This window comes from Anomaloglossus baeobatrachus, chromosome 5 (genome assembly GCF_048569485.1).
Source record: "Anomaloglossus baeobatrachus isolate aAnoBae1 chromosome 5, aAnoBae1.hap1, whole genome shotgun sequence".
NCBI classification, from domain to species: Eukaryota; Metazoa; Chordata; class Amphibia; order Anura; family Aromobatidae; genus Anomaloglossus; species Anomaloglossus baeobatrachus.
The window spans coordinates 67,108,837-67,253,015 of NC_134357.1; the positions used below are offsets into that span (position 1 = coordinate 67,108,837).

Consider the following 144,179-nt stretch of genomic DNA (forward strand, 5'->3'; position numbering starts at 1 on the left):
ACTGTGCCTCCACTTTTTTGACTGTTCCTTGTTTTCAGGGTCATACAAATAAATCCAGGTCTCATCCATAGTGACCAGTTGATCCAGGAAGCTCTTATCAGTCTGTAAACGCTGACAAATGGACCGGGAAGTTTTCACTCGCATGCTTCTTCGATCTGTTGTCAAACATTTGGGGACCCACTTTGCAGATAGCTTCCTCATGCCCAAATGTTCATGGATAATGACACAAACACATTCACGGGAAATCCCCATGATGTCTGCTATTGTTTTAGCTGAAACTCGTCGATTCTCCAGTATGAAGTTGTACACAGCATCGACGATCTCCAGAACAACAACCACTCTTGGTCATCCAGGATGTTCCTCATCATTGGTGCTGAAGTGGCCAGTTTTAATGACAACCCAGTTCTTACCTGTGGAATATGAAGGGCATTGATCTCCCAATGTCTGCGACATATCACCATGAATATCCTTTGCTTTCTTTGCAGAAACAAGAATTTTATCACTCCTCTGCTCTCAGTTGCTGTGAATATCGCATTAGACTCCGCCATTGTGTTTTCCTGCGTGCGTAGAACACTGTTGCCATAAGCAACAAACACAACATTTGGAAAACAAATATTAGACACATAAGGCTTTCTTGTGATGAAACAAAAAAGATCACAAAGCCAAAGACTTATCAGCAGCCCCTCGTAGAACATTCTATCACACTTTTTATAAATTATTGGGCAAAACATCCTCCTTCTTTCTACTCCTTCAAGGAGTATTGTGAACCTCAAAAAAGTATCTTCCTATATTATTAAAGGGGTTGTCAAGGATTAAAAAAGATCCACTTTTGTCCATTAGCGGGACAAAAGTAGACAACTTCCTAAAGAGACTCTATATTATTGAAATATCCCTTTTAACATGCTTCAAGTTTTGCAACATGAACTTTCCCTTCATAGTACATGTTAAATGTGTGACTTCTCGGGATTCTAGTTTATGTATATAATGTGATATTACCAGTCATGTGCTTTTTTCTACAGATTTTGTTATATTTTTATATGTACATAATATATACATATATTGCATATTTTTGTGTTTCTGAGTGCTGGAAAAAAAAAAAGCATTATTTATTTAAATGTGCTCGGTCAGCAACAGAAGAAATGCAAAATCAATGTAATATTGCTGTGATGGATATTTATGGTGCCCCTATTCAATCAAAGCTAGTCAATAAGATTTGTTAGTTGGGAATTTTGTACTATAAACCATTTTTTATTGATATGTTAGTCTGAAGTGGCACACTGATGAGATACTTATGTAATGCAGTCTTAAAGCAGTAACTGAAAACATAGAGAAAACTGTATGAAGTGGAATCTGTCCGGCTGATAACCAATTATAAAGATCTCATCCAGTTCTATCCAAGGTCTTGATTACAAGGGAACCAGTCACTAGATTCAAGGTAACCCAAACTATAAGCAGCCTGGATCAGACACTATTGCAGCCAGGTATGTTCTACTCTTAAAGGGAACCTGTCAGGTCCAATATGCACCCAGAACCATGGGCAGTTCTGGTTGCATATTTCTAATCCCTGCCTAACCATCACAACATCTAGTAGTATACATAAAGAGATCTTTAGAAAAAGTATTTCTAAAGATCCTTTATGATATGCTAATGAGAGAAGGGACTAGTCATAAGGGCGTTTGGTCCCTCGACTAATCCTCCCTCTTAGCATGTTAGCACACACACAGAGGCATGCTAACATGCTATTCAATACACAGCGTCATCGGCATAGATGTGCGTACCTATGTCCACTGTCACCACCTCATACACCAGGTTTAGGCTCAGTGCGTGTGATCAGAAGTCCCGATACTTCTGGTCATGTGCACTGGACCTCTCTAAAGCCAGGACCCATACACTCAGCTTCGTAGTGCGCATGATAGAAGTGCCAGGACTTCTGATCATACGTACTTAGCGTAAACCCGACGTCTGAGGCAGTGACAAAGGACAGATATGTGGGTCTATGACAATGACGCTCGGCACTGAATAGCATGTTAGCACGCCCCTGTGGGCATGCTAAAATGCTAAGAGGGTGGACTAGTCGGGGGAAATAACGCCGTTGTGACTAGTCCCGCACTCATTAGCATATCATAAAGGATCTTTAGAAATACTTTTTCTAAATATCTCTTTATGTATGATACTAGATACAGGGACAGTTAGGCAGGGATTAGAAATATTCACCCAGAACTGCTTGTGGCTCTGGGTGCATATAGGAACTGATAGACTCACTTTAAGTGCTGCAGCATTCAGAGACATCAGACTAAGAAAAGTCACCCAGGAACTATACGTCTCAGATGACTAGCCCAAGGCAGGTCACTTACGGCTTTTTTCCACCCTGATTGCTTTGACTGACAGTACGCCACCTATGGACTAGTCATCTGAGTTGCACCGTCCCTCTCTGACCTTTCGAGATATGTTTTCTCTGAAACGCTGAAGTATTGCAGAAAAAAACATACACAGGTGCAATGATCCAACCAGAGCCTGATTCATACTGTCCATGGTTTGGGGAATATCAAGTAAAACTGCTCCAATTCCCAAAAAAATGGGACTCTGTCTAAAACCTAAAGTAAACAAGAATGCAATAATTTGGAAATCTCCTATAGACATATTTAATTCACAACCGAGTATAGAACACAATCTTAAGACATTTTTCAATTTCACTTGAAGAAATTAAAGGTGTTGTCCACTACTCTCCCCACATTTGGACGTATCAAACTTCAAGAGGAAGTGAGCGGCAGCAATAGCTGTGATTTACTCTTGATGTTCATTTCATCCAATTTCGGGGAGAGTGAAGCTGGCTCTGATTGGGCGCAGGGCTCTTGTAATGTAATATCGTCACATAAACCTGGGGGAAACCGAGTGTCGACACTGGAACCTACAGCAAGGGTGATTGAGAAGGGCTTGTCCAAGTAGTGGACAACCGCAGGAACACATCTCAAAAACGTTGGTACATGGGGAAATCTATCATTCTGTTGTATCCATTGTTCTTAGCAACAGTCTGCGAATTGAGGAGACCAATTACTGGAGTTTTGTGAAAGGATTTTTGCCCCTTTCTTGTTTGATGTAGGATTCTTGCCGCTTCTGGGGTGTTTGCCAGATTTTTTTGTTTCATAATGCGCCAAATGTTTTCTTTTGGTGAAAGGTCTGGACTGTAAGTGTCTGATTCATTACGTTAACTATTCTTATATGAAGCTATGCTATTGTATTTGATGCAGTATGTTGTTTAGCATTAAATATGCAAGGCCTGTCCTGAAATGTCTGGATGGGTGCATATCATCTAATAGCTCTATGTAATACTCAGCATTGCTAGTGCCTTTCAAAATGTGTATATAGGAGAGAGACCCCCTGAAGATGTTATATAGTAGTACAGTATGTTTAAACCTGTGTCTGTGGGTGCAGTATTGCCAGCCACGACTAGATGTCAACAGTCCTGGAATCCCTAGTTGGGAGGGGAAGCTTAGGTCTGAGATATAGTGACAGGGCTGAAAGGCCATCCCACAGTGAAGGCCGGGAATATAAAGTTGGGTATTTCCTGATTTTAGGAAATTGAGTAGTGAAATGAAGAAGAGAGGAGATGTAGTAGAGTGAAGAGTGTGGTTTGGAGAGAGAGACAGGTATAAGGAGCGTGCAGGAGGAAGTAAAGGTGACCGAAGACAGATTGCTGCATAAAGTTCCATCAAAGTGGACCAGGACCAGGGAGCGCACCCCCATCAAGCATGACAGTGGCAGAGTGAGTGTTGACTGATGTCCACTGACACTGGGGGTTAGTAGAATAGCTATGTAGGGTGGTCTAGCCACAGCGATATACATGGACCCATGTGGTTGGATATTTAGATGGACAACAAGGTGTTAACTGCTCACCACTTTCCTTGGTAGCCAGTTTGAACTTGCCTGCAGCCAAAACAGAAGAGCCGGACTATGTTAAGATGATCATGCCTTGTAAGAAGCCCAGGGTGAAACCTGTTGCAAGCAAAGTGAAATGGTGTTTGAAACTTGTTACCAGTAAACTGTGTGCTGTTTTTCACTGTTGTGGGCTTGTCTTTAATAACCCTAAACGCAGAAGTGCACAGTGTGAACGAGACAATGAGAAACTAGCTTGTGACCAAGAAGTACCATTGCAGCCAGGTAACACCTTCACACCCACTCCACCATACTTGTCTGTAGTGTGCCAGGGCAAGTGAAGCCCTTGCCCATGACTACTGCCCCACGCCACATTACATGTAAGATGCCCATGCCTTAGGCACTAATGCATCCCCATCCTATCAGAGATGCAGGAACTGTGCACGGATAACAAGCTGGATGGTCCTTATCCTCTTGACTCCAGATGACATCTTGTCTATGGTTTCCATAAAGAATTTCACATTTTGATTCGTCTGACCACATAACAGTCTTCCATTTTGCCTTGGTTCATCTTAAATGAGCTTTGGCCCAGAAAAGATGGCATGGTTTGTTGACTGTGTTGATATATAGTTTCTTCTTTGCATGATAGAGTTTTAACATAAGGAAAAAAGGCGGCACTTCCTAACAGACAAATGTGAACAAGTGCAAACTGAACATAAAATATACAGCTGCACTCTGAATCGCTAAGGCATGCAAATAGTGAATATAGCAATTTGGACATGCAGAAAATACATTTAAAAATTGAGACACTTAGCGCATAAAAAAAGACCAGTTTTATGTGAGCTCAGCAGCCAGCATCTCTGGATAACAAGTCAAATTGTGTTTACTTCAGTGGTTTCTTGAAGTATTCCTGGATTGTTACCTGACTACGCCTCAGTTTACTCCATGAATCCAAGAGGTCCTCTCCTGGTATTTTGACCCCCCTGACTGTTACTTGACTACTCAGTACTCACTCCTCAGTTTTCTCTCTGAATCCACAACAAGCTCTCCTGGTATCTGACCCTGGATTATCTGACTACCCTGCCCTCAGACCTGCCCGTGAGTAGTGACTAGCATCACATTATAACAGGCCATACCTTGTTCCCACCAGTGGATCCAGAGCGTACTCTCTGTACTCAGGTGGCAAATCTGACCCTGAAGGTTCAGGATCTGGCCATGGAACATCAGAAGTTAGAATCTTCACACTCTCAGGTACAAGGTCAGTTTTCTAGCTCTTTGGGTGCTTCCCAGAGCCCCCCACTACTGACTGTAGTCATGACTTATAGAATTTTAATCTTCTAAAAATATTAAGCTGAAGATGCCATCAACGAATTTGAGTCCTAAATTCATTGGCCCATATGAGAATTTGTCCCTTCAGCATTGAGTTCCTCATCCCTAACTTCTTCTGTTTCCATTAATGTTGGTTTAGAGGACAAGGTGCAGAAGATCATTGATTCTCAGAGGGTCCAGAATCCCCTTCAGTATTTGGTTCCTTGGAGAGGATACAGACCCAAGGAGTGATTCTGGATACTGGCTCAACCTGCGAAGGCCAATCGGTTGGTCAGGACCTTCCATCGTAGGTTTCCTGGGAAACATGGGGGTTCAGTGGCCCCCGTAGAAGAGCGGGTACTGTCATGATTTCTCCGTACAGTGCATCTAAGACACAATGAGGGGTTGTATGCTGACTAATGTATCTAGGCGTCTTGAGCTGTCAGTGAGTTGAATGACAGTGCAGTCATTCATTCTGGTTCTGTGAGGTGCTGGGTTGTTCAGGTGTTCCATCTTCCCAGTGATTACCCAGCTTCTCAGCTGAGAAGTCTCTACCAGAACTCTGCTAGTCGTACTTTCTATTAGATGTGCTGTTACTACCTGTTTTCTTTAAAACTGGTACATTTAATGTTCATATTCACTGTTATCTATGATTTATGTTATTTATGTTTGATGCTTGTCCTCTGCTTCCACCTACTGGTCAGGCCCTTCTGTTCCTCTGGTTCTTTTTAGTCCAGCCTGTGGGAGTGTTTCCAGCCCTATATGTGACCTCACATCCTGGCATCCATTATAGTTTTAGTCAGTGCACATGTGAGGATCACATCCCTCTCCTTTGCGCTTCTGAAAGGCAAAGTTTTTAACCAGTAGCGGCTCTAGGGGCAATCATCTCAAGACTGCCTCAGTACCAGCCACTTAGACCTCTGTACTGCTGCATGTTTTCATTAATGGAGGAAAATAAACCACCGTTGTTCATCTCTGTGTGTGCACATTTGAATCCATCCACCCTGGAATGCTCTGGTCCTGTCTGCCTCATCTAGTGGAAATTAAGGTAAGACTCCTCACACCACTGCCGAACTACCTACCTTCATTCGCCTTTATGTGGGGACAGAACATTAGAGTGGTGCTGATGGCCTGTGTTCCTGTGTTCTGCCTGTTCTGACCATTGTTATCTGACTCTGGACTGTTACTTGCCTATTCCTCTGCTTGCTTCCTGTACCCAACATGCTCTCCTGGTATTTTGTCCTTGGGCCATTACCTGACTATGTCTAAAATTAATCCCTGAATCCACGATGAGGTCTCCTAGTACCTGATCTCGAATTATCTGACTACCCTGCCTTCAGACATGCCCATGAGTAAGTCACAAGCGTCACATTAATGTTTTTGACTGAAATGGAAAAATGTCCATCATTCACCTCTGATATGTTCTTTTTTAAATAAATTATGTCTATAAGAAATTTCCAAGGCATTGCATTCTTCTTTACATTTTATACAGTGTCCATGTGGGACTGGGAGAGGTCTATGCCCTTAGCTGTACCAAGGATGTCCTTAGTGCAATCATTTGTTGGTTTTAATACTAATTACGTTTACCGAATTCTTAATCAAAGTTGATTTTAAGCCTTCAACAAGCTAGAACAGAAATGCAACTAATGTTCTCTTCAGTACAACAGATATTTGGCATGTGATCTTGCAGTTTGGCTGACTCCATAAAAACAAATTAATTTAACTTGAAGCCAGAGAAAAAAATCTATCACCAACTGTCCTCCCAGAGAAAAATGGAACTTATTATTTATTTCAATCCTCCGCTGATTATGTGTAGGAACATGTTACTGGAAATAATATACCGTACATACAGCTCCCTCTGGGGTCATAACCCAACTTTCATAAAACCCTGAATGGAAAATCTGCCTAATTAAGCAGTGGCGCTATTGCTACAACGTGAGCATTAGATCCCAGTGACCACCCAGAGGATGTGGTCACCCCAAGATGGAATCATTATGGTCCTCTACCGGAGGCACAGTGCATAAATAGACACTAATGCAACAGCCATGAGCTCTGTGGTGGTGACTATCCTTATAAATTTTGTTACGACACTCCGGAGGAACAATCTGAATCACAAAAGCACCTCACATCAGTATAGTGGACAAAATCCAAATATAATAACTTTCATTCCTTTGATCACCCTCAAATCAGGTCTACTTCTCTGTATAGAGAGACACATATACATGCCCAATACCGTGGCTTTTTCCTACGTGCCTCTGTAATATGTCCCAGTAGGCTGTGCCATGTGGACCCAGGGACCTCGACCTTCATTGACATGGTGGCCTCTCCTTCAGGAGACCACTAATACCACCATTAAGAAGGAGAAACACCACTCAGCATGACAAAATGTAATAATGTAAGACTTTGTAGAAAACCTCTGAGTGTGAGGCAATGGACAATTTGGACAATCACCATATGAGGTTGAGGGAACATGTCAGAGCATAGCAAAGATACAAAATTTAAATATATGAATAATAGCTTGAAGGTCTTTTGACCTGTCCATCAAAAATAGCCAGTGTTGGACATTAGGTATTCATTGAAGGTATTCGGTATAAAATAGTGAACCGGTCACTTTATCAGTAAAAATGCAATTGGTCTAAGATCTCCACCATCTTGTGGCCACCTGCATTTAGGCCCCATATGTACTGGATTAACTTGAAAGAGGAATCCAGATCTATTGGTTCAAAGGCCATGGAGTTGGACAGGATCCAAGAGATGTGGAAATCCTCCAGAACCTTTGCAGACGAAGCACTTAGCTCACAGCACAGACTTTTTCACCATTAGCACTGGAAAGTTATTAGGTCCATAATAGGATAAACAACATTTTCAGCAAAAAAATATATTGACTAACGGATACAATCAGCCTCTGGATATAGTGAGTATATGTAGTAAATTTACTTTTAAATGCTTTTCTTCAGAAGAAAAAGAGCAAAATCGACCAGTGCAACCTAAGACAACTATCTGACTTCCATTATTTAGATCATGCAGAGTATTTTTATCCCTGTAAAGAAGGACACTTTAAAGTGAAGTTTCAGAAATATGTCAATGAATTGATATAATTTGGAGTTTTCCCTGCTTGTAGTCTAGAGAGGGGAGCCAGCATGATCTGAAATTGGCATGCATAATATATAAAGTGAAAATTCACAGATTTATTCCAACTGTACTACAATAAAAAAAAAAAAAATGAGATTTTTAGCAAATAATTGATCAATTTTTTGAGCCACCCCTGCCAACGTCACGGCAAATCTCAATAGGGGGGTCCTACTCTATATTCTGTATTTCATGTGCCATGCGGCCTCCTAGATAAAGTTAAAAGCAGAACCATAATAGAGCACACATACCTGTAACCTGTATATAACCGCTTCTATGTTGCAAAAAAGGCACTTGTGGATAGAGACCAGCCCAGGTCCCAGCATGTGGAGCAAGCTCTGCACATACCAGGACTATATCAGAACTGATCCTCCCAGTGCCAAACAGCAACCATTGATAAAGGCGAACCAGATCCAAGATGGTGCTTAATTAGCAATGCCTGTGGAAAGGGGTGAGGTAACTGAATCTGAACAGCTACCAACAGGAGGAATACATAGCAAACCAAAAACAGGCGTGCATGGCATGGTGGTGACCGGCCACCAGAATTTGTAGCATAACTACGACCAAACAGAGAGAGAGGGGAGCCAGCATGATCTGAAATTGGCATGCATAATATAAAAAGTGAAAATTCACAGATTTATTCCAACTGTACTACAATAAAAAAAAAAAAAAATGAGATTTTTTTCTCTGTTTTGACCGTAGTTATGCTACAAATCTGGTGTCTGACCAACACCATACCATGCACGCCTGATTTTGGCTTGCAATATATTCCTCCTGTTGGTAGCTGTTCAGACTCAGTTACCTCACCCCTTTCCACAGGCAATGCTAATTAAGCACCATTCTTGGATCTGGTCCGCCTTTATCAATGGTTGCTGTTTGACACTGGGAGGATCAGTTCTGATATAGTCCTGGTATGTGTAGGGCTTGCTCCACATGCTGGGACCTGGGATGGTCTCTATCCACAAGTGCCTTTTTTGCAACATGGAAGCGGCTATATACAGGTTGCAGGTATGTGTGCTCCATTATGGTTCTGCTTTTAACTTTATCTAGGAGGCCGCATGGCACATGAAATACAGAATGTAGAGTAGGACCCCCCTATTGAGATTTGCCGTGACGTTGGCAGGGGTGGCTCAAAAAATTGATCAATTATTTGCTAAAAATCTCATTTTTTTTATTATAGTACAGTTGGAATAAATTTGTGAATTTTCACTTTTTATATGATGCATGCCAATTTCAGATCGTGCTGGTTCCCTTTTTTTCTCTGTTTTGACCGTAGTTATGCTACAAATCTGGTGTCTGACCAACACCATACCATGCACGCCTGATTTTGGCTTGCAATATATTCCTCCTGTTGGTAGCTGTTCAGACTCAGTTACCTCACCCCTTTCCACAGGCAATGCTAATTAAGCACCATTCTTGGATCTGGTCCGCCTTTATCAATGGTTGCTGTTTGACACTGGGAGGATCAGTTCTGATATAGTCCTGGTATGTGTAGGGCTTGCTCCACATGCTGGGACCTGGGCTGGTCTCTATCCACAAGTGCCTTTTTTGCAACATGGAAGCGGCTATATACAGGTTGCAGGTATGTGTGCTCCATTATGGTTCTGCTTTTAACTTTATCTAGGAGGCCGCATGGCACATGAAATACAGAATGTAGAGTAGGACCCCCCTATTGAGATTTGCCGTGACGTTGGCAGGGGTGGCTCAAAAAATGGATCAATTATTTGCTAAAAATCTCATTTTTTTAGTACAGTTGGAATAAATTTGTGAATTTTCACTTTTTATATGATGCATGCCAATTTCAGATCGTGCTGGTTCCCTTTTTTTCTCTGTTTTGACCGTAGTTATGCTACAAATCTGGTGTCTGACCAACACCATACCATGCACGCCTGATTTTGGCTTGCAATATATTCCTCCTGTTGGTAGCTGTTCAGACTCAGTTACCTCACCCCTTTCCACAGGCAATGCTAATTAAGCACCATTCTTGGATCTGGTCCGCCTTTATCAATGGTTGCTGTTTGACACTGGGAGGATCAGTTCTGATATAGTCCTGGTATGTGTAGGGCTTGCTCCACATGCTGGGACCTGGGATGGTCTCTATCCACAAGTGCCTTTTTTGCAACATGGAAGCGGCTATATACAGGTTGCAGGTATGTGTGCTCCATTATGGTTCTGCTTTTAACTTTATCTAGGAGGCCGCATGGCACATGAAATACAGAATGTAGAGTAGGACCCCCCTATTGAGATTTGCCGTGACGTTGGCAGGGGTGGCTCAAAAAATTGATCAATTATTTGCTAAAAATCTCATTTTTTTTATTATAGTACAGTTGGAATAAATTTGTGAATTTTCACTTTTTATATGATGCATGCCAATTTCAGATCGTGCTGGTTCCCTTTTTTTCTCTGTTTTGACCGTAGTTATGCTACAAATCTGGTGTCTGACCAACACCATACCATGCACGCCTGATTTTGGCTTGCAATATATTCCTCCTGTTGGTAGCTGTTCAGACTCAGTTACCTCACCCCTTTCCACAGGCAATGCTAATTAAGCACCATTCTTGGATCTGGTCCGCCTTTATCAATGGTTGCTGTTTGACACTGGGAGGATCAGTTCTGATATAGTCCTGGTATGTGTAGGGCTTGCTCCACATGCTGGGACCTGGGCTGGTCTCTATCCACAAGTGCCTTTTTTGCAACATGGAAGCGGCTATATACAGGTTGCAGGTATGTGTGCTCCATTATGGTTCTGCTTTTAACTTTATCTAGGAGGCCGCATGGCACATGAAATACAGAATGTAGAGTAGGACCCCCCTATTGAGATTTGCCGTGACGTTGGCAGGGGTGGCTCAAAAAATGGATCAATTATTTGCTAAAAATCTCATTTTTTTAGTACAGTTGGAATAAATTTGTGAATTTTCACTTTTTATATGATGCATGCCAATTTCAGATCGTGCTGGTTCCCTTTTTTTCTCTGTTTTGACCGTAGTTATGCTACAAATCTGGTGTCTGACCAACACCATACCATGCACGCCTGATTTTGGCTTGCAATATATTCCTCCTGTTGGTAGCTGTTCAGACTCAGTTACCTCACCCCTTTCCACAGGCAATGCTAATTAAGCACCATTCTTGGATCTGGTCCGCCTTTATCAATGGTTGCTGTTTGACACTGGGAGGATCAGTTCTGATATAGTCCTGGTATGTGTAGGGCTTGCTCCACATGCTGGGACCTGGGCTGGTCTCTATCCACAAGTGCCTTTTTTGCAACATGGAAGCGGCTATATACAGGTTGCAGGTATGTGTGCTCCATTATGGTTCTGCTTTTAACTTTATCTAGGAGGCCGCATGGCACATGAAATACAGAATGTAGAGTAGGACCCCCCTATTGAGATTTGCCGTGACGTTGGCAGGGGTGGCTCAAAAAATTGATCAATTATTTGCTAAAAATCTCATTTTTTTTATTATAGTACAGTTGGAATAAATTTGTGAATTTTCACTTTTTATATGATGCATGCCAATTTCAGATCGTGCTGGTTCCCTTTTTTTCTCTGTTTTGACCATAGTTATGCTACAAATCTGGTGTCTGACCAACACCATACCATGCACGCCTGATTTTGGCTTGCAATATATTCCTCCTGTTGGTAGCTGTTCAGACTCAGTTACCTCACCCCTTTCCACAGGCAATGCTAATTAAGCACCATTCTTGGATCTGGTCCGCCTTTATCAATGGTTGCTGTTTGACACTGGGAGGATCAGTTCTGATATAGTCCTGGTATGTGTAGGGCTTGCTCCACATGCTGGGACCTGGGCTGGTCTCTATCCACAAGTGCCTTTTTTGCAACATGGAAGCGGCTATATACAGGTTGCAGGTATGTGTGCTCCATTATGGTTCTGCTTTTAACTTTATCTAGGAGGCCGCATGGCACATGAAATACAGAATGTAGAGTAGGACCCCACTATTGAGATTTGCCGTGACGTTGGCAGGGGTGGCTCAAAAAATTGATCAATTATTTGCTAAAAATCTCATTTTTTTTATTATAGTACAGTTGGAATAAATTTGTGAATTTTCACTTTTTATATGATGCATGCCAATTTCAGATCGTGCTGGTTCCCTTTTTTTCCCTGCTTGTAGTCTATAGACGGCTGACATTAGGCATCATTCGGATGGATCCAATTTGAAAGTGCGGGGAATTTGGATTTGACTGCAGCCCATTGGATACTTACAACCACCCAAGCATTAGACTGTGTCTGGCTAGACTGTGGTATTGAAGATAAATGACCATTCATAGTCGACCAGTGTCCACCGTTACTAAATGACACCTATTATGTCTATATGCTGTCATGAGATGACCCCTATACTTAAAAGGAGACTTAACAGGAGAATCAGATTGCCTGGGGCTGCATACATTCTGATAATATCATAGAAAAAAGATATGAAGGATATAGACACATTTTTGAGGATAACTTGTAGTAGGCCCTAACATGTCTGACTGTGATGCTCTCTTCCATATCAGTCTGATCCTTCTCTTGCGGGAATACATTGAAGTCCCACTGGACAGAGGATCCTTCTAGCGGGCATCTTTTGCTACATTGGGAGCAGATAAGAAGATGGTTTCTTCTCTCTCTGATCCAGCTGTATCTTGATCACTCTTGGCTTTTTCTGTTATGGGGGTCTCATAATTCCTTTTAATCTCACTACTTACAACACACTGACAGCACACAGAAGAATTTTCTGCTCTGCTCTGCTTCTAAGGAACCTCTTTTGCAGATAAAGAATGAATACTAGTTCTACATGACAACATTGTACCTTATGGAAATGAGAAGGAATACATTGAGCGTTAACTGGGAGGCCTTCCTTGGCCTCTCGTAGATTCCAAAATCTCTCAAACAGCCCTTGGCTTCTACATTTTTTTGGAGGCTTCACACCACCACCACCACTGTCCTCTCTATTGATCCTTCTTTGGACTCTTGTAGTCTTTTTTTCTATGGTTCCCCCCCAGAACACCACCCTGGCTCTAAGCTTTTTCACATGCAAAATCCACACAAGGTCTAGATTACCACATTGCACCTTATAGATGTGCTATTAAAATTTGAAGACTTAAGGCCGCTTTACACACTACAATATATCTTATGATGTGTTGGCGGGGTCACGTCGTAAGTGACGCACATCCGGCATCGTAAGGTACATTGTAATGTGTGACAGGTACGTGCGATTGCGATTGAACGTTAAAACGTTCATCGCACGCACGTCGTTCATTTCTCATGAATTGAACGTCAGATTGTTCATCGTACCCGGGGTAGCACACATCGCAGTGTGTGACACCCCAGGAGCGATGAACAGATCTTACCTGTGTCCAGCGGCTCCCGGCCGGCAATGCGGAACGAAGGAGGTGGGCGGGATGTTTACGTCCCGCTCATCTCCGCCCCTCCGCTTTGATTGGCCGCGTGACGTCGATGTGATACCGAACGTCCCTCCCACTCCAGGAAGTGGATGTTCGCCGCCCACATCGAGGTCGTATGGACGGGTAAGTACGTGTGATGGGGGTTAATCGTTTGGGCGGCACATTCAACAAATTGAACGTGCCGCACATACGATGGGGGCGGTTACGATCGCATACGATATCGTATGCAAAATCGTAACGTGTAAAGCAGGCTTAAGACCCATAACTAGTGATGGGCGAATAGTAAAATATTTGGGTTTGGATTATAGTACCTAGTACAACTCCAGTATTCGTCACGAATAACAAATCTAATGCAAGTCAGTGGGGAACCAAAGCATTTTTCTTGATGATTTCCCAGAAAAATTCTTAGGTTCCCCATTGACTTGCATTAGGTTCATTATTCGTGACGAATACTGGAATAGTACTAGGTATTATGTACGAATAATCCAAACCTGAATATTGTACTACTCGCCCATCACTAGCCATAACCTCAAAGGTTCATATCTCAGCAAAGAAGTAATTTAAAAAATGAGTTTCACATTTCAATTGAACACTTTACATTGAAATAGATTATATTAAATATAATATAACATTCTTTCTAGTAGATTTCCATTGCAGCTCTTGTGCGTCAGGGCTGACCTGTTCATATGCCCTATGAGAACATATGGGTATTATCAAATGTGGGTCATCTGCTCAGTATCCTTCTCTACGAGCCAGGACACCTTTTTAAGTTTCTTTCCCCTACTTTAACACAACTCTAAGTATTTTGATTCATAGAAATTTTCACTCTGTGTCTTTATCATTTCTTTAGACTTTAAAAAGCAATAACAAAATATCAGTAACAATTGTTGAAAACGTCTGTAAAGTGATCTAAAATTTAGTCCAAAGTTACTGCAGTTCTACGAGAGGCTGCTGATAAATCTTTGGCTTTTTTGTTTTTATGGTAACAAATGTTACATCACATGAAAGCCTTATTTATCTAATATATGTTTTCAAAATTTTGTATTTGTTGCTTATGGCAACAGTGTTCTACACACGCGGGAAAACAAAATGGCGGAGTCTAATGCAATATTCACAGCAACTGAGAGCAAAGGAGTGCTAAAATTCTTGTTTCTGCAAGGAAAGTCCGCGAAGGATATTCATGGTGATATGTCGCAGACATTGGGGATCAATGACCTTCATATTCCACAGTTAAGAACTGGGTTGCCAAATTTAAAACGGGCCATTTCAGCACCAATGATGAGGAACGTCCTGGACGACCGAGAGTGGTTGTTGTTCCGGAGATCATCGATGCTGTGCACAACCTCATACTGGAGAATCCACAAATTTCAGCTAAAGCAACAGCAGACATCATGGGTATTTCCCGTGAATGTGTTTGTGTCATTATCCATGAACATTTGTACATGAGAAAGCGATCTGCAAAGTGGGTCCCCAAATGTTTGACAACAGATCAGAGAAGCATACGAGTGAAAACTTCCCAGTCCATTTGTCAACATTTCCGGACTGATAAGAACTTCCTTGATCGACTGGTCACAATGGATGACACCTGGATTTATTTGTATGACCCTGAAAACAAGGAGCAGTCAAAAGAGTGGAGGCACAGTGGTTCTCCTCATCCAAAGAAGTTGAAGGTGCAAAAATCAGCCACTAAGGTAATGGCGTCTGTGTTCTGGGATAAGGAGGATGTCCTGCTAGTGGACTACCTTCAAAAGGGTTCCACCATCAATGCAAGGTATTACATTAAACTTTTGGACCAATTGAAAGCAGCTCTGAAGGCCAAAATGTGCGGCAAGCTGTCCAAACTAATCTTGTTCCTGCAAGACAACTTGCCGCTCATACTGCACAAGCGACCACGGCAAAACTGGCAGAGCTGGGCTTCCAGCTGGTTGACCATCCACCTAATACACCAGATATAGCTCCCTCCAACTATCATCTGTTTCCAAACCTGAAGAAACACCTCAAGGGTACCAAATTTCACACCATTTCTGATGCCATGGCTGCTACAGATGCCTAGTTTGAGGCAGAACCAAAATCCTTCTTTTTGCCAAGCTTACAGAAATTGGAATACCGATGTAAGAAGTGTGTTGACATCACTGGAGAGTATGTCGAAAATAAGTTTCATCATCCTATCTCGTTTCTTTCTTCGTAAAGCCAAAGACTTATCAGCAGCCTCTCGCAGTTATTCCTTGTAGAGTCATTCTAGAGGTCAGAGAAAAATGCAAGGTGATGGTGTTTCCTGGCATCCTGACACCCGGCACAGGAAAGTGACTTCCATAATGCTTCAAGCTGTCAAGGTCATTGTTTTATTAGGAAATCAGATGCCTGTGTGCACAGAGGGAGAGATGTTAATAGTAGCGACCACCCTCCGAGAGCAGAAGTCTGCAATCCCCAGCTGCTGGAGCATCTGTCACTGCGGTTCGGAACTTGGTCATTTTAGTAAATCTATGGTGTAAAGTTTCTGGCTCCCCAAATGTACTTCCGTCTATCACTTTACACTTGCGCCTTTAATTCACGTCTTTGGATAAGGGCAGAAACTATTAAACCAGTGAAATATTATACTGAGAAACATTCCAAGAGGTACTCCACAATGTCCTGCCCGGGATTTCATCTCTTATTTTCGTATGTAACGTTTAACTCTTCTGATTTAATGTTTTTTTCTCTATATTTTCATGTGTTCTATATTCTTTAATGTTTTTTTTTTTAAATAACGTATTACTTTATTTAACCCCTTCAGCACTGAGCTTACTTTGGTCTGAATGTCCACAATTTTTTTGTTTTTTTTTATATTGTCATGTTCCAGGAACCATAACCTTTTTATTTTTTTGTTGATGTAGCTGTATGAGGGCTTGTTTTTTTTTTTTTTTTTTTTTTTTTTTTAGTATGAGTTGTATTTAATTACCATTTATCATCATTTTGGCGTATGTACAACGTATTGCCTAACTTTTATGAATTATTTATGGGAATAGAAAAAAGACACACCAATTCTGTTGTTGTTTTTTGATATTTGACATGTTACACTTCATTTGCAGCAAAAAAAGAAAGTGGTAATTTTATTCTGTGAGTTTGTACAATTCTGGTGTTAGTGAAATTTTATTTCACTATCAAACCAAGTGCACGTGGTGAAACATTTAAGTGCACCTTCCCACCAGCTTATTTTCCAATGATTGCGCCCTCGAAACTCTTAGGCCTAGTGTTTTTGTTTTTTTCTCTTTTGATATTTTAATAGTTACCTATAAATAATGTTTTTATCATTGGTATAACTAGAGTCCGATATGCCCTGGTGTAAGATTTGGACATGGGACCCCATGCATGTTGCTCAAATGTATGGGGCCCTTTTAGTATTCTAAATCCTATAAGTACATAGGTGTTTCCCTCTCCCATTTTGTACTAATGTCCCCATCCTGTGCTAATGTCCCCCATCTTGGGTGCCTTCCAGGTGTAAATGTCCCCCAACGTGGTTGTAAAGCACTAGCAGGGGTAGCTGGAACACAGGGAAGTGCAGAGGCAGTAAAGCATCCACTAGGTGAACTGCTCACCCAGTGGATGAAAGGGAATAGTCGTACAAGCCGGGGTCATATGCCAGGAGATAACGCAATAGCAGGGGTTGCACAGAGACTGAGTCAAAGGAAGCCGGGTCAGAAGCTGAGAGAGAGTGTCAAGGACCGGAGGGGCGTGGAAACTAGAGTCAGTGACGAGCCATGGTCGGGAACCAGGAAAGCAGATTAAGGTGGGGAAACACAGGGAGAGGGGCGACGGAGAGGGAGCCGGAGAAAGTAGAACAGGAGTCAAGGAGGACGGACGCAGTCAGAAGAACAGGAAACAGGGGCGACGGAAACAGTAAGGAGGACAGGAGAACAGTGAGGTCAGAAACAGTCAGGAGGATGGGAGAACAGGGAGGACGGGCAGGATCAGGTACTTACAGGGACCAGTGATCCCACTGCAGAGCAGAACTATAACTAGCGCCGGATCCCCGGAGATGACCCCTAGATAAAACTCCTCCCACAGGCCAAGCCTCTGGAAAAGCTGACAGCACTGCAGCAGCAGGATCAAATCGGTTGTGACAGTGGTCCTCTTCCTGGTGTATATATCCCTCGTACTAGTTTATATGTCTCCCATCCTGGGCTCCTTCCTGGTATATACAGTGGAGATCAAAATTAGAGAACAACACACAATTTCCTACATGTCATGGTCATTGTGTAGTCATATGTTGTGAGGGCCGGAGAGGACTGGTAGGCCTAGGAGGTGGATCCACTGGACCGAGCACCTCACCTGGAGGGCAGGGTACACGGTAGCTGGAGCACTAGTGTGGCAGGAACAGGAAGTACCAGATCACCCGGGTCATGGAGTCCCATAGGACAGTACAGGAACAGGTGCAGGTATCAGGAAGCAAAGACAGGACCAGGTCACTAGGGTTACAGCGTACTTTAAGGCAGTAATACAGGAAACAGGAACAAAAGGACCTGAGCACCTAGCTCAAAAGACAAAGCAAAGAAACACAAGTGATGATCAGGCCCCGCCCACATAGAAAGGCCAGTCTTATATACCCAGCACAGCCTCAGGTCATTTCCTGTTGCAGCAGTGCTGGGCCTATAAGACCAGGTCAGTGGGCACGGCCCGGTCCTATACAGAGGCATCAGTCAGAGTCAGACTCAGAGTCAGACTCCTCAGACCTGGAACAGGACTCAGGGGAGCAAGAGCGGGAGCGGCAGGCGTGACTGGTGGATGCATGGACTGGACCAGTGAGCAAGGAGCGGTGGTGCGATGGCGAGACTGGATCATTGAGCACGGAGCGGTGCAATGCTGGTGCGACCGGATCAGTGGGTACGGAACAGTGCCTGGATGGTGAAACCGGCTCAGTAGGTAAGGAGCGCTGCTGGGACACCGGAAGCGTGACATATGTCAGTATATCCTAACATGAGTAAACTAGCAGTATTTTAAGCTTAATACATAAATTGGATTTTTTCAAAAGCACATAATAAAAATGTTAATGAGTTAAATGAAAAAGAACACTGATCAAAATTAGAGAACACTTTTAGATACCTGCAAGTTTTTGGTGTTAATCTGCCACTTGGTGCTAATTTCCTTAATTATCTGACAAACCCTATGTAATTGGCAGCCTAACTTTCCAATTTGCACTGATTTTTTAAAAATGGTGTACCGCTCCAAAGTGACTGAAACCCTCCAGCATCAGGTTGTCCACATGAAAGAGAAGCTGGTTATTCCAAGTCTGTGATTTCAAAAATATTACATCTTTACCACATCACAAACTCTTTCAAGTTCCCCAAGAAGGCTAATTGCCCCCGAAAGACAAATGCAAGAGAGGACGGGATAATGTGGAGACTCTCCATGGGTAATCGTTTCAACACTGCAGATGGAATTGCTCGGCAGTTCAGCACAGAACAGGGTAAGGATCTGTCTCGCTATACAGTGTCACAACGTGTAAGAGCATTTTGGACTGAAAGTCCACTCTGCCGTGACCAAACCTCTTATTAGCAGAAATAATCAAAAGGCTAGACTCACCTTTGGTGAGGAGCATGTTGTGTGGACAGAGGAGAAGTGGTCCACACTTCATTTTAGGGATGAAAGCAAGTTTAATTTATTTTGGTCTGATGGGAATCATTATGTTCCTCAACAAATTTGAGAAAGTCTGAATCCAAAGTGTGTTAAGAAGTCAGTGAAATGTGGTGGAGAAAATGTCATAGTTTGGGGAATGTTTTCTGCAGCAGAAGTTGAACCTCTCGTACAGCTACATGGCAGAGTGAATGCAAGTGTGAATCAGAACATTCTTCAACAACACGCGGTTTCTTACTTGCGTTCATCACGTAATCAGCCAGCAATTTTCATGCAGGACAATGCCCCATGTCACACAGCAAAACGGGTAAAGCAGTTCCTTGAAACAAAAAACATTGAAACAGTGAAATGGCCGCCCAGAGTCCTGATCTAAACCCAACAGAAAACCTCTGGAAAATCTTTGGTGACAAAGTTATGGCCAAAAAATCCACAACAGTCAAAGAGACTGGCAGAAGAGTGGACCAAAATCACACTAGAGCAGTGTGAGAGACTAGTGATGTCCTGTGTCCGCAGATTTGCTGAAGTCATTAACAGCGACGGCCGGGACACTTCCTACTGATTGGTAACTATTGGCACATTTTATCCATTTTTGCAGGATGTGTGTGGACCTTTTGAATTCAGGTGGTTAAATGGTGAGCCTGTCATGTGTTATGTACTCATAGTGCTAACTAACCCGCCTGGACCTGGTGTTGTGCGTCATTTATAGGCCTTAATTCAGACACTGTGCGTCTCGTGTATCCGTGCGAGATGCACTTATATAGTGCTGTTTTGCCCGCCTGACCTGGGTTTCTGGCGTCATTTATAGGTCACCGTTCAGACACTGTGCATTTCACTCATTATATGATGGGCTCCCAGTGCAAGCCTTATTAGTGTGCATGTCCTATGCTAAGCAGCCGCCCCTTCCCCCTAGTGTGGAGGTTGAGTGGCTGTGACATCAGCATCTTGCACCTCGGCTGCAGCCATCTTTATGAGGAAGGCTCACCACATTCTGTGTGTGCACATATCATTTTTCTTGGCTCTTTTTTTGTGGTGTTTTTTTAACTATTGTTATCTTCAGAAAATGTACTTATAATCTTTCTCTGTGCTACAGTCATTGTTGTTCTCTAAATATGATCATCACGTTTTGGGCAAAAGAAAGGTTTTTTGATGATAAACTTTGGATCTTTTGTAAAATACTGTTCTAGTGGCATTGTGCACCCCTTACAAAAAAAACCCTTCAAATGTTCATCCATGTGGATTACATTATTTCTGCAAAATGATCATAAATTGTTCTCCGATTTTGGTCTCCAATGTATGACCCCCCTCCTGTTATATATGTCCTACATGCTGGGCTCCTTCCTGGTATATATATCCCCTATCCTGGTATATATGTTCCCCTTCCTGGTATATAAGTCTCCGATCCTGGGCCCCTTCCTGGTAAATATGTCTCCCATCCTGCGCCCCTTCTTGGTAAATATGCTCCCATCCTGGTATAAATGTCTCCCATCCTGGGCCCCTTCCTTCTAAATATGTCCCTCATCCTGGTCTATATGTCCCCATCCTGACCCCCTTCATGGTAAATATGAAATATTTGGTAAATATGCCCCCATCCTGGTATAAATGTCTCCCATCCTGGGCCCCTTCCTTCTAAATATGTCCCTCATCCTGGTCTATATGTCCCCATCCTGACCCCCTTCATGGTAAATATGAAATATTTCCCCCGATTCAGGGCTCATTTCTGGTATATCTGTTCCACATCATGGTATATATGTTTCCAATTGTGGTGTCTATGCCTTCATCTTGGGCCCCATTCTGGTATATACGTCTTTATCAAGGACCCCGTCCTACTATATATGTCTTTATCCTGGGCCCTTCTTGGTGTATATAGTCCTTGTCCTGCATCTAGAATTCATAACCCCCCAAAGAAAATTGTACTCACATGTCACATGGCGTTCTCCTCTGTAGCCGGCACAGTGACAGGCAGCTGACATCAGTGTGCCTGCTATGGTGAAGCATGACTTCACTGCCATGCACCTTCAGTCACAGGCACGCCGACTTCAGCTGTCAGCCCCTGTTTGGCCATAGGCATTTATGGCAGGGCAGGGACCCGACAGGTCTCTGCACAGCAATGCATTTCAGCTGGATGTGCATCCACAGACGCACATCCAGCTGAAGTAGGCACTGAGCCCCTTCTACCACCAAGCCCGGTCGTGACCTCTGCGACTGCGATCGTCACACCCTTGCATGCACCCAGTTGTATTATGGGTCAATGTTCTTGTAACTGGCAGTAGGTCCATGTGCTTCTGAGTTTACAGAGTAAAACTATATACAGTGATTTGTTTATTATGTATTCAACATATTTTTTGCAGCGTGACTTTGTGATGATTGTGCTCCTATGAGTCCGGGTGAATTAATTGCCGGCTGACAAATTGGTGAAATTGGTGATGCTTACTGTAAAGGTTTTACAGGTTAAGGGCTCATTCAGACATCAGTAGGTTTCTCATGTGAGAATATCAGATCGAGTTTCTTCTGTAATTTTGTTCAGAGTTTCATCAGATTTTTCAAGCATCTTCTATCTAGCAGTCCGTGAAAAATGGACAACACTCAGATGGCATCCTAGTGCCGTCTGATTTTTTTCACTGACCCGTAGACTTCCATTGCGTATTTTGACTTGACTCTTGGAGAAATATCAGACATGTCTCCAAGATTTTGTGTGGAATGGTCGGTCGGTCCACAAAAATTTGGATATTTCAACAGCCTCATAGATTGTCCCAGGTACGAGTTCTATACTAGAAGAACTCATACACGAAATACGAACATCTGAGTCCTACGGAAGACTTTGGTCAATTAAATAAAAAACGATAAACTAAGAAGTTGTGTACCAATAGGAGATTACCCAGCAACTAAGAAAGATAGTAAGGAGCCTCCCACATTGGGAGATATTACGTATTAGACAAATGGTCAGTAATGATTGTGGGTGGTACAGTAGCATTACAGAACTAGCGATACTGCTTTGCCGGGAGATTTGCCAGCTCCTTTTGAAGATGTCTTGGAGGTCTCACATTTTTCTGGGAGCCTCTCATACAGTCTAGGCGTGTTGTCAAATATGGTGAGCAGAATGGAGTAAACCACTTCCTGGCTTCCCTGGCAGTGGCTTTTCTCTGCAAAGGATGGAGCATATTGAAATGTAACATGCCTAATCATTTGTTTCTGATCTAAAGCTGACAAATCACATGAGACTTCTGTGAGCATTCAACTAACTACCACTTCTGACTCTCCCTCTAACACCTCTGACATGACATAAGAAATCAGTTTGCCAAACATTTGTTTGTTTTCAATGACGACTGAGCGGAAAGACGTTGCCAGAGCCCTCTGGCAGTGCCTTATCTTTACTAAAAACAAAAGGAACTGGTATCAAAATTGCATCTCCTTAATATCTTCCGTCAGGAGAGTTTGGAGGCCCCCCATACACATCAGATGGTTGTCCTTTTTTTGGTTGTTTTTTTTTCACAGATACCACATGTACCCATTGTAACCTATGGGGCTGCTCACATGTCTGTATTTTTACATGGGCTGTGTGTCTGTGTGTGTATGTTCGTTTTTTTCTGACAGCACGAATGACAAGGGCGAATACAAATTCTATGGGTCCACTAAAAACACATACAGCACACGGATGGCATCAGAGTACCATCCGTGTGTCGTCCATTGCAAACTATAATAGAAGCTTTGTCATTTAATTATTTCTTTACCCAAACCGGAAAAAAACTGATGACACACTGATGGTAATAACGGACAACACAGATGACACTGATGACACACTGATCTAAAACACTGTTAAAACCAGAACCTGTCAAGTGATGTTCAGCTCTGCACGCACTTGGTGACACGGTGGAGACGGACTCTATTCACACTACAGAGTTTGACAAGCAACCTGGTGCTTCAGAGTTGTTCAGCCAGAGCCGGGTGTTGGCTGATTCAGGTTCACTGTTCTTCAGCCCTGTAGGAGTTAATTCCTGCAGACTTATGACAGGAACTAGGAGCTCAGGTTCATAGTTGCCATGTGCAGCTGCCTCCTTCCTATTTAAGGTAGTGGTTTCTTCCAGTAAGCGCCAATAATAGCTTCAGTGTAGCTCCAGCGATTCCATTATTAGTGATGATCCAGTTCACGGTGATATGTAGTTGCGATTTTGAGTGGTGTAGAAATTCTCCTGTTGTGTTTTTACGTCCTTCCTATTTCTTTATTCCCCTGTACACATTTTGTCTCCCCTTTGTGTTTGAGCACAGTGTGTACAAGTTTTCATTCTCCCTTGTCTATGTTGTTTCTGTGGAGTTTTGTTAGTGTGTTTCCGGCCTGCCCCAAGGGTGGGGGAGAGAGGGAGTAAGACCAGGGCTCAGACAGGAGTCAGGGTCACACTGGCGGCTCAGACCTGACTACCATCAAGCCTACCTCTGAGATAAGGGACAGTACAGGGTCTGAAGTCTGAGGGTCAGCTTAGGAGCTCCTGTTCTGTAATTTCATACCCCATTACGGTACCCTTTTTCCTGTACATGTTTTATACTGATGTGTGAAGGAGGTCTACGGAGAATTGTATTGTGAGCTCAGCTGAGTGCAGGGACTTCTGTGAGTGTTAATATGAGATATATTAATGCTAAATGAATTAAAAACAATTGAGAAATAGAGAAAGAAAAGAAATAATAAATTCACAGTAATATAAAATATACTTGACATCGCATACAAATGTTTTGGAGTTTTTTTTTAGAAATGTGATATAAGTAGCTGAATTACACATTCCGAAACGTTCTATTACTTCGTTAACCCATTAACTCCTGGCAGTATATTAAAGTGGTAGTGTATCCTCCACCATAATAAATTGAGCCTCTGATTTTTTTGCCACCCCTCCATCGTAAACAAGTCATACACTTCCATTTACAGTATAAAGGAAAGGTAGGTACTCACATCGTATACCAGCGTTTTACTAAAAGAGTAACAGTACGGAAGAATCCTCTAGGAAACAAAGCACATTTGATATGGATTTATTATCTGTGTGTTTCGATTTCTTTATACTTCTTCATCGGGATACAAGCAAATTGGCAATTTTAAGCTTTCTCTTTATGTGATACATAACTTTACAAGGTGGGCAAATATTGTCCTTTGGAGACTCTTTTTTGCTCCTCGGCTTTTGCCATCAATTTACTAAAAGCATTTGTCCATAAAGGCATAACCAGGCTGCAGGTTTCAAAAAGATGATTGCCTAGGTCTTAATGCCCGAGTATACGTTACGATGGCTTTCCAATACTCTCTACTTTGATTCCTTGCCGTATATTAGACACTGTCCCTATAGGATTTAACCAATGGAAGAATCCAGTTAAAATGATGAATTCCCTCCCCTCCTCGAAGCCCCAGCAAGACATAATGCTGTACTATTTTTGGTTCCCAAGGAAAGGGCCTCCCTTTGAAAGCAGCAGGCTGTGCATTTTCTAAATGACATCACTTGGCATTCTGCTGCTGTGCAAGCTTGATATTTACATGGCAATGCATGTATCCCTTGTTCTCGCCCTTATTGCGAGGCAGTGGGATATTCCCCATCTCAGAGCTCAGCACTAGTCTCTGCACACACCACACACAGCATACAGATAAAGCTGCAGGTTCCTCAGTGCAAGCCAGCGGCTGAGAAGAGGAAGACCGCCTTAGGGACACGCTGAGACCCTTGTGTTGGCCTTACAAAAGGACCACAGCTGCTGTTCATGGTTTGGGATTTCCGTCTTACCGGCTGCAATCAGGAATGACCTGGAGGATGGGGATTGGCACCAGGATACATAGAAGATTTGCTCTTTTCTATTGCATTTCAATTACTCTCCTATTGATAAATGAGATTGAAGGGAGAAAGCCAAGCAAGTCGAAATGCCCAACCTGGTGCACCTGTACCAAAGACAATGCCTTATGTGAAAACGCCAAGACTATTCCTCGCACCTTCCTTCCTGATGTTATCTCACTGTAAGGGCTGTAAGCATTTCCTTCTTTTTGTACAGGGTTGATGTATTAGGCGCTATAGTCGCCTTGTCTATTGCATTACAACCCTTTTTATGCTTTCGTGATGCATTTTTATCACATTACGCCTATCTTGATCTTCTATAGGGTTGACCACTCTATTGCTATTATTGATCGCTGTTGCCCTTTTTCGCTCCTGTTTTACATGCTATGTCTATATATGTGTTTTTTGCAGGTCCTTTGTCAGATCTGAATTTACAGAAATCCCAGAAGGGAGCTTTTCACATATCCCATCTCTGCAGCTCCTGTAAGCCAGGTTTTATTTCCTATCTCTTTAGACTATGTGATAGTACATTATCATTCTGGTTAATGCTCTGAATGCTGTCACCTGTTTAATGGACGTTGTGTAGAGTATTACACTACTGCAAAGTGACCAAGACCTTGTCTTCTGCTTTAATTGAGAGCACATATAATTAAATGGAGTGCAATGACTACTCCACGTTCTGCAGATCTCTTCACTGGGAAGGAGGCGCTGGGGGAGTCAGGATCCTAGATGGTGATTGCAAGAGCAATGCAGCAAACATGCACGCTGTACAGACGCTCTGCCAGATCTACACTCATTTATCATCTCTGATAAAGGCATAGGCGCCCATTATAATCCCCTGCAAATAGCCTATTATGCAGGGTTTACATGGCTGTGATCATAATTTGTCTGAATGGAACGAAATGTTAGTAAGTTGGGTGTAGAAAAGTGAACACTAAATAATGTACTACTTTTTATTACTTGCAATGTGTGTGTGTGTGTGTATGTATGTATGTATGTATGTATGTATGTATGTGTATATATATATATATATATATATATATATATATATATATATATATACTGCTCAAAAATATAAAGGGAACATCAAAATACAAATTCCTTGTTTAGGTGTTCCCATTATTTTTTTGAGCAGTATACATAGATATATGTAAATATTAATTAGTAAATACACACATTACAAACAATGAAATGTAAAAATAAGTGAAGATGTATATGTACATATATATATATATATATATATATATATATATGTGTATATATATATACACACACACATATATATATACATATTATAATATTTTTATTTATTTTTTACATTTATTAATTTGTAATGTTATTATGTATATATTATATGTATATGTGTGTTTGTGTATATATATATATATATATATATATATATATATAAGCTTTTTATTTAGATTTTACCTTTAGTTATTGTAATGTATTTATGGATATGTGTGTATTATATATATATATATATATATATATATATAATGTAAAGAAAAATAAAATATATATATATATATATATATTAGTACATATTATATGTAATTATTTATTTTGGAGGGAAAGTCAGTATTTTTCAACACAATCATTATTTTATGAGAGAAGGTGTAACCTATTGACCCAGGTGGTATATAGAGTATATAGTAATACTGTCCATCTGCAAATAGGTGGCCATAACTTCTGGCAATTCTGCCTGACCCATGATATAGTATACTGGTGCATAGGTCTAATCCTTTGACAAGAATATTAAGATCTGTACTAGGAGTATCATTAATAATTTCACATTCTGCCGGGGTGTTAATGGTATATACACGCATACAGTATTAATAATGAAAAATAAATGAATGCAAACCATTGCTGGAAACTGTAAAAAAAATAGTATTCCTTTCAGAAATGGGCGGCTGATTTTATTCTGTCTTGTTTGGCGTACAGGACTAAAGCAATTAGCATCTGTAACATGATTTTCTTTTTATTCTTGATAACTGGGGATTTAAGACGTAAAAGTTGAACTTAAGGGACATACGCTGTTTCCTTTCGAACTATATGTGTACAATTCATTTGGTAATAGCTTCTAGACTATCTATCTATCCCTCTATCTATCTATCTATCTATCTATCTATCTATCTATCTATCTATCTATCCCTCTATCTATCTATCTATCTATCCCTCTATCTATCCCTCTATCTATCCCTCTATCTATCCCTCTATCTATCTATCTATCCCTCTATCTATCCCTCTATCTATCTATCTATCTATCTATCTATCTATCTATCCCTCTATCTATCTATCTATCTATCTCTATCCATCCATCTATCTATCTATCTATCCATCTATCTATCTATCTGTCTATCTGTCTATCTGTCTATCCATTATCTATCTATCCCTCTATCTATCTATCTATCCTTATCTATCTATCTATCTATCTGTCTATCCATTATCTATCTATCTATCTATCTATCTGTCTGTCTATCCATTATCTATCTATCTATCTATCTATCTGTCTATCCATTATCTATCTATCTATCTATTTATCTATCTATCTATCTATCTATCATTACACCTCAATGTAATGGCACAGCCTTCTTTGCTTTTGAGCTTTGCTTTTTCCTCTCTTTTTTTCCCCAAGAGCCATAACTTTTTTATTTGATTATTGCTTATTTTTATGCTCCTTAGGCCCCTTTCACACGTCAGTGATTCTGGTACGTTTGTGCTTTTTTTTAAACATACCAGAATCACTGACATACGCAGACCCAGTATAATGAATGGGTCTGCTCACACGTCAGTGATTTTTCACTGCACGTGTCTCCGCGCAGCGTACCCGCGTGTGCGTGATTGCTGCACGGAGACATGTCCATTTTTTTCTGGCATCACTGATGTCCCTCGGACCACGCAGTGGTGTGGTCCGTGAAACACGTGCCAGAAAAAAACGTACATTTAAAATAACAAACATTTTAACTCACCCGGCGTCCAGCGATGTCCTCTGCAGCCCGTTCTCCCTGCTGCTTCTAAGCCGGCTGATTACTGTCGCGCATATTCATTATGCGCGACACAGCCGACCCGGAAGCAGCTGCAGGGGTCAGCGCCGGCCGGATGCTGCGTCGCGGGAGCGATCAGCACCATGGAGAGCGGGAGCGGGCGCAGGCGAGTGAATCTCTAAGTGCAATCACGGGCCACGGAGAACGGAGCCCGGATTGCACTTAGACAACCCACGTGTGCCGTGAATCATGGCACACGCAGGGACATGTGCGTGTTTTACACGCCAGTGAAAAATGTCACTGTTTTTCACTGACGTGTGAAACGGGCCTTAAGCTGTTCTCTATTGTTACCATTTTGGAGCACATACCTGTTTCGATCGCTTTATGTTGCAAATAGGAAACTTTAATTGTGGCTCTTATTCCTTTTTTTTTTGACAATAGAGATTCGGTGATACCAAATATTCTTTCATTTCCTTTTTTCATTTTTGCATAGGGTAAAGAATAGTGATTCAAACTATTCTATTTTTTTTTTATGTTACACACTTTTATTACTTTTCACTTTATTTCTCAGTTCCCCTAGTGGACCTGAACCTACGATTATTTGATTGTTCAATATTGAAAAATTCATGTTTTCTATGATGACCAGCTGGGACCTGGCCTATATGGAGCTGGTTCAACTCCTGAGACGGCGCCATACACCTGCGCCCGCTCCGTACACATGCACCCGCTCCATACACATGCACCCACTCCATACACCTGCATCTGCTCTATACACATGCACCCGCTCCATACACATGCACCCACTCCATACACCTGCATCTGCTCTATACACATGCACCCGCTCCATACACATGCACCCGCTCCATACACCTGCATCTGCTCTATACACATGCACCCGCTCCATACACCTGCATCTGCTCTATACACATGCACCCGCTCCATACACCTGCATCTGCTCTATACACATGCACCCGCTCCATACACATGCATCTGCTCTATACACATGCACCCGCTCCATACACATGCATCTGCTCTATACACATGCACCCGCTCCATACACATGCATCTGCTCTATACACATGCACCCGCTCTATACACATGCACCCGCTCCATACACATGCATCTGCTCTATACACATGCACCCGCTCTATACACATGCACCCGCTCCATACACATGCATCTGCTCTATACACATGCACCCGCTCTATACACATGCACCCGCTCCATACACCTGGATCTGCTCTATACACATGCACCCGCTCCATACACCTGCATCTGCTCTATACACATGCACCCGCTCCATACACATGCACCCACTCTATACACCTGCATCTGCTCTATACACATGCACCAGCTCCATACACATGCACCCGCTCCATACACATGCACCCGCTCCATACACATGCACCCGCTCCATACACATGCACCCGCTCCATACACATGCACCCGCTCCATACACCTGCATCTGCTCTATACACATGCACCCGCTCCATACACATGCACCCGCTCTATACACCTGCATCTGCTCTATACACATGCACCCGCTCCATACACATGCACCCGCTCCATACACATGCACCCGCTCCATACACATGCACCCGCTCCATACACCTGCATCTGCTCTATACACATGCACCCACTCCATACACATGCACCCGCTCCATACACATGCACCCGCTCCATACACATGCACCCGCTCCATACACAGGCACCCGTTCCATACACCTGCATCTGCTCCATACACATGCACCCGCTCCATACACATGCACCCGCTCCATACACGTGCACCCGCTCCATACACATGCACCCGCTCCATACACGTGTCTGCTCTGTATACATGCACCCGCTCTGTACACCTGCGCCTGCTCTGTACACATGCAACCACTCCGTACACATGCACCCGCCTCATACACATGGAACCGCTCCATACACATGCGCCTGCTCTGTACACCTGCACCCGCTTCATACACATGCACCCGCTTCATACACATGCGTCTGCTCAGTAGACCTGCGCCCGCTCTGTACACATGCACCCGCTTCATACATGTGTCTGCTCAGTAGACCTGCGCCCGCTCTGTAGACATGCGCCCGCGTCATATACATGCACCTGCTCCATACACCTGCATTTGCTCCATACACCTGCACCTGCTCTGTACACATGCGCCTGCTCAGTACACCTTCACCGACTTCATACACATGCACCCTCTCCATACACCAGCACCTGCTCTGTATACATGTGCCCGCTCCATACACATGTGCCCGCTCAGTACACCTGCACCCGCTTTGTACACATGCACCCATTTAGTATACCTGCACCTGCTCTGTACACATGCACCCGCTCCATACACATGCACCTGCTCCGTACACATGCACCCGCTCCATACACATGCACCCACTCCAAACACATGCACCCGCTCCATAGACGTGTACCCGCTCCATACCCCTGCATCAGCTCCATACATCTGCATTCACTCATAGACATGCGTCCACTCCATAGACATGCATCCGCTCCATATACATACATCCGCTCCATAGACATGCGCCCGCTCCATACACCTGGATCTGCTCCATACACCTGCACCTGCTCCATACACCTGCACCTGCTCCATACACCTGCCCCTGCTCCATACACCTGCACCCGCTCCATACACCTGCATCCGCTCCATACACATGCATCCGCTCCATACACATGCATCCGCTCCGTACACCTGCACCCGCCCCAATCACCTGCACCCGCCCCGATCACCTGCACCCGCCCCGATCACCTTCACCTGCACCCGCTCCGTACACCGGCACCCTCTCTGTACACCGGCACCCGCTCCGTACACCGGCACCCGCTCCGTACACCGGCACCCGCTCCATACACCTGCACCAGCTGCATACACCTGCACCAGCTGCATACACCTGCACCCGCTCCATACACCTGCACCCGCTCCATACACGTGCACCTGCTCCATACACCAGCACCTGCTCCATACACCTGTACCCGCTCCATACACCTGCACACGCTCTGTACACCTGCACCTGCTCCATACACCTGCACCCGCCCCATACACCTGCACCCACTCTGTACACCTGCACCCGCTCCATACACCTGCACCCACTCTGTACACCTGCACCCACTCCATACACGTTCACCCACTCCATACACCTGCTCCATACACCTCCACCTGCTCCATACACCTGCACCTGCTCCATACACCTCCACCTGCTCCATACACCTCCACCTGCTCCATACACCTGCACCCACTCCATACACCTGCACCCGCTCCATACACCTGCACCCGCTCTGTACACCTGCACCAGCTCCATACACCTGCATCTGCTCTGTACACTTGCACCCGTTCTATACTCCTGGCCTCCCACTCACACTATGACGTAGGGAAGGGGTGATATATAATAAAATGTAGATGATAGCAGAAAAATGCAAAAAAAAAAGGTAACTTGAGGACTATTGTCGCGGGCGGAGGGGACGCGCTCGCCACGCTCGGATCCGGGGCTTCTGCTGCTCGGTGGCTCGAGCGGTGGGCCGGACCCGGGGACTCGAGCAGCGCTCCTCACCCGTAAGTGAAAAGAGATGGTTTGTTTGGGGGGAGAGTTCGTGACGCCACTCACGGGACGTGGTGATGATGGCACCACCGCTGCTGGTGACAGGGATCCCGGGAGAGATGGTAGGGAGCAGCTAGGATGTTGTCCCCTCCGTGGGTAGGGGTTGGTGATCCCAGGGCCCGGTGGTGTAACAGGGAGGCTGGATGGCTGGCGTGCAGGGTTGCAGGGGCAGCGCGGCGTCGTGCCGGATGGCACTGGTGTACTCACTCAGACAATCAATGACAGAGTCTCTGGTAAACCAAAACGGCCGGATGGACGGGTCCCGCAGCCGGCTGCAGTGTTGTTGTGCTCTCCCCGGACGGCTGATGGTGGCTGTCTTTCCCTGCACCTGTTAGAATGTTCTGACTCCTGTGGTTGCCCACCGGTAGTCCGCTCCCCGGCATATAGGTGCCGTAGGAGCCCGTTTTGCCCGCAGGCGCTGGCCCTTGGATCTCTAGCCTGTGGCGGTGGCTGTATATCCTCACCGTGTGGACTGTTGCCTTCTGTCAGGTCTTGGTTGTTGGGAAACCCCTGGGGTTCCTGTCACACTCGGATTTGACTATTGTCGGCGGCTCCAAGCCTGGTCGGGGTCCGATGGCCCTGCCTGTGTGCTTAACTTCACTCCGCTCCCCGATTCGGTACCGGGGGGCCACCGCCCAACCCCAGTCCTACGGTTCCGCAGAGATCCGTTAACTCCTGCAGACGGCACCACCGTCTGCCAACCTTGCTGTCAGTGCCTGGGCTCCAACCCAGACACTTGCAGTGTCTGACCTCTCACTTCCACCTCCACAACGAATCTCTCTGCTTTTCCCGCCTCCAGGCCTGTGAACTCCTCGGTGGGTGGGGCCAACCGCCTGGCTTCGCCACACCTGGTGTGGACATCAGACCCTGGAGGGAGGCAACAAGGGTTTTTGTCTGACTGTTGTAACTGTCTAGGGTGGGGGGTGTGTGTATGGTGTTATGTCTGTGACTACCTGGCTAGTCCAGGGCGTCACATTATGTTGTAATGTCAACCAGATATAGTGCCGTAAAATAGCTAACTGGGCAGCATCAGACCTGGGCAAAACTGGGTAGACGTCATGATCCAATTGATTAGGAATGAAAATGGAAATATTCTTAAAGAGTGAACATTTCTTGATATGTTCTAGATCTGGTGTAGTGTTTATAGTGTTTATAGCTGGGGGTCTGGGCCCTGAGACCTCATCCAATTGCAGAAACCAAGAGGCGGAAGTCCTCAGCTTATCCTCGAGTTCAGCAAAGAGGTGCATGGATCCATGTATATTACTCTGCTAACCCTGGAGGATGAAATGAATATTCCTGCCCATTGGTGGGCATCTCAGAACCCAGACGAAGGGACAATTTATAACTTTTATCTTCCTTCTTCTGAGCTGATTTATGACCACAAAGTGCTTATTTGAGCAAAAAAGGTTGTGCTGCCCTAGTTCGGCATCTAGTCCGGTCACTTGAGGCAGTTAAACCAATGGAAATATCCCTTTTGCACTAAGATGGCATAATGGGCACCTCTGTGACTAGTCCTCAATACAACATCATGATGTCACAGGGCTTAGAAAAGGCCAGAGATGCCAAAGATGCCAGACCAAGGACGCCAGCCGCAGTAGTGAAGCATGCCTTTGTCTGACTGCTATAGAGGACCGGACTGGATGCCTCAGCTGAGCAGCGTGAATCTTTTTGATCAATTCTAGTTGTACAGTAAATCATCTATGTATTGAAACGTGCTTTCAATCTGTTTTTGGTTACTTGTCTAATATGTTAAGAAAACTTTCAGATCTTTATCTGTAATTTAGCATCCTATCAGTTTGAGTGAGTAATTCTTCTTCAGCACCATTTTGTCAGCACTATAGGTGCTGGAACTTCCTTTCCCCTCACTTTCTAGCATACTCAACATTAGTTGGAGTGCTTATGGGAAGAACATTTTTGTTGCCTTGTTTCGCATGCCACACTGAAACCTTCTGGGCAAGCATCACCAAAAGTTGACAAGAATTAATTAAGATCTGCTTTGTCAACTGATTTTGTAGGTTTCCTCCAATGTCTTTTATCCTCCAAGGACCATTTTCTTATAAGCACATCAACCTTTCTTAACCTTTACTTTAGGCTTTCTATAATTACAATACTAGGAAGTAAACTAGACCACGATACAGAAGAGACTTGTGCTGATGTCAGCCTTGTACTGCATCTGAAAGACAGAATCACTGCACGTGGAACCCCATGGAAAGAGATAATGCATCTTAAGTGGATGAGTAAATTGCATGTTGGAAGGATCCAGAGGATATACTAACATCACTTTACAGCAATTATAGTCTGATACTTGAGGAATAATACTCAAATAAAAAGAAAAAAACTTTCATAGAACAACATCAGAACTCTACTGGAGACTCGCAGCCAGGACGCAATGATATCTGGATCTCACTGGGTTCATATTTTCTGTTTTCTATTAGTCTCCTGCACTGAGTCCAATATACCCCCAGAACCATGAGCAGTTCCGGGTACATATTGCTAATCCCTGTCCCTGTATCTAGTAGGATACATAAAGAGATCTTTTTAGAAAAAGTATTTCTAAAGATCCTTTATGATATACTAATGAGCGCAGGGACTAGTCGCAAGGGTGTTATTTCCCCCGAATAGTCCGCCCTCTTATCATGTTAGCAGGGTGTGCTAACATGCTATTCAATGATCTGGCATAGATGCGCTTAGCTGTGTCTGTTGTGACCGCCTCAGATGACGGGTTAGGGTTAGTGTGCATGATCAGAAGTCCCTAGACCTCTGTGAAGCCAGGACGCGTACACCTGGCTTCATAGTGCGCATGGCCAGAAGTGTTAAGACTTCTGATCATGCGCACTGGCCCTAACCCGGCATCTGAGGAGGTGACAATGGACACAGGTACACCCGTCACCGCCGATGACATTGGGCAATGGACCTTGAATACCATGTTTGTACACCCCTGTGGGCATAATAACATGCTAAGAGGGAGGAATGAGTGCAGGAACTAACACCCTTGAGACTAGTTCCTGCGCTCATTAGCATATCATAAAGGATCTGTAACGCCTGCCTGGATCAACAGACTCAGATGGGATGTAATGGACAGGCTAGAGGGAAGCCACTCACCAAGCAGGACCCCCAGAACCCTGAAACCCATTAACCCCTATACAGGGATTTGGAATTACACAGGGCCCTGGAGATCACTACCTGTGGAAGGCTACAGTCCGATGACAGTAGTCGTCAGGCAGGGTCAAACAAGGAATAGCAGAACATGGACAGAATCGGCAGGCAAGGGCGTAATCAGAAAATATAGCAGAGGTCAAATCCGGATCGGGCAGCGAGGTACAAAAACAGCAGGCAGGAGGGTAGTCAGAAAACAAGCAGAAGTTAGCACACAGGAATCCCTAAACAGAATAGGGCGGACCAGGAGCCAGGAAATCAGAACTATCTCTGGCAGAGGTCAGTAGACAGGAGGGGAACTAAGAAGGGTGTGGTGTCTTCCCATTGGCTGTAGCTGAACGCTGGCAACTTCAGCTGGAAGACACACGCCACCCACAGTCAGCCAGTGGTACTGCAGATCCCAAGATAACCCAGCCCAGTGGATGATCGGAGCTTACGCCCACTGGTGCCGCTGGCATCGACTCCTCTCCCATCACCAGCACCATCCACAGCAGGAACACGGCGTCGCCTGGCGATCGGAGCAGAAGTTGCTGGAGCGGACTCCGGTGGTGACGTAACAGGATCTTTAGAAATACTTTTTCTAAAGATCTCTTTATCTCTGATACTATAGTCTGGTACAATTAGGCAGGGATTAGATATATGCACCAAGAACTGCTTCTGGTTCTGCGTGCATATTGGACCTGACAGGTTCCCTTTAATAATATAAGGCTGAATTCATGTGTCCAGTAATCAATCATTGGAAAGGATCCAGCAGAAGTCCATTGGCAAAAATGTTTTTTGTCCGTTGTTAAAGAATTGATTTTTGCCGGATTTGTCTTTTTAACATTGGAGTCTATAGAGTATGGATCTGTTAACTGATTTCTATTTATCGATCTGTTTTTCTTGCATTTGTATAGGATCCATTTTATTCTTACTGGATCAGTTTCAACTGCAAGATAAATAGCACTAATGGATCTGTTCTCCATAGACTCCAATGTTAAAAAAACCCCCAGATCCTGCAGAATTCAATTCTTTCAAAAAGGACAAAAAAGTTGCCCAACTTTTTTTTTGCTGGTGGTTCCGTTCTAACAGATGATCACCATAAGTTCAAAACAAGCTAAAGGGGTGCCCTATCATCAAAACCGACATAATAGCTAATACGTTTCTGTTCCCAGGGGTCCAATTCCAGTTGAGCAATCACAAGAATGGAGGTCCACAAGTCTTCTTTGTGCTACTGCTAAATTCATGCTCTATGCGAATAATGCAGATAGGGAGAATGGTGCACAACCTGTGCTACAATCATACAGAAGACTTAAGACCGCTTTACACGCTGCGACATCGCTAGCGATCACACCTGTCCCCGTCGTTTGTGCGTCACGGGTAAATCGCTGCCCGTGGCGAGCAATATCGCTAGGACGCATCAAACGGAATTACCTGCCTAGCGACATCGCAGTGGGCAGCGAACAACCTCTTTTTTAAGGGGGCGTCACAGCGACGTCAATCAGCGGGCCACCAATAGAAGCGGAGGGGCGGAGAGCGGCCGCATTCACGTTACTCCAACCTCGTTGCCGGAGGACACAGGAACGTTGTTGTTCGTCGTTCCCGGGGTGTCACACGTAGCGATGTGTGCTGCCTCAGGAACAACGAACAACCTGCGTCCTGCACCAGCAATGATATTTGGTAAATGAACGACGTGTTAACGATCAACGATCAGGTGAATATATCTGATCATTAGCGGTCGCTCGTAGGTGTCACATGCAACGACGTCGCTAACGAGGCCGGATGTGCGTCACGAATTCCGTGACCCCAACGATATCTTGTTAGCGATGTCGTTGCGTGTAAAGCGGCCTTTAGGGACCTCCATTCTCATGATGGCTGGTGGTCCTAATGGTTGGACCATTAATAATAAAATGTAATACTAATCAATAATAAATGTATCTTCTATCCTGTGCCCCTAGTCAAAATGAGGTTTCCCATCTCCCCTATCCTGCATACATCACTGTCTGGAAAGAGTTGTTCACATACAGATATCTACGGCATCTCCTAGGGATATACAATAATATCTGGAATACCACATTGCACATAGATGTTTTTGATCACTTTCTATAAGCAAATATCAGGAGAGGAAATTTAAAAAGGACCAGATGTCACAATGCAAACTGCATATATAATTAAATAGATCTTTTCCACTGGATGACGAGACGGGTGTACTTACTTTTTAAATCCATCTTAGAATAACTGTATAATCTTTTTTTGGACTTTCCATGCCTAATAAGAAAATCTGCATTACCTTGAGCTGGACTAATTTAAAATTATACCACCATTCTGAAAAGGAGTTTCAGAGTAAGTAACAAGCCTCATCAGGCCTCAGATCTGTTTAATGATGTATGCAGTTTGTATTGTAAAATCTGATGACGGATCCACTTTAACACAACAAAAGTGTAATAGAAAAATTTGCATGTCTTATGTATTTTGGACCCACTAGTGGTTTTCGTTTACACATAGAGAAGCAAAGTATTAGCCAAATTACGCAAGAGTGAATGAGGACTAATCCAAAAATTGGGGTAGCCATATCAAGGTCTGAGCAGCATATGATCGTTTGTGGAAAAACTGCTCTTACCTGCGCCTTCCCAAAAACTGGTGAGTGACGCCTATGAGGATGTACTCGCTCACACTGGTGTTTTATAGCTAATTTTAGTTTTTTAAGGCACAGTAAAAGAAATGTACTAAGTGTGATTGGGGAGATTTTGCAGAGCTGGGATGTGTCTGCATTTTTTGGTTTCTCTATATCAGACTACTGATTCTGACGCTCCATCTGATAACCTCTAAAGTCTGTAATCAGCGCAGGCAGGCTTGGTCGTCGACCAACAGATTGGTGGTTCATAGGCAGGCTAGCAAGAGTTAATCTCTTCTAGTCTGCTTGTGAGTCATCTTTAATCACATGTTGTGGGGGAGCCAATCACATCTGCTCTCCTCCTATATATGCTGGCTGGACACTTCCATTGGTGCCAGCTATAGTTTATCTTAATTGGTCTGGAGAGATGTAGTGATATAGATTATTTGATGTGATACTCGTTGCTGGGTGCGGTTTTGGAGTTTACTCTTGTTGCCTTTTTGTTGCTACCCTCCTGCTTTGGTTTTTCTCCTGAGTCACTCTTTATTTATTCCTGTGTGTGTGCTGTGTGGCAGAGGTATGATTTTCCCTTGTCTGTCCTTATCTGTTTATCTCAGATAAGGACAGAAAAGGGAAAACCTGTTTATCTACTGCCCCATCCCTCACCTGCAGTAAGTATTAGAGTAGTATTTCTCAGGAGTATAGAAAGGCACGGGACTCCGGCATCTCCACCATTAGGAATAATCCGGATGTGAAAGATAGCCTAGAGTACCCTACCTTATGGGATAGCATAGGGTGCCCCTGTCCCTCACTATCCCAAAGTAACATCATGGCTATGGAAGCATGAATCTGCTGACAAGGTCCCTTTAAAGAGAACCTGACAATCAATTCATGCTGCCCGAATCTTGGGCAGCATGAATCAAACACTGGCTCCATAATTTCAGCCAAACATTTCTTTTAGTCTGAAACTCTTGGCGGCCACTTCAGGAGGCAGGTCTGTCCATCTGCCCCCCATCCCATGCCTAATACTAATAGGTCACTCGCCATACAAACACATAGAGGCTTGTAAGTCTATGGGAGCAGGGCTGAGAGAAGCTGTGGCAGATCGGCCCTGTGGACTAATCTCCCAAACAGCACAGTCACCATTTTGCTTTTAAATGTTCAGCATTTCAGAGTAAAACATAAAGTACATGACTGAGATGATGGAGCTGGTGTCTGAGTAATGCTGCCAATGGTTCGGGCAGTATGTATCAGCTGTCAAAAGTCCCTTTAAAGTGGACCAATCACCAGGTCAAAAGTGGACAGTTTTTGCCATTATTAAATTCCCACTGCTCCCATGAATATTCGTTTTTGTTTTAAATCTGCCATAGGGTTCCAGAGATATAGTCCTTTATATTTATTGCTATATTATTTTTATATTTGTTTTTATGGTCTTTTCCATGAGGGCGTGGCTTAGTAGTTTATGCCAGAACAATATGTGTAAATGAGAAGGGGGACAGGTTTAACATTCTCGTAACCAATTTCACGCCCTATTTTCACTGAAAAGGTGGCTGTATAGCTGGCTGAAGTCTTCGGAGGTCATGCAGGCAAGCAATTTCCGGGAATAAAAGCCTATGTGCTTATTAGCTGTTATCTCTTGAAGTAAAAAAAAAAAAAGAATGTAGATACAGATGTCTGAAAAACTGTATTACCGTACGTCCATATTCACGTTGCATTTTGCGGACATTGAAAGAAGCCCTTCCATGAAGTTTTTTTTTTTTAAATGAACTCTGTATATGTAAATGTATGTATATATTTGTATATATATATATATATATATACAAATATATACATACATATGCACTTAATGTAATATGTGTGTATTAACTCCTTCAGCCCCCGGGGACTTTCCGTTTTTGCGATTTTGGTTTTTGCTCCTTTTCTTCCGAGAGCAGTAACTTTTTTATTATTCCGTCAATCTTGCCATATGAGGGCTTGTTTTTTGCGGGACGAGTTGTACTTTTAAATGAAACCATAGCTTTTACCATATATTGTACTGGAAAACAGCAAAAAAATTCCAAGTGTGGAAAAACTGCAAAAAAGTGTGATCGTACAATCGTTTTTGGGATGTTTTATTCACCGTGTTCACTATATGGTAAAACTGATGTATCTATGTGATGCCTGAGGTCGGTGCGAGTTTGTAGACACCAAACATGTATAGGTTTACTTGTATCTAAGGGGTTAAAAAAATTCACAAGTTTGTCCAATAAAAGTGGCATACGTTTTGCGCCATTTTCCTAAACACGTAGCGTTCTCATTTTTCGGGATCTATAGCTCACTGATGGCTTATTTTTTGCGTCTCGAGCTAACATTTTTAATGGTACCATTTTTGCGCAGATGCTACATTTTGATCGCCTGTTATTGCATTTTGCGTAAAACATGCGGCGACCAAAAAACGTAATTTTGGTGTTTGAAATTTTTTTGCCACTACGCCGTTTACCAATCAGATTAATTGATTTTATATTTTGATAGATCGGGCATTTCTGAACGCGGTGATACCAAATATGTGTATATTTATTTATTTTTTAACCCTTTAAATTTTCAATGGGGTGAAAGGGGGGCGATTTGAACTTTTAGGTTTTTTGGTTTTTTTTATTTTTTAAAACTTTTTTTTTGACTTTTTTTTTTTATTTTACTAGTCCCCCTAGGGGGCTGTAGCGATCAGCAATCCTATCGCTCTTATCTATCTGCTGATCACAGCTATACAGCTGTAAACAGCAGATTCAGTCACTTCCGGTTTCCCTCTGCTCCGTGCCGAGGAAAAACGAAAGTGAAACTTCGTATCTGCAGGCGTCATCACATGACCCTGTGCTACGATGGCAACCACCGAACGCAACGTGATCACTCACGTGACTTCCGGTGGGGGCGGCAGTAAGTAAAAAACATGGCCGTGCGCATATAGATCTCGCTGCCAGACTTCGGCAGCGAGATTTAAGGGGTTAAATGTTGCGAGTGGAAGTGATTCCACTCGCAACATGCAGGCACACATGTCAGCTGTTGAAAACAGCTGATATGTGTGCCGACCGCCACCGCCTGCCCAGTGGGCGGGGCTTAACGGGACACGATCCTTGACGGATAGATCCGTCCAAGGTCGTGAAGGGGTTAATATACTCACCTACCACCATTGTCTCTGGGATCCAGTGCCATTTAGCTTTATTTCTCAGTATAATCACCGCTCTGCAGAATCTTTGTGTCACTGCACTTTATGTGACCCGGAAATGGCTCCTACAATGTAAGTCTATAGCGCGTCAGAAGGAGGCTCCTTAGGGGTACTTTGCACGTTGCAAAATCGCTACTGCGACGCTACTGCGTCGGGGTCAAATCGAAAGTGACGCACGTCCGGCGCCGGTAACGACATCGCAACGTGTAAAGCCTAGAATCACCGATAAACGATCGCAAAAGCGTCGAAAATCGTGATCTGTGTAGTGTCGGTCATTTCCATAATTTCGCTGCAGCGACAGGTACGATGTTGTTCCTCGTTCCTGCGGCAGCACACATCGCTGTGTATGAAGCCGCAGGAGCGAGGAACATCTCCTTACCTGCGTCCCGCCTGCAATGAGGAAGGAAGGAGGTGGGCGGGATGTTTACGTCCCGCTCATCTCCGCCCCTCCGCTTCTATTGGCCGCCTGCCATGTGACGTCGCTGTGACGCCGCACAACCCCCCCCCTTAGGAAGGAGGCGGGTCGCCGGCCAGAGCGACGTCGCAGGGCAGGTAAGTGCGTGTGAAGCTGCCGCAGCGAACATTATCACAAGATATCGCATCTGCGACGGGGGCGGGGACTATCGCGCTCGGCATCGCTACAATCGGCTAACGATGTCGCAGCATGCAAAGTACTCCTTAGACTTACATTGTAAAAGAGACTTCCAGCTAACACATCTGGAGAGTCTGAAGAGCGGTGACGTCACTGAGGAGTAAGTCCACAGCCATATCATGCCACAGAGCTGTTTGTTATTAGTGAATGGCAAGCATGCTTGATACGCGATTAAGCATCGTTGTGCTCGGGAACGCTCGATACTCAATCGAGTATCCTTGGTGCTCAAGCGCCATGCTTGAGTGCCCTACCAGCATGTTTCACAGCTGGTTTTCAGCCACTAAACATGCGGGGATTGCCTGCCATTCACGGTAATGCAGTAGCCATGTTGGCTACTAGCATTACCGTAATTGGCCAGCCGCAGTGTCATCAGGTCTATATAAGACCCGGTGACATGACACTTGCTTTATATTCCCCTGGAAATAGTGTAGAGAGAGCTGCTGGAGAAGGGATAGTGTATTAGAGTGATTATTACCTTATAGTCCTTGCTGCTGAAATATAAAAAATCTATTCTTTAATAATACAGCTGTTAGCTGCATTTAGTGTAGAGATAGCTGCTGAAGAGGGGATAGTGTATTAGAGGCATCTAAGCAGGGATTATAACCTTGCAGTCCTTACTGCTGCAATTTGAAACCAAAAGTCCTTTTCAGGGCTAAATCTAATCTCTTCTACAATAATAATGCTCTGAACTACATTTAGTGTAGGAAGAGCTGCTGGAGAAAAGATAATGTATTAGAGGCATCTACGAAGGGATTATAGGCTTACAGTCGTTCCTGCTACAACGTAAAAAATCTATTTTATTTTCTAATAATACCGCTCTTAGCTGCATTTAGTGTAGGGCTAACTGCTGGACAAGGGATAATGTATTAGAGGCATCTAGGTAGAGATTATTGCCAAAAGTCCTTTTCAAACCTAAGTCTAATCTATTTTGTTCTCTAATAATACTACTCTTAGCTGCATTTTGTGTGGGGCTAGCTTTTGGAGAAGGGATAGTATACTAGCGACTTCCAGACAGGAGTTATTACCTTACAGTCCTTGCTGCTGCAACATAAAACCAAAAGTACTTTTTAGGTCTACATCTATTCTATTCTAGTCCCTATTAATACTATCCTTAGCTTCATACCTAATTTAAAATGTCCAAGGTGTGTGGTAAGGGACAGGGAAGTAGATGTCCTGCTGATGGTGGTTCACGCAGAGGATGTGGGCGTGGGCCAGGGCAAACTGTGTCTGCTGTGGGAGCACAACAAACACACTCATCATCTAGACCTATCTTCCTGGCCCACTCTGCAGGGGAATGTGGGACACCACTGTTGAAGCCAGGACAGTGCAAACAGGTGGTGGTTTGGATGGCAGAGAATGCTTCCAGTCTTTTCCAGCACCATCCTGTCTTCCACATGGTCTATTCTCACTAGCCTATAGTCTGCACCACATAATTCTCACCATGATCCTCCTTCCTCCCACCATGCGAGTCCCAAGAAACAAGTGATCCCACCCTGGGGCACTCTGAGAAGCTGATTTACATGTATTGATTATGGCCTCGCGCCCTGCACATTTTCAGAGGGTCATGAGGAGATTTTGTGCAGTGATGCCCAAATGTTTGAGCAACCACAAGTGATGTTGTTAAGTCAACAAGTCAGGAGGAGGACCAGAGTGTGGAAGTGGAAGAAAAAATAGTAAACGATGAAGTCACTGACCCAACCTGGGAAGGTGGCATGCAGAGCGAGGACAGCAGCACAGAGGGGGAGGGATCTAAAGCACCACAAGAGGCAGGAATAGACAGTGGAGGGGTCAGAGGGAGATGGCTGGAAACTGTTCCTCAGAGCATCTACATGTTGCAAGATCCCAGGCCAAGGATTAGGTGTTCACTTGTCTGGCGCCTTTTTACAGAAAGTGCGGATGACAAAAAAATAGTAATTTTCAACCTGTGCCATACCAAGAACAGCAGGTGCCTGACCACTACCAGCCTGACCACCACCAGTATGCTCAAGCACGTCATCCAAGCACCTGATTAGGTGAGCTGAATGCCTTAGTTCATAATCGGTATATGTGTGTGACACCACTGCATTGTCCCTTGTGCTACATGCTTGGCAAAACCCCTATCTAGGATGCAGGCATGGATGCCTCTTGCCCTGCACCTGCCGTTGCATATTCAGCAACCACGTCCACTTCATTGTCCCAGTGCAGCATTCAATTGTCCCTAACCCAGGCCTTGGAGCAAGCGAAAATATGCAGCCACCCACCCACAGGTCCAAACAGTAAACGCACACATTTCCAGACTGCTTGCTCTGGAAACGTTGCCATTTAGGCTTGTGGACACTGATTCTTTCTGCAACTTCAAGGCTGCAGCAATCCCTTGGTACTTCATCCCCTGCTATCACTATTTCTCCTAGTTTGCCATTCCCGCCTTTCATTAACACGTGTCCCATAACATCACCCATGCCCTCACCAACGCAGTTACTGGCAAGGTCCACTTAACTACGCACACTTAGAAAAGTGCTTATGGACAAGAAAGCTACATTTCCCTGATGGCACACTGGGTGAACCTTGTGGAGACCGGGCCCGAGTCGCACCCTGGCATGGCACACATGCTAACGACACCCAGAATTTCGCGTCATCAGGGTTTCCCCTACCTCCTACACCAGTTCCTACACCACCTCCTCCTCATCCTCCATCTCCAAATTGTCGTCCATATCAGTCATAAGGTGGAAGCACTGCAGCACTGTCTCAGTAAAGTGGAAACAGGCTCTGCTGAAACTCATTTCTTTAGGTGACAAACCGTACACAGCCGCAGAGCTGCTAAAAAGGCTAAAATACCAGACAGATCTGTGTCTGGCGCCACTGAATCTACAACCAGGCATGGTGGTATGTGATAATGGCCGTAACCTGGTGGTGGCTATGAAGCTTGGCAAGCTTGGCAAGTTGGCACACATACTATGCCTAGCGCACGTGCTCAACTTAGCTGTTCATCGGTTTCTGAAAACCTACCCAGATTTGTCTAAGCTACTTGTGAAGCTATGCCGTGTGTGTACCCATCTATGCAAGTTAGTGCTGTAGTAGCACTTGCAAGTGCCACATCACCAACTGGTTTGCAACCTGACCACTCACTGTAACTTAACATTACTTATGTTGGCAAGGCTTGCCAACAGCAGAGAGCAGTAGTTGCAGTAGCAGTGCTACAACATGCACACTGGTATTTCGCCGATAAGAGGGCATGGATGTCTGACATCTGTTAGGTTCTCAAAAACTTTAAGGAATCAACCAAGATAGTGAGCGCTGATGATGCCATAATCAGCATAGCTATCCCGCTTTTGTGTCTACTCTAGCGCTCGGTTCTCACAATTAAAGAAGAAGCTTTGAATGCGGATCAGGTGGAGATGAAGGAAGAAAGTACACAGGTTCATACTACCCAACCCAACCTTATCTCATCTTCCCAGTATGGATTGGGTGATAATGAGGAGGAGGAGGAACAGGAGATGGTTTCCTGTGCTACAGAGAATACTACCAATACCAGCTTCTCCTCTTCAGACCAGCATGGATGGCCTGAAGAGAAGGAACAGGAGGAGAGGGGGGAGGAGAGGATGAGGAAATATTGCATGTTGGGAGTCTGACCCTTTCGTTATATGCATTTTGGCCAAAACTGATTACTAGTTGTTCACCCTTTTCAACCCACGATACAAGGAGGACTTTCCATCTCTTCTTTTTACTGCGATGGAGAGGGCTAGTAAAATGGTACAATAACAGAAGGCCCTAGTTGAACAATTAGTACAAAATTCTCATCTGAAAACGCTAGTGGCAGAGGTCATAGTTCCTTAGGTAACCAATGAGGAGAGATGAGGGGGGACACCACCAGGTCCAACAGAGGCAGGGGAAGACTCTCAAAGGTTTATAACAGTTTTATTAGACCTTCCTAGTGCCCAGGCCCTGATGCACAGGGTAGTCTGACTAGGAGGGAAAAGTTTTGGAAGATGGTGAAGGAGTACTTAGCTGACCATACTAACTGTCCTCCGTGATTCCTCTGTGCTGTACAACTATTGGGTATCCAAGCAGGACACATAGCATGTCAATCTATGCCTTGGAGGCATTCAGCCTGCCCTGCTGCTTGCGTTTTGTCAGAGCGGGACATAACTGATAGGCGCATCAACCTGTCAATTAAAAATGCTGACAGGCTGACTCTTATGAAAATGAACAAGGCCTGGCTTGACCCAGACTTCTCAACCCCATTGGATGAGAGCAGGGAAATGTAAAGCCAATTAACATGTTCCTTTTTCTGATTTATTCCCTTGCAGCCCTTCCCACCAGAACAATGGTATACTGTTCATAGTGTGTTCTTTCTGTTGTCTTCCTCTACCTCCACCATATCAACAGGGTCATCTCGCTCTTAAATTTTTACAGAGTGCATATGACCCTCCTGCATAATTTTTACAGGATGTCTATGAGGCCTACCTCTAACATTCTCTGACATACATAGATATATATCTCCATGTATTAAATGTTTTTCAGCTCTTGCACTTTATGCATAGGCTATACCACTATAGGAGTCCCACTATTTTTAAAATTGATCAAAAATGTATTCTGAGGCCCTCCTGTATGTGTCTTTCATTGTGTATTGCAATCCCTCCTTTAAATTTTTGCTAGACCTTGCACTTAGAGCATAAGCTTTACTGTAGGAGTCTCATTCTTTTTAAAATTGGCCAATAAATGTATTCTGAGGCCCTCCTTTATGTGTCTTCCAGGGTATAATGCAATCTCTCTTTAAATAAATATGGGAAAATACGGTGAGAGATGGTCTGGTTATTTCATTTTTGCTGCGTTTCTTTGCAGCGTTTTTTCATGTTTTATGCAAATTAAAAGCTGAGTTTTCCAGTACCTGCAAATGCTAGGAGATTTCATAATCTAATGCACACAATTGTTTTTTTTTCCTGACTAAAATGGGAAACGACTGCATTTTTTGAAAGAAGTAGTATGTCAATTCTTTCAATGTTTTTGTAGAATTTTTTCAACACTGAAAACAATGAGAAACACGCTACATGTGAACATAGCCTAAAAGGCTTAGGAGGCGTTTTTGTTGTTTTTTTCTATTTGTCTTAAATACATGTCATTATACAGGAAAGATTGTTTCCTAACATTTTTCCTGTAAAATTCATTTTATATTTGTATGTTTTATTGTCACTCCATAAAAGTCGAGTAATACTTCCCAGCAGTGACCTTGGAGTCAGAAGCATCCAAGCATCTTCCCTATGATATTCCCATTCCATTTGAGTGCTGTTTCCATCCATGTTACTGCCCCCCCAGACCTCCTGGGATGGTATGGTGGAAAAATGCTCAAATTTCTCATTGACTTCCATTATTCCCGTTACGCGAGATGAGCCTGTCTGAGCGTCCTACCTGCTCGATTTTAGTAAAGAACACTTGAGCATTTTAGTGCTCGCTCATCACTATTTGTTATATGTGGATACCAACGTAGAAGTTATGACAAAGAGGTAGAGGGTTATAATGTCACATGACAACAAAATTAGAATTTATTGCCCTCTTAAAGAAGTTGTCTCCTTTTTGGGAAACTACAGGCTTTAAACAAAATAGATTTAGATGTTGTTTGCCTGCAGCGCTGATGTCACGTCAATAGTACTGCAGCCAATCAGCGACTTGTGCCATTTACAAGGGCAGAGCCACTGAGCTCAGTGATTGGCTGCAGCACTTTCTACTTTTGACATCAGTGCTGCAGGCAAACAACAGAAAACTGGGCACCAGAGTAAAGTCGGTGCTAGACCCCAGGAGGTTAGGTAATACTTAATTTGTTTTGTTATAACTACTCCAGCCTAGAGCTCATAGTTTTCTGAAAGGAGACAACCTCATTTATGTGTTATATTATGAATTTTACATTTATATCACTGAGGGCCAATGACAAGAATAGTCCTAAATTCCATTGGATGGATTAACCAACGTTCCATTCTTTTCCATGGGACAGACAGAGAGAGCCATCCATTGGTACCACGGAAGTTAAAAAGATGTTGGTTGAGCAAGTGAATACCACTTTATTCAAACATTTAGGACCCATGTTCTTGAGACTGGTGTGGGTCTTAAGAGTGATATCCGTTTCTTACAGTGCCACACATGAAGTTGTTTTCCAGTTACCAAGACATAAGATTGCAACTTCACGTCTACAGCTAACCGCTCTAAATAATTTTCCAGCAGGGCTGGAGTCAGGTGAATATAGAAAATCACTTTTTTTCAAAGACACAGTGATGACACATGGATCACATCAGTGTGGTCCCTGTTACACCCATGCTGCCAGAGAAAAACGGATGTCACCATGTGGAGCACACGGACACGCGTGTGCTCCCCATGGACACACGCCCGTGAGAAGAAAGTGATGTGTTCGCAGACCCATTGATTTTAATGGGTCTGCGTACACTCCCTGACAGAAGTTCTGTTGCTTATCCATGTTATGTAAATAAAAGCTTATAACCTGACTTTAAATTCATCCATTGGTTTCATAAATTACTCTTTTGAAAGCTGAAACCCTCCCAAATTTGGTTTAGGTTGTGAAAATAAAGTTGCTGCAAAGCTGAAATATTGATCATTTAATGAACACAGAAAGGTCAGATTTTGGCAAGACAAAAGTTTTGTCGCCTTGTCATATAATGCACCCAGTCCTAGTTTACATCCTCACCTGTGCTCACTAAATGATCGGTTAATTAGTGTGTGTGTGTATAAAAGGAAGGAAACCCAGCACCCCAGACCTTCACTTGAACTGCAACTTGACCTCTGACAACATGCCAAAAATCCACCCTGTGACCAAAGCCTTGATTATCGAGAACTGAAGACCAGATCCACTGCAGAGGTGGCTGGCACCTTTAATGTGTCTCAGCGTCAAGTACAAAGAATTAAAAAAAGATTGGAAGAGACTGGATATGTGTTTGACAAGCCCAGGTCCGGCAGACCCCGCAAGACAACTGCTCAGGAGGAACGTTTGTTGGTTAGAAAATCCAAAGCCAGCCCCTAACAGGTCTGGTCACCTCAAGTCCCTGTGTCAGCTAGAACAGTTTGTAGGATTCTGTCTCGAAATGGCCTCAATGGTCAAATCAGTGCCCAGAAGCCAGCACTAAACAAAAGGCAATTAAAAAATCGTGTGGCATTTGCCAAGTCCCACAGCCTGCTAAACAGATGGACGCTGGAAAAGTGGCAGAAGGTGGATTTCTCTGATGATTCTTCAGTTGAATTACACTACAGCCACCGCAAATACTGTAGGAGACCTACTAGAGCCCGTATGGATCCAAAATACACCCAGAAAACAGTTAAGTTTGTTGGTGGAAAGATCATGGTCTGGGGTTACATTCAGTATGGGGGTGTGCAAAACATTTGCAAGGTGGAAGGCAATATCAATAGCCTAAAATATCAAGAAGTATTAGCTACCTCTTACATTCCCAACCATAAAAGGGGTCAAATTCTGCAGCAGGATGGTGCTCCGTCTCATACATCCATCTCTACAACAAAGTTCCTCCTGGCAAAAAAGATCAAGGTGCTCAAGGACTGGCCAGCCCAGTCACCAGACATGAACATCATTGAGCATGTTTGGGGTAGGATGAAAGAGAAGCTTGGAAGACAAAACCAAAGAATCTAGATGAACTCTGGGAGGCATGAAAGACAGCATTCTTTATGCATTGTATGAATCATTGTTGAGCTTCATGAATGCAGTCCTTCAAGCTCATGGAAGTCACACAAAATATTAAATATGGCTCTAATAGCATCACAACTTCATTCACCAATGTTATGCAACATATCTTTGTATTAGAAGTTAATTATTTGTTTGAATTTCACATTACTTTCTGTGGGTGACAAAACTTTTGTCTTGCCAAAATCAGACCTTTCTGTGTTCATTAAATGATCAATATTTCAGCTTTGCAACAACTTTATTTTCTATTCAAATGATTTGTATTTTTTGTAGTTAACAAATCTTGAAATCATGCGTTACAAAATTTAAGGACATATAGATAGTAATAACAAGGTTAAGAAAATGCATATATTTTGACCCTCCAGTTTGTTAGTGTTGATACATCAAGCAGTATATTTTGTTGGTCAAATCAATTGCTTATGAATTAACTTTTTGCAAAACATAACTAAACAACAAATAAAATTAACAACTTCCTGACATGTATTCCGTAGAGAGTCCAGAACATTTGCGAGATCAGAAACATATAATTCTAGTGAGTTTTAGATCAGGGAGGTATCAAAGACTAGAGCTTCAAGCCTGGAATTATTAGTGAGCTTGTATTTCTCGAATATAGTTAGTGTTTTCTTAACGTCAGTTGGGCTATATAGTCTGTCGGTGATTGGACTCTGGCCATGGGTCCCATTTGGTGAGGTACTTTGTTTGAGTATTATTTTTTATGGCATAGTAGTACTCTAAAGTTTTATGTAGAGTTAGTTTCTCCTTAGCTTCTTGAATATTAGGAGCTTTCTCACTTTTCCATTTGGATGCAATGAGATTAGTGGACACTAGTAGAATATGTATTACTATGGGCCTAAAATGTTTAGGTATCGCTTCAATGTTTAAGAGAAGAAGAACTAATTCTGGAGTTAGAGCTACATCTCCAGTCTCTTCAAATCTTGTTTTAATTCTTTGTACTTGACGCTAGGACACATTAAAGGTGCCAGCCACCTCTGCAGTGGATCTGGTCTTGATAATCAAGGCTTTGGTTGCAGGGTGGATTTTTGGCATGTTGTCAGAGGTCAAGTTGCAGTTCAAGTGAAAGTCTGGGGTGCTGGGTTTCTTTTTATACACACACACTAATTAACCGATCATTTAGTGAGCACAGGTGAGGATGTAAACTAGAATTGGGTGCATTATATGACAACGCGACAAAAGTTTTGTCTTGCTAAAATCTGACCTTTCTGTGTTCATTAAATGATCAATATTTCAGCTTTGCAGCAACTTTATTTTCATAACCTAAACCAAATTTGGGAGGGTTTCAGCTTTAAAAAGAGTAATTTATGAAACCAATGGATACATTTAAAGTCAGGTTATAAGCTTTTATTTACATAACATGGATAAGCGACAGAACGTCTGTCAGGAAGTGTATGTCCGTGTCTCCGAAAATGGACATCATACGTAGTGGAATCACTTACATGTGAAGGGGCCTTACCACAAGGACCTTCTTGTTTGCCCCTTTTACTTATTTCTGATGTGTCCTGCAGAGTTGCAGAACAGTAATGCCAACCACCCGTTCATAGGCACCACCCTAATAACAATGCAGACCATCAACATAAAAGTTCTTCATAAGCCAGTCACTTTCTTACAATTTACAATATGCTAACACTACATTAGCTGTCCAGTATAAGAAACAGAATATATACAGTACAGACCAAACGTTTGGACACACCTTCTCATCTCTAGCATAACTGTTAAGAGGAGACTTTGTGCAGCAGGCCTTCATGGTAAAATAGCTGCTAGGAAACCACTGCTAAGGACAGGCAACAAGCAGAAGAGACTTGTTTGGGCTAAAGAACACAAGGAATGGACATTAGACCAGTGGAAATCTGTGCTTTGGTCTGATGAGTCCAAATTTGAGATCTTTGGATCCAACCACCGTGTCTTTATAGAAAAGGTGAACGGATGGACTCTACATGGCTGGTTCCCACCGTGAAGCATGGAGGAGGAGGTGTGATGGTGTGGGGGTGCTTTGCTGGTGACACTGTTGGGGATTTATTCAAAATTGAAGGCATACAGAACCAGCATGCCTACCACAGCATCTTGCAGCATTCCACACGGTTTGCGTTTAGTTGGACCATCATTTATTTTTCAACAGGACAATGACCCCAAACACACCTCCAGGCTGTGTAAGGGCTATTTGACTAAGAAGGAGAGTGATGGGGTGCTACACCAGATGACCTGGCCTCCACAGTCACCAGACCTGAACCCAATTGGGATGGTTTGGGGTGAGCTGGACCGCAGAGTGAAGGCAAAAGGCCAACAAGTGCCAAGCATCTCTGGGAACTCCTTCAAGACTGTTGGAAAACCATTTCCGGTGACTACTTCTTGAAGCTCATCAAGAGAATGCCAAGAGTGTGCAAAGCAGTAATCAAAGCAAAAGGTGGCTACTTTGAAGAACCTAGAATATAAGACATATTTTCAGTTGTTTCACACTTTTTTAAGTATTTCATTCCAAATGTTTTAATTCATAGTTTTGATGCCTTCAATATGAATCTACATTTTTTAGAGTCAAGAAAATAAAGAAAACTCTTTGAATGAGAGAAGGTGTGTGCAAACAAATGTCTGTACTGTATATTTTTTTTTTCCTGGAAATAGTGCCACATGTATCCATGGGCTGATTTTTAATGCAGTTCAGCATCAGTCTATTAATATGGTAATTTTTTCTAATTTTTCCCAATGTTTTTAAGAGACAAGCTCTTTTTTCCACCTTGGTTGTAATCTAACATGTTCATGCAAGGCCGACAAATATACATATAGTTGTGAAAGAAGCTTTATATGATAATCTCATCAATACAACTCTCTTCCAAAAAATGCCACCGGTGCTGACCTCAGTGCGTTCAGATTCTGGAACATTTAGAAATTCTCTGCTATCACTTTGAGAAGTTCTGTTTGGCCATACATGCCATTGCAGGGGAAATGTATTGTTATTTGGCACCCATGACCAACTATGTAATACTTGACCAACTAAGGGTTTTGGGAGGGGAGCTGCAATGGCTGATAGTCTTATAGATGGTAATTTTCAAGGGGTCATTTTAAGACACTCATGTTCCATTTTAAAGTATATGAGCAGGGATTATTTTCATTGAAAATTATTGAAACGTTGAATTTGGGTATTTTTTTTGCTTAGTGTTTCATTGTGAAAATACATTGCAAAGTGTGAAATTCCACAGTGAAAACCTGCAGCGTAAATTATTTACTGTGACTTGAAAATCTGCACCAGAGGTCAAATTATGCTATGGATGTTTCTGCTGAATGTGGAGGTGATTTTCTAACGTTACCCTAAAGTTAGGGTATGTGGACACAATATCTTTTTCAGGCTGACTCACTTGTGACCATGCCTGAAAAAGCGCTAAGAAAATGATACAAAGAATGAGCATAGCCCACAGCAATGTAAAAACGACTTGCTGTGCACATGTTCCTTCTTTTGTCAATACATTTAATCAATTCCAGCTTCGACAGATGGATTAATAGAGGTAGCATGTTCATTCTTCTTTGAGTGGCTTCCCAGAGAATGAAGATCCCACTTCGATTAACCACTTCCCACTCTCAATTTAAAGTTTAAATGATAAAAAAAATGGTAGTGGCAAAGCTGCAGCAAACACAATGAAAAAATTGCGTGTGAAGACAGTTCAGGAAAAAGATTGCTGGTATTTTCCTAAAGTGTCTTTGCCTTGGAAAACGCAGTCTGTATGTTGCCATCTAAAAGAGTCAGTGTGCACATACCCCAAATGTGTATAAGGAAGGAAAAAGGTGCAATAGGGTCTTAACTGGTTAAAAAACGGGGTATAGACAACAGTGGTCCGCTCACCTGGTATGGTTATGTGATGCACAACAACTTATGAGTATGTACCTACAATGCTGAAGACACACGTGGAGATGCAGAGAGCAAAAGGAAAGAAGTGGGATTGTTCTGCGCTACTGTGAAAGATCAACCATGTAGAAGAAGTCCAGGTGTCACGCGGACTATGTGGATAGCGGGAAACCAGGGCTCCTAAGATAGCCTTCAGTCTAGGGTTGCTGTGCTATCCCTAATCTCAGGGGTACTCCTAAAGGTGGGGATGCCTGAGTCTCCTTCCTGGCCCTTTTCCTGACCAGCCCTGATCTTATACCCCCTCCCCCAGGGGAATCTAAACAGAAGTGTGATTTAGCCCCCAGAAATAGACAGAGAGGGAAACCAGAGCTCTGTCACACAGCACACACACATAGAGGTACAAGACAATAAGTGATAAGAAGAAAAACAAGAGCAGGGTGGAAACAACATGACAACGGCTAACTCCACAATAATACCAAGCAAAAAGCAACTCTTCTTCAGCAAGTCTGGTACACCACAACACACAGACCAACACAGCATAAACTATAGTTGTTGTAGGTAGATTTCCACTATCCTGAAAAGTAGAAGAGCAGAAAGTGATTGCCTTCCTTACAACATGTGATCAAAAAGATTAACTCTTGCTAGCCTGTCTATGAGCAGACAACAGGTTGACGCGAAAGTGTAATGGCAGTCCGGGACCACAGATACAAATTGGTTAACCCGGACCATTTAGGGCAAGTCGCCCATTAAGCAGGATCCCAAGGTACACTGAAACCCCTTAACCCCTATACAGGAATCTGGATTTACAGCAAGGTCCAGGAGATCACTGCCTAAGGAAAGGCTGCAGTCCAGGAAAGGGAAGTTGCCAAGCAGGGTCAAAACCAGGATGTCCGCAAGGAACAAAGTCAGAAGGCAGGAGGAATGTCCAGAAAACAGGCCAAGGTCAAAACTGACAGATGTCAAGCACAGAGTCAGAAGGCAAGAGGAATGTCAGGAAAACAGTCCAAGGTCAAAACCGATGGAACTAAGCGTAAAACTAGCAAAGGGGGACTAGAGATGCAACAGTAAAGGGGGCTTTACACGGTAGCGATATCGCTAGCAATTTGTAGCGATAGCGAGCGTCTAAGTACCCGCCCCCGTCGCGCATGCGATTGTTTGTGATCGCTGCCATAGCGAACATTATCGCTACGGCAGCGTCACACATACTTACCTGGTCGGCGTCGTCGCTGTGACTGCCGAACAATCCCTCCTTCAAGGGGGAGGGACGTTCGGCATCACAGCGACGTCACCGCAACGTCACTAAGCGGCCGGCCAATCAAAGCGGAGGGGCGGAGATGAGAAGGATGTAACATCCCGCCCACCTCCTTCCTTCCGCATTGTGGCCGGCGGCAGGTAACGAGACGTTCCTCGCTCCTGCGGTGTCACACACAGCGATGTGTGCTGCCGCATGAGCGATGAACCACCTGGATAAACAACCCTTACCGATTTTTGAGTTTGGGACGACCTCTCCATGGTGAACGATTTTCACCATTTTTGAGGTCGCTTAAGGTCGCTGGTCAGTGTCACACGCTGCGATATCGTTAATGACACCGGATGTGCGTCACTAACAACTTGACCCCGACGACAAAACATTAACGATATCGTAGCGTGTAAAGCCCCCTTAAGAGTACACTTAACTATATCTGGTAAAGACCAGCAGACACTGATGCTGAAGGTATAAAAAGGGTGTGGTGCCTTCCAATAGGCTGGAGTGGGAGTTGATGCATCAGCTGGAAGGCACACACCACCACAGTCAACCAGTGGTACTGCAAGTCCCAGCCATACCAAGCTTGGTGGGTGGGAGGAGACTGTGCCCACCAGTGCTACTAGTACTGACTCCTCCCCTATCATCAGCACTGCCTAACATTGGGAATACGGCGGTGCCTGGTGACCGGAGCAGTCGTCACAGGAGCAGACTCTGGTGGAGACGTGACACCAAATCTGCCTGTGTTGACCAGAAACACCAAAGAAACCATCGGGCGGAGTGTCAGAATCTGCAATGTGAATGGAGCCTGACACCGCCATAACAGTTGGCGACTTTTTGTGCAAAACTCTGTGTGACACCAGGATACACGAGTAGAGAATGTGTGGTTTATTTTAGGCATTTCAAAGCTATCTTGCTTCTTCAGAAAAATCACATGAAGGTATATATCCTGAAGAAGAACCTAGATAGCTTTGAAATGTGCAGAACATCCTGTACTTCATCCCCACGGCTGATCTTTCACAGCAGAGCAGAACAAGCCGACTTCTTTCCTTTTGATTTCTGCATACCCCAAGTGAGCACATCAGATGAAACATAGATGAAATGGCCATTCTTGACCATAAAGAATGAACAATCATTAGTTTCAACCAATTTTTCCATACACTGGCCCTCATATGCAATTTTTTTCAGCTGACGATAAACATTGGCCTCATCTTTGGCTGAAAAAAATCTAATATTGGCCAATGTATTTTGCTCACTTGTTTGCTTGTTCCTCATCGGACCATTTTCGTCTACTGTGTACTGTACGGTGGCCATAATATTCTGCAAATTTTACCCCTGCAAATGCAATTTCACCTTAAAGAATACGCAGCATAGTCCCTACATGTGAGCATACCCTTTACATTCCAGTTTATTTTAATGATTTATTTTAAATTCTTATTTTTCTATTATTAAAGAGGCGGCCATACTATCCAAACTGACCACATAAATTGCATTACGCCATAAAGATGATACAGTTTCTAATAAAGCCTCAATTATTGTAATAGTGCCCTCAAACACGCAGCTACGGCCGGCATCAGGAGTAAATCTCCGTGTGCAGCGTGTTGTGGCTTAAGGATAACATCTCGATTGTGCTGTAAATTTCCTAACATTTGGAGACCGTTGCTAGGCAGCTGCCGAGGTGATTAGAAAGCGCAGCATGAAACAAGCAAGAAGAAACCCTACAGCAGCGAGAACAAGGGATTAAATCAGACGTGGCCTAGATCCCTGGAAATATACATTATTAGATACATATTTTTCTTATATTTACTCAGAATTAATTGATAAGACCTTAAAGGGGTTGTCCACTACTTTTACATTGATGGCCTATCCTTGGGATAGTAGTCATCAAGGTCTAATCAGCCGGGTCTGACACCCCGCTCCCCCGTCGATCAACTGTTTTCAGTTCTGGCAAAGGCAAGAAATACTCAGTTCTGAAAGCTGCCCCGTCAACTTATAGCGGCCACGGCCGGGTACTGCGCATCCACCTATTAATGATTTGATTGGGAGGAGGATGTGCAGTACCCGGCAGGAACCACCATCATAAGACGGGGCAACTTCGAAACTGAGCATTTCTGGCGCCGGGAGCAACTTATCGAAGGGGGTTCCAGGTGTCGGACCCCAGCTAATCAGACATTGATGACCAATCCTAAGGATAGGCCTTCAATGTAAAACTAGTAGATAACATCTTAATGGGTGCCAGTTTTGCCTTGGTAGAGATAACTAGGTACAAAAATGAGGGCAACTAGGTGAACCTTTATCTTGCGTGAAGGAAAGTCTAGATACTGCTCTGTCTACACGCTGGATTTTAAAATTAATATAAAATACAGGGTGGATGCAAGAACACACCGAACCTGGCATGTGGCGGGGCCCACAGTCTGCCCACATTTTAAAGGGAACCTCTCACCAGGTTTTTCCCTTATGAACTGCAGCCTCCACGAGTGAGCCCTTATACAGTCCCTGACAGAAGTTCTGTCGCTTATCCATGTTTTGTAAATAAAAGCTTGTAACCTGACTTCAAATTCATCCACTGGTTTCATTAATTACTCTTTTGAAAGCTGAAACCCTCCTTTGGTTTAGGTTATGAAAATAAAGTTGCTGCAAAGCTGAAATATTGATCATTTAATGAACACAGAAAGGTCAGATTTTGGCAAGACAAAAGTTTTGTCGCCCACAGAAAGTAATCTGAAATTCAAACAAATAATTAACTTCTAATACAAAGATATGTTGCATAACATTTGTGAATGAAGTTGTGGTGCTATTAGAGCCATATTTAATATTTTGTGTGACTTTCATGAGCTTGAAGGACTGCATCCATGCAGCTCAACAATTCATACAATGCATAAAGAATGCAGTCTTACATGCCTCCCAGAGTTCATCTAGATTCTTTGGTTTTGTCTTCCAAGCTTCCTCTTTCATCCTACCCCCAACATGCTCAATGATGTTCATGTCTGGTGACTGGGCTGGCCAGTCCTTGAGCACCTTGATCTTCTTTGCCAGGAGGAACTTTGTTGTAGAGATGGATGTATGAGATGGAGCACCATCCTGCTGCAGAATTTGACTCTTTTTATGATTGGGAATGTAAGAGGTAGCTAATACTGCTTGATATTTTAGGCTATTGATATTGCCTTCCACCTTGCAAATGTTTTGCACACCCCCATACTGACTATAACCCCAGACCATGATCTTTTCACCACCAAACTTAACTGTTTTCTGGGTGTATTTTGGATCCATACGGGCTCCAGCAGGTCTCCTGCAGTATTTGCGGCAGCTGTGGTGTAATTTAACTAAAGATTCATCAGAAAATCCACCTTCTGCCACTTTTCCAGCGTCCATCTGTTTAGCAGGCTGTGGGACTTGGCAAATGCCACACGTTTTTTTAATTGCCTTTTGTTTAGTGCTGGCTTCTGGGCACTGATTTGACCATGGAGGCCATTTTGAGACAGAATCCTAAAAACTGTTCTAGTTGACACAGGGACTTGAGGTGACCAGGCCTGTTAGGGGCTGGCTTTGGATTTTCTAACCAACAAACGTTCCTCCTGAGCAGTTGTTTTGTGGGGTCTGCTGGACCTGGGCTTTTCAAAAACATCTCCAGTCTCTTCAAATCTTGTTTTTATTCTTTGTACTTGACGCTGAGACACATTAAAGGTGCCAGCCACCTCTGCAGTGGATCTGGTCTTCAGCCTCTTTAGAATCAAGGCTTTGGTTGCAGGGTGGATTTTTGGCATGTTGTCAGAGATCAAGTTGAAGTTCAAGTGAAGGTCTGGGGTGCTAGGTTTCTTTTTATACACACCCACTAATTAACCGATCATTTAGTGAGCACAGGTGAGGATGTAAACTAGGATTGGGTGCATTATATGAATAGGCGACAAAACTTTTGTCTTGCCAAAATCTGACCTTTCTGTGTTCATTAAATGCTCAATATTTCAGCTTTGCAGCAACTTTATTTTCATAACCTAAACCAAATTTGGGAGGGTTTCAGCTTTCAAAGAGTAATTTATGAAACCAAAGGAATTTAAAGTCAGGTTATAAGCTTTTATTTAGATAACATGGATAAGCAACAGAACTTCTGTCAGGGAGTGTATACAGCATTCCACAATACTGTATATAAGAGCTCAGGCCACTCTGTAGAATATAAAAAAACACCTTTAGGCTATGTGCGCACAGTGCGTTTTTCGCGGCGTTTTTGCGCGTTTTTCGGGTGCGTTTTTGGCCTCAAAACTGCATGACTTTGCTTCCCCAGCAAAGTCTATGAGTATTCATTTTTGCTGTGCGCACACAACTGTTTTTTTTAAGCTGCGTTTTTGAGCTTGAAAAAAAAAATGGACATGTCAATTCTTTCTTGCGTTTTTCTGCGTTTTCCGCCCATGCAATGCATTGGAAAAACGCAGCAAAACGCAGGGATCAAAAACGCAGCAAAACGCAGCCAAAAACGCACCAAATCGCGGTAAAAACGCATGCGTTTTTTTACACGTTTTTTCGACGCAGGTGCGTTTTTGTGCGTTTTTAGCGGCCAAAAACGCACAAAAACGCAGCGTCAAAAAAACGCAGTGTGCGAACCTAGCCTTATAATACTCACCTAGGGGGCAGTGGGTTCCGATGGGTGTCGCTGCTCTCAGTCTGGGGCCTCATCCATCTTGTGCGATCGCCGTCCTCCTTTCCAGCCCCATGTGCATGACGCGTCCTGTGTCATTCACACAGAGGCCTCAATTGCGCTCCTGCACATGCACACTTTGATTTGCCCAGCTGAGGGCAGAGGAAAGTACAGTAGTGTGCATGTGCAGACGGTCTTTGGCCTTTCCTCACACCTGCGTATTACAGTACTCTGCTCTTCCCTCAGAAGGGCAGAATAAAGTACGCATGAGCAGGAGGGCAATGGCAGACACATTATCCACATGGGGCTGGGCAGGAGGACGGCAACTGCACAGGACAGAGGAGGCGCCAGTCCTAGAGCAGCGACACCCAGTGGACCAGACCACCTCCTAGGTGAGTATTATAAAGGTATTTTGTACGTTACACAGAGCGGCCTGGACACTTATATACAGTATTCTGGAATGCTGTACATAAGAGCTCACTGGTGGTTGTCGCAACTTATAAGGAGAAAACCCGTTGACAGGTTCCCTTTAACATACAACATCCACCATACTTGTGTGGAGGATGTCTGCAATGCAAGCAGGAGCGGGTTCAAGAGCTGAGCCTGCTCCATAAAAATAGCACGTGTGTCTAACGGCTGCAAACCTCTTGGATTCTGCTGTCAATTGTAACAGCAGCATCTTAGAAGTTAAGCAAAATTGTTCGGTGCCGAACGCCGATGTATAACATAACATAGTCATGGTAGCCAGGGAACTACTGAAGGCCGCTGTGGCTGCTAGGGTTATAAACCTATGAATACCAGCCTGAGGCTGCACTTCATATTGACTATATACTATTTCAATACGCTTTCATATTACAGTATTGCAGTGTACTATACAAGTGATTCGGTGATTTTGGGTTCAAGTCCCCTAGAGAAAACAATAACGTAAAAAACAAATTCTAAAAATTCATATCTCATTGGAACATAAATAAATCTGCAAAATAAAAAAGCCATAAATCTGGTATTGACAGGTGCGTATCACTCCAAATATAATATTTGAAAAAAAAGAAAAACATTAGTCACATTCCATTGTTGCAACCGATGCAGTTCACAGGGTCCCAAGAGGTAAAGGGGCCACTAACCGCTGGGAATCTGCATTATGAGGAGCTACTGGACTGCATAGCGCCCATATATTGTCATTGCACAGGGCGGCATTTTCTGTGCCCACTCCTGCTTTCTTTTTTTGTGTAAATCAGATTTTATTTGAATAAAGAACATGTTTACAAGTCATAGGATAGGCAACATATGATATACAGTAGAATAACTCAAATCTTGGAGGTAATAAGTAATACAACACTTTACTACTTGCATAATAATTCTTTTGATTGCACACTTCAGGTCAGACCATCATCACCCATGTAATAGCTTTGCTTTGGAGATGATGCCCACTGGGTGACCAACAATCCGACTCCCATACAAAAATGTATGCAGCCTCGTTTAGAAACGGGAGGCAACGTAGATGCACAAAGTCCCTGAGATGACAATCCTTTCTAACAATGTAAACATAACATAAAATGTACAAGGAGGAAAGAAAGATGAGAAAAGAGGAAATGTAGGGGGAGAGGGAAAGAAAAGAAGGACGAAGAAGATGTCTCGTCTGGGTCGTGTGCAGCCCCCGGCACTTTTGTTTTGTGGAATGGACAATCACAGAGGTCTCACGCCCTCAACTGAGGCTTGAAGCCATAGTACCAGGTCTGGTGTCTCTCTATACATAATCCACGGCGCCCAAAGCCTGCACTCCTGCTTTCTTATACGAATATGTCGGATATGAATGAAAAAAGCTGAGACGTGTTTTGATAGGATTTCTCCATACACAGAAGCCTGTAACGCTGCGCAGCTGGCAGTCATATAACGTCTGTTTACAGGGTAACAAGGATTATAGACCTCAGTAGTGATAACACAGGTAGGCTAGACTAAACATAGCAACTATCTAGCTCCCAAACAGTAGCAACCCTCCGTATACTCTATATATCCTGCTCGGTGTCAAGTTAAGCGTACATCCACTCGTCATTTTAAGGGTGCTTGTTCCTAAAATTGTAGGAAAATATATTGTGGTAGATTTCTATTCAGCTGCTCTTCTTGATTTAGGTGTTCAGAAAATTTTTGGTGACATCCAATTTGGTCGCCTTGACCACTGCCTCGTGGGTTATTACTGAAGGTAAGGCCCAGGCATAGCTCCCAACCATCCCGAATTCAGAGGCATTGTCCCAATTTGAGGATTTTGTCCTGACTTCCTCTCACCTCCTCTCGCCACCTCCGTAGCTCGTCCTCCTCAGGAACGGAGCAGGCATCTTTCTGCATGTAGATTAATTAAATAATTCTTGTCTCTGGTCTCACTAGGACTCAAACCCACAACCTCCGTGTTTGAAGGCAGCAGCTCTATGTATGAGCCATAGCCCACACTTAAGGCTGCTTTACATGCAGCGACATCGCTAGCGATGTCGCTGCCGATCGCAGCCGCCCCCGTCATTTCTGCTTCACGGGCAAATCGCTGCCCGTGGCGCACAATATCGCTAGGCCCCATCACACATACTTACCTCTTTTCTCCGGGGGCGGTTTGTGTGGTATCACAGCGACGTCATACGGCAGGCAGCCAATAGAAGCGGAGGGGCAGAGAGTAGCTGAAGGAAAGACATGCCCACCTCGTTGCCGGAGGACGCAGGTACAGTGTTGTTCGTCGTTCCTGGGGTGTCACATGTAACGATGTGTGCTGCCTCAGGCACGACCAATAACCTGAAAATGAACGACGTGTCAACGATCAACGATTAGGTGAGTATTTGAGTATTTTTGATCACTAACACTCGCTCGTAGGTGTTACATGCAACGACGTCGCTAACGAGGCCGGATGTGCGTCACTAATTTCGTGACCCCAATGACATCTCGTTAGCGATGTCGTTGCATGTAAATGGGCCTTAAGAGAGATAGGAGAATTTGGTATACTTAAGCTCTAGTGCAGGCAGGGAACCCAGAAGCAGATCATATAGGTACATAGAGACACATCTGTACATAGCAGTGTATTTCTATGTACCTGTACTCTAGAGGTTAATAATAACTGAGATTTTCTTTGTTGCTATAAAATTACTATAAAATAATCAACAGACAATTCTTTTTATGGACACATTGTAAAACCATAATAAATCATTATGAATATAAGTGATATATGTCTACAGCCAATAATTTCATATGATGATATTAGCTGCATTCACTCTAAACTGTAAAATGATCATAGTTAAAGTGAAAATAATCTGTATTAGTTTCTTCAGCTTCAAAAGAATCATGGACGCCTTAAAGTTTTTTACCGGTAGAGAAAAAAAAGTGTCCTATTTTTACGGAATTTCTAGACAGTTGACAACAGAGTTGATAGTGACTTATCCACCAGTGAGTGGTTGTAATGGCAACCTCTCCACTCCTTCTAGCTATGTCCCTGAATGTGACCCAGTATGTCCATATTCCTAAATAACAAAGATAGGGAGTGTAGATGATTTGGAGCTTGAAAAGTCTTTCTTAGATTTGACTTTTTAGCAAGGATGCGGGTTTCCAGGCCCAAGCTTTACAGCCTTTTAGAATATATGAAGCTGCCATGCCCCGGTCAGGAGACCCATAGCCAGTCCGCTCATTGCGGTTGAAGATTGGACCAATACCCATAGACGTCTGCATGAGCTCTTAGTATTTGATACGATCTGAAAATTATTAAAGAATGGAAACAAAATTTTCAAAACATCTTGATTTATTTTGTATGAAGTATGAGTGTCAGATGCAGAAATTCTCACACTTTCACACCTTGGCTGCTATTCATGAGGTTTTTAGTGGTTGTTTGAAGAATGGTCTGCTATACTGAATGCACTCAGGATGCAAATCATTAAGGTCCACTGCTGGCAGCTCCTTTTGCAATTACCAACAAATGACGTCCCGGATGTGTTTCTTTGGGAGAGAAGTCTAGATAGTGATAGAAAGTAGAGTATAACTGATGGGTTGGACATGATACTTAAACAGAATTGCATCATGACAAAGACGCAATGCATCTCATCTGTTTGATCTATTACTTCCGTTAAATGAAAGTTTTATGTAAATTAAGCTAATTTAATTCAAAATTAAATGTCCTTTGAGTTTGCAATATACATTGTCACAATTTTATTTCCGTTTCTTGAAGCAGCACAAACTATGATGTACAGCATTATTTAAAGTGTCCTTAGTATACCAATAGCGCCACCTTGAGTAAAAATAAGTCAAAGTCATAAAAAAATCAGATCTTTATTTTTATTTTGCTGCCCATTACTTATAATGACAACATATTCCATACTGATTCAGTCCCATGACTGACTCACAATGGTTCACGTGGCTCTCAGAGTTACATAAATACACATTCCAAAGAGAAGGGATAAAAATGGCATTTTTTTATTGTATTATTATAAAGCATATTTCAACATAGCACCTAATTGGCCATATCCATGAAAAAAAGGCCTATCAACAGTAAAAGTCTTTTCCCATACCAAAGGGGGCATTCACAGCAATAAAATGGTATTTACCAAATATCCAATCGCCCCCATTCCTGAGAAATGTAACACATACTCTAATACCCGCCATTAACATGACCTTCCCTTTAACATCTGTGTGTGACAGTATATTCCTACTTTTAGGAAAATTAATTTTGATGTCATTATTAAACCACTTTCTCTTCCTTGTCCTAATTGTATGTGTTATACTTACGCAGACTGTTCACCTCAAACACATTTGATGCAATCAGTGATGATGCATTTACTGGTCTTCCTCACCTAGAGTACTTGTAAGTATAAGCACCAACCCATTGCCATCATTAGAACTCATGTAAACATCACTATTTGCTGAGAGAAGAGCAGGACTACATCCACTTTTCATATTTTATTCAATATTGCTCTTTAATTTTTCATGCGGAGCAGAGTCTGTAACTTTTAATGAAAAATCAAAACTTTCGTGTAGAATGAGCCATTGTGGCTGTGCTCCTGCTAATTCTGAATCCTGCCTATGTCATGTCTCATATAGATAACTCCACTGCTCTTGTTTAACTTATGTTGTATAAACATTGGTGAATTTCTATTGTGATGCATGGTACCCTGTTCTTGGCATGTTTGTAGACCCCACTACGGTGCCACTGTCACTGATTTTAAGTTTTAATCCTCAAACCCTTGTAACACTTATAACTATAATATATATGAAACTCAAATTGGCTGATGATATAAAAAAAATTTCCATCTATTTGTTCTCAATTCATACAAAGATGAGTATGCTTGACGAGAGATTATAATGGGGTGAGGAAGGGGTGGATATTGATTGGACCTGGATGGCAAGTGTTATGCTTTTCCTATTATCCTTTAGTGCTGCAATTAATGAACCATCAATTCATAAAGCCATTACTGTAAATGTCTTAGTGTGCAGGGAACATTACTATACCACTTGTTCCATTGGGGCTTCAGGCAGAAAGATGCTATTCCCTATCCTGATGAAGTCGTGCCACGTAACCAATCTTCTTATTTCTCTTTTCAGGTTCATAGAAAACAACAAAATTAAATCAATTTCGAGAAATGCTTTTCGTGGGTTAAAGTCTTTGATACACTTGTAAGTATTGAATTCATATGTCAGGTTTTTATCATTTTTTGGTATTTTTTATTTGAGTTTTCTAAATAAGAAACCAGATGTTTTAGTTAGAAAAAAAGGATTAATCTGACATAAGCGCTTTCCTTTTCCAGAATTGTCAGAAACAAAGCAAAATATAATCCTGCCCTGAAGCCCAAATTCTAAACTAGACAAAACAAGAAACGGTATTTAAGAAAAAGAACACAAATCATAAAGTGTTTAGTGAAGCGTCATCCTCAAAAATCCATATTTCTATTTTTCTATTCCATTATAGCAACAAAGAGAGAACTCATTAAGGAATTGGATGAAGTGGGATACAGTTCGTTTCCAGGGTGGTTTTCATTTTAGTTGAAAAAAATAATGCAGAATGCTGTTGTAGAACGCTCCTAACTAGGAGGAGTTTTAATGAAATGGCAGTCCGGTGTGTGCCATGGCACCCAAAACAAAGTCTATGGCAAGAGCACGTTACCGGCAGAGGAATCATTGGTTTTCATGAACATCCAATTAAGAGCTTATAAGCTGTGATAAAGCAGGTAAATGCCGTAGGTGTTAAGGCCGCTTTACACGCTGCGATATCGGTACCGTTATTGCTAGCGTGTGTACCCGCCCCCATCTGTTGTGCGACACGGGCAAATCGCTGCCCGTGCCACACAACATCGCCCGGACCCGTCACACTACTTACCTGCCCGGCGACGTCGCTGTGACCGGCGAACCGCCTCCTTTGTAAGGGGGCGGTTCGTTCAGCATCACAGCGACGTCACTGAACCGCCGCCCAATAGAAGCGGAGGGGCGGAGATGAGCGGGACGTAACATCCCGCCCACCTCCTTCCTTCCGCATAGCGGCCGGGAGGCAAGTAGGGAGAGGTTTCTCGTTCCTGCGGTGTCACACGGAGCGATGTGTGCTGCCGCAGGAACGAGGAACAACCTCGTTACTGCTGCAGTAACGATTTTTGAGAATGGACTCCCATGTCACCGATGAGCGATTTTGCATGTTTTTGCAACGATGCAAAATCGCTCATAGGTGTCACACGCAACGGCATCGCTAATGCGGCCGGATGTGCGTCACCAATTCCGTGACCCCCAACGAGTTCGCATTAGCGATGTCGTAGCGTGTAAAGCCCGCTTTAGACCCACAACAAGTTTTTGCTCCCCTATTCTAAGCGTAACATAAGGTAGGGATAGACAACCTGTTTCTAGCACTATGTCATTTAGTGGGCTGCTTGGTTTATCATTAAGTGGATGAAAAGAGTTGCTTCAAAATGAAAGCAAAAAAACAAGAAAGTGATACATTAGTGGACTCAGAGTCTCTGCCCTTACATCATGCTGCTCTTGAATGGGGCAATAAAAATATGGTGGCAGATTCCCTTTAAGGCCCATTTCACACATCCGGCACGCATGCAGTACAGTGCATTCATTTACAGTGGAAGCATGACACCATGCTGTTGTGTGCTTCATGCACAACCGCATTTGTCCGCATGAGGCACACAACAGCATGGTGTCGCACTTCCATTGTAAATGAATGTACTGTATTGCATGCATGCCGGATCCTGCGAAATGCCGGATGTGTGAAAGGGGCCTAAATGGTTTAAAAAAGAAAAAGAAATGGAAAAGTGCAGAAGTATATATAAAAAAAAAATAACAACACATTCTGGAGAAAAGTGGCATTTAAAGGGAACCTGTCAGCTGAAACGTTGCCCAATTCATGGGCAGCATGTATCAGGCACTGGCTGTACGTGTCACACCACGCCACGCCATGTCATGTGAGCAATGCAACAGAAAGGGTACACCAGGGAAACAATACAACAGATGGCCCTGGTGCTAAGCACAAGGGAGTTGGGTCACCTAAACTCCCATGAAGCTGATTCCTGCACTCTCTAACGTCCCTAGATGGGTCCTTCCCCCTGTGCGCCGCCACATGCCTAGGCCCTTGCTGACCCTGAATTCACCCTGACTAGTGCTAATGCCAGTGAGTCGCTAGTCGCACCAATACAATAAATCAACAAGGGGTACCTGTTAATCAGTGCGGATGCCAGACAGGTTCCAAATGCTATTAACCTGCAGATACCATACCTGCAGGTTGATAGTGTTTTTTCACATGACAGGTTCACTTTAAAGCTTCTCTGTTTCTATGTAATCCTTATTATTAGTGTCTAATTTGTTGGAAAAAAATTAGCATCATCTTCAAACTGTTCTAAAGGTTTTCAGTGTAGCCTCACTAGTGTAAGTAAAATAACTGCATTTAATTTAGATATGCCGTATATACTCGAATATAAGCCGAGATTTTCAGCCCATTTTTTTCTGCTGAAAATGCTCCCCTTGGCTTATACTCGAGTGAAGCTACCACAACAAATTATTCTCACCTGTCCTCCGTTCCCGCGGTGTCCTCAGCTGCTTCTGGCAGAATGCAGGCACATAGACTCCTCCATGATTGTGTCCGGAGCACGAGGCTGCTGTGTGCTGTCATGGCTTTACTGCAGTTGAATGCTTTATGGTGGCAGTGCCGCAAAGCATTCAACTGCAGTAAAGCGCTGAAAGCAGCGACGGCGCTGTATATTGGACGCGATCATGGAGGGGTCTATGTGCCTGCGGTCTGCAAGAAGCACCCCTTGATGATAATGTTCGGTGCACAAATCTTCCGCTGCTGTAAGCACTTTACAGCAGTTGAATGCTTTGCGGCATGGATGCCGTAAAGCATTCAACTGCAGTAAAGCCATGACGGCAGCCTGCAGCGGCGACTCTGTGCACCAGACAAGATCACCAAGGGGTCTATGGGCCTGTGGTCTGGAAGAAGCAGCTTATGACACTGCAGGAATGGAGGACAGGTGAGAATAATTTTTAATATATGTAAACAACGGCATAATAGTGGACAAGAAGGGGACCAGTAGGAGGACATTATTAAACGATGGGCACATTACTAGAGGGCCCAAGGAAGGGGCACAAGGATGGGCACATTATTACAAGGGGGGACAAGGATGGGAACATTAGTACAAGGGGGGGACAAGGATGGGGCACATTACTAGAAGGGGGGACAAGGATGGGCACATTACTACAAGAGGCGACAAGGTTACTACAAGGGGGACAAGGATGGGCTCATTACTACAAGGGGGGACAAGGTTACTACAAGGGGGACAAGGATGGGCACATTACTACAAGGGGGGACAAGGATGGGCACATTACTACAAGAGGCGACAAGGTTACTACAAGGAGGACAAGGATGGGCACATTACTACAAGGGGGGACAAGGATGGGCACATTACTACAAGAGGCGACAAGGTTACTACAAGGGGGACAAGGATGGGGCACATTACATTTTATTGGGATCTATTTTAATTTTTGAAATTTACCAGAAGCTGCTGCATTCCTAGGCTTATACTCGAGTCAATATGGTTTCCCAGTTTTTTTGTGGTAAAATAGGGGCCTCGCCTTATTCTCGGATCGGCTTACACTCGAGTACATACAGTAATCTCTGACTTATTTGAATTACAGTGCAGACATTTCTCAAAATCTCATCCAAACACAATTGAAAAAAAAAAATCAGCGTACATTGCCCGTCATAGCGGATTCCGAATCCACATCATGTCAATTTCTGCTTCAGATCTCCCTATATGAGGTCTATAGTAAAAAGGACCCCGAATATTCCAATAGACGCTGCAACTGCAGGAGACGATTGTAATTAAGATTATTGCAATTTTGATTTGTCTTCCTTTTTTTTCTTCATTAAAAAGTTCATAAATTTGCAAAACAAAACCACATGGAGCAGAAGTTTTGGCGGCACTGTGCGGCACATTGTTCAGCTCCATGTATGTTTATTAATGATGACATTAACATCTCTGGAGATCTAAGGCGATTTCAACAAAGGCAGCGCGCGTTCATGGTGGGCAGAGAGCTATGCATGTGGGAGGAGGACACGGGACACAACACAGTACTTTAATTTTGTTATATTAGCCCACTGAGAAACGTGGGAAGAGAATCCAGCAAATCAATAGGTGGGTGATATATAACAAAGCTTCTCTTATCATGAGATAGGGGGTAATTATTTTCTTTCGTAGTATGACAGCCAAACATTTAATGCTGTTATAGTCACATGTACTGGCAATGTTTCTGACTTTTTTTGTGACTTACGTGAAAAATATTTTGTATAAAGATTTGGGCTTAACTCCTTCACCACCCGGCGATTTTTCGGGGTTTTTTTTGTTTGTTTCCTCTCCTTCCAAAAGTCATAACTTTTTTTATTTTTCCGTAAACATAGCCCTACAAGGTTCTTGTTTTTTTGCAAGACGAGGTATACTTTTCAATTAAACCATTAACTTTACATATCGTGTACTAGAAAAAGGTAAAAAAAAAAAATCCAAGTGCGGTAAATTTGAAAAAAAAGTGCAATTTCAGATTTGTTCTTGTTTTTTTTATTTACGATGTTCACTGTATGGTAAAACTGACTATGCAGTATGATTCTCCAGGTCTGTACGAGTACATACATACCAAACATGTATAGTTTTTCCAAAATGTGTCTTTTTTTACATTTTATTTTCAATGGGGCAGAAAGGGGGGGAGTGATATGGACTTTTTTTAACGTATTATTAAAACCTTTTTCTTTTAACTGGTTATTGTATTTATTAGTCCCTTTAGGGGACTTGAAGCTGCGATAATCCTATCATTTGTGCTGTACAGAGCAGTATATCAGCATCAGCTCCGCTTTGTATAGCAGAAATCGCCATCTCCTATAAATTCTGGCGCTTAGCCAGAAAGTTTGTTATGACAGACACAGGGGTCATCAGCTGATCCCTGGCGGTCAGAACAACCCATCAGCGACCCGCGATTACAACACAGGGCTGCAGATGGGTGCGGGAAATTAAGCGCCCCTTGCTGGCGAGTGTTTAATCTCGCTGTCAAGGACTGACAGCAGAATTTAACTGGTTAAGAGACACCGGCGGAGCTCCGATTCACCATCGGTTGATAGAGGCACATGTCAACTGATCAGATCAGCCGACACTTGCAGGGAAAGTTGTGTGCTCAGCATGCTCATCAAAGGCAGGGACACAACCTACTCATCAAAGGCAGGGACACAACCTGCTCATCAAAGGCAGGGACACAACCTGCTCATCAAAAGCAGGGACACAACCTGCTCATCAAAGGCAGGGACACAACCTGCTCATCAAAGGCAGGTACACAACCTGCTCATCAAAGGCAGGGACACAACCTGCCCATCAAAGGCAGGGACACAACCTGTTCATCAAAGGCAGGGACACAACCTGCTCATCAAAGGAAGGGACACAACCTGCTCATCAAAGGCAGGGACAGGACCTGCTCATCAAAGGCAGGGACAGGACCTGCTCATCAAAGGCAGGGACACAACCTGCTCAGCAAAGGCAGGGACACAACCTGCTCATCAAAGGCAGGGACACAACCTGCTCATCAAAGGCAGGGACACGACCTGCTCATCAAAGGCAGGGACACGACCTGCTCATCAAAGGCAAGGACACGACCTGCTCATCAAAGGCAGGGACACGACCTGCTCATCAAAGGCAGGGACACAACCTGCTCATCAAAGGCAGGGACACGACCTGCTCATCAAAGGCAGGGACATGACCTGCTCATCAAAGGCAGGGATGTGACCTTGGACATACCAGTACGTCCAAGATTGTGAAAGGGTTAAAGAGGGCATTTCAACAAATTTTCACCAAATTTTTAAATTAAAATTTAATTTCAATTTTTAAGCTGGAACTGGGTACACAAAGGAATAGTGGCTGCAGAAACGGATACAACATTATTTTGTTTTTCTTTCTACTACGCTCTTTGTTGCATAAATATTAGCAATCAAAGTATTTGGCACCTAATAATTTTCCCTTTTTTTTAAGTCCAAAGATAGTGTTACCAAACAGTTTTCACTGGGCGTTTTTTCCCACCGTTTTCCAGTACCTTGTATGTTAAAGTGAACGCTTTTGTTCCAAACCTAGAATTCGTCCTGCAAAACACACGCTGTCGTACAACTATGTAGAAAGTAAAAATAAAAATGTTATGTCTTTTAGAAGAAGTGGAAGAAAAAAAAAAGTGCAAAAATGAAAACTGATCTTGGCAGGAAGGGGTTAACAGAAAAATAAAAAAAAAAATCAATGGGACCCATAAATCTATAGTCACCTATGCCCCTAGGCGCAGGTATCCTACACATTATGGTCAGAATGATATATATCGGTGTGGGTATACATAATTCTATGTGTTACACTAGCTCCCTCTGCTGGATAAAAGAACATTAGGATTGCCTTGGCAAAAATACAAGTATATTAATGGCTCAGTTATCAAAATTGTGCCAGGCAACAGTCTAGGAGCAGTGCCATTCTATAAGGAATATCTATCTGCGGTCAGAGACCTCTGGTTACTTCAGAGTTATTAACTTACGGTGTATTAATAGCAGGACTTGCTGGCAATGACCACAGTATAACCGAGTATAACAGAATATGCACATTTAGAAAATATTTGCTGGTTGTGATGTTATTTTTTAGTAATTTATAGAAAGAAAAAAAATCTTTTATTTTCCCTCTAGAATACAAAGATGTGAAAATACACTGCTATGTAGCATGTATCTTTGTATCTGCCTGTGGAGTCAGAGGCTATAATGCAGCTTCAAGTATATAAAATTCTCCCACTGATATCAGCAGAGCCTGTGGCTTGTAGCTTTATCTCCTATAATTGCAGAGTTTGTGGGTTCAAGTCACAGGGAGGCTCACAATAAGAATCTATATCTATAATTGCCTTATTCTGTCTGTCTGTCTTTCTCCAAAATGACGTCATTACAGTGACAACCGTCGCCACACTGCGCACACTAAAGAGCCTGCGACCAACGTCTCAGCTAACTGAACAGCCCGAACTACGGGCCGACAGGACGACGCACGACACTTTTCCCCTCACCCACACGGAGCCCCGACTCCCAGATGAGTGCTGCACACCCGGGAGCCTACACCAGCAACCCAGCTGACACATACCCTTCGCTCGCCTCCGCCCTCCGCACACATTATCCCACTCGGCTCCACCCCTGCACTCTGCCCTCCTCATGTATACACTGAACACACACACACACACGAATAGTCACCAGTCCCCAGCACTGACATCCTTAGCACCATGGCCCCGCTTGTCTCCACCCCCCCGAACTCCGCCCCCCGCACACATTACCCTGCAGGATGGGGGCACATGTCAGGATGGTGGCTGCACCACGATGGAGGCACATACCAGCACTGGGCCACATCACAGCATCAGCATATTTTTACTTAACTTTACACTGTTCATGGCCTTCTTTCATTACAAGCCATGGACATCATTAAACATTAGACTCATCTATTAAAACTGTTCCTTCTGTTGTTTGTCATTTTAAAACCAATAAACAAATATAAGAAACTAAATTAAACCGAACCCATCCAGTCCATTCATTACCTTATTATTCAATCCGTTAACCTACATACACATTCTAGACTACCCGATACGCTAGAATCGGGCCACCTTCTTGTAAAAGATAAAATTATATTTTTGCAATTAGAAAGAAACTGACATGTTTGCAATGTTATTTTTATATATATTTTTTAGTAATTTTATCAGAACAAATCAATTTGATTTTTGTTTCATCTTTAGAATACAGGGACATAGAAATACACTGCTATATACAGATGTATATCTATGTACTTGTATAATTTTGTTTGTGGGTTTACTGCCGGCAATACAGCTCAATTGTACCAAATTCTCCTATTTTCCTTAGTGCGGGCAGTGGCTCATTGTTCGAGCTGCTGCTATAAACCTATAAACATAAATGTCCTTTCCAAAAAGTCTTTTGAAGCGTTTTTTTTTTGTTTGTTTTTACATTCTGTATATTACACAATTGTTGCTTTTCCTCTTTCGAAGCGTGAAGCAGTTTAACATGGAGATTATGTATCCTCCCGAAAAAGGCGTGGTGCCCACATGCCACATACTCTAATGCTATCATTTCAAACCATTCAGAAAAAAAAACTGACTGGAACACCTATAATACCTAAAAATACCTGACTATAATAAGGATAATAAGCTGCACACTAACCACTATAAAAATATAAACATGAAAAATGGTAAAGCATTACTGCTATAGGGAGACTATGAACAATGAAAAATACATTTAGGTATCTGGAAAAAATGAAATACATGAAAAATGGTATTGCAAAAATTCTATGAATATTTGAAAGTAATAGAGATGTTTAGCAAATGTATTGATCAATGCAAATAAGCCTGAAAACCAACGACAAGGTAATCTCTAATTTTTCGGGAACCTAACCTTAATGCCTCTATGTGCTTTTAAAAATCTGCAAGTATGGGCAGACAGTCTCCTGGCTATATAGGATCATAAATAGAGTCTGGTAATAGTGCGGGGTTCTGGGGTCTGGTTCTCAGTCAGAAGAAACTGCATGCTATTCAGAAATAAGACTGACTGGAACACCTATATGTGTGAATTAGGTGCTAGCCTAAAAATATATGACTATAATAAGGATACCATTTTTAATTTTTTTCCAGATAGCTAAATGTATTTTTCATTGTTCATAGTATCCCTATAGCAGTAATGCTTTACCATTTTTCATGTTTATATTTTGATAGTGGTTAGTGTGCAGCTTATTATCCTTATTATAGTCATGTATTTTTAGGCTAGCACCTTATTCACACATATAGGTGTTCCAGTCAGTCTTTTTTCTGATTAGCATGCAGTTTTTTTCTGACTGAGAACCCAGATCCCTGCCCTATTACTAGACTCTATTCATGATCCTATATAGCCAGGAGCCTGTCTGCCCATACTTGCAGATTTTTAATAGCACATAGAGAGGCATCAAGGTTAGGTTCCCGAAAAATTAGAGATTACCTTGTCATTGGTTTCGGGCTCATTTGCATTGATCAATACATTTGCTAAACATCTCTATTACTTTCAAATATTCATAGCAGTTTTGCAATACCATTTTTCATGTACAGTGGAACCTTGGTTAACAAGAACAATCCGTTCTGGGAGTGTGCTTGTTAACCAAGTTACTCGTCTAGCAAAGCAAAATTTCCCATAGGAAATCATTGCAATGCAGACAAATCATTCCACAACTTGTTAAATGTCCCATCCTGGTCCCCTATTGTGCCATTCCACACACGTACAAACACGCACAAACACGTACAAACACACAAGCACGAACGCACACGCACATATTATGCTCACCTTACCTTCCGTTCCATCTCTGGCCTCCCGGTTCTTGTAGTTCGCCGGTACAGGATGTTTATTGTGTAACCATCGCGATGAGGGACGACCTTCCGCTGCCAGTACCCTGACGTCAACGGCAGAAGCCGCTTGCCTTTGATTGGTCTGCCTTTGAGTAGTGGCTAACAGCGGAAGTTCTTCCCCCATCGTGATGGTTACCGATACACATCCTGTACTGGTGGACAACAAGAACCGTGAGGCCAGTGATGGAACGGAGGGTAAGGTGAGCATAATATGTGTGTGTGCGTGAGTGTTTGTGTGTGTTTGTGTGTGTTTGTCTGGACTGTAAGAGCGGGTCAGAGCGTGGTGGAAGTACGGAACCGTATTTGCTCGTACGGCAAAGCTTGCTTGTAAAGCGAGTTACAAATTTACAGCAAGCCTTGCTCGTTAAGTGGAATACTCGTTAACTGGGTTACTCGTTAACCGAGGTTCCACTGTATTTCATTTTTTCCAGATAGCTAAATGTACTTTTCATTGTTCACAGTATCCCTATAGCAGTAATGTTTTACCATTTTTCATGTTTATATTTTGATAGTGGTTAGTGTGCAGCTTATTATCCTTATCATTTCAAACCAGGCCTTCTATACAACAAAATGTCAATATGGCCGGGTTTATCTGTTTAGGTTGATACATATTAAACATGAAATGTGTTATTTTACATTTAGTTGTTTTGAATTTCCTGAATTAGTAATAAAATAACTGTATTTGTAAGTGTGACTTTGATGTAAAGCTGTGAATCTGTTTGTCTTACAGGAGCCTGGCCAATAATAATCTGCAGTCTCTTCCAAAAGACGTCTTCAAAGGGCTGGACTCACTAACAAACGTGTAAGAAAGATGTGAAACCCTACAATCACAATGCATATAAAATGTACACAGCACTAAGGCGGGCTTTGCAGGTTGCGACATCGTGAGCCGATGCTGCGATGTCACACGCGATAGTCTCCGCCCTCGTCGCAGGTACGATATCTTGCGATAGCTGGCGTAGCGAAAATTATCGCTACGCCAGCTTCACATGCACTCACCTGCCGGCGACCCGCCTACTTCCTAAGGGGGCGGGTCATGCGGCGTCATAGCGACATCACACGGCAGGCGGCCAATAGCGGCGGAGGGGCGGAGATGAGCAGGATGTAAACATCCCGCCCACCTCCTTCCTTCCGCATAGCCGCTGGCGGCAGGTAAGCTGATGTTCCTCGCTCCTGCGGCGTTATACACAGCGATGTGTGCTGCCGCAGGAACGAGGAACAACATCGTACCTGTCGCTGCAGCATAATTATGAAAAAGTCGGAGCCTGCAACGATGATACGATAACGACGTTTTTGCGCTCGTTAATCGTATCATCTAGCATTTACACACTACGATCTCGAAAGTGACGCCGGAAGTGCGTCACTTTCGATTTGACCCCACCGACATCACGTGTGCGATGTTGCAACGTGCAAAGCCGCCCTAAGAGTCTATGTTTGTACATGTGGGTGAAAACCGGAGCACGGAAACGCAAATTTTATACAATTCTTTTAATATACTTTGCTTCTGTTTATAAGGGTTTTCCAGGATTAGAGAACTATAAAAGCGTTCTGCCTAAAACAGCGCCACCCCTGTCTGTAGCTTGTGTCTGGTATTACATGCTCTACTTTATTAACTCCTTCATGACTTATTTTTGCTATTTAATTTTTTCCTCCCCTTCTCTTAAAGTGAATCCATCAGGTGCAATATGCACCCATAGCCACGAGCAGTTCTGGGTGCATATTGATAATCCCTGGCTAATTGCTAATTGCATATTGCTAATCCCTGCGTATTCATTAGCATGTTAGCACATCAACACAGATGTACTAACATGCTAATAGGGGTAACAACCAAAAAATTGAGTTTGCAAACAACATTTGTTATGCTGAATCAAATTAGTATTTTTATTTATCAGTTCATCACTTTAAAGTTTATGATACAATATTAGTAGAAAAATACATTTTATTTATACAATGCTGGTCAGGCAGATTTATAATTAAAAAACACCCTACCCCATAAAACCAAAGAAACACAGACTGGTGCAGTGTGGTATAATAGAAAAAATCATCAAAGCAAACTTGTAGCGCAGTTGTCCAGACCGATGGGTATACAAAAAGTTGAAAGTGTGACATCTACCACAGAATTAATAACATAAAGTGCTAGTGCAGCATTACAGCATGGGAAAAGGACAGCCGATTTTATATTGAATATACAGATATACACCAGATATACTGGATATACTCAGCTGCCCCTAAGAATAGTGGAAGGACATCACAGTGGGTAATCATTAAATAAGCATACCCCAGGGGTCAAAACATACACCGTCCAGCACCTCGACGCGCGTTTCGCCACCGCTTCGTCAGGAGGAGCACTATGAAGCCGGGTTTATGCGTCCTGGCTTCAAACTGAAGTAGTGCACATGACCCAAACTCCGGGATCATGCTCAATGAGCCGAAATCCAGTGTCGGACGCAATGGCGGCAAAGAGGTGAGTGAGATCATCCTATGACGCTGCGTATTCATTAGCATGATAACACACCCACAGGGGTGTACTAACATGCTAATGGAGCCGACTAGCAAGGAAAGAAACGCCCTTGGGACTAGTCCCTGCGCTCATTAACATACGATAAAAGATCTTTAGAAATACTTTTTCTAAAGATCTCTTTATCTATGCTAGTGTATACAGGGACGGTTAGGCAGGGATTAGCAATATGCACCCAGAACTGCTCGTGGTTCTGGGTGCATACTGGACCTGACAGGTTTCCTTTAAGAAGCGATGACTCTTTTTTTTTCCTATGTCAATATAGTTATATGAGGGCTTGTTGAAGTTTTAAATGACACTATTCCCTTTACCATATAATGTACTTAAAGGGAACTTGTCACCAGATTTGGCGACTATAAGCTGCGGCCACCACCAGTGGAGTCTTATATACAGGATTCTAACATGCGGTATATAAGAGCCCAGACCGCTGTGTAGAACGTAATAATCACTTTAGAATACTCACCTATGGGGCGGTGCGGTGCAGACTGGTCGGATGGGTGGCTCCGTTCTCCGGTACCAGCGCCTCCCCTTTCGGCCATCTTTGTCCTCCTTCTTCTGAAGCCTGGGTACATGACACGTCCTAGATCATCCACACTCGCCAGCAATGAGGTCCTGCGCAGTCATATAGAACGTCGAATAGCGTTGGCAACACGTTGCCTTTTTGCCCTTCAGTTTCTGCACACCCAAGTGACTTTTTAAACTATGGATTAATAAAGTTTAATGATTTTCCCCAGGAGCGGTAACAGGGCTCCTTGTTTCTTCTACTAACAGAAGGCCACTTGTACGCAGCACAGAACATATAATTATCAATAATCAATAAAAATAGGCTCTAAAGACCAATGACTAATATGCTCCTTTCTCATATACACAGCTCAATCTAAAAATCTTTACAAGATCTATTTTTTGGGGGGGGGGAGATGTCCTGATGTATGTAAGGAATAGACATGCAACTTTATGCAGGCCCAAAATTTTTTAGAAATTTTAATAGACTTTTTTTATTATATAAGTCATTTGATAAGAGCAGGGACCCCTCTGATTCCCATAATGAAGGGACTGCTATTTCCTATAGTTCTGTTAGTGCCTGAAGTTTTCCAGAACTCAGAATATAATACAGTTAATCACGGGGAGTGCTATTGATCTGTATGGCACATAAGCGGAAAGGCACCAATGGAATCAATTACTGAGCATTAGCGAGCACTTTGGCTCCTTCATTCTAGGAACCGGTCTCAGCGACATAACAGAAGATGACTAAAGGAGGGATTCCCATGGTTCCCAGAAAACGTGCACAGTGGAGATACATCTACTGTAGTCAGTGACAGTGACTATTCCCCCAGAAAGTTGCTATGATGGGGGGATTATCAAAACAGAAAAAAAAACAGCCATTACCGACACGAGGTCAGAATACCAATGCAGCAGACCCCCATGATAAAGGTGGGGGAGCACAGGTACAAAATATTGATTATTATCACGCTGTACTCTAAAATGTCCTAAAGCAGTACAGCGCAGTAATGTGGTACCGAGAAGATTCCTGTAACTACCTTAGAAGGTAGTTAGCAGGTATACCACTAGAGGGCAGTAGAGTGGAGAAAACGTAGGAGCAGAGTATTCCCTAGCAGAGGTAATACTAGTCAAGCCCAGCAGATGGCAGTAGAATCGTCAGGACGCCGGATCCCAACATGAGGTCTTGTAATTACACAGGGGCAAAGTCAAAACGTGCTCAGGTGGAAGCAATGAGTCGGTAGCCGGGAAGTCAGAACTCAGAAGCGGGGAAGAATGGGAAGAGGACAGGAATGGAATCAAGGTATGCAGACAAGGAACGAACAGGGAGACAGTGGGAGAGACGCTGACAGGATGGGAACAGAGAACAGAGGTTAACAACAGGTCAGGTGAACACGGAGGTCAGGAGATAACAGGTCACTCACAAGCAGAATGCAGCAGAGCTGGAAATATCACTGGCATAGTTGCAGAGATGCAGTACCATAAAATAGTGGCCTGACCTCCAGAACGAGGCAACCCCTATCGTGACCTGCATCAGAGATGTGAAACTAAAAAAGGCTCAGCAGCAGATGAACCAGGAGTAAATCATGACAATTATACAGCCACTCAAAAACCTACCAATTCATGGAGAGGGTTGTCTAGTATTACAAATGCACCCAGATGAGGTTTGCATAGGGCACCAGACACAGGTACGTGTGATGCACAGTGTCCGGCTTACAGCCTATTGGTGACGCCACACACTATTAGATCAGGTGGGATGCCCAGCAGTATATAAGTGCACCTCACAGGACATACACCCAAATTCACCCAACCAACGCCAGGTTCACCCAACCAACGCAAGGTCCTGGCTGCATCCAGCATAAAAATGGAAAAATATGCAATAAAAAGATGAATTATTATGTACTGTATAAACTACATGAGGTATTGATTGATGATTTGACCAAAATACGGAAGTGTGACGCTCTGGCAAAACCAGGTAGTCACACATAGGCCCCCGCTTAACACCTTCCCTCACAGGGTTACACACAGCCGACCTGAAACCCTAGTCACCTCCCCCAGGGAAGGTCAGGCACACCAGTGGGCGGGACCCGGTGGATGAAGAACACACACCTAGGGGTCTGGAGAACCCGGGGCGGGAAAAGCAGTCAGTTCAGTTCAGTCAAGTTTGGAGTTCAGTGAGAGGAGTGGACCAGTAGGAGGTTGAAGTTGACAGGCATCGGGGTTGGAGACCTGGTGCATTGGCTAGGTGGCAGACGGTGGTCCGTGTCTAGCAGGAGACAGGAAGACGGCAGCCGGAGATCCGAGGTGGACCGGGCAGGGTTGGAGCCCGCCGGTACCGACACTGGAGAACCGACCCAGAAACAGTGCACAGAGGGGGTACTTGGACCCTGAAGCCAGGACCGGAACCAATGGCCTAGCTAATTAACCAATTGAGGGCAGGATTATAGGTCCTGTCCCAACCAAAGTCCCAACCCAAAAGCAGACAACCACCCACAGAGAGGGATAGGGCATCTGCCAGGGCCCGGTAGATCCCATGGGTCAGCGAGAAAGGCGGAAGTGCTGTCCCGGACTTACCTAGAAAAAGATCACCTCCGGCAATCCACCTTCTGGGTGCAAGGGCCAACCTACCGTGGGCAGGTCCGACATTTTAACCCCGAGCGCGGGTGGGGCTTCACCTACGAGCCGGGCATGGATGCCGAGATTTTCGTGTCCAGGAGGGACGTAGCCCCACACCTGTCCACAGGACACCCGGATCGAGACCTGGAGCCTGGAGAGCTGGTCTCGTACACCCAGCATAGCAGAGAGAGGGGATGATTCGCCCTGAACGTCCGAAAATGGGTAAATGTCGAAGGAAAGTTGTGCCCGTACCCCCCTTCACCATCTACAGTAACAGAAGATGAGTAGGTAGCAAGTTCCCGGCTACCCTAGTTATGTGTCCCTGTTGGGACCGTTCTACAGTTTCTACAGTTTTTTAAACATGGACCACGGCTGTGAGCTGGCAGGCCAACCCAAGGACTTTTGGGTTTTGTAAATAATTCCCGTCCACCTTCATGTGACACTGACCCGGTCTCCGGAGAGGCCGATTGAAGGAAGGGCTTGCGGTGGAGTTGGCTGAGGCCCGTCACCATTGCAACCGGTGACTACCCTCCAGACCGTGGGACCCGTAGCATGGATTTCCGGGTTAGGAACTTTTTACCCGGCCCGTGTGGGCGCTACCTGGACCCTTTTCTGGACTTGGGCAAAGGGGTGTCACCTGTCTTAGTGGTGGCACCAGGGAATAGGTTGTTTGGGTGGCAGGGGCGAGCAGAAGGTGGTCCGGTCCGTTAAGTTATGCAACATTTAAGATCTGTGCCTCCCGTAAGGGAAGAAATTGTGCAAATGATAGTATACTTGTATAGTATAGCCGGAGATCCGAGTTGGACCAGGGCAGGGTTGGAGCCCGCCGATACTGACACCGGAGAACCGACCCGGAAACTGTGCACAGAGGGGGTACTTGGACCCTGAAGCCAGGACCGGAACCAACGGCCTAGCTAATTAACCAATTGAGGGCAGGATTATAGGTCCTATCCCAACCAAAGTCCCAAAAGCAGACAACCACCCACAGAGAGGGATAGGGCATCTGCCAGGGCCCGGTAGATCCCACGGGTCAGTGTCAGCGGGAACGGCTCCCAACAATAGTACCGGGAGCGGACTCCCGCGTTCCACACCGGGAAGTCCACCACATCACAACACAGTGCAGAGGAAAATGACACAGACTACCAGCCCGGGTGGGGGACCAGAGTACACACGGCCGTGGCGGCCGGCCGCCAGCACCTTGGTTAATCACTGGATTTGTCTGATTTCTTTAACTGTGAGTAAGCTGAGACTCCCTGGTCTGACCAGGTGCGCCGGCGCCTGCCATCACCGTCCCCTGCACCAAGTCACCGGGGCAACCATCCCTACCCACGGAGGGGTTAATCAGCTACCATCCCATCGCCCCTAGGTGTCCCACAGCAGCAGCGGTGGTGCCATACTTCACCACACACCGTGGGTGGCGTCACAGACTGACTACGGCAAATCCCTTACAAATACGTCCCCCTTTCATTCGGAGTGTCTGCGTGACCCCCGGGTCCGGAGAATTCCTCGAGCCACACTGCGGGTCCGGATCCGAGCAGCCCAGCTGCTACTGATGTGGGGGCGGCACGTCAAGGGTCCTCGTATAGATACTCTAGGCACCATTCTGAATTGTCCATTCTCCCTGTGTCTGTCTGAGTTGGCCGTTCAACATCTTCCACCATACAAAACTGAAATGTGACAATGATCCATAACTAAAGTGGGCAGTAAACTTCTGTGAAGCTGGCCATGCACAAAAGAACTTCTGTATGCAAATGTGTACTTGGTTACTTAGCTATGACTAAGTGCGTGTAATAGCTCAAAATCCATTATTCTGTGGCAATAAATCTTCTGGTTTCATGGATAATTGTGTTGCGGGATCTTCTCTTTGGACTTTGGAATTAGGCCTCAGTCTATCCAAGTCATACCGTGACCCCATAAATCTTTACCAAGGTGGACTTCATGCTCCAGCTGGTGAAATGGCCTTAGCCAGACATATAGTTTATCCTTAAGGTCCAGTCACACTAAGCAACTTACCAGCGATCCCAACAACGATAGGGATCGCTGGTAAGTTGCTAGGAGGTTGCTGGTGAGATGTCACACTGCGACGCTCCAGCGATCCCACCAGCAACCTGACCTGGCAGGGATCGCTGGAGCGTCGCTACACGAGTTGCTGGTGAGCTCACCAGCAACCAGTGACCAGCCCCCAGCGCCGCGTGGAAGATGCTGCGCTTGGTAACTAAGGTAAATATCGGGTAACCAACCCGATATTTACCTTGGTTACCAGCGCACGCAGCTACACGTGCAGAGAGCAGGGAGCAGCGCACACTGAGCGCTGGCTCCCTGCTCTCCTAGTTACAGCACACATCGGGTTAATTACCCGATGTGTGCTGCAGCTACATGTGCACAGAGTAGGGAGCCGCGCACAATGCTTAGCGCTGGCTCCCTGCTTTCCTAGTTACAGCACACATCAGGTTAATTACCAGATGTGTGCTGCAGCTAAATGTGCACAGAGCAGGGAGCAGCGCACAATGCTTAGCGCTGGCTCCCTGCTTTCCTAGTTACAGCACACATCGGGTTAATTAACCCGATGTGTCCTGCAGCTACATGTGCACAGAGCAGGAGCCAACACTGACAGTGAGAGCGGCGGAGGCTGGTAACGAAGGTAAATATCAGGTAACCAAGGACAGGGCTTCTTGGTTACCCGATGTTTACATTGGTTACCAGCCTCCGCAGAAGCCGGCTCCTGCTGCCTGCACATTTAGTTGTTGCTGTCTCGCTGTCACACACAGCGATCTGTGCTTCACAGCGGGACAGCAACAACTAAAAAATGGCCCAGGACATTCAGCAACAACCAACGACCTCACAGCAGGGGCCAGGTTGTTGCTGGATGTCACACACAGCGACATCGCTAGCAACGTCACAAAAGTTGTTTGTTAGCAGCGATGTTGCTAGCGATGTTGCTTAGTGTGACGGGGCCTTTAGAGTTATAACTATCATATTTAAGTTTTTGGCTTATTTAGAGATGCTGCTTTAAAGTAGACAATTTTGGGTTAGCAGTTCTGTCCACCTATCTTTTCACACATCAGCATTATGTCAGAAAACCCAATTTAAGGGCTCTTTCACACATCTGTGTAAATCACGCAGGTTTTTCACAGACGTGTCAAAGGTGTGTATTGCTCTTTATGGCACAAGTGTATTCTCCGTATGCTATCAGTGATAAATAATACACAGAGAACTGGAACTTTCTGCTCACCTGACCCTGGTGTTGCTGTCTGTGGTGCTGAGCTACGGTCTCCGGTCCTGCTGACTCCTCGCTGCTGCTGCTTCCGGCCTCAGTGCAGTGAATATGTGATGAGCATAATGAGCGGGGGTCGGAAGCAAGTGCCAGCAGCGGCAGAGACAGCAGGGCTGAAGAAGGTGAGTATAATTTCTTTTAATTCACAGACACGTGTGTTTTCTCCGGTGCGTGTCACATGGATCACATCCGTGTGCGGTTCATGTGACACCTATGATGCCGGAGAAAAACGGACATGTCTACGTGTGGAGCACACGGGCAAATATATGCTCCACACGGATACACGGCCCATGGCAAACCACGCGCGTGAGCGCAGACCCATTGATTTTAATGGGTCTACGTGTGCCCGTGTCTCCGGTACTTGTTTGGTCCGTTTCCTCACGTGCGTGTGAAGGAGGCCTAAGATTTAGCCTCTCCTGTGGTTCGGTTTCATGTAGACAGAGTTATGCCCATGTCAGCCATTCATGGCTGAGACAGAAATATCTTTGTCCAGTTTAGACCATATGAGGTAAGGCTACAGAAACAGTCGGGAATCGCTGAGCTATGCCGTTTTGGTAACTTCCATAGAAATGATTCCAAGTTTAATAAACTGCATTTTACAGCCAGTGAGCTGTTTATGTAGCTCCATGTTCACTTGTCAGAACTGAAAGGTTTCGAGATCAAAGAAGTAAGTTATTGGACTGAAAAGATCTGGCTCTGACACTGGTTTATAGTGCAAGGGGTGTTTTATTCCTGCACTGTCTTACCATTTAAAAGTCATGGTGGATGGTTGGCCAGCCCTTGGTGTGGCTGTATCCACTGCCTGTGCAGAAGAAGCCAAGGGCCATATACCTTCCATTCATTACTGTACGCACTAGATGCTGATGGAGCTGGCCAGCATGACGATTCAGGAGAAAGGAACCAACTCCGCGACTTTTCAGCTGTAATTAACCATAATTAATCTTCACTCTTAGATAATGCAGGGACTCAATATATTTATCGGGAGAAGTTTAATGATATTGTCCTGCACTTTTAAAGGTAAAAGGGTTAATCAGGACTTTTAGCATTTTGAGGCTACAAGTTAACCTGCAGATAGTTGCTAACTCCCTGCCTATTCTACCTCGTAATGATTTTTGACGGCAAATCTCATGCTTCACGTCACTTATTCTCAACAGAGCAGCTCTTTCTCTTCTGGTCCGCTATGATGCTCGGGGCATCACTGCAGATGTCATGCTGATTGAAGGTCGACTCCCCACAATTATTGTAAAATTCTAGCTGGGGTCCACAGTAGTCCGACCCTGACCCAGCCAGGTCTTACCAGTGCCACTGCAGGTGATTGCCGAGCCCATCCGTCTCATGTACATAGGAAAAGATCTGTCAGTCACCTCTACAGCACTGGGAAGAGAGTGGGAAGATTTTCATGTATATTTTCTCTCTGATATGGTAGAGCAGTTCAGAAAATAATCCACCTGGCTGCAATTGTGGGCGGCATGAATTGTCTGAAAGGTTCCGTGGCGGCTGCTTAGTGGGGTGAATGGTTTTGACAAGTTACCTTAAAGGGAACCTGTCACCAGGTTTTTCCCTTATAGCTGCACCCACGACCAGTGGGCCCTTATATACAGCATTCCAGAATGCTGTATATAAGAGCCCAGGCCGATCAGTAGAACATAAAAACAATTCACCTAGGGGGCGGTCTGGTCCGATGGGCATCACTACTCTCGGTCTGGTGCCTCCTCTCTGCGTCAATAGCCATTCTCCTTCTACCCATAGACACAGGACGGCATTGCGGTACTACACAGGTGCACTTTGATCTGCCCTGCTGAGGGCAGATTAAAGTACTGTAATGTGCAGGCACGAGGAAAGGTTAAAGACCGCCTGCACATACGCAATACTATACTTTGATATGCCTTCAGCAGAGCAGATCAAAGTGTTCCTGCGCAGGAGCACAATCTCGTCCAGTGTGATGATGTAGGACAAGTCATCCACACTGGGCTGGGTAGAAGGAGGATGGCGATCGCAGCAGAGAAGAGGCGCCCGACCAGAGAGCAGCAACACCCATCGAACCTGACCACCATCTAGGTGAGTAAGAGTGTTTTTTATGTTATATAGAGCGGCCTGAGCTCTTATATACAGTACTAGCTTTACTACCCGGCTTCGCCCGGGTTAATAACTGTTGTTTACAAAATAGAATGTATTAACATTCCTGGGATAGAATGTATAAATAGAATGTATTAACGCCCGGGATAGTAACTGTCTCTCTGTTTCTCTCCCATTCTCTGTCTGTCTCCCCCTCTGTATATATCTCTCTGTCTCTCTCTTTGTCTGTCTCTTTCCCTGTCTGTCTCTGACTGTCTCTGTCTCTTTCTCCGTCTGTCTCAATCTCTTTCCCTGTCTGTCTATCTCTTTCCCTGTCTGTCTATCTATCTCTGTCACTTTCCCTGTCTGTCTCTTTCCCTGTCTGTCTCTTTCCCTCTGTTTCCCTGTCTGTCTCTTTCCCTCTCTTTCCCTGTCTGTCTCTTTCCCTCTTTCTCTTTCCCTGTGTCTGCCTCTTTACCTGTCCTTGTCTGTCTCTTATCCTGTCTGTCTCTTTCCCTTTCTTTCTCTGTCTGTCTCTTTGTCTGTGTCTGTCTCTTTGTGTGTGTCTGTCTCTTTGTGTCTGTCTCTTACCCTGTCTATGTCTGTTTCTTACCCTGTCTGTGTCTGCCTCTTTCCCTGTCTGTCTGTCTCTTTCCCTGGCTGCATTGTGACACGCCAACATTCCATATAAGGGCGTGGCTGCGCATTCTTCTGAAGTTCTGGCTGCACTGTGGCTCCCAGCTCCATTCGCTTTAATGGAGGCAGATTTTTTGGCGAATAACTGTAAAGCGCGAGGTTAAAATTTCCCCTCAAAACATAGCCTATGACGCTCTCGGGGTCCAGAGACGTGTGAGTGTGCAAAATTTTGTGGCTGTAGCTGCGACGGTGCAGATGCCAATCCCGGACATACACACACACACACACACATTCAGCTTTATATATTAGATTCTAGAATGCTGTATATATATAGTAAATGCCTACTGCTGGTGGCTGCAGCTTATAGAGGCCAAATCTGGTGCCAGGTTCCCTTAGGGTGATTGATCATTTTGTATATGCATATGTTCTTTTCCTTTTTTTCTTAAGATAGGGCATTTCTTGATGCCTGTGTTAGCTCAAAGTGCGTCAGCTTTACTTACCGTAGTTTGTACTTAATTAATTAATTTGTGATAATACAGTTCTAAAACTTGACCTTCAGAACTAACTGTACAAGCAAATACATACAATGTGAATTCGGTCCCTTATTCTCTTCCGTGTAATGCTGGAAAATCCGATATTGTTTAGACCAGCGGTCCCTAGATGACTTGCAATATCAAGTTACACTTTTTTATTATCCATGAAGAGTTTTTACTTGAGAATTGTTTAAAGGAAACTCCTTATTAATTACATGTCTGGAGATTTCCTGGCAGAGGAATTCACAAGAGGAAATCTGTTATGGGATAAATATTAACATTGAACGGAAACGAATGCGCCGTGCAAGACATCTGTGGTGGAGGGAATACCGCTATACAGATTCAATTACACTGTGATCAGAAACTAAGAGAGAACCAACGAATGAGAAAGAAATGCTACACAGACACCCGGGAAATATAAGAAAGCTTCCTGCGGTCTACGGGGCTACACAGATCTCCCTCCATGTGTCAACATTACTGATGGGATTATAATTATCTAATTAATTAGATGGTTTATGGTTAACACCACTTCTGTCAATTAAAGGGTTTCCTGAGATTTGGGCAAAAAGTATGGAACATTCTAAAATAAAATAATGAGCATTACTTACCCCTTGAATCCACCCCTGCTCCAGTCCCAATTACTGGTTTCAGTGGTCAAGTGTTGTACTCGCAGACACCACCACGGAGGAAAGTGATTGCAATGGTCATGGGAAAGATGGATCATGCGCCATCAGTTCTGGATCTGGCACACGGGATGCTAAGTGTAAGTAAGGCTATGTGCGCCCGCTGCGGATTTACCGCAGATTTTACCGCGGATTTGCAGCGGATTTGCTGCAGAAAATGTGTCTAACATTTCTGCAGTCAATCCCCAGCAAAACCTATGGGTATAAAAAAAATACTGTGCGCACACTGCGTTTTTTTTATACCTGCGGATTTACCAGCGGATTTTCCGCTGCGGAATTAATGGGCATGTCACTTCTTTTCCGCAGGTACCTGCGTTTTTTTGCCATAGATAATGGTAAACATCCGCAGGGACCAACCTGCGGAAAAACCGTGGCAAATTCGAACCAAATCGCGGCATAAACGCATGCGGATTTTGATGCGGTTTTGGTGCAGTTTTTTACTGCAGGTGCGGGATTCTTTAAGAGGTTCTGGATTTTCCTTGAGAAAAAGTCACTTTCTAGTGCGCACATGGCCTAAAAGTAATGCTTTTTTTTTATATAAGGTTACTTGTTGTTGAAAAATCCAATAAATACACTTTAAATTAGCATCCATTTACTATTCTTGGACATAGGCCAATGGCGAAACCCCTCCCTTAAAGGGATTTTTCCACTAATCAAATTTAATTTTAAACAATAGATATTATAATAATAATAATTTCCACAATTGGATGTGTTTAACACTAGAAGTCCCAGGAATTTCGAGCTCCATAGGGTTCCAATGGTAGAAATGTTAAATGACCCCTCTCTGGGACTTCTAGTGTTAAAAAAAATGTTCTTGTGTTGAGATAATCTTATATATGTGTCCCTGCTATGTACTGTGTAATGGCCGTGTCTGACCGTACAGAAACATGGTCTAATCATACCACAGATCCTGGGCAAGGGAGGATGTAACAAAGTATGCAAACATTATAGCATGGGATCACAAATACTTATTCTTTGAGGCAAACCATTTTTTTAAAAACAGGCAGGGGAAATGTTTTACCTTACAAAAAGAATCAACTGTGATCCAGTACTGTAATGTCTGTATACTCTTTTGCTTCCTCCCCGGCCCAGGAGATGTGGTATGATCAGACCATGTTCCTGTACGGTCAGACACAGCCATTACACAGTACACAGCAGGGACACATATATAAGATTATCTCAGCACAGGAACATTTTTTTTAATCACATCCAATTGTGGAAATTATTATTATTCTAAGATCTATTGATTAAAATGAACTTTAAAATAAAAAAAACCCCTTTAAATAAAAATCTGATTTAGTGCTTGTATGGGAGACGCACACTTACTACCTGGAGTGTACATTCAGACAATTAGGACACAATTCACATTTTGGGACTTTTTCAGTGATCTGGAATTAGCTTTAAATAGGATAATGGAGTGGTGGTTGTTTCTGTGCCTGGACCTACTGAGTATTGGGGGTCCAAGGTCATTTGGGTAAACATGTTATCTGAAGTCATGTGTAAAGCAGATGGGGGGTCCATATACAGTACACAGGGGACGGGCCAAATTACTAGTAGTGTTGGTTTTCTATGTACCAACAAACTGTCCTGGTTGTTTCTTCTTGTTAGTGTTTTGTTGTCATAAGTCAACATGAGATTTTAGTAAGTTCTGTTTTTCTTCTGTTTTTTGTTACCTGACATTTTTATGCTATTTCCTTTTTATATTTTAGTGATCTAAGAGGCAACTCCTTTCATTGTGACTGCAAATTGAAATGGTTAGTAGAGTGGCTCGATAAAACTAATGCGACAGTGGAACAGATTTATTGTGAAAGTCCTCCCGAATATAAAGGCCGCAAAATCAACAGTCTGGCTGCTAAAGATTTTGATTGTATAACAACAGGTAAGCATGACAGGAAAATAAAGGGAAGACTTTACTGAATAATGTCAATAGGGACATGGATGTTTTATATACAGTATATGAAGTATTTGTTGTACCACACAAATCTATATTGCACTATCCATGTGAGAGTATATATACATGTATGCATATACCGGTATGTATGTGTATGTGTGTGTGTGTGTATATATATATATATACAGTACAGTACAGACGAAAAGTTTGGACACACCTTCTCATCTAAACAACAACTATTAAGAGGAGACTTTGTGCAGCAGGCCTTCATGGTATAATAGCTGCTAGGAAACCACTGCTAAGGACAGGCAACAAGCAGAAGAGACTTGTTTGGGCTAAAGAACACAAGGAATGGACATTAGACCAGTGGAAATCTGTGCTTTGATCTGATGAGTCCAAATTTGAGATCTTTGGATCCAACCACCGTGTCTTTGTAGAAAAGGTGAACGGATGGACTCTACATGGCTGGTTCCCACCGTGAAGCATGGAGGAGGAGGTGTGATGGTGTGGGGGTGCTTTGCTGGTGACACTGTTGGGGATTTATTCAAAATTGAAGGCATACTGAACCAGCATGGCTACCACAGCATCTTGCAGCGGCGTGCTATTCCATCCAGTTTGCGTTTAGTTGGACCATCATTTATTTTTCAACTGGACAATGACCCCAAACACACCTCCAGGCTGTGTAAGGTCTATTTGACTAAGAAGGAGAGTGATGGGCTGCTACGCCAGATGACCTGGCCTCTACAGTCACCAGCCCTCAACCCAATCGAGATGTTTGGGGTAAGCTGGACTGCAGAGTGAAGGCAAAAGGGCCAACAAGTGCTAAGCATCTCTGGGAACTCCTTCAAGACTGTTGGAAAACCATTTCCGGTGACTACCTCTTGAAGCTCATCAAGAGAATGCCAAGAGTGTGCAAAGCAGTAATCAAAGCAAAAGGTGGCTACTTTGAAGAACCTAGAATATAGGACATATTTTCATTTGTTTCACACTTTTTTAAGTGAGACATAAAATGATTGAACAAAGGCACATCTCGTATCAATATCTATGCCACTCCATGAGGCTCAGAAGAAACAAAAAAACAAAAAAACGGAGTATTCAAGGGCTGAATGTATAAAACATCAATTCTTTATGGAGTATAAATATTAAAAGATTCAATTTATTACAATTATATAATGGTGCTAGTGAGAAACAAAGGTGAAGACCCACAAGTTGATGGGGAGCAAAGGCAAAAACCCACGTTTTAATTCATAGTTTTGATGCCTTCAATGTGAATCTACAATTTTTAGAGTCATGAAAATAAAGAAAACCCTTTGAATGAGAAGGTGTGTCCAAACTTTTGGTCTGTACTATACATATATATGTATGTGTATATATATACATATATATATATATATAATATGTGTGTGTGTGTCTGTGTATATATATATATATATATATATATATATATATATATATATATATATATATATATATATATATATATATATATATAGCACCAGGAGTAGAATAAAGGGTATTTCCCTGAGTCTCATTTTAAATCATAGAAGAATGTACGGTGTATTTAAAAAGTATTCATACCCTATGAACGTTTCCACATTTTTTCACGCTGCACCTGATGTATTTTATTGGGATTTTGTATGATATACCAACATAAAGTAGAAAGTATTTGTGAAGTGTAAAGGGAATATTTAAAAATATAAATCTGAAAATTGTGACGTTTATTTGTATTCAGCCCCATGTAGTCTCATGCCCCTAAATAAAATCCTGAGTGACCAATTGTCTACATAAGACGCCTAGTAAGTAAATTGAGTCCACCTGTGTGTAATTTATTCTCAGTATAACTACAGCTGTTCTGTAAAGCCCGTAGAGGTTTGTTTGAGAATAGTAGGACTCATACAGCATCATGAAAACAAAGGAACACACCAGACAGGTCAGGGATAAAGTTGTGGAGAAGAGTAAAGTAGGGTTAGGTTATAAAAAAAAAAAGTAGCCCAAGCTCTGAACATTTCGTGGAGCACTGTTCAATCATCATCCAAAAAAGCTGTATGGCACAACTGCAAACCTAACAAGACATGGCCGTCCAACTAACCTGACATCCCAAGTAATTAGAGCACTAAACAGCCAATAGGCCCATGGTCTCTCTGGATGAGCTGTAGATTGTTCCATTTACGCCACAAATCTGGCCATTATGGAAAAGTAACAAGAAGACTGACATTTTTGAAAGTTAGAAGTCTTGTTTGCAAAAAGCTATGTAATGGGCACAGCGAGCATGTGGAAGAAGGTTCTCAGGTTAGATGAGACCAAAGTAGAACTTTTTAGGCTAAATGTTAAACGCTATGTGTGGCGGAAAACTAACACTGCAGATGACCCTGAAATCAACATCTTCACCATCACACATGGTGGTGGCAGCATCATGCTGTGGGGAGGCTTTTCTCCAGAAGGGACAGGGAAGCTGGATAGAGTTGCTGGAAAGATGAATGAAGCTAAATACAGAGAAATCCTGGAGGCAAACCTGCTAGAGGCTGGAAAAGACTTGAGACTGCGGTGTAGGTTCACCTTCCAGCAGGACAATAACCTTAAACATACCAGAGCTACAATGGATGGTTCAGATCAAATGCATATTCATGTGTGTGAATGGCGCATTCATAGTCCAGACCTAAATCCCATTGAGAATCTGTGATAAGACTTTAAAATTCCTATTCAGACGCCTCCATCCAATCTCACTGATATAGAGTAAAGGGGGCTTTACACGCAACGATATCGCTAACGAGATGTCGTTGGGGTCACGGAAGTCGTGACGCACATCCGGCCTCGTTAGCAACGTTGTTGTGTGTGACACATACGAGCGACCGCTACCGATAAAAAATACTCACCTAATCGTTGATTGTTGACACGTCGTTCATTTCCCAAATATCGTTGCTGGTGCTGGACGCAGGTTGTTCGTCGTTCCTGAGGCAGCACACATCGCTACGTGTGACACCCCAGGAACGACGAACAACACCGTACCTGCGTCCTCCGGCAACGAGGTAGGAGTGACTTTCATGCGGCTGCTCTCCTCCCCTCCGCTTGTATTGGTGGCCTTCTGTGGGACGTTGCTGTGACGCCGCACAAACCACCCTCTTAGAAAAGAGGTTGTTTGACTGCCACAGCGACATCGTTAGGCAGGTAAGTATTTGTGACGGCTACTAGTGATATTGTGCTCCACGGGCAGCGATTTGCCTGTGACGCACAAATGATGGGGGCGGGTGCGATCGTTAGCGATCTCACAGCGTGTAAAGCCCCCTTTACTGTATTTTGCAAAGAAGAATGGGCAAAAATTTCAACCTCTAGATGTCCAAAGCTGGTAGAGACAGACCTGAAACAACTTGCAGCAGTAACTTCAGCGAAAATTGGCCCTACAAAGTATTGACTCAGGGAGCCTGAATACAAATGCACATCCCAATTTTCAGATTTATGTATTTTTTTAAAATATTTAGAAAATCATGTATTGTTTCTTTTACACCTCACAAATAATTGCTACTTAGTGTTGGTATATAATATGACATAAAATCCCAATAAAATGCATTTAAGGTTGTGGATGTAGTGTGAAAAAATGTGGAAAGGTTTGCAGGGTATGAATACTTTTTCAAGGCACTGTATACACATTCTAGTCTCTGCTTTGGCAATAGTGTAATCTCTCCTATGTAGGTGTATTAATGTACATGAATACAGAGAAGCCACTAATACTTGTCAGGTACCAACTCCCATATGTGACTGACCCTTGTGCCTCATATGCTCCCTGAAATTCACACAGTGAATGATTCTTACAGTTATTTCCCAAAACGTGGAAAAAAGCCCAAAGGATATGAATATTAATTACTACAGTATAATAAAAAATAAATATAACAAAGTAGCAGTACAGAGAAAATACACACTGTGATGTCACAGTACAGGGATAATACACAGTGATGTCACAGTACAGGGATAATACACAGTGATGTCACACTACAGGGATAATAACTGAATAGGATAACTGAAGTGAGCACTAATATATATATATATTATGAGTGCAAGCCAAAATTCATTATTCACATGTTCAAATTAGCAAGTAGCATTTTTCATTGTATATTCCAATATTTTTCCATATGCTTGAGGCATTATACCATTATCTAAGTTTGATGTGCAGCCTTATTCTTATATATAGTACAGGGATAATACACACAGTGATGTCACAGTACAGGGATAATACACACAGTGATGTCACAGTACAGGGATAATACACAGTGATGTCACAGTACAGGGATAATACACAGTGATGTCACAGTACAGGGATAATACACAGTGATGTCACAGTACAGGGATAATACACACAGTGATGTCACAGTACAGGGATAATACACACAGTGATATCACAGTACAGGGATAATACACACAGTGATGTCACAGTACAGGGATAATACACAGTGATGTCACAGTACAGGGATAATACACACAGTGATGTCACAGTACAGGGATAATACACACAGTGATATCACAGTGCAGGGATAATACACACAGTGATGTCACAGTAAAGGGATAATACACACAGTGATGTCACAGTACAGGGATAATACACAGTGATGTCACAGTACAGGGATAATACACACAGTGATGTCACAGTACAGGGATAATACACAGTGATGTCACAGTACAGGGATAATACACACAGTGATGTCACAGTACATGGATAATACACACAGTGATATCACAGTACAGGGATAATACACACAGTGATATCACAGTACAGGGATAATACACACAGTGATGTCACAGTAAAGGGATAATACACACAGTGATGTCACAGTACAGGGATAATACACAGTGATGTCACAGTACAGGGATAATACACACAGTGATGTCACAGTACAGGGATAATACACAGTGATGTCACAGTACAGGGATAATACACACAGTGATGTCACAGTACAGGGATAATACACACAGTGATATCACAGTACAGGGATAATACACACAGTGATATCACAGTACAGGGATAATACACATAGTGATGTCACAGTACAGGGATAATACACATAGTGATGTCACAGTACAGGGATAATACACACAGTGATGTCACAGTACAGGGATAATACACACAGTGATGTCACAGTACATGGATAATACACACAGTGATATCACAGTACAGGGATAATACACACAGTGATATCACAGTACAGGGATAATACACACAGTGATGTCACAGTAAAGGGATAATACACACAGTGATGTCACAGTACAGGGATAATACACAGTGATGTCACAGTACAGGGATAATACACACAGTGATGTCACAGTACAGGGATAATACACAGTGATGTCACAGTACAGGGATAATACACACAGTGATGTCACAGTACAGGGATAATACACACAGTGATATCACAGTACAGGGATAATACACACAGTGATATCACAGTACAGGGATAATACACATAGTGATGTCACAGTACAGGGATAATACACATAGTGATGTCACAGTACAGGGATAATACACACAGTGATGTCACAGTACAGGGATAATACACACAGTGATATCACAGTACAGGGATAATACACACAGTGATGTCACAGTACAGGGATAATACACACAGTGATGTCACAGTACAGGGATAATACACAGTGATGTCACAGTACAGGGATAATACACACAGTGATGTCACAGTACAGGGATAATACACAGTGATGTCACAGTACAGGGATAATACACACAGTGATGTCACAGTACAGGGATAATACACACAGTGATGTCACAGTACAGGGATAATACACACAGTGATGTCACAGTACAGGGATAATACACACAGTGATGTCACAGTACAGGGATAATACACACAGTGATGTCACAGTACAGGGATAATACACACAGTGATGTCACAGTACAGGGATAATACACACAGTGATGTCACAGTACAGGGATAATACACATAATGATGTCACAGTACAGGGATAATACACACAGTGATGTCACAGTACAGGGATAATACACACAGTGATGTCACAGTACAGGGGTAATACACACAGTGATGTCACAGTACAGGGATAATACACATAGTGATGTCACAGTACAGGGATAATACACACAGTGATGTCACAGTACAGGGATAATACACACAGTGATGTCACAGTACAGGGATAATACACACAGTGATGTCACAGTACAGGGATAATACACACAGTGATGTCACAGTACAGGGATAATACACAGTGATGTCACAGTACAGGGATAATACACACAGTGATGTCACAGTACATGGATAATACACACAGTGATATCACAGTACAGGGATAATACACACAGTGATATCACAGTACAGGGATAATACACACAGTGATGTCACAGTAAAGGGATAATACACACAGTGATGTCACAGTACACGGATAATACACACAGTGATATCACAGTACAGGGATAATACACACAGTGATGTCACAGTACAGGGATAATACACACAGTGATGTCACAGTACAGGGATAATACACAGTGATGTCACAGTACAGGGATAATACACACAGTGATGTCACAGTACAGGGATAATACACACAGTGATGTCACAGTACAGGGATAATACACACAGTGATGTCACAGTATAGGGATAATACACACAGTGATGTCACAGTACAGGGATAATACACACAGTGATGTCACAGTACAGAGGTAATACACACAGTGATGTCACAGTACAGGGATAATACACACAGTGATGTCACAGTACAGGGATAATACACACAGTGATGTCACAGTACAGGGATAATACACACAGTGATGTCACAGTACAGGGATAATACACAGTGATGTCACAGTACAGGGATAATACACACAGTGATGTCACAGTACATGGATAATACACACAGTGATATCACAGTACAGGGATAATACACACAGTGATATCACAGTACAGGGATAATACACACAGTGATGTCACAGTAAAGGGATAATACACACAGTGATGTCACAGTACACGGATAATACACACAGTGATATCACAGTACAGGGATAATACACACAGTGATGTCACAGTACAGGGATAATACACACAGTGATGTCACAGTACAGGGATAATACACAGTGATGTCACAGTACAGGGATAATACACACAGTGATGTCACAGTACAGGGATAATACACACAGTGATATCACAGTACAGGGATAATACACATAGTGATGTCACAGTACAGGGATAATACACATAGTGATGTCACAGTACAGGGATAATACACACAGTGATGTCACAGTACAGGGATAATACACACAGTGATATCACAGTACAGGGATAATACACACAGTGATGTCACAGTACAGGGATAATACACACAGTGATGTCACAGTACAGGGATAATACACAGTGATGTCACAGTACAGGGATAATACACACAGTGATGTCACAGTACAGGGATAATACACAGTGATGTCACAGTACAGGGATAATAAACACAGTGATGTCACAGTACAGGGATAATACACACAGTGATGTCACAGTACAGGGATAATACACACAGTGATGTCACAGTATAGGGATAATACACACAGTGATGTCACAGTACAGGGATAATACACACAGTGATGTCACAGTACAGAGGTAATAAACACTGTGATGTCACAGTACAGGGATAATACACACTGTGATGTCACAGTACAGGGATAATACACATAATGATGTCACAGTACAGGGATAATACACACAGTGATGTCACAGTACAGGGATAATACACACAGTGATGTCACAGTACAGGGGTAATACACACAGTGATGTCACAGTACAGGGATAATACACATAGTGATGTCACAGTACAGGGATAATACACACAGTGATGTCACAGTACAGGGATAATACACACAGTGATGTCACAGTACAGGGATAATACACACAGTGATGTCACAGTACAGGGATAATACACATAGTGATGTCACAGTACAGGGGTAATACACACAGTGATGTCACAGTACAGAGGTAATAAACACTGTTATATCACAATACAGGGATATCAAACAGTGATGCCACAGTACAGGGATAATACACATAGTGATGTCACAGTACAGGGATAATACACACAGTGATGTCACAGTACAGGGATAATACACACAGTGATGTCACAGTACAGGGGTAATACACACAGTGATGTCACAGTACAGAGGTAATAAACACTGTTATATCACAATACAGGGATATCAAACAGTGATGCCACAGTACAGGGATAATACACATAGTGATGTCACAGTACAGGGATAATACACACAGTGATGTCACAGTACAGGGATAATACACAGTGATGTCACAGTACAGGGATAATACACACAGTGATGTCACAGTACATGGATAATACACACAGTGATATCACAGTACAGGGATAATACACACAGTGATATCACAGTACAGGGATAATACACACAGTGATGTCACAGTAAAGGGATAATACACACAGTGATGTCACAGTACACGGATAATACACACAGTGATATCACAGTACAGGGATAATACACACAGTGATGTCACAGTACAGGGATAATACACACAGTGATGTCACAGTACAGGGATAATACACAGTGATGTCACAGTACAGGGATAATACACACAGTGATGTCACAGTACAGGGATAATACACACAGTGATATCACAGTACAGGGATAATACACATAGTGATGTCACAGTACAGGGATAATACACATAGTGATGTCACAGTACAGGGATAATACACACAGTGATGTCACAGTACAGGGATAATACACACAGTGATATCACAGTACAGGGATAATACACACAGTGATGTCACAGTACAGGGATAATACACACAGTGATGTCACAGTACAGGGATAATACACAGTGATGTCACAGTACAGGGATAATACACACAGTGATGTCACAGTACAGGGATAATACACAGTGATGTCACAGTACAGGGATAATAAACACAGTGATGTCACAGTACAGGGATAATACACACAGTGATATCACAGTGCAGGGATAATACACACAGTGATGTCACAGTAAAGGGATAATACACACAGTGATGTCACAGTACAGGGATAATACACAGTGATGTCACAGTACAGGGATAATACACACAGTGATGTCACAGTACAGGGATAATACACAGTGATGTCACAGTACAGGGATAATACACACAGTGATGTCACAGTACATGGATAATACACACAGTGATATCACAGTACAGGGATAATACACACAGTGATATCACAGTACAGGGATAATACACACAGTGATGTCACAGTAAAGGGATAATACACACAGTGATGTCACAGTACAGGGATAATACACAGTGATGTCACAGTACAGGGATAATACACACAGTGATGTCACAGTACAGGGATAATACACAGTGATGTCACAGTACAGGGATAATACACACAGTGATGTCACAGTACAGGGATAATACACACAGTGATATCACAGTACAGGGATAATACACACAGTGATATCACAGTACAGGGATAATACACATAGTGATGTCACAGTACAGGGATAATACACATAGTGATGTCACAGTACAGGGATAATACACACAGTGATGTCACAGTACAGGGATAATACACACAGTGATATCACAGTACAGGGATAATACACACAGTGATGTCACAGTACAGGGATAATACACACAGTGATGTCACAGTACAGGGATAATACACAGTGATGTCACAGTACAGGGATAATACACACAGTGATGTCACAGTACAGGGATAATACACAGTGATGTCACAGTACAGGGATAATACACACAGTGATGTCACAGTACAGGGATAATACACACAGTGATGTCACAGTACAGGGATAATACACACAGTGATGTCACAGTACAGGGATAATACACACAGTGATGTCACAGTACAGGGATAATACACACAGTGATGTCACAGTACAGGGATAATACACACAGTGATGTCACAGTACAGGGATAATACACACAGTGATGTCACAGTACAGGGATAATACACATAATGATGTCACAGTACAGGGATAATACACACAGTGATGTCACAGTACAGGGATAATACACACAGTGATGTCACAGTACAGGGGTAATACACACAGTGATGTCACAGTACAGGGATAATACACATAGTGATGTCACAGTACAGGGATAATACACACAGTGATGTCACAGTACAGGGATAATACACACAGTGATGTCACAGTACAGGGATAATACACACAGTGATGTCACAGTACAGGGATAATACACACAGTGATGTCACAGTACAGGGATAATACACAGTGATGTCACAGTACAGGGATAATACACACAGTGATGTCACAGTACATGGATAATACACACAGTGATATCACAGTACAGGGATAATACACACAGTGATATCACAGTACAGGGATAATACACACAGTGATGTCACAGTAAAGGGATAATACACACAGTGATGTCACAGTACACGGATAATACACACAGTGATATCACAGTACAGGGATAATACACACAGTGATGTCACAGTACAGGGATAATACACACAGTGATGTCACAGTACAGGGATAATACACAGTGATGTCACAGTACAGGGATAATACACACAGTGATGTCACAGTACAGGGATAATACACACAGTGATGTCACAGTACAGGGATAATACACACAGTGATGTCACAGTATAGGGATAATACACACAGTGATGTCACAGTACAGGGATAATACACACAGTGATGTCACAGTACAGAGGTAATACACACAGTGATGTCACAGTACAGGGATAATACACACAGTGATGTCACAGTACAGGGATAATACACACAGTGATGTCACAGTACAGGGATAATACACACAGTGATGTCACAGTACAGGGATAATACACAGTGATGTCACAGTACAGGGATAATACACACAGTGATGTCACAGTACATGGATAATACACACAGTGATATCACAGTACAGGGATAATACACACAGTGATATCACAGTACAGGGATAATACACACAGTGATGTCACAGTAAAGGGATAATACACACAGTGATGTCACAGTACACGGATAATACACACAGTGATATCACAGTACAGGGATAATACACACAGTGATGTCACAGTACAGGGATAATACACACAGTGATGTCACAGTACAGGGATAATACACAGTGATGTCACAGTACAGGGATAATACACACAGTGATGTCACAGTACAGGGATAATACACACAGTGATATCACAGTACAGGGATAATACACATAGTGATGTCACAGTACAGGGATAATACACATAGTGATGTCACAGTACAGGGATAATACACACAGTGATGTCACAGTACAGGGATAATACACACAGTGATATCACAGTACAGGGATAATACACACAGTGATGTCACAGTACAGGGATAATACACACAGTGATGTCACAGTACAGGGATAATACACAGTGATGTCACAGTACAGGGATAATACACACAGTGATGTCACAGTACAGGGATAATACACAGTGATGTCACAGTACAGGGATAATAAACACAGTGATGTCACAGTACAGGGATAATACACACAGTGATGTCACAGTACAGGGATAATACACACAGTGATGTCACAGTATAGGGATAATACACACAGTGATGTCACAGTACAGGGATAATACACACAGTGATGTCACAGTACAGAGGTAATAAACACTGTGATGTCACAGTACAGGGATAATACACACTGTGATGTCACAGTACAGGGATAATACACATAATGATGTCACAGTACAGGGATAATACACACAGTGATGTCACAGTACAGGGATAATACACACAGTGATGTCACAGTACAGGGGTAATACACACAGTGATGTCACAGTACAGGGATAATACACATAGTGATGTCACAGTACAGGGATAATACACACAGTGATGTCACAGTACAGGGATAATACACACAGTGATGTCACAGTACAGGGATAATACACACAGTGATGTCACAGTACAGGGATAATACACATAGTGATGTCACAGTACAGGGGTAATACACACAGTGATGTCACAGTACAGAGGTAATAAACACTGTTATATCACAATACAGGGATATCAAACAGTGATGCCACAGTACAGGGATAATACACATAGTGATGTCACAGTACAGGGATAATACACACAGTGATGTCACAGTACAGGGATAATACACACAGTGATGTCACAGTACAGGGGTAATACACACAGTGATGTCACAGTACAGAGGTAATAAACACTGTTATATCACAATACAGGGATATCAAACAGTGATGCCACAGTACAGGGATAATACACATAGTGATGTCACAGTACAGGGATAATACACACAGTGATGTCACAGTACAGGGATAATACACAGTGATGTCACAGTACAGGGATAATACACACAGTGATGTCACAGTACATGGATAATACACACAGTGATATCACAGTACAGGGATAATACACACAGTGATATCACAGTACAGGGATAATACACACAGTGATGTCACAGTAAAGGGATAATACACACAGTGATGTCACAGTACACGGATAATACACACAGTGATATCACAGTACAGGGATAATACACACAGTGATGTCACAGTACAGGGATAATACACACAGTGATGTCACAGTACAGGGATAATACACAGTGATGTCACAGTACAGGGATAATACACACAGTGATGTCACAGTACAGGGATAATACACACAGTGATATCACAGTACAGGGATAATACACATAGTGATGTCACAGTACAGGGATAATACACATAGTGATGTCACAGTACAGGGATAATACACACAGTGATGTCACAGTACAGGGATAATACACACAGTGATATCACAGTACAGGGATAATACACACAGTGATGTCACAGTACAGGGATAATACACACAGTGATGTCACAGTACAGGGATAATACACAGTGATGTCACAGTACAGGGATAATACACACAGTGATGTCACAGTACAGGGATAATACACAGTGATGTCACAGTACAGGGATAATAAACACAGTGATGTCACAGTACAGGGATAATACACACAGTGATGTCACAGTACAGGGATAATACACACAGTGATGTCACAGTATAGGGATAATACACACAGTGATGTCACAGTACAGGGATAATACACACAGTGATGTCACAGTACAGAGGTAATAAACACTGTGATGTCACAGTACAGGGATAATACACACTGTGATGTCACAGTACAGGGATAATACACATAATGATGTCACAGTACAGGGATAATACACACAGTGATGTCACAGTACAGGGATAATACACACAGTGATGTCACAGTACAGGGGTAATACACACAGTGATGTCACAGTACAGGGATAATACACATAGTGATGTCACAGTACAGGGATAATACACACAGTGATGTCACAGTACAGGGATAATACACACAGTGATGTCACAGTACAGGGATAATACACACAGTGATGTCACAGTACAGGGATAATACACATAGTGATGTCACAGTACAGGGGTAATACACACAGTGATGTCACAGTACAGAGGTAATAAACACTGTTATATCACAATACAGGGATATCAAACAGTGATGCCACAGTACAGGGATAATACACATAGTGATGTCACAGTACAGGGATAATACACACAGTGATGTCACAGTACAGGGATAATACACACAGTGATGTCACAGTACAGGGGTAATACACACAGTGATGTCACAGTACAGAGGTAATAAACACTGTTATATCACAATACAGGGATATCAAACAGTGATGCCACAGTACAGGGATAATAATAAACACTGATGTGGTGATGGCCAACTCACTGAATGAATTTAAGAGAGGAATGGATGCATTTCTTGTTAGCAAAAGTATAGAAGGTTATAAATAGCATAATCTTACAGGTAGATAGAAGAGCGACCAAGATTATTAGAGGAATGGGTGGGCTGCAATACCAAGACAGGTTATTAAACTTGGGGTTAGTTAGTTAGGAAAAACAAAGGCTTAGGGGGATCTAATCACAATGTATAAATATATGAGGGGACAGTACAGAGACCTTTCCAAAGATCTCTTTACACCTAGGCCTGCGACTGGAACACGGGGGCATCCGCTACGTCTTGAGGAAAGAATGTTTAATCATAATCACAGACGAGGATTCTTTACTGTACGAGCAGTGAGACTATGGAGCTCTCTGCCGTATGATGTTGTATTGAGGGATTCACAAGTAAAATTTAAGCAGAGCCTGATCGCATTAATTGAAAAATATAATATTACCAGTTATGTATATTGGATTTTATGACAGGGTGTTCATCCAGGGAACTAGTCTGATTGCCGTATGTGGAGTCAGGAAGGAATTTTTTTCCCCATTGGAGCTTATTTGACACATTGGGTTTTTTTTGCCTTCCTCTGGATCAACATGTTAGGCTACGGGTTGAACTAGATGGACTTAGAGTCTCCCTTCAACCTTAAAAACTATGATACTATGAAACTATGAAACTATGTTACAGTACAGGGGTAAGAAATGCAGTGATCACACACAGTACAGTGATAACAAACATGATGATGTCACCGTTCAGACATAATAAACACAGTGATGTTACACACAGTACAATGATATCTAACACAGTGGTGTCACAGTACAATCCAGCAGTAACTACAGAAATCCTCCAAAACTATAATATTGCCTGGTTTACCATAATTTATATATTTTTCAGTTGCATTACAGTACCTATAATATAAATCTTCAAGGTATGAGCTATACAGGCACTAAACCAGCAGGGGGAGGTGGTGAGACTGGAGCTAAACCAAGGAGTTTCTGAATGTAAATAGACCATAACAAATACTACTACTAATAACAATAATAATAATAATAATAATACTAGTAACAATAACGCAAAATCAGTAAAGGAAAAGAGAGATGCAAAACGCAATAAATACGAAAATTATATCCAGCTATTAAAGTGTCATCCTGCCAAATAAAAATTCTGGGTTCTTTCCAACATAGAATGGGAGCTTCCTCTTGTGAGTATCTGCACATGACTAGTGATGTGATAAAGGGGACTGGCTGTCAGGCTCAGTTCCTAACCTAGCCTTCTTCTCTGTATTCCCTGTGATGATGATGGCTGTCTGGTTAAAGGGAACCTGTCAGGTACAATGTGCACCCAGACCACTAACAATTCTGGTGAATATTAGTAATCCCTGCCTAACTGTCCCTGTATACACTAGCATAGATGAAGAGATATTTAGAAAAAAGTATTTATAAAGATAATTTTTTATATGCTAATGAGGTCAGCGACTAGTCGCAAGGGCGTTAGTTCCCTTGGCTAGTCGGCCCACATAGCATGTTAGCACGCCCCTATCATGTGCACTAAACTGATGCCGGGTGTAAGCTTCCCAGCTTCAGTGAGGTATAGTGCGCATGACTGGAAGTCCAGGAACTCCAGGTCATGCACAGTGCGCATCCATCCTCCCCTGCCCACCATGAACAGTGAGGTATGTGACGCATCACTGCACATTCATTAGCATGTTAGTACACTCACAGGGTGGTGCTAACATGCTATGTGGGCCGACTAGCCAGGGGAACTAAAGCCTTTGTGACTAGTCCCTGCGCTGATTATCATAAAAGATCTTTAGAAATACTTTTTCTAAAGATCTCTTTATCTATGCTACTAGATACAAGGACAGTTAGGCAGGGATTAGAAATATGCCCCCAGAACTGCTTGTGGTTCTGGGGGCATATTGCACCTGACAGGTTCCCTTTAAAGGGAACCTGTCACCAGTTTTTCGTCCTATAAGCTGCGGCCATCACCAGTGGGCTCTTATATACAGCATTCTAACATGCTGTATATAAGAGCCCAGGCCGCTGTGTAGGACATAAAAATCACTTTATAATACTTACCTAACAGTCGCGCTGCGGTGGAGTTGGGTCAGATGGGCGTCTCCGTTGTCCGGCGCCTCCTCTTTCGGCCATCTTGGTCTTCCTTCTTCTGTAGCCCGGGTGCATGACGTATCCTACGTATAATACTAACCTAGAAGGTCGCTCTGGTGCACAACAGTCACATGGGCGTCTTCGTTCTCCGGTGCCGGCGCCTCCTCTTTTGGCCATCTTCGTTCACATTCTGAAGCCTGTGTGCATGACGCATCCTACGTCATACACACTCGCCGGTCCCGTGAAGGAGCAGTACAATACTTTGATCTGCCCTGCTCAGGGACCATCAAAGTGCGCCTGCGCAGGACCTCAATACTGGCGAGTGTTGATGACGTAGGATAGGATATTTCTAAAGATCTTTTATGATAATCAGCGCAGGGACTAGTCACAAAGGCTTTAGTTCCCCTGGCTAGTCGGCCAACATAGCATAGTGGCTGCAGCTTATAGGCCTAAAAACTGGTGACAGGTTCCCTTTAAGCTCCACAGCAAAGCCAGACCTCTGGTCTATTACGTTCTATGCTGCCACACAGTAAGGGTGATAATACGCTCTGTTTTGAGTTTGGAAGTGGAGGGGGCCAGTGCTGAAATTGGGCTATAGGGCAGCTATCATAATGCAAGTTTAGTATGGAGCTGATTCACAAAATAATGAAATAGACCTTTCTGCTTTGTTCTGAAAAAATGCGGAGACAGCAGTGTTTGCTACAGTACCATAGCCACTCAACAACATACAAAAACTTATCCACTACTCGACACCAGCCCATTCTTCATAGCTAAGTTGTCTATCAAAAGTAAAATAAAAATCCCTAAACATATATTTAATCACAAAATAACAGTAAAGGCTTGCTGACAATCAACTACGACTGATTAACAACAGTGGTCATGTGACATTGCAATGAGGCTCAACGGAGGTAAAGATAGGTTGTTTTTTATTTTTTTTTTATTTTATAATGAGCAATCAGAACTTGATACAAGCCTTGTTTTAATACGATGTGGAGACGTAGTAGAAGATGATATTTTTTTTTATTTGGATCAACACATTTCAAGGCTGTGCCGACCCCTTCCTCCTGATAATAAAGACAATACAAATTTTAAATAGACTGGAATGACCTGCCAAAAAACGTGGGTGTGGTCAGTAACTATAAATTATATTAAAAATAATAATACAAATTGAAGTAACTTAATCCTTTAAAATGTGTATTTTTTTCAAAGCTGAAATTGCAGTATGGAAGGTTAATTTTTGGTTAAAACCATGATTTAATTAAAGAAAAAAAATGACGTGTTTATGCATATAGTTTATGTATGTAGATTGCTACAGTATTAGCACCTTTTGAAACCAAATTGTTTCTTTATAAAAAGCTGGTGATATAAGATGGTTGTCCAGAATTATATTATGTTTAAACATAATGATGTGCGAGTAACTTATTGTCTTTCCATTATCTTTTTTACGCCAAAATGGGTTATCATGGTAGCGTGGGCACCATAGCAGCTATATTGTGTCAGATTGATACCAATGTTGGGAATGTCAAAATAACATCCTGGAAGCTAAAGGGGAAAACTCAACTTTCCATACGGATTTGAAACCAAAATCCAACTTTTATCCCATAGAGAGCCAAGGCCATACACTTGATATATTCTATGACGTAGTCTCCCAAGACTTCAAGAGTATTTCCAACAAACACCCATTCTACGACATAATGTCTAAAAATATGAGGGGCAAAAACAACAGAAATAGGAGAAATCTGACCAAACAAGAATATAAAGCCATCATCACACAGAAAAATAAACAATTAGGGATTTGGTTGGGAGATAAAGGAGGAGGTACGGTGATTCAGGATTATTCTGAAAATACCAAGGAAGCAAATAGACCACTCTCCAATAACATACTGTAATGCAAGGGTAGTGATGGGATGATCGGACTGCAGGCGAGCAAACGCACCATGCCAGACACACTTTGCGCTAGCCGTCATGCAACTGTACACCCTTAAGGGCCGGGTTACTTTTCACCAGCCTTCTGTTCCTGGAAGGGGGGGGACTTTGGTAGAGCCCTTCTCAGGTGACAATAGCGGGGTGGCTGGTGGCCAGGCATACAGGCTACTATCAGATCAAATGCACCAAAACCAGTAAGGAAAGTAGTAACCATTTACACAGGTATAAGGAAAGGCTAGGGACAAAACCAAAAGACCAGAGCAGAGAGCAAATCAGCAGAAACACAACTACTAACCTTCCTACCCAAGCACAACTGAAAATAATCAGTAGTGACCAGAGGAGATGGCGGGTTTATATAGTCCTCTCATGGATCAGCTGACACTACTGCGGCAACTCCCAGTCTCCATCTTCAAACCAGAGCGGCAAAGGAGGGGGTGAGGAAGATTGACTGGAAGGAACCCCCAGAACCTTGCTGAACCAGAAAACATGGCATCCCATATCTCCTGGCAACAGCTGACACTAGAGGATCTGGCCTCTCGGGACCCCTGCACCTCATAATCGCTGGGAGTGACGGCGCCCCGCCTCCCAGCAATGCCACAACCTGAAGTGAGTCTCTTAAAGTGCAAAACACGGCCGACGAAGCGAGCACTTGCACCAACCAGCGGAGGCGACACCACACCCCTCAAGGCCAATGTGGGGCTATAGGCAGCGTCGGACTGGCTACCGGAGGAATCTCCAGTAATGCCAGGCCTGGTTTCAGTTACCTGCATTGCACTCTGGAGCTCTCACCTGCAGCCTGGATTGATCTCAGAGTTTGCAGGACTGAACCACGAGCGCCGAGTGATTGATTCCCCGGCGATTGCAGTTCAGTTTATAACAGCTGCGGACAGGCTGGGCAGATCTCCGAAGTTCAGGTGAGAGCACCGGAGATGAGCCCGGCCTGTCTGCAGCTGTCATGAACTGAACCGCAACCGCCAGGGAATCAGTCACTCGACGCTTGCGGTACAGTTTAGGCTGCACTCCGGAGCTCAGGTGAGAGCTCCGGAGTGCAATGCAGGTAACTGAATCCAGGTCTGGCATTACTTGAGATTCCTCCGGTAGCCAGTCCGACGCTGGCTATAGGTGACCCGACGGACTCGCTTGGATGCAGAGATATGAGAAGGAATAACCCCCCTGACCCACAGAGACGTGCCATGACACCCACCACCATGCAAACCACCAGACATGACACAATCATTGTCAGATTATTTATGAGGACCCACTTCCCAAAAGTTGAAAATCATTTTCACAGCTAATTACTAACGCCTTTACCAATGGAATCCTCAATAAAAATGAGAAAAAAAAATACCTCATCATTCAAATAACAGACCATTTTCTACCACCTTTCAAAGATACATAAATCTCTTAAAGATCTATCTAGTCATCCTATTATATAAGGTATTAATTCTACAACAAGCAATCTAACCCATTAGGCCTAAGCCACACGGTGAGAAAATCGGTACGAGTGGAGTGCGAGAAAACATCGCATTCCCCTCAGACCAATTCTAGCCTGTGTGTCAGCACACATGAGCGATTATTTTCTCAGCCCTAATCGGACCGAGAAAACAATCGCAGCATGCTGCGATTGTAAGCTGAGTCTCTTTCTCTCGCACCCATTCAAGTGAATGGGGCGAGAGAAAAATCGCACTGCACTCGCGGTACACCGGTGTATTGCCAGTGCAGTGCGAAAATGGCAATAGCTGACTACGGAGGAGAGAGGAGAGAAATCCCTCCCTCCCCTCCTGAGAGCCAGCCCGCCCCCCTCAGCTGAGGTCTGCTCGCAGGGTCGGACCTCAGATGCAGGCACACTCGTATGACACTCGGTTCCTGCTGTGCTGCCAGCACGAGACAAGTCTCATGCGAGCATCGCAGTAGTGCCCCGTGTGGCCCCAGCCTTACTCAGATATTATTTTACAGGTGCATGTAATACAACTGCCCCATTATCTCAAAGACTCTGCTCAACTAATCAAAGAACTTTGTAATATCAGATGGGAAAGCAACTATATTTTATAAAAATCTAGGTGTAACAGCACTGTACACCAACCTGAGATATGACCTAGGTGTGGAATGTGTTAGATATTTCCTAGAAAATGACAGTAGAATCACAATAGAAGATTTAATTTTTTAATAGAAGGACTTGAATTCATTTTAATTAACAATTATTTTTTCTTACCACCAGACCACTGGGACCGCCATGGGGACGGGAGTAGCGCCAAGTTTTGTAAACTAATTAATGGGGAAATTAAAATAACTCTAAATGCAAAGGGAACATCGTACTGTATTAACTATCTCGATATGCCACTAGCATTATATGACAAACAAGATAATGGAAAGCCATCAAAATACTCAACTATCATTGTACGATATACATTCTGGACAACCATCTTATATCCATTTGCTTTTTATAAATAAACAATTTGGTTTCAAAAGGTACTAATACTATAGTAATCCATATATATGCATAATCACGTCACTTTGCACTTAACCAAAAATGAACCCTTCAGTTTCAGCTTTGAAAAAAAACACAGAATGTAATGTTTTCATTTACTTCAATTTTCATCATTATTTTTAATGTCAGTTTTAGACACTAACCATATTGACCTTGCCCACAAACAGAGAAATGGTCTTTACATTTTTTGACAGGTCATTTAAGTGTATTTTAACTTTTAATGTTTGCATTGTCTTTATTATCGTGAAGAAATGGTAGGTACGACCCCAAAATGTATTAATGAATCATCTTCTACTATGTCTCAACATTGTATTACCACAGCGGCAGTACTGCCAGCATTTAGCCTACAAGGCTTCCATCGACTCCCAAAATCTATCCATTAACTATGTAGTCGGCAGCAGCAACCACCACTATCCAGGTGAACTATGGTGTTGTGTTCTGAGCCAACCAACACCTCCTAAACAGGTTTGCATCTACACGGTATTGCAGTGGTGCCACTATGAGCACATCTCCTCTTATTTATCAGACTGGAATGATATTGGAATTAGTATCTACCACCTGTGAAATCGTATTTATAGTATCAATTTAAATTAATGTTATTCCTTGTTTATTACAGAATTTGCTTTGTACAAATCCTTACCCTATCAGTCCCTGTCTGTGGACACCTTCACCTATATGAACGATGAGTATGTGGTCATTGCTCAACCATTTACGGGAAAATGTGTCTTTTTGGAGTGGGATCATGTGGAAATGTCTTTCAGGAACTATGACAACATCACAGGTATCATAGACGAACTAACTGATTATGAAAAATCTGATGTCTAAGTGTTCATTGTATGTCTCTGATTGGTTCTCTCTATTATCATAGGCACATCAACCGTGGTCTGCAAACCCATAGTCATCGAGAAGCAGCTCTATGTCATAGTGGCCCAACTCTTTGGTGGCTCTCATATTTACAAAAGAGATATTTTTGCAAACAAATTTATCAAAATCCAAGACATTGAAGTGATTAAGATCCGGAAACCCAATGACATTGAGACTTTCCGGATAGAGGACAACTGGTATTTTGTGGTTGCTGATAGCTCGAAAGCTGGCTGCACAACCATCTACAAGTGGAACGGTAATGGATTTTATTCTCACCAGTCTGTACATATGTGGTATCGAGATACGGATGTGGAATATCTAGAGATTTCCAACAAGCCACATCTTATTCTATCCAGCAGCTCACAACGCCCGATTATTTACCAGTGGAACAAGAAGTACAACAACTTCTCAAAGCATGCAGAGATACCAGACACAGAGGACGTGTATGCCGTTAAACACTTTTCAGCCAAGGATGATGTCTACCTCTGCCTAACTCGATTCATTGGGGATTCCAGGGTTATAAAATGGGAAGGAGGTTCAGTCATCTCCGATATCCAAAGGATGCCTTCTCGTGGGTCAATGGTCTTCCAACCGTTAGAGATCAACAACCACAAATATGCTATCCTGGGCAGTGATTATTCCTTCACCCAGGTCTTTCATTGGGATGCGGAGAAAGGAAAATTTGTGAAATTCCAAGAGCTAAACATTCAAGCCCCCAGGTCTTTCACACACGTGTCCATAGACAAACACGACTTCATGTTTGCTTCAAGTTTTAAGGGGGCCACACAAATATACGAACATGTTATAATTGACCTGAGCGCATGACCACTGAAAATCGAATGCATTAAAGACTTTTTAACCTGGACAGTATGAACTAAATGCATGATAACCCTATCTCTTGACATAATTCTGGATGACCGGCTTCAGAAGCTAGGAAGGCCAGAACGGAAGCATTGCTTGTTTCTCCCTCATTAATTTGTCATGTATAGTGGTTTTGAGAGTTGTACTTTTTCTAAAAAAAAAAAATTACCTACAAATTCTTGATAGTTAACTGGCCTTTCCATTAACAGTTGTACATATTTGTGCATATGGCATATGTCCATCTGAAAAGAGATATATAAAAAAATGTTACTTTTCCGTTTATTTATTCACCTGTTGGAGAGAAAACTGCCAAATAAAATGTTTACATTTTGTGTCTTCCATGTCACATATTCATTTCACTGAATCTTTGGGAGAACTTGGAGTGAGATCTATGGATCCCCCACCATCTTCCACATTAGCGCCACTGTTTCTCGCTTATTCTCTATTGTATTTGAAATCAAGAGAAGATATACAGAAAATGCGCTATCTGGTTATATAGGGCTGATATTATTGGGTATTTGGAAAATAGATATGAAAATGATCCCTGAAGACATAAAGTGTGCAGAACCTGTAAGACCTGCACAGATCAGGTATCATGATGATGTCTGAGCAGACAGCATCTGTTACAACTATACAGTCCTAAAGGGTGCTTTACACGCTGCGACATCGCTAGTGATGTTGAGCGCGATAGCACCCGCCCCCCTCGTTGGTGCGATATGTGGTGATTGCTGCCGTAGCGAACATTATCGCTACAGCAGCGTCACACGCACATACCTGTTCTGCGTCGTCGCTGTTGCTGCCGAACAATCCCTCCTTCAAGGGGGAGGTGCGTTTCGGTGTCACAGCGACGTCACAAAATGGCCGTCCAATAGAAGAGGAGGGGGCGGAGATGAGTGGCCGAAACATGCCACCCACCTCCTTCCTTCCCCATTGACAGTGGACGCAGGTAAGGAGATGTTTGGCGCTCCTGCAGTGTCACACATAGTGATGTGTGCTGCCGCAGAAACGACGAACAACCAGCAGCATGCACCACCACCGATATTATGAAAAGGAGCGACGTGTCAAGATCAATGATTTTTGCCATTTTTGCGATTGTTGATCATCTCTCCTAGCTGTCACACGCTGCGATGTCGCTAACGACGCCGGATGTGCGTCACAAACACCGTGACCGCGACGATATATCGTTAGCGATGTGGCAGCGTGTAAAGCACCCTTTACAAAGTACCGTAACTCTCCTCCTATAGAAGCCCCTAGATTCCTCTTTCATTGCACCCATTAAGCATGATACCAACAAAATTTCCCTCCCAGACACTGTATAATATCCCCACAGTGAGTTCCTCCACACGAACAGTATAATGACACTACTGAACTTCCCTCAACTCCTCCGGTAAAGTATGGTGACCGCAACACAGTATGATCTCCCAACTGTGACCCCCACACAGGCTTCCATGCAGTTTAAAGGCCCCCCACACCTCTCCACACTGAATAATGGCTCCAACTACCCCTCCAATCAGTGAAGTGGCCCCCACACAGTATCATGGACCCCACAAAAACCTTCACTTTATAATTGCTTGAATACCGTATAATAGCCCCCATATGATTCTCGAAATATTATAATACCCTCCATATAGCCCTTTATATAGTATAATGCACTCCCCATAATCTTCCATATAGTACAATGCACTCCGCATAGTCCACCATATAGTACAATGTACCCCATAGTCATCCAATAAGTACAACACACCCCATACTCCGCCATATAATACAATGCACTCCATATTTCTCCATATAGTACAATGCACCCCGTACAATGCACTCCGCATAGTCCACCATATAGTACAATGTACCCCATAGTCATCCAATAAGTACAACACACCCCATACTCCGCCATATGATACAATGCACTCCATATTTCTCCATATAGTACAATGCACCCCGTACAATGCACTCCGCATAGTCCACCATATAGTACAATGTACCCCATTGTCATCCAATAAGTACAACACACCCCATACTCCGCTATATAATACAATGGACTCCATATTTCTCCATATAGTACAAAGCACCCCATAGTGCTCTATATAGTATAATGCATCCTCCATATAGTTCAATGCACCTCATAGTCCTCCATATAGCATAATGCACCCCCATAGTCCTCCATATAGTAAAATGTCCCCCATAGTACTCGATACAGTATTATGGCCACCACAGTGTATTCACTGATTAAAAAAATAAATACTCACCTCTCCTCATTCCCGTGCTGCTCCGGTATTCTTGGAGCGCGCTCTGAAGCATTGCCTTCACTGCTCACCACAGCGGGCGTGATGAACTAGCATAATCATGCCCACCGCGCTGAGCTGTCAGATCTCAGACACAGAGAGAAAATGATGGAGGAGGGAGCGGAGCGGAGCGCTCCCTTTTTCACCATTGCTTTCAACTGTATCGGCATAAATTATGCCGATACAGTTGAATGTCCAATAGGGGAAGGAGTAATGGGGGGGCTCTGCCACTAATGGTGGCACAAAGAAGAGCCACAAAACTGATAAGGGGCACTGATGATCTTGGCTGCGAGGATAAGATTACAGGAATTACATTTATTTCTTCTTGAGAAGAGACACCTAAAGGAGGGGGGGCATGATTACATTGTAAAAGAACATAAATGGCTCCTACAAAAAAATAAGATTAAATGCTAATCCATGTAAAATTCCCTAAATAGACAAGAAGGAATTCCCTCCATCTGGAGATAAAAAGGCATACTATGAAACTAAATATGAGTAACCCACCCAACCCCGGATATTTGACTTGATATGTTCTTATTAACCCTTTAACTATCAATGATGGCCCAGTTGATTCTATGGCAGGAAAGGGAAGGTCACAATATTACTTATCAACTTATGGCACTGAGATACTTACAAGTATTACAAAGTATTTATCTGGTTATTCCTCATCCTACTAAATTATGGAATTGTTCAAATGTGGGGCAGGGGAGTAACTTGACGCTCATTGTCCCCAATACAAAATGTCCAACAGGACCCCCCAACTGTCACAGGTCTTTAATAGTGATAGTATTTTCATATGAGCCAATGAGACCTTTTGGGCCCCTTAGGCTTCAGGGCCTGGGTACGATTGCAGCCCCCAGACAGTCACGCCCCTGTGTACTGCTTGATGCATTGCATACAATAGAACAAAACTATTAAAACAAGATGGTATTTTTTTCTTGTCCATTTCTGGGCATATACTGTATATACCGTACATTGCTTCTTTATCTTTAGCTATTTATGGTCACTTTGTGTACACTCATTATACTTTTATTAACATGCCCAACAGGTTACACCAGCCTAATCCTGGAAGCCCACGTCTCTTCTATGTGTTCATTTAGTCAGTGTGGGAAACTTTGTTGTGGACAGCATACTGCGTGGGGGGCTTTGTGAGGGACATACTGTGTGGGAGTCTTTGGAGTGACATCACAATGCATGGGCTGCATGGGGGGCTTTGTGGGGGACATCATATTGCATGGGGGGCTTTGTGGGGGACATCATACTGCATGGGGGGCTTTGTGGCGGACATCATACTGCATGCGGGGTTTTGTGGGGGACATCATACTGCATGGGGGGGCTTTTTGGGGGACATCACACTGCATTGGGGGCTTTGTGGGGAATATCATACTGCATGGGGGGCTTTGTGGCCAACATCACTGTGAAGATGTAATTTACCCTCTCACTGTATATGCTGTGATACTATGTCATGATATGTATATTTCCCTGGTTGTATTAGTTGTAATTCATGTATTTTCTTGGGGGAGCTACTGGTCTCAATGTGTCTCTCTCATACAATTGTAGTCTTGGCATCTAATGTGATTATGTAAATAGCCTGTCCTCTTCTTTCCAGAGTTGTGTATCTAATCTGTAATTGCATTGGCCAGTGAAGGAATAGTCATTGTTCTTTACAGCAGGGGATCCCTTCATCTACTGTGGCTGGCAGACATATTGGAGCCCTGTGATGGACCAAACCATTGATGATAGGATGTGTGACCTCTACCCCCTGAACAAACATGGTGGGCTGGTCAAGCAGCACAGACAATGCATTTCCCTTTTTGTAACTTCAGAGTGAGCTGAAACTTGAAGAGAGCAGGAGCCCCAGCCTGGGTGGCTGTGGACACGGACGGAGCTAGGCCTGTGTGGCGGCCCGTGGGATTGTGTGGAACTCTTTGGACTACTGTAAGGACGATTGCTTTGTTATCCGGTCCGAGGATTGTCGGGAAGGGCCCCCGAATCTGTTTTACGTGGACTTATCGTGTGCTGTTCCAGTGTTCTTGTGAATAAACCTGTTGGATCGTCCCTCGGCCTCGTCCATCCTTTGCTCTGTTGTACACTCCCGTCACAAACTGGTGGCAGCGGTGGGATCAGAGCAGAAGGAATGGAGGACAATGGCTCAACATCAGGAACCAGCACTGCAGAGTACAAGACCTGGACTTTGGGGAGCCTGCAATCAAAGGCCCGTGAAGTAGGAGTTCGTTTCAAAGGACTCTCCAAGGAGCAGCTGATTGAGGCGCTAGAAGGAGTCTGTTCGCAAAATGACGTGGAGGAAGGATCCTCACAGCAAACGGAAGAAAGACGGCAGCCGGAGGTGAATACCCAAAAAAGTCAATGGGTTGTGTGGTACAAGGAGGAGATGGCACTGCTTGGAGATGAGGCCACCATAGAAGATAAGAGGGAGGCCATGCGTGGAGCTAAAGAGAAGGAGCGCAGGATGGAGGAGATGGCACTGCTGGATAAGGAGCTCGCTGTGGAAGCCGCGAGAGGTTCCAGACAGACTGTAACCCCAGCACCCATCATGAGGGAACTTCCCAGGGTGTCCCGCAAAGACTTTAAGCCGTTTAATGAGGCTGCAGGCGACATTGAGGGCTTCTTCCAGGACTTTGAGCATCAGTGTCGATTAATGGAAGTCCCGGACAGGGAGCGTGTCCGGCATCTGGTTGGGCTCCTAGAGGGGGGAGCTGCTGAAGCCTATAGAGCTATGGACCCTCGGTGGAACTGTGAGTATGTGGATATTAAACAGACTATTCTAGAACATTATGCTGTGACCCCAGACACTTACAGGACTCAGTTCCGTGCTTTAGCCTGTGATGGGGAAGTGTCTTTTAAGATATATGCTCATAGACTCAAACAAATATGTAATCGCTGGCTGGAGGCAGAGGAGGCCTTATCTTGGGAGACCTTCCTGCAGGTCATCCTAAAAGAACAATTCTTTGCCCAGTGCCCCGCTGAGATCCGGGAATGGGTGCGTGAGAGAAAACCAGCGACAGTGGAGGAAGCTGCTGCTCTCGCTGATGAGGCTCTCACCATCAAGCCTCAGTGGAGGGTTCTGTTGGAGGATGGAGAGACGCCTAACAGCTCCACAACACCGGATGCCCCCAGTTATTCTGTCCCCATTGTTCCCCGTTCCTCTAAGCCACCACATGTTGATACCCGTGTTAATGTGCCTCCAGTTGCTTCTACTGCACTTTCTGGAATACGCCGGGGAGAGGAAGTAACAGAGCGCAGGTGTTATGTTTGTAGGCATCCCGGGCATTTGCAGGCTTCATGCCCAGCCAGGCCATGGAGGAATCATCCTCAAACCCCTACAGCACCTTCAGGTGGGAGCCGGCCTCCAAGTTCCCCTACCCCTTACCCAAGAGGCCGCCTTGGATGGAGGGAGACCCAGCTCAGATGCTATCAATGTGGACAGCCAGGGCATCGGCAAGTCTCCTGCCCAGCTGTTCAAATGAGGACTGATCCTGCACCCAATCGGATTGTTAATTATTTACAGCCCAGTGCCATGGAGGAAGATGTGGCACCGTTATGTGAGGACTGGCCTAGTGACTCAGCCCCCTATGTTGCACCCCCAGGAGTTTACGGGGTGCGACCCGCAGTTATGACGACTTCTGCTCATCGAGGTAAGCACTTGCAGGAGGTTGTGCTGGATGGACAGAGACTTGTTGGATTTTGTGACTCGGGTGCTTTCCTCACACTGGCTGATCCCCGAGTGGTTCGGCCTGAGGCAATCCATAGAGGACCTGGGATTGTTATTGAACTGGCTGGTGGACAATGGAGGACTATTCCCACAGCCACTGTGGATCTGAACTTTGGTTTTGGGGTCAGGCGATGTGTGGTTGGGGTGATGGGTGGTCTGCCTGCAGCTGTTCTCCTGGGCAATGATGTGGGAGAGCTACGATGCCAATTCGTGGCTGCATGAAGCCACATGTAAGTAACGCTCTGCCTGTGTGTACTTAACCAGTGACCTGTAGAGGTCCCTAGTACGTACACAAGTTGGGAGGGGGAGGGATTGTGAAGATGTAATTTACCCTCTCACTGTATATGCTGTGATACTATGTCATGATATGTATATTTCCCTGGTTGTATTAGTTGTAATTCATGTATTTTCTTGGGGGAGCTACTGGTCTCAATGTGTCTCTCTCATACAATTGTAGTCTTGGCATCTAATGTGATTATGTAAATAGCCTGTCCTCTTCTTTCCAGAGTTGTGTATCTAATCTGTAATTGCATTGGCCAGTGAAGGAATAGTCATTGTTCTTTACAGCAGGGGATCCCTTCATCTACTGTGGCTGGCAGACATATTGGAGCCCTGTGATGGACCAAACCATTGATGATAGGATGTGTGACCCCTACCCCCTGAACAAACATGGTGGGCTGGTCAAGCAGCACAGACAATGCATTTCCCTTTTTGTAACTTCAGAGTGAGCTGAAAGTTGAAGAGAGCAAGAGCCCCAGCCTGGGTGGCTGTGGACACGGACGGAGCTAGGCCTGTGTGGCGGCCCGTGGGATTGTGTGGAACTCTTTGGACTACTGTAAGGACGATTGCTTTGTTATCCGGTCCGAGGATTGTCGGGAAGGGCCCCCGAATCTGTTTTACGTGGACTTATCGTGTGCTGTTCCAGTGTTCTTGTGAATAAACCTGTTGGATCGTCCCTCGGCCTCGTCCATCCTTTGCTCTGTTGTACACTCCCGTCACAATCACAGTGTAATGGTGGCTGTATGGGAACATTATACTGCATGGGGGGTATTATTGGGGCATCATACTGCATGGGGGCTTTGTGACAGACATCATGCTGCATTGGGACCTGTCAAGGGAAATCATACTGTGTGATAGGATGTTTTGAGACATAATACTGAGTGGAGGACTTTGTCAGAGACAGCATACTGCGTGGGGGGCTTTATGAGGGATATCATACTGTGTGAGCGAATTTGGAGGGACATCATACTGCATGGGGGGCTTTGTGGCGGACATCATACTGCATGCGGGGTTTTGTGGGGGACATCATACTGCACGGGGGGGGGCTTTTTGGGGGACATCACACTGCATGGGGGGCTTTGTGGGGAATATCATACTGCATGGGGGGGCTTTGTGGCCAACATCACAGTGTAATGGTGGCTGTATGGGAAATTTATACTGCATGGGGGGTATTATTGGGGCATCATACTGCATGGGGGCTTTGTGACAGACATCATGCTGCATTGGGACCTGTCAAGGGAAATCATACTGTGTGATAGGATGTTTTGAGACATAATACTGAGTGGAGGACTTTGTCAGAGACAGCATACTGCGTGGGGGGCTTTATGAGGGATATCATACTGTGTGAGCGGATTTGGAGGGACATCATACTGCATGGGGGGCTTTGTGGTGGACATCATATTGCAATGGTGGTTGTATGGGAACATTATACTGCATGTGGGGTATTGTTGGGGCATCATACTGCATGGGGGCTTTGTGGCTGATATACTGCGTTGGGGGCTGTATGGTGACATCACACTGTGTGATAGGATGTTTTTAGACATAACAGTGAGTGGGGGACTTTGTAAGGGACAGCATACTGTGTGGGGGGCTTTGGATGGACATCATACTGCATGAGGTCTTTGTGGGGGACATTATGCTGCAATGACGGCTGTATGGGTACATCATACTGTGTGGGGTGCTTTATGGGTACAGAATGCTGCGTAGGGGGTTTTGTGGGGACATAATACTGCTTTAGGGCCTGTGTGAGGACACCATACTCTGTGAGGGGACTGTGGGAGCATCATATTGTGTTGAAGCTGTTGATCAAGGTAGAAGGGCAGAATAATAGTAACAGTATGATTCAAAACTTTATAAAAAGCAGTAAATTATCTGGTATTGATTAGTTGCTACAGGTAAGAATGCAAGATACAATAAATCCTATCGTATTATCTATTAACAGTAGCAGATACGGTAGTCAGACATAAATCTGATCAATATTAAGTGATAAAAATGAATTGAAAACAACAATAATGACCTAAGTTACAGGCCATCTCTAGAGTCTATCAGCAGTGGCCAGTTTGTACGCAGCGCGTACAGGCTCTTTGCTAAAAAGCTTGCAAGCGCTGCTCTGAAGCTGAACGTTGATGGCCAGACAGTTTTAGTGCATCTGCGCTCTGCAATCCTGAAGAGTCAATACAGTATAATATAGTAGAGTTTCGGGCCAGTAGCTCAACAATAATATAGATAATAAGCTGCACACTAATCACTATAAAAATATAAACATGAAAAATGGTAAAACATTACTGCTATAGGGAGACTATGAACAATGAAAAATACATTTCGCTATCTGGAAAAATAAAATACATGAAAATTGTATTGCAAAAACTGCTATGAATATTTGAAAATAGTAGAGATGTTTAGCAAATGTATTGATCAATGCAAATGAGCCCGAAAACCAACAACAAGGTAATCTCTAATTTTTCGGGAACCTAATCTTAGTACCTCTCTATATGCTATTAAAAATCTGCAAGTATGGGCAGACAGGCTCCTGGCTATATAGGATCATGAATAGAGTCTGGTAATAGGGCGGGGTTCTGGGTTCTCAGTCAGAAGAAACTACATACTGTGAGGTAGCGTGGTCGGCTGCGCGGCAGAAGACACGGGATCCAGGCACCAATGGTCACAGCACACGGTTTATTGCACAAACAAATGTCCAACACAGCACACACAGGTGTGTCTCTGGCATAAACTCAGGGAGTTGTGTTCACTCCCTCACACTAAGGACCCACGCCCATGTTCCTGTTTCTTTTTAACCCTCCTTTCAGCCTGCAGGGAAACAGCATTAACCCTGGAGTGGAGTTGCTTTCTATACATGGAGGGAGCACAACCGGGGATGTCGCCCGTATAACAACTCAAAAGGCGAAAACCCCGTGGATGCCTGTGGCACCTCTCGGATGGCAAACATCAAATAGGGAAGCATCATATCCCAGTCTTTCCCGTCTTTGGAAATCACCCTTTTGAGCATGGTTTTCAGGGTTTTATTGAATCGCTCCACTAAACCATCCGTTTGAGGATGATACACAGACGTACGCAACTGCTTGATCTGGAGTAGCCGGCATAGCTCTTTGGTCACTTTAGACATGAATGGGGTCCCCTGATCCGTAAGGATCTCCTTGGGCAACCCCACCCGGCAGAACACAGCAAACAACTCCCGAGCTATAAGCTTCGCCGCAGTATGTCTGAGAGGTATCGCCTCTGGATACCGGGTGGCATAGTCAACGATCACTAGGATGTGTTGGTGCCCTCGAGCGGACTTTACGAGGGGCCCCACCAGATCCATCCCTATCCGTTCAAAAGGGACTTCTATAATGGGTAACGGTACCAACGGACTACGAAAGTGGGCCAGGGGTGCCGTAAGCTGACACTCCGGGCAGGTTTCGCAGAACCGTTTTACCTCCCCAAAGACCCCGGGCCAATAGAACCTTTGCAATATTCGCTCCTGCGTTTTCTTGACCCCTAGGTGGCCACTCATCAGGTGTTTATGAGCCAAGTCGAGGACCCGCCGGCGATATGGCTGGGGCACCACCAACTGCTCTACCCCCACGCCCCGTATTTCATCTACCCGGTAGAGTAAATCCTGCTTAAGAGCGAAATGGGGGTACCTTACCTGGGCTCCGGGCAGCTGTGCCACCCCGTCAACCACTGTCACCCGACTCCGGGCATGTATTAATGTAGGGTCCTGGAGTTGGGCTGTCCCAAACGTATCCGGGGACGCCTCCAACTCCGGGAGGGGCTCGACCATCTCAGCCTCTCCTGCCAATACCTCTAGGGGCGACCTATCGGGTTCACATTCTGTCCCTATCATGGGGACCCCTACGGCAGGCGTCCCAAATTCGGGATTGTCGGGCTCAGGTCCCGGACTGTCCAATACCTGAGGGGACTTAGGAGGCCCCTTCCATAGAGTCCAAAAATACGGCAAATCCCTTCCTAATATCACGTCATAGGGAAGAGCGTTAATAAGTCCCACCTCATGTTGCACCTGACCGCAGGGTGCTGTGATGGTGACAATCCCCGTGGGATAATCTCGGCGGTCCCCATGTATGCAAACCACCCCCACGGTACGTCCTGTGGCCTTTACTTCAGCCCTTAGGGTTGATCGCACAAGGGTCACTAAGCTTCCGGAATCCAACAAGCCTGTAACCGGACATCCATTCACCTGTATTTGGCACAAGTGGGGCTCAGTCTCCGGGGAGACAAGGTCCGCGGTACACACCGCCTGAGCATACATTGAACCCCGCCGGATAACCCCACAATCCATGGGCTCCGTGGTGAGTGGACACTGGGCTTCCATATGTCCCACCCGCTGGCACCGCCAACATCTAATAGGGAAGGAAACCCCCTTGACGAGTTGTCGTTTAGGGTACATAACCTTCTGGACCTCAGGGACGGCGGGCGCGGCCTCAGACGGGACGGTAGCGGACTCCCGCACCGGTGTGTCCTTGGCCCGAGGTTTGGAGGGGCTGGACCGATGGGCGGCACGCAAAGTCTCAGTGTCCCGTATCAAGTCCTGCGTAGCCACATGCCGCTCCACCAGGCACACTAATTGGTCCAGGGTACTTGGGTCGCCCTGTCCTACCCACCGTTGAATGGTGACGGGTAAAGTGCGCACAAAGCGATCAACCACTACCCTTTCCACCATTTGCGCAGGGCTCAGAGTGTCAGGCTGCAACCACTTCTTAACCAGATGCAACAAGTCATAGGCCTGGGAGCGTACGGGTTTGACTTCCTCATAGAACCACTGATTTACCCGCTGAGCCCGTACATAGGTATTCACCCCCAACCGAGCAAGTATTTCGGCTTTCAGGGTCTCATATTCTATGGTGTCCTCGGTACAGAGGTCCAGGTATGCTTTTTGGGGCTCCACCGTCAGATAGGGCGACAATACCTCAGCCCACTGGGGGGTCGGCAGCTTTTCCCGCTCGGCCACCCGCTCAAACACCGCCAGGAACGCTTCCACATCATCCCCCGGGGTTATCTTTTGCAACGCTTGTCTCACCGTTTTCCGGACGCTGCCGTCGTCACCCTGTCCCGGGGTTGTTGCTGCCGGTCCGGCACGGATCGACTTGGCCAGGAGAACCATCTGTTCTTGGTGCCTTTGTTCCTGCAATTGCAAGGATTGCTGCTGACGATCCAACGACCGGAGCAGGTGTGCATTGGTCTGTTGTTGCTGTGCATTAGCCTGAGCCAGCTGCTTTAGTATGTCCTCCATGGCGTCGCCGGGTTTGGGCTGTAGTATAGCCGCTCGAATCCAGGACATGCGCTGCCGGGTCACCAGGGATGGATGCTACACCTCACCGGGCTGGCGTGCCCGCATTCTCCACCATCTGTGAGGTAGCGTGGTCGGCTGCGCGGCAGAAGACATGGCATCCAGGCACCAATGGTCACAGCACACGGTTTATTGCACAAACAAATGTCCAACACAGCACACACAGGTGTGTCTCTGGCATAAACTCAGGGAGTTGTGTTCACTCCCTCACACTAAGGACCCACGCCCATGTTCCTGTTTCCTTTTAACCCTCCTTTCAGCCTGCAGGGAAACAGCATTAACCCTGGAGTGGAGTTGCTTTCTATACATGGAGGGAGCACAACCGGGGCGAGACATACCGGCCGTCATAGATAACCCCGGTCACAGTCTCACAATACTAATCAAAAAAGACTGACTGGAACACCTATATGTGTGAATTAGGTGCTAGCCTAAAAATATATGACTATAATACAGATAATAAGCTGCACACTAACCACTATAAAAATATAAACATGCAATATCCAGTTTCTTCTGACTGAGAAGCCAGAACCCCCCCCTATTACCAGACTCTATTCATGATCCTGTATAGCCAGGAGCCTGTCTGCCCATACTTGTAGATTTTAAAAATGCATATAGAGAGGCATTAAGGTTAGGTTCCTGAAAAATTAGAGATTGCCTTGTTTACCATTTGCTAAACATATCTACTATTTTCAAATATTTATAGCAATTTTGCAATACCATTTTTCGTGTATTTCATTTTTTACAGATAGTTAAATGTATTTTTCATTATTCACAGTATCCCTATAGCAGTAATGCTTCACCATTTTTCATGTTTATATTTTGATAGTAATTAGTGTGCAGCATATTATCTTTATTATAGCCTTGTATTTTTAAGCTAGCACCTAATTCACACATATAGGTGTTCCAGTCAGTCTTTTCTGATTAGCAGCTCAACAATGTCACTGGTCCGAACTGTCAGTTCAGCACCACCTCGTAAGCAGGAAGCAGAGAGGCAGGGAATAGGGATGAGCCACCCTGAGCGGTAAAATTTGTAGTTCGTACCGGACATCAGGTGACCGGGACTCAGACCTGAACATGGACTTCTAACTGTATGTTCTGTTTGGATTTACCATGCGAATAAAATTAGTTGAAAGGCAGCAGAGCGGAGAGAGTGAGAGCGAGACAGAGAGAAAGCAAGCGAGAGTGAGAGAAAGAGCGAGAGAGAGCGTGAAAGAGCGATAGACAGAGCGAGAAAGATCCAGAGCGAGAGAGAGAGAGCAAGAGAGAGAGCGAGACAGCAAGAGACAGAGAGTGAGAGACAGAGCGAGAGAGAGCAAGAGAGAGAGTGAAAGCGAGATAGAGAGCGAGTGAGACAGAGTGAAAGAGAGAGAGAACGAGTGAGAGAGGACGAGAGAGAGTGAGAGAGAGAACAAGATAGAGAGCGAGTGAGATAGAGAAAGAGAGCAAGCGAGAGAGAGCAAGTGAAAGCGAGAGAGACAGAGCGAATGAGCGAGAGCGAGTGAGATATAGAGCGAGAGGCATAGAGAGAGAGCGAGGGAGACAACGAGAGAGCGAGTGAGATAGAGAAAGAGAGAGCGAGTGAGATAGAGAGCGAATGAGAGAGAGCGAGAGAGAGAATTACTGCGATGATTTTACAGCACAGAAGTTTGGGTCGACTTGTATGGGGTTTGGAGTCTGGAGTCAACTTCAGTTCTTCAATCAAATTTTTTTTATAGTCCGGTTGAATCTGGTGAAATTGAACATCCACCGGTCCGCTCATCTCTAGCTGGGAAGAGAAGCGCTCCTGAAGTAAAGATGGGATACAGCCATTTACTGGTGATATTCTCCTGCTTGCTTGCTTTCAGTCCTTGGATCATTTACAGCCACCTTTAACTCCACAGAACTTTGACTGACAGCTTGCTTTGCACACACACACACACACTGCACACACACACTGCACACACACACACTGCACACACACACTGCACACACACACACTGCGCACACACACTACACACACACACACAGGCACACACACTGCACACACAAACACTGCACACACACACACACACACATGCACTGAACACATACACTGCACACATACACACACACAAACACTGCACACACATACATACACAGTGTTTACACACACACTGCACACTCACACACACACTGCACACACACACTGCACACACACACACTGCACACACACACTGTGCACACACCCACACACACCGTGCACACACACTACACACACACACACACACAGGCACACACACTGCACACACACACTGCACACACAAACACCGCACACACACACACACACACGCACTGAACACATACACTGCACACATACACACACACAAACACTGCACACACATACATACACAGTGTTTACACACACACTGCACACTCACACACACACACACACACACACACACACACACACACTGCACAGCAAGCTGTCAATTAAAGTACTGGGGAGCGATTTGAGCTGTCTCTCATGGTATTAATGAGGGGTGACTGTTAAACTCCTGGGAGGATATAAGCTCCTTCCCTCCCGGTGGTTGTGCTGTCTGTAGTGCAGTCAGAAAGCATTTTAACACTATTTTCCTGCAGATTAACTCCATATCTACGGGTATATATTGTGTTTGCACATGAAGGGTTCCCTTTAAAAAGTGACTCATGCCATTTCCTGTTCTAAAAATGTTTATTCTACATTGTTTATTAGCAGCTTGTAAATACTAGAGTTGAGCGCGGTTCGCGGTTCGAGGTTCTCCAGTTCGCGGCTCGAGTGATTTTGGGGGCTGTTCTAGATCGAACTAGAACTCGAGCTTTTTTGCAAAAGCTCGATAGTTCTAGATACGTTCGAGAACAGTTCTAGCAGCAAAAAGACCAGCTAATTAGTAGCTGGCTTTCCGCTGTAATAGTGTAAGTCACTCTGTGACTCACACTATTATGAAATTTCAGTGTATAGTGTGCGGGAACAGCGCATTCAGATCACTGCTGTATGGATAATGGCGATCGCCATTTTTTTTGTTTTTTTCCTTGTCTTCCTTCCCTAAGCGCGCGCGTGTAGTGGGGCGGGCCAGCATGTCAGCCAATCCCAGACACACACACAGCTAAGTGGACTTTTAGCCAGAGAAGCAACGGCATGTGTGATAGGATGTCCATGTCACATGTCCCTGCATTATAAAACCGGACATTTTCCTCCAGCACGCCATTATCTGCCTTCTGCGTCCTTGGTGTCAGACATCACTGGCGCAGCTCCTATCGCCGATACAGCTGTATACGCTCCATACACAGCGCTGGACAGCTTAGGGATAGCACTTTCTATCAGTCCTTTTAAGGGCTCATACCGGTAGGGTCAGAGCCATAGGTGACAGGTCCTGAAAACAGAGTTTAACAGCTACAGAAGATGACAGCGTCTGTGTAGCTAAGGTCAGGGATTTCCTCGCTGCATTTCCCCATTAGGAGGGATAGAAAGGCAGGCTTCCTTTCCTCTACCCAGAGACCCACAACCCTGGCACTGTACCCTCCTGCCCTTTGCACACTCAAACTCATTGTTACTAAGCCATTATACTAGCAAACACTGAGTGAACTTAGTGGCATCCTAAAAGTGGCTGTTGGACTTCTGTATTGTCCCACTAGTGCAAAGATATTTGCAGCACGTCTGCCTGCATTGCACACTCAATCTGATAGTTACTAAGCCATTATACTAGCAAACACTGAGTGAACTTAGTGGCATCCTAAACGTGGCTCTTGGACTTCTGTATTGTCCCACTAGTGCAAAGATATTTGCAGCACGTCTGCCTGCATTGCACACTCAAACTGATAGTTACTAACTCTAAGCAATTATACTACCAAACACTGCTGCCAGTTTAAGGGCCGTAGTTGCATTGTCAGGAATAATTATTGTTGTTTATTCTCCTGTTAATAAAGCTAGACCACCGCTGAAATCTACACCGCCTCTCAATTTTTACTACCACATTTTAAGTGCACAATCTTGTCGCAATCAAAATGAGTGGCAAAATGACAGATGCTGGTGGAAAGGGGAAGAGGCGTGTTGGAAAAGGAAAAAAAGGGTTTGTCCGTGGGGAAGGTGGCAAAGCTCCATTAACATCTGCTGAAGATAGACCATCTTCCAGCAAAAGTAAGATGTCTACTACTTACCGTGGACAATCCGATGTGCTCCCTTTTTTACGGACACGGACAACTGGAACAAAGGTAGATGATGGCCAAAAAAGGAAAATGCTTGAATGGATCTCAAGTGGTCCAACAAGTGCCCTCTCCGCCACCTCAACTACCGCATCCAAAAAACACCAGTCCTCTGAGTTGTCATCCCAATCAAACTTGCTTTCTCCCAGCTCTGAAGTCTCCATCCGCCCTGCACAGTATGGTGGAACTGAGATGGCTGAGTCTGCAGAGCTGTTCAGTCACACTATAGCTTGGGAATCAGAGGTCTGCTCCCAAGCTACAGTGAGTACAGACCAGGAAATGGTCTGCAGTGATGCCCAGAACCTTTGTCACTCTGTTTCAGGCCGTGAGGACCAAGTTTCTGAGCATAATGTTGACCCTTTTTCACAAACTGTAACACCTGTTGTTATAGACAATGAGGAACATACTGATGACGATGAGACGCAGATACCAGATTGGGATGATAACTTAAATGTTCGGTTAGGGCAAGAACAGGCTCGGTCTGAGGGTGAGGGGAGTGCAAACACAACAATTGATGAAGAAGTTCTAGATCCCACCTACTGTCAACCCACAGTCAGGCCCTCGAGGAGGTCAACAGAGACGGTGGAGGAGGATGCAACTGACGACGAAGTTACCTTGCGCCTTCCTGGACAGAGTAGGAGTACTGGTAGCACGTCTACAACTGCATACTCAGCCACCACTGTGCCTCTGAGCACTAGTCGGGAAGGATCAGCAGGTCGCATGCCCTCTAAGCCTTGCCTAGCCTGGTCCTTTTTTGACATAGCAAGAGATCGCCCAAATTATGTGATCTGTAAAATTTGTCATGATTCTGTTAGTAGAGGGCAAAACCTCAGCAGTTTGACAACTTCTTCCATGAATCGTCACATGAATAAATATCATATGTCCCGGTGGGAAGCTCACCGTGCTGCAATGCGGCCTAGCGGAGCGAACCATCCACCGCCTGCACCTTCTAGTTCATCCGCGCGCTCTTCATCTTCTAGGACTGTGGGGACAGCTGTCACACCTGGTTTTCCACGCACAACTTCCACCACTGTAACCGCAACAGGCAGTTTGCTTGGTAGGTCGTCAGTTGGTTTGGAAGGGGAAACAAGTACGTGTGTACAGCTCTCTCAGACATCGATAGCACCAACGTTTGATGAAGGCGACATCATGTCTACGCCTGCACTTTCCTCACAAAGCTGCATTTTTCCAGGGACACCCTACTCAACACCGTCTACACACAGCAGCCAGATCTCTGTCCCTCAGATGTGGAGAAATAAAAGGCCATTTCCTCCGACCCATGAAAAAGCTAAGAGGTTGACTTTATCCCTCTGTAAGCTCTTGGCTACCGAAATGCTGCCTTTCCGCCTGGTGGACACACAGGATTTTAGAGACCTTATGTCTGTCGCTGTGCCCCAGTACCAGATGCCCAGTCGCCACTACTTCTCTAAAAAAGGTGTGCCCGCGCTACACCAGCATGTCGAACACAACATCACCGATTCCTTGAGAAACTCTGTGTGTGAACGGGTGCATTTCACCACCGATACTTGGACCAGTAAGCATGGACAGGGACGTTACATGTCGCTGACTGGGCACTGGGTAACTATGGTGATAGATGGTGAAGGGTCTGCTGCACAAGTCTTGCCGTCCTCACGACTTGTGTGTCAATCCTCTGTCTGTCCAAGTTCCGCCACTGCTTCTGCCTCCTCCACCTCATCTGGGTCCTCCACCTCCGCCCCAAGCCTGCCTGGTCAGGCCACCAGCGTTCTCACTGTGCAGAAGGAATCACACACCCCTCATTACTATGCTGGCAGCAGACCGCAACGGCATCAGGCGGTCTTTAGCTTGACATGTCTTAGAAATAGGAGTCACACAGCGGCTGAGTTGTGGGCAGCTCTGGAGACTGAGTTTAATAAATGGTTGTCTCCACTCAACCTACAGCCTGGTAAGGCCGTGTGCGACAATGCTGCAAACCTGGGTGCGGCCCTTCGCCTGGGCAAGGTGACACACGTGCCTTGTATGGCTCACGTGTTGAACCTTGTTGTCCAGCAATTTTTAACACACTATCCCGGCCTAGATGGCCTTCTGACCAGGGCACGAAAACTGTCTGCTCACTTCCGCCGTTCAACCGCCGCAGCTGAGCGACTTGCATCGCTCCAGAAGTCTTTCGGCCTGCCGGTTCATCGCCTGAAATGCGATGTGCCGACACTCTGGAATTTCGACTCTCCACATGTTACAGCGAATGTGGCAGCACCGCCGAGCCCTGGTGCAATACGTCATGACGTATAGCCTGGGCCAACGAGATGCAGAGGTGGGGCAGATCACCCTGATGGAGTGGTCTCAGATCAAGGACCTATGCAACCTTCTGCACAGTTTCGACATGGCGACGAATATGTTTAGCGCTGACAATGCCATTATCAGCATGACAATTCCAGTCATTTACATGCTGGAGCACACGCTAAACACTATTCGGAGTCAGGGGGTGAGACAACAGGAAGGGGAGGAACTACAGGAGGATTCATATGCGCAAGGGACAACAACATCACCAAGGTCCAGACGTTCATCATCACCAATGCGGCAGGCATGGGACCATGGGGGACAGGGATCAACAAGGGCGCATGGTAGCAGGCGAAATGTTGAGGAAGGTGCAGGAGAACATGAAGAAATGGAGGACGAACTGTCCATGGACATGGAAGACTCAGCGGATGAGGGAGACCTTGGTCAAATTTCAGTTGAAAGAGGTTGGGGGAGATGTCAGAGGAAGAAAGAACGGTTAGCACCTCTATGCCACAAACACAGCGTGGACTTGGTCCGCATGGCTGCGCAAGACACATGAGCGCCTTCTTGCTGCACTACCTCCAACATGACCCTCGTATTGTCAAAATTAGAAGTGATGATGACTACTGGCTTGCCACACTATTAGATCCCCGGTACAAGTCCAAATTTTGTGACATAATTCCAGCCATAGAAAGGGACGCACGTATGCAGGAGTATCAGCAGAAGCTGCTACTCGATCTTAGCTCGGCTTTTCCACCAAACAACCGTGCAGGTGCAGGGAGTGAATCTCCCAGTTGTAACTTGACAAACATGGGACGGTCTCGTCATCTTCAACAGTCTACTCGTCCCAGTATCACCGTATCTGGTGCTGGTAACAGCAATTTTATGGAATCTTTTCATAATTTTTTTAGACCGTCCTTTGCAAGGCCAACAGAGACAACAAGTCTGACACATAGTCAACGGCTGGAGAGGATGATACAGGAGTATCTCTAAATGAACATCGATGCCATGACTTTGCAAATGGAGCCTTGCTCATTTTGGGCTTCAAATCTTGAAAAATGGCCAGAGCTCTCAACTTACGCCTTGGAGATTTTGTCGTGTCCAGCTGCCAGCGTTGTCTCTGAACGTGTCTTCAGTGCTGCTGGGTGTGTGCTGATAGATAAGCGCACGCGTCTGTCCAGTGACAATGTGGACAGACTAACGTTCATCAAAATGAACAAGTCATGGATCCACAAGGAATTTACTACCCCTGTGTCATCCTGGGGAGAGTAAATGCTTGTGGATTTGGAATGTGCTTGATGCAAATCAAAACATCCTGTTTGCAACTATGGCACAAGTGCTGCCACTGGTGGGGTGTCCGTGTGGCCCAATTTTTTGAAAAAAAGGGATACTCCGCTTGGAGTAACCCTTGCTTGCTGTGTTTTTTAAAATGATCCAAGATGAACAGATCTGGGATCAGGAAAGACTTAGCTACCTACCCCGGTGTCCTCCTGGGGACGGTTAAGAATGGCGTATTTTTGAATGTGCTTGATGCAAATCTAGCTGTGAAGTGTACGACTGGGGCACAACTGCTGCCACTGAATGGGTGGGTGTGTGTGGGGCTCAATTTTTGGAAAAAAGGGAGACTCCGCTTGGAGTAACCCTTGCTTGCTGTGTTTTTGAAAAGGAGCCAAGATGAACAGATCTGGGATCAGGAAAGACTTAGCTACGTACCCCGGTGTCCTCCTGGGGACGGTTAAGTATGGCGTATTTTTGAATGTGGTTGATGCAAATCTAGCTGTGAAGTGTACAACTGGGGCACAACTGCTGCCACTGAATGGGTGGGTGTGTGTGGGGCCCAATTTTTGGAAAAAAGGGAGACTCCGCTTGGAGTAACCCTTGCTTGCTGTGTTTTTTAAAATGAGCCAAGATGAACAAGTCATGGTTCAGCAAAGACTTAGCTACCTACCCCGGTGTCCTCCTGGGGACGGTTAAGAATGGCATATTTTTGAATTTGCTTGATGCAAATCTAGCTGTGAAGTGTACAACTGGGGCACATCTGATGCCACTGAATGGGTGGGTGTGTGTGGGGCCCAATTTTCGGAAAAAAGGGAGACTCCGCTTGGAGTAACCCTTGCTTGCTGTGTTTTTTAAAATGATCCAAGATGAACAGATCTGGGATCAGGAAAGACTTTGCTACCTACCCCGGGGTCATCCTGGAAACGGTTAAGTATGGCATATTTTTGAATGTGCTCGATGCAAATCTAGATGTAGAAGTGTACAACTGGGGCACAACTGCTGCCACTAAATGGGTGGGTGTGTGTGGGGCCCAATTTTTGGAAAAAAGGGAGACTCCGCTTGGAGTAACCCTTGCTTGCTGTGTTTCTAAAAATGATCCAAGATGCACGGAGCTGGGATCAGGAAAGACTTTGCTACCTACCCCGGTGTCATCCTGGGGATGGTTAAGTATGGCGTATTTTTGAATGTGCTTGATGCAAATCTAGCTGTGAAGTGTACAACTGGGGCACAAGTGCTGCCTCTGAAGGGGTTGGTGTGTTTGTGGCCCAATTTTTGGAAAAAAGGGAGAACTCCGCTTGGAGTCACCTTGCGGTGTTTTACATAATTTTAGAAGGGCGACCTCCGTTCGACGAACCGAACTCGAGCCGAACCGCGGCCGGTTCGCTCATCTCTAGTAAATACAGCGTGGGGGGGTGTTTACTGGGGATTATTATTTTCAGGATAGGGAGCACTGATTGATATCTTGTGTGCTGTAGACCTGGTGATTGGAGCAGACACTGTAGGTGCAATGAGCAGATTGTGGTGTGTATTGAGGTCACCTAGCAGCAGCATCACATCACCATCATCTTCCGCTCAGGAAAAACAAAAGAATTAACCATTTCCTCTCCAATTAAATTGATTGTATACAAGATAAGTGTTTTGTTATTCTAAATTACATCCCATGGGCCACAGAAATGTGCTAATAATAGCAATACTTTGGTGGAGTGGGTGTGTGGATAGTTGAAACTTGAATTGACCACAAATAAGCGACTTTGGATATTTATTATTCTTTTAGTTTATATAATCATTGATTTATTTATTCTTCTTTGAATCTTTCCCTGCATATAAAGACGGGCATGCAGGTAAAGAGGTTGCAGCTCCACACACCTCATGAATGTAATAGAGAGCTGCAGAAGTAAACACCCCCGGCCCCCTACCCAGGGCCGCATCAGCACTCGGCACACACAAGCAAGTGCTGGGGGCCTGGACAGCTGCGGGGGGCCACTCCCTGTCGGCAGATCAGCACCAGGCAGATTTCCAGGGACTGCAGTGTTCAACCGGCAGCTGCACTTTGCTGGTTGCCGGCCATTTAAAGCCACCGAATACGTGTGGCGCTCTGGACAAGCCAGGACGTCACAGGTACTACAACAACACACCCCACACCCCGGCTAGGCACATCTAGATCAAACACAAATCCTTGTTGCCTCCCTCCAGGGGCTGATGTCCACACCAGGGGGTGGGCCAGGCGGTTGGCCCCGCCCACCGAGGAGTTCACAGTCCCGGAGGCGGGAAAAGGAGTAAGATTAGTTTTGGAGTTTAGAGACTGAAGTGGCAGTAGAGGAGACTGACCGTGTCCGGGTGCGTGGCCCGGGCACATACAGCAAGGTTGGCAGACGGTGGTGACCGTCTGCAGGAGAGGCTGATTGGAGCGAACCGTAAGGACCGGGGACGGGCGGTGGCCCGACGGTACTGGACCGGGGAGCAAAGGGAAGCCAGCACCATTCGGCAGGGCTTACGGACCCCGACCAGGCTAGGAGTCGCCGTAAAACCGGTCAAATCCGTTAGCGAAGGGAACCTCCGGGGTTTCCCAGCAGTCAAGACCCGATTGAAGGCAACAGCTCAAACCGTGAAGGGGAAACACAGTCACTGCCAAGGCTACAGTTCCCAGGGCCAGAGCCTGCGGGCAAAAGGGGCTCCTTCAGCATCCATCCAAGCTGGGGAGCGAGTTACCGGTGGGAAGCCATTGGAACCGTGAACACAACACAGGTGCAGGGAAAGGCAGTCACCACCAACCTACCGGGAGAGCTACCGCAGCCGTCTGTGGGACCCGTCCATCCAGCCATTTGTTTTACCGGAGACTTTGCATTCGTCATTGGCTGAGTGAGTACCACCGTGCCGTGCGGCACAGCGCTGCCCCCGCGACCCTGCACCTCACCAGGCCCCGTAACCCGCCTGCCATCCCTAAACCCCTCACCGGGGCCCCGGGACAACCAACCCCCCCTACCCACGGAGGGGAGAACCAACATCCAAGCTGCTCCCTGTCATCGCTCCCGGGATCCCCGTCCAGAGCAGCGGTGGTGTCACAACCTCACCACAACCGTGGGTGGCATCACGGACAATATGCCCCCTTTCACTCACGGGCGAGGAACGCCGCTCGAGTCCCCGGGATCCGGCCCATCGCTCGAGCCACCGAGCAGCAGCAGCAGCCGGACCCGAGCAGTGGGTGAGCGCAGCGTCCCCTCCTCTGCTCGCGACAACTTGGCGTCACGAACAGGATCTTACCGCTCTGCCGTCTGGTAGAGGTGCGCCTTGTGACCGCCGGAGGTGTCCGGCCGATAAACTTGAGAAGCCGCCATTTTGGGCGCGAAAAGTCCTTGCTCGAGCGTCTTCCCGAGTAGTGGAGGCGCGAAAACCGAAACCCCGCCCCTGTAGAGGAGGAGCCGGAAAAAGACTAAGGGCGACGCGGATGGAGAGATGGCGGCGTCTTCGAATTGGAGCACGGGAGTACCCGCCACCGGGGCATCCAAGCTCTGGGGGAACCGAGGAGGAGTAGCCTTTGAAGACTGCGGCCCGGGTGAGCTCCCCGCCGGGACCGCCGCGTGGCTGGAGCGGGAGCTGGGCCGGTTCTGCTTGAAGGTGAGGGCGCAGAGCCTGCAGCAGCTGATGGATTGGAAGGCGGAGATGCGCAGAATGGTTGCCGTAGTGGGGGCCCGTGAGCAAGGGGCCGCTGCAGCCGTGCCATGTCGCGATCAGTCCACCTAAACTCCAGAACCAGCCCTGATTGCGTGGGAGCCGGGGGCCAGCACCGCAGCCGGAGGTCCAGAAAGAATGCCGCTGATGGAAGAGGGGGTCCCAAGTACACTGCCTCCGCCGCCGTTCCTAACGGCCGTTAGTGGTTCTGGTCTGAACTGCCTATGGAAGGAGAACCCCATGTACCGACCGGTCCCCGAGTGGGCCGACCCCCTGTGGTGGTAGCCGCCTCAAAGTCAGCGGAGCCCCGCTGCAAGTTGTCCCCGTTGGGACCACCAGTTTAAACGTTTTTGAATGATAAGAGTGAATCACATGAAGATGTAACCAGATTGGATAGATTGCTTTCGGTCTAAATATAGCGCAATAAGGACGTCTGCTGGTGATATTTGTTGTACTTTATTAATTAATTAATTAAGTACTCCTATTGATACAACGCGTTTCAGCAGAAATGCTTTCATCAGACTTTGCATTCGTCATTGGCTGAGTGAGTACCACCGTGCCGTGTGGCACAGCGCTGCCCCCACGACCCTGCACCTCACCAGGCCCCGTAACCTGCCATCCATCCCTAAACCCCTCACCGGGGCCCCGGGACAACCAACCCCCCTACCCACGGAAGGGAGAACCAACATCCAAGCTGCTCCCTGTCATCGCTCCCGGGATCCCCGTCCAGAGCAGCGGTGGTGTCACAACCTCACCACAACCGTGGGTGGCGTCACGGACAATATCCCTAAACCAAACCACCCCCTTTCACTCACGGGCGAGGAACGCCGCTCGAGTCCCCGGGATCCGGCCCATCGCTCGAGCCACCGAGCAGCAGCAGCAGCAGCCGGACCCGAGCAGTGGGTGAGCGCAGCGTCCCCTCCTCCGCCCGCGACATACGCTCACTGCTGAACGCTGCGTGCATATGCATTACAGGCCAGGGCTCATCTGCCGGTGGAGTTAGCGCACCATGCGCTCCCGTCCCCTAGATGAAGAGGAGACGCAGCACCACTGTCAGCGTACCCCATTAATGTCTGCAAATGCTCACCTCCAAGGGTTCCTAGTTTTGTGTATGTGCTTCCCACTGGCCCAAGTAATGTGTATGCCCCCAGCATCTCCAGTATGTGTATGTGTGATGCCCCTGGACTAGTCCAGGGTGTCACAGGGAACTTCACCACTCTTTGTCCTTGGTGCAGGGCCCACCCTCCTTGGTTCCGGGTTTCACAACAGTGATTCTGTACCAACAGCACAAATCCTAGTCACCCAAACACTACACTTGTCAGGCACACCGGGGGCGTGGTTTCAGCTGGGAAAGGAACCGCCCACCTATTAGTCAGACAGGCTGGTGGGAGGAGTTAGTTAGACAGTTGATAGTAACGGTCAAAGAAAGAGGACCTGGGGAGAAGGAGCTCCCTGACGAGAATTTGGCTGGGTCGCAGACGGTGGCCTGAGCCTGAGGAGACGGAGACCCAGTCGCATGAAACTGGAGGACAGGGCTGGACGGGTCAAGAGGACCATCAGCCATCGGATCCACAGTAACCGGTCTAGGGGCCAAGCACACAGCAGGGGGGACAGGCCCCTAAGTCAGGAGGTAGCTTCACGCAACCCGGTAATTAACCTGCAGTGGGAAGTAGCTTTGCGTGCTATCTGCAACGGCTCAGAGATTAGCGGCGTCAGCACAACAGAGGGATAGGATTTCCCACACAGACCAGTCCACAGAAATCCCACGTGCTAGCTGCTTAGAGCAGGTCCCCATTAAAAAGAGGGACGGGACCCGGAGGTTTCAAGCCGACGGGGCCAGGGACACACAGAGTACACAGTGTATGGAGGAATGCTCCAGTCCACCACAGAATCACTGAAAGGACCGCTGGACGTCCTGTCACCGAGGGCAGCGGTGCCCAGAGACTTGGTTTACTCCTGTGTCAGAGTCTTCTTAATGGTCGCATCAACATCCACATGGTCTGAGTGAGTACGCTGCTCTCCCCTGAGCCCTGCCTGCCTTCCTGGCCTGCACTACGCTTCCCTACACCTCTACCGTCCAGAATCCCGGGGCCTCCCCTACCAATTGAGGGAACGTGATCTGGCTATCATATGGCTGCCCCACTCCATCTCCCCCGGGTACTCCTATTGGCAGCGGCGGTACTCCCCTTACTGCGAACCATGGGTGGCGTCACGGGAGTCACAAACACTAATCTCCTGTAAATAAAGCCCTTTATTTTTGAGTGGCTACAAGCCCCCGGGTCCGGAGACCCTCGAGGCACAGCGACCCCTGATCTGAGCAGTCCGACTGCTGCAGGGGCGGTAGACCTCGAAAACTTTGGCGTTACATTTGCCCCCTACTGGCCCCAGTAATGTGTATGCTCTTCAGCGTCTCCTGTAATGTGTATGCTTCCCACTGGCCCCAGTAATGTGTATGTCCCCCAGTGTCTCCAATATGTGTATGTGTGGCGCCCCTGAGGCTTCCGTCGCCACAGAGACATTGCACCCCAGTCAGAGGTGTGATGTCCCATCCTGGGTAAGGAAAGGGGTACATGCCAGTTCACAGGTAAAACTGCACTACACCCATTGCTAGGCACACACTGGGACCAGGGACAGTGGCAGTAACCCTCCCATGCTGCATGCTGGGAGGGGTCGTAAGACCCATCCCTGCTCCCATAGGGTGGTAGCTTAGCAACCGGGGGGGGGGGTGGGAAGAGCCAGCCGAGTGTAGAGCAGAGAGGAAGGTCAGAGCTTCAGTTTACCTCAGAGAGTGAGAGAGTGAGGAGACAGCATGTAGCTGTGAAAGAGAAAGGAGCTCTGTGAGTTCAGAGTGTCCGCAACAGAGAAAGAAAGCAACAGAGAAGGAGAGAAACAGAGAGTAGAAGAAGAGCTCTAGTCAGGCAGGAGCTAACGAAAGAAGAAAGTGACGCTTCCTGGTGAAGACCCTGGGACTCAGAGGGTCCAGGTGACACCAAGCAGGGAACAAAGGGATTCCAGGGCCACAGATAGCTTCAGAGCTGGTGGCCAGTGAAGTCAGCTGGGAAAGGACACAATTAGAGGGGTGCACTGGCATTTACCCCCAGATCTACCCGGGATCGGCGGAGGTCCCTGACGGTGGTCCCAGCAGTCCAAAGGCTCCTGCAGGTCTTGACAAGAACTGTGAGTAAAGACCTTGAAACTGCACCCCTGGTGTTGCCTCAGTTATTTATCTGCATAGACTCTCACGAGCACAAACAGTGTCCCCGGGGCACCGCTCCACCTGTGGGGAGCAGTACCACCATTGCTGCCATTCCATCACCCCGGAGGCCTCATACAGCAGCGGCGGCTTAATAGCCGCAAACCACAGGTGGCGTCACGACAACCATAAACTTTATTCACCAGCCATATTTAATTGACACCCACCAGGGCCACGGAGTCGGGCCCCGCCACCACTGACGACCCCCGGACTAGTCCGGCCCGGCACCGGGTGTCCCATAGCCCTGGGGTGGGCGAGTCATATGTCCCCCAGTGTCTCCAGTATGTGTATGTTCCACAGTGTCTCCATTATGTGTATGTTCCACAGTGTCTCCAGTATGTGTATGTTCCACAGTGTCTCCAGTATGTGTATGTTCCACAGTGTCTCCAGTATGTGTTTACCCCCACTGGCTTCAATAATGTGTATGCCGAGTCCAAGCGACTCCAGTATGTGTATGCCCCCAGTAATGTGTTTGACCTTCACTGGTCCCAGTAACGTGGACGGCCCCCAGTAATGTCTATGCCTCCCAGTGATGTAATTTCCCTCAGCCTCTCCTGTGATTTATATACTGTAGACCCAATTTCTCCTATGATGTATATACAGCAGTGTCAGTGTGCACTGTGCCCAGCCATGTCTGCTGGTGATGGTTTTCACGCAGTGTGCCCTGTACAGCCACATGTCCAGGAGGAGCTGGACGGGTGGATGAGAGACAAGCGATGGGGCAAGGGGGCTTCTTGCCAGCTTCCCTATATCAATAATATCTCTAACTTGTCTGTGTGCATTTATGAGGTATGTATTTCAGTGTATATGTGTCATGCTCCCCGGTCCCCGGCGTCGCCTGCCACTCATCGCTCCTGCCCACGGCTGCTCCTCTCACTCCCCCTCCTCTGCGTCCTCTGTGCCCCCCGTCCGCCGAAGCTTCGGCGTCCCCCTGCGATCCGTAACGGGCACTACGAGTATTGTGTGATGCCCTTCGGTCTCTGTAACGCCCCGGCTGTCTTCCAGGAACTGGTGAATGACGTGTTCAGGGACCTTCTCTATGTCTGTGTGGTCATATATCTGGACGATATCCTGGTCTATTCCCCGGACTTGCCGACCCACAGAGGGAACGTATGATTCGTCCTTCAAAGGCTTAGGAAAAACCGCCTGTACGCTAAGTACGCAAAATGTGTGTTTGAACGGACGTCCCTTCCCTTTCTGGGCTACGTGATCTCCGACACGAGCTAGCAAATGGATCCCGAGAAGGTGTCTTCTATCCTTAAGTGGCCTCCTCCTTCCAGACTGAAAGCCATCCACGTTTCCTAGGCTTTGCCAAATATTATTGCCAGTTCATCCCTCACTTCTCTGCTCTGACGGCGCCTCTCTCCGCTTTGACCAAGAAGGGGGCCAACACGAAGGACTGGTCACCCGAGGTCGACGCCGCTTTCTGTTCCCTGAAGCGGGCGTTCGCCTACTCTCCCGTTCTCCACAGACCGGAGTTAAACCGACAATTTACCTTGGAGGTGGATGCTTCCTCCTCAGGGGCTGGGGCCGTGCTCATGCAGAAGTCGTCTACCGGGAAGATGGTCACCTGCGGCTTCTTCTCCAAGATCTTCTCGGCACCCGAACGCAACTATACCATTGGCGATCGAGAACTCCTAGCTATCAAGCTAGCTCTGGAGGAATGACGTTACCTGTTGGAGGGTGCAGTATACCCGGTTATTATTTACACCGACCATAAGAACCTGGAGTATCTTCGATCTGCTAGAAGACTGAACCCGCGACAAGCCCGTTGGTCCCTGTTCTTTGCCCGGTTTGACTTCCAACTCCATTTCCGGCCCGCGGACAAGAATGTGCGGGCTGATGCCTTGTTCCGATCCTTTGTTCCGGTGGCACAAGAAGAAGAGACAAACCAGTCCATCATCTGTCCCAGTAAGGTTATCCCGGTGGCTCCCGTCACTCTGGCACAGATACCCCCTGGGAAAACATATGTCACGGAGAATGACAGAACTAAAGTCCTTCAATGGGGGCATTCTTCGAAAGTGGCCGGACATGCCGGTCAGAAGAAAACATGGAGCGCTATTGTCCATCACTATTGGTGGTCGTCCCTCCGAAAAGATGTCGTTTCCTTTGTCTCCGCTTGTCCATCCTGTGCCCGGAACAAGACGCCCAAGCACTTACCCTATGGCCGCCTCCTGCCTCTGCCGATTCCCTCCGTTCTATGGTAACACATAGCCATTGGTTTTGTCACGGACTTGCCTTTGTCCTCCGGACATACGGTCATCTGGGTCGTGGTGGATCGTTTCTCGAACAAGGCTCATTTCGTCCCCATGGCAGGACTGCCCTCTGTCCAGGAGCTCACTGATGCCTTCATCCAGCATATCTTCCGGTTGCACGGCTTTCCCTTTCACATAGTGTCCGACAGGGGAACTCAGTTCACCTCGCGCTTCTGGAGGGCGTTCTGCAAACATCTGGGAGTATCTCTGGACTTTTCCTCGGCCTACCATCCCCAGTCGAATGGCCAAGTAGAACGTGTCAAAGAGGGCCTGACTTCCTTTCTTCGACACTACGTCAATGTTCATCATGACGACTGGTCCTCGCTTCTCCCTTGGGCTGAGTTTTCCCATCAGTGAATCCTCCTCTAGTTCTCCCTTCTATGTTGTCTACGGTCTTCAGCCTTCCGTTCCATTACCGGTATCCTCGACCTCGGATGTCCCCGCTACAGATGCCCTGTCCAGGGACTTCTCTGCTATGTGGAGTTCTGTCAAAACCTCCCTTGAACGTGCTTCCGCCCAGATGAAGAAACATACGGACAAGAGACACCTTGATCCTCCCCGCTTCTCTCCTGGGGATTTGGTGTGGCTTGCCTCCAAATACGTTAGGTTGAAGATTCCATCTTACAAGTTGGGTCCGCAGTACATCGGTCTTTTCAAGGTCGTCAAAAGGATCAACGAGGTCTCCTACAAATTGCAGCTCCCATCCACGATGCGGATCCCGAACTCCTTCCACGTCTCCTTGCTCAAGCCAGTCGTCCTTGGTCCCTTCTCCTCTGATGCCGGTACTCCTCCTCCTCCTATTGCTGACGACGATGAGTAAAGGCCCCGTCACACAAAGAGATAAATCTTTGGCAGATCTGTGGTTGCAGTGAAATCATGGACATATTGTTCCATTTGTACACAGCCACAAACCTGGCACTGATTGTCCACAATTTCACTGCAACCACAGATCTGCCGCAGATTTATCTCTGTGTGTGACAGGGCATTTAGAGTAAGAGATATAGTGGCCATGAAAACCGTGCGGGGTAAGCAGTTCTTTCTTGTTGATTGGGAGGGCTACGGTCCCGAAAACCAGTCCTGGGAACCCCGGGAGAACGTAGGTACTCATCTGATACGCGACTTCTTGTCCCGGTTGCGGGGAGGGGGGGCGTGAGGGAGGGGGTACTGTTACGCTCCCCGGTCCCCGGCGCCGCCTGTCACTCACCGCTCCAGCCCCCGGTTCTCCTGCCCGCGGCTGCTCCTCTCACTCCCCCTCCTCTGCGTCCTCCATGCCTCCCGTCCGCTGGCTCCGGCGTCCCCCTGCGATCCGGGACATTCTGTCTGGATCCCCTGCATCTCCTTCACAGCGTCCTGTACTGGCCTCCGGCACCCGAGTCTCGCGCATGCGCATTAGGGCGCGCGTGCGCTCACTCACCTTGTCTTAAAGGGCCAGCGTCCCGGGAACAGGATATGACAAGATACAGGTACAGGGTATATAAAACTTCCCTTTCCTGGTGGGCAGTGCCTGATCAACGTGTTCCCAGAGCTAGGTGCTCAGGTCCCCTTGTACTTTGTCTCTCCGTTAACTCTATCTCATCCACAGAGCCCGTCCGCTGGTCCCGACTACTGGTTCTCCAGGAAGTGTCCCGGTGACCGTCTGCTGAGGATCCCGCCATCTTCCGTCAGCCTATACCCGTCACCGATCCCCCACTCTACCTGGTACATCCGCCTGCACGGCTCACTGGACCCGGACCCCGTCTGCTGCTCCTACCCGGCACCTGAACCCGGTTCCAGCCATCCATCCTGCTGTCGGTGCCTTTGGACTCAGAGACACTCCCTGCAGATCCCTGAAGGACTAGTACCCCTAGTGTTCCGGCTACTGTGAATGATGTACGCATCTGTATGTCCGTGTCTGTGTGTGCATGGGGCCCACTCAGATTCTTTCGCCCGGAGGCCCACGAAAAACCTGGAGCCGGCCATACCCGCACCCCACACCTTTGTTACTTCACTCCACCTGTAATATTGAATGACAAACCAAACCGGTTCATCCATTAGAATTGTGTAATGATTCAGTGAGCAGACGAAGCAGCAGGTAATATCACCTATAAGCAATCCGTCTGGTGTGACTGATGTAGCAGTGATGTAACACTGGTGTCCTCACACTATTCTGTATACATGCAAATGTATAAAAAGTAACGGACATTTTGATTGGACAGTAAACGCAGCAAAACGTTTTGCACATACAAAAAAAACCACAGCTGTAAAAATGCAGTATGATATGTGAGGTACATGACGTGGACTCAGGAGATGAATCTGCTCCATCTGCTCCACTAAGTGCTGGCTGTGCTATACAGATGGAGCCTTCCTCTAACAGCTGATAGATATTTTGTATAGCTTTCAAATATCCAAATAAATTATTAAATGGAAAAAACAGAATGGGGTCTCCCCCAAGTTTGATAACCGGTAAAGCAGACAGCTGGTAGCTGATGTTATCAGGCTAGGAAGGTCCATGGTTATTGAGCCCTCCACAGCCTAAAATTACCAGCCCTCAGCCACCCCAGAAGTGGCACATTACAAGATATTGGTGCTTCCCCTCGGCTCTTCCCGATGCTGGGGTGCGGTGGCAATCAGGGAAATGCTAGTTGGGGTTGATGTCAGCTTTGAAGTGTCAGCTGGCATCAAGCCCAGGTGTAAATAGTGGAGAGTAGTCCATCAGACACCCCCATTACTAATCCGGTAATAATAATAAAAAAAAATACATACCCAACGTTTTCGCTTGTTCACCACTTTATTAAAAAAAAAAAAAAAAAATTAAAAAACCCACGCAGGTCCACCGTGTTCTTCCAAATCCATCGTAGTCGCTGCGTTACTCGAGACCTGGTAACGTTCCTGATGTCATCACTTGGCAGAGGCGCCGAGCAGAGCAGTGTGACCCAGAAGTGGCTGTAAACAAAGTCTATGGAATGTAAGAACGGGGCTCCATAGACTTTGGTTATCAGAATCGCTGGACCACATTAGACTTGCGTTTTTTTTTTTAAAAATAAAGTGCTGAATGAGAGAGAGTGTATTTTATTTCTCTGTGTTTTTAGGTTTCTGTTTTTTTTTCAGGTTTCCATTTGTGGGCTACGGCGGATTCCCTGGACTATGGCGGACCTGTGTGGGTTTTTAATTTTTTTTTTAAAAAAGAGGGAATTTTCAGGAAATGTTTACTTCAATAAATTTTTTAATGTGTGTCTTTCTTTTTATTACTGCGTTAGTAATGGGGGTGTCTGATAGGTGCCCATCCATTACTTACACCAGGGTTTGATGCCAGCTGTCACTAAACAGCTGACATCAACCCCAAAAGTATTAACAGAGCAATTGTGAAGAGCCAGGCAAAAAGTCAGAATTGGCGCATCTAATGGATGCACCACGTCTGGGGTTGGTGTGGGGTACTCGGTTCTGGGCAGTATAGGTTTTGGGGAAGTCACGGTGGTGGCCGTTACCCGGTTCCGTGCCCTGGGCCCTTTTTGTAATGGGGATATTTACAGGGGAGAATAAGATAATGTTCACATATGACACCACTTGCGGTGTTGCGGTTAAGTGTAGGGAGCCGCCGCTGAAGAATGTCTCTACTGCGGTTGGTGGTATTAGCAGCTAGTAGGGTAGACCCTCCGCAAGTAGGGTTTTGCCCCAGCGGGTGTATGGTGCAGTGGGCGTCGGAAGAAGGTAGTCCACATAGGTATTCAGTGCAACTGGTTTACTCACTGCTGGTAGGTGTTAACTGGTTGCCCGAGGCTGGCTGGTTTCGCCTCCAAGTCCCCTTGGTCCTAGTGCCAGTTTGGTTCTCTGGTAACTCCTTCCCCTGCACGTGTCACGGGTAAGTGGGTTCCTGTGGCGTAGAGCAACTGGGGGTCCCCGTTCTGTGGTTTGTCCACTTCTGTCTGCCTGACGGTAGCGTGAACCCTGTGGGGTTGGAGTATCTGGTCTCCTGTCCCCGGTTCTCTCTTTGCTACTGAGTCTTCGGATTCTTTAGGGTCAGCAAGGTCCTTGATGGTCCCCCTTGCTGTGCAGGTGTTAACAGGTCGGCCTGGAGCTCTTTCCTGTCCTAGGGTCCTGTACCCCGTCGGTGCGTAGTTCCGGGAGTACTCCACCGTCAACCACTTCTCCTGGGTACCAGGTCACCTTTAACCCACGACAGACCGTCTCCTCATGTCCACCTTCACACACTACACTCCACTACTTGGTCTCTCTCCACAGTCCACCCCTCCTGCCTGGCAACTAGTGGACTGGATTGGCTCCACCTCTAGGTGGCCATCCATTGGTCCCACCCTAGCTGGGTACCATTGTATGGGGGATTGTTGGGGAAAACTGGGATTACCTGGGGTTTTGTTGGTACCAGCACTGGGGTTCTGGGTCCCTAAGGGGGTAGACCCTGCATCCTGGTGGGGATGCAGAACCTTGTAGCACCCTGATGGTCTCAGGGGCGCTACAGCTTGGACTGCTATTTTTAGACTAGGAGGGGCCAAATAACCATTGACCTTTCCAGCCTGATAATACCAGCCCCCAGTTTTCTACTTTTCCTTGACTGGTTACCAAAAATAGGGGGAGCCCATGTCATTTTTCCCATTTATATATTTATTTGGTTATTAGAAAGCCATTCTATCTATCTATCTATCTATCATCTATTATCTTTGCACATGTATAACCCTTACAAGTCATTTCTTAAATGCTTTTTACCCGATACGTGTCACACGTGCGTTTCTTTTTGGCCTTGTCCTCATGATGCAATTTCAGGTAAAAAGAAAAACATAAAGAATATATATATATATATATATATATATATATATATATATATATTAAAGTTCTGATATTATTTTTAAAGCAAATAACCCAACCTTGTGAGTGTATTACCCTGTAAACATACTACCTATGGAGGCGAGCATACCAGGAGTACAATGATTGCGGCTCCCACATGAGGTGATACCTCACTCCTCCATTGCTCCTCCTGGCACTCCGCCGCCGCTTTGTATCCTTCCTGTGGATGGAAGGTTCTGTGTCTGCAGGCCCCGCCCCCTCAGCGCTGTCACTCGCCGGCTCCCGCTCTCTGCTGCCCCCTGTGGCCGTCTCTATGGCACAGACACCGGGATGATCGCCCTCGGCGCACACAGACTACCGGCCTGACACAGGATAACGGGGCCGCCATGGGCAGCGAGGACCGGGAAGGTGCGGAAGAGGAGCCGGAGATCATTGCCCTAGAGACACTGGGCCGACACAACCCTCCCCCGGAGAACAATGGCAGCCTGGAGGAACCCAGGTGGGACAGTGACCGGCAGCAGACAGCAGCAGCCTGTGCAGAGGACGACACCGCCGACCCCGAGCGCCCCCGGGACCCCGAGGACGAGCAG

At 44.9% G+C, this 144,179-nt stretch overlaps 2 protein-coding genes across 3 annotated transcripts in view; both read left to right on the forward strand.

Moving 5' to 3' along the window:
- Positions 1 to 24,724: 24,724 nt before the first annotated feature.
- Positions 24,725 to 110,652, forward strand: LGI1 (leucine rich glioma inactivated 1). 2 transcript variants are annotated; one of them, XM_075348574.1, is made up of 8 exons: positions 24,726 to 25,293; positions 25,523 to 25,594; positions 63,450 to 63,521; positions 64,259 to 64,330; positions 74,343 to 74,414; positions 88,135 to 88,304; positions 109,198 to 109,362; positions 109,450 to 110,652. In XM_075348574.1, the coding sequence occupies exons 1-8, from the start codon at positions 25,082 to 25,084 to the stop codon at positions 110,268 to 110,270; spliced, it is 1,656 nt and encodes a 551-aa protein (XP_075204689.1). In that variant the 5' UTR covers positions 24,726 to 25,081; the 3' UTR covers positions 110,271 to 110,652. The 2 variants fall into 2 exon arrangements, with proteins under 2 accessions (XP_075204690.1, XP_075204689.1); XM_075348575.1 differs by lacking the exon at positions 63,450 to 63,521 and having other exon boundaries at positions 24,725 to 25,293.
- A 33,251-nt stretch (positions 110,653 to 143,903) lies between these two features.
- The window catches only part of SLC35G1 (solute carrier family 35 member G1), a 71,868-nt gene continuing 71,592 nt past the window's right edge, over positions 143,904 to 144,179 (forward strand). Inside the window, exon 1 of the mRNA XM_075348576.1 lies at positions 143,904 to 144,179. This exon is cut by the window's right edge and continues 55 nt beyond it. Within this exon, the coding sequence (XP_075204691.1) occupies positions 143,976 to 144,179 (204 nt within the window). The 5' untranslated portion in view covers positions 143,904 to 143,975.

What these genes read in the sequence shown, in the direction of transcription:
- LGI1 (XM_075348574.1), top strand. Translation starts at nt 25,082, where the DNA reads ATGACCTGGAGGATGGGGATTGGCACCAGGATACATAGAAGATTTGCT. An exon ending in CTTCCTGATGTTATCTCACT is followed by an intron (nt 25,294 to 25,522) that starts GTAAGGGCTGTA and finishes TGTTTTTTGCAG; the next exon opens with GTCCTTTGTCAGATCTGAAT. An exon ending in TTTTGATTGTATAACAACAG is followed by an intron (nt 88,305 to 109,197) that starts GTAAGCATGACA and finishes TGTTTATTACAG; the next exon opens with AATTTGCTTTGTACAAATCC.